Source organism: Schistocerca nitens, chromosome 7 (genome assembly GCF_023898315.1).
Source record: "Schistocerca nitens isolate TAMUIC-IGC-003100 chromosome 7, iqSchNite1.1, whole genome shotgun sequence".
NCBI lineage: Eukaryota > Metazoa > Arthropoda > Insecta > Orthoptera > Acrididae > Schistocerca > Schistocerca nitens.
The window spans coordinates 521,483,769-521,627,947 of NC_064620.1; the positions used below are offsets into that span (position 1 = coordinate 521,483,769).

The 144,179-nt window shown below is 43.2% G+C and overlaps 1 protein-coding gene across 1 annotated transcript; it reads left to right on the plus strand.

Annotated features, from left to right (window-relative positions):
* The first annotated feature begins 41,048 nt into the window (after positions 1-41,048).
* LOC126194953 (facilitated trehalose transporter Tret1-like) lies at positions 41,049-118,312 on the plus strand. The gene is made up of 4 exons (XM_049933341.1): positions 41,049-41,160; positions 74,023-74,302; positions 108,198-108,491; positions 117,740-118,312. Exons 1-4 carry the CDS (start codon positions 41,072-41,074, stop codon positions 118,241-118,243), a joined length of 1,167 nt encoding a protein of 388 aa, XP_049789298.1. The 5' UTR covers positions 41,049-41,071; the 3' UTR covers positions 118,244-118,312.
* Positions 118,313-144,179: the final 25,867 nt, after the last annotated feature.

Below are 144,179 nucleotides of genomic sequence, written 5' to 3' on the forward strand. Positions count from 1 at the left end.
CCCCTTTGGCAGGTCCACGGCTTTGTGTGTGAACAGTGAATATTCGTGCGCCACAGATTGTCGCCAGCATTTGTGTGTGTCTTTGTGTTAGTGCTTAAGTGTCTCTACGTTCATCCTCCACCATTCACATGTGTAATTTCTGTCTTCTCGGTTTGTGAACAAGTGCTGAACGTTTTTTATTCGGACATTGAGCCTGTGAACGACTACATGTATTTTAATATGTGTGACTACCGTTTTTTATCCACCATATTTGTTTTGTTTTTTCGTCTCTGATCATGCTATGTGTGTTATCTGTGGCCGAAGAGCAGCATAGATAGGCCGCTGCTGGCCTACCTTTCCTGTAAAGGTGTTTAAATGACAATAAAGAAAAAAATATTGTTAAAATTTTCTACATATAATCGCTTCTTAAACACGTTTGTGGCGGCGGATCAACAGCCCTTTCTGCTTATAAACAAGTCACTCAAGTTGAAGATGCCTTACTTTTTTTCAGACCATTGGTGGTAAACCACAAAATAATTGTAAGACCGACAGAAACCATAGTGGTTCAAATGCAAAGACCACTATATACACACTGAAAAATACTCTGTCTGCGAACACACTCCTACCCGCATGTGACACTCCTTGGAAACTTCCAAATCTTCAGCAACACTCAGCAGTTCATATTTAGAGACCGCCAAATTATTGCGAAGTATTACTAAAAGACTAGAGTACCCAACAAAATTTTTATGTCACAAAGAGATGGCATTCCAAAATTTTCAGACGCTTTCACAAAGCGCCTGCTAGTCTACGCAAAAGCAAAGTTCCGCTGACTGTACACACATTCTCCTCCCCTCAGACACACAAAATTTTTCGCTCTCTTCTTGTTATTGCTCACGTAACAACTAATATATTGATAAATGGATGAAATAACATATATTGCTACGAAGAGAGCCCTGAAATACTTTTTTAGGATGCTGTGCTGTGACTTTCTTTGGATCATTAATTTTCAACAATTATTCTGGATCTGGCTTTCTATAAAAGGAACATTGTTTCGTTACTGTAATTTGCTATAAAGTTCAACATATCTTCCTTAATTTACAGTTACTGAAAAGGTTACTGAAAATTATTTCGTTATCAATACTGATGTTACAGTACGCAATGTTCGTTCAACATCAAAAATTTGAAATGGATTTTTTTAAACAGTAAAACACCAGTTAGTACCACGACTAACACGAGAACGTGAGACTATTATCAGACAAAAAAATGTTTTTACCATAATGTTTGCCAGACCAGAACTACGCACAACAAGATTTCTTTTATGTCATGAAGGTAAATTATCTTTTTGCACTGTTAACCCGCTTCCACCTGTAAAACACATCATAAAATCTGCTGCTCTGCCTTGAAATCCCGAAAGCTGAAAGAAATAACTTTAGTTCACTATTATCTGTCCGCTTCTTTGCTGTATGATTGGTTTCATTTAATGCAGTTTGAATGCGCCGCGGCAGCGGCTCGTTCGTTCGTAGCGTAGCTCTCCACCACGGATAATATTTAAATAGCTCAAAATGTCTTCAAAGGATGGGATAAAATACCAGGCAAGCTTATTACAAATCATAATGCAAGTTTTCACTAAGCAGATTAAATTTTTACACACCTTTACAAAAAAAATTGTTCAAATGGCTCTGAGCACTATGGGACTTAACAGCTGTGGTCATCAGTCCCCTAGAACTTAGAGCTACTTAAACCTAACTAACCTAAGCACATGACACACATCCATGCCCGAGGCAGGATTCGAACCTGCGAACGTAGCGGTCGCGCGGTTTCAGACTGAAGCGCCTAGAACCGATCGGCCACTCCGGCCGGCTTACACCTTTACAGATCAATGCCTAATGGCGTCCTTCTCTCAATCTTGACAAAAGAATGCTACACAAACATGCAATATAGCGTCACAGGCTCTTCCTACCCACGTAACTCCAAGAAGACGACAGAGAAATTAATGCTCGGTCACTACTACACTCCTGGAAATTGAAATAAGAACACCGTGAATTCATTGTCCCAGGAAGGGGAAACTTTATTGACACATTCCTGGGGTCAGATACATCACATGATCACACTGACAGAACCACAGGCACATAGACACAGGCAACAGAGCATGCACAATGTCGGCACTAGTACAGTGTATATCCACCTTTCGCAGCAATGCAGGCTGCTATTCTCCCATGGAGACGATCGTAGAGATGCTGGATGTAGTCCTGTGGAACGGCTTGCCATGCCATTTCCACCTGGCGCCTCAGTTGGACCAGCGTTCGTGCTGGACGTGCAGACCGCGTGAGACGACGCTTCATCCAGTCCCAAACATGCTCAATGGGGGACAGATCCGGAGATCTTGCTGGCCAGGGTAGTTGACTTACACCTTCTAGAGCACGTTGGGTGGCACGGGATACATGCGGACATGCATTGTCCTGTTGGAACAGCAAGTTCCCTTGCCGGTCTAGGAATGGTAGAACGATGGGTTCGATGACGGTTGGGATGTACCGTGCACTATTCAGTGTCCCCTCGACGATCACCAGTGGTGTACTGCCAGTGTAGGAGATCGCTCCCCACACCATGATGCCGGGTGTTGGCCCTGTGTGCCTCGGTCGTATGCAATCCTGATTGTGGCGCTCACCTGCACGGCGCCAAACACGCATACGACCATCATTGGCACCAAGGCAGAAGCGACTCTCATCGCTGAAGACGACACGTCTCCATTCGTCCCTCCATTCACGCCTGTCGCGACACCACCGGAGGCGGGCTGCACGATGTTGGGGCGTGAGCGGAAGACGGCCTAACGGTGTGCGGGACCGTAGCCCAGCTTCATGGAGACGGTTGAGAATGGTCCTCGCCGATACCCCAGGAGCAACAGTGTCCTTAATTTGCTGGGAAGTGGCGGTGCGGTCCCCTACGGCACTGCGTAGTATCCTACGGTCTTGGCGTGCATCCGTGCGTCGCTGCGGTCCGGTCCCAGGTCGACGGGCACGTGCACCTTCCGCCGACCACTGGCGACAACATCGATGTACTGTGGAGACCTCACGCCCCACGTGTTGAGCAATTCCGCGGTACGTCCACCCGGCCTCCCGTATGCCCACTATACGCCCTCGCTCAAAGTCCGTCAACTGCACATACGGTTCACGTCCACGCTGTCGCGGCATGCTACCAGTGTTAAAGACTGCGATGGAGCTCCGTATGCCACGGCAAACTGGCTGACACTGACGGCGGCGGTGCACAAATGCTGCGCAGCTAGCGCCATTCGACGGTCAACACCGCGGTTCCTGGTGTGTCCGCTGTGCCGTGCGTGTGATCATTGCTTGTACAGCCCTCTCGCAGTGTCCGGAGCAAGTATGGTGGGTCTGACACACCGGTGTCAATGTGTTCTTTTTCCATTTCCAGGAATGTATTTATACCCGTAGTGACATATTCTCATCTTTTTTTGGTATTTAATAAGTATCGTCTGTGGTGGTTTCAGTACTCGCCGACACAGATATTATCTTTAAAAAAAATCGGTACATAATTCTATACAAGTATAAAACATGACACATAATGGTTACTCTTTATTACATAAAGTTCACGCAATCACTATCCACGCAGTTACAATCATCCAGTCCAATTACTCTTTTCTCTTTTTTTTTTTATCACATATGTGTTTTCCCAGGAGACGTTACACGTTGACGACTCTGACCGATATGGCCGGAACCATTTCCATTGTCTGCCAATAAAACTGATGCACCCAAAACGGGAGGAGGAGACTAAATGAAACTACACAGGCTGAGAGAATATGTATAGTTATTTCAATGATTGCAATGTTGAGTCAAGTATACTGAGAACATGGCAGTGTGAGCTCACGTGTCAACATGGCGACGCACTTCTCCTGGCTGCGATAGATGCACTGATTCGGCTGATAAGTATCCTTTCGAGAGAAGCTGGTCACAACTGTAGAAATTGGTCCTTGGTACACTAGATACTGCCATTGGAACCGAGTTTACATCCAAGCTGTTTCCACACATAGTCTATAGGAGACAGATTTGGGAATATTGTCAGTCACAGGAGCACCCCATCAACACGCTGAGAGTTCGCAGAGACAAATGCCATGTTGAAAAATGCCGCAACAATACTGAACCATGAGAGATAAAACATGATGAAGGAGGATGTCCTCTAGCTAGCGTTGCGCCATAAGAGTTCTCTCCATCACTAGTGGCTTGAAGACATACCCGATGCTTCCTCACACCATGAAGGCAGAAGTAACACTACTGTGCCTGTCCAAAAGCTTAGAAGAGTGGGACTTCTCCCCAGGTCGCCTTAACACTCCACGACGATATTCACCCAGAACCATGATTCTTCGTTGAACACAATGCGACGCCATTTATCAGCAGTCCATGCTTCGCAGTCATGCACCAGTCCAAATACTGTTTCTGTTGTCATGTTATTTGGATACCCACACATGGGACAGTAACTCCCCAGTCGGTCTGTTGCCAATGGTGGAAGATGTCAGGAACTCTATCAGGCAGTTCATTACTTGTTCTCGGATGGCAGGTGCAGATGCAAAGGTGTTACGATGTTTCTAAGGGACAATATGGCTATCCTCCCATATGGTGGTCAGACATGGTCGACTGAAATCTCCATGATGGGTATGCCTGCCCTCACGTTCCCACCCAGAGCGACATCAGACACTGTCTCATCCAAATGCCAAGACGATTCACTCAACAGTCCAAATGGAGACACACAATGAGGCCTGTTTCATGCTCTGTCAGTGCTGATAACGCTGTCTCAATCGAGTACTCTACGAGGTGCATTCAAGTTCTAAGGCCACCGATTTTTTTTCTCCGGACTGGAAAGAGATAGAAACATGCACATTGTTTTAAAATGAGGCTGCGTTCATTGTCAATACGTCCCAGAGATGGCAGCACCATACGGCAGATGTAATTTTACCGCCAGCGGCGAGAATGAGAACTGTTTTAAATACTTAAAATGGCGACGTTTTCCTTACTTGAACAGCGTGCAATCATTCGTTTTCTGAATTTGCGTGGTGTGAAACCAATTGAAATTCATCGACAGTTGAAGGAGACATGTGGTGATGGAGTTATGGATGTGTCGAAAGTGCGTTTGTGGGTGCGACAGTTTAATGAAGGCAGAACATTGTGTGACAACAAACCGAAGCAACCTCGGGCTCGCACAAGCCGGTCTGACGACATGATCGAGAAAGTGGAGACAATTGTTTTGGGGGATCGCCGAATGACTGTTGAACAGATCGCCTCCAGAGTTGGCATTTCTGTGGGTTCTGTGCACACAATCCTGCATGACGACCTGAAAATGCGAAAAGTGTCATCCAGGTGGGTGCCACGAATGCTGACGAACGACCACATGGCTGCCCGTGTGGCATGTTGCCAAGCAATGTTGACGCGCAACGACAGCATGAATGGGACTTTCTTTTCGTCGGTTGTGACAATGGATGACACGTGGATGCCATTTTTCAATCCAGAAACAAAGCGCCAGTCAGCTCAATGGAAGCACACAGATTCACCGCCACCAAAAAAATTTCGGGTAACCGCCAGTGCTGAAAAAATGATGGTGTCCATGTTCTGGGACAGCGAGGACGTAATCATTACCCATTGCGTTCCAAAGGGCACTACGGTAACAGGTGCATCCTACGAAAATGGCCGGCCGCGGTGGTCTCGCGGTTCTAGGCGCGCAGTCCGGAACCGTGCGACTGCTACGGTCGCAGGTTCGAATCCTGCCTCGGGCACGGATGTGCGTGATGTCCTTAGGTTAGTTAGGTTTAAGTAGTTCTAAGTTCTAGGGGACTGATGACCACAACAGTTGAGTCCCATAGTGCTCAGAGCCATTTGAACCATTTGAACCTACGATAATGTTTTGAAGAACAAATTCCTTCCTGCACTGCAACAAAAACGTCCGGGAAGGGCTGCACGTGTGCTGTTTCACCAAGACAACGCACCCGCACGTCGTGCTAATTACGCAACAGTTTCTTCGTGATAACAACTTTGAAGGATGGATGGATATGGTGTTATGGGCGCTCAACAGTGTAGTCTTTAGCGCCCGAACGGAAACAACAACGGACGAGTGCCACTAAAATGCAGCAAGTGCAAAAATAGGACTAAAATTAAAGGTGACAGTCTACACAGGCAGTTTGCACGTCAGCAGTAGCAAAGAGGAAAGCAGCACATAATGAGGAGAACTGCAAGAGAACGGAGGGGAAGGGGTAAAATGAAAGACATAGCACATGTTTGGAACTGGCCTATTACAAGAATAAAAAAGGAGTGGTAAGCCACTCGGCAACACACTAAAAATTCCAACCTAAAATTTTTGGCTGAAGCCCAGAAACATCACAGTACCTTAAAACTTTCTTGACACTCGCCTCGTCATCGGCTAAAATCGAGGGCAGATCCCCACTAATATTAACTTCCGCCCTGACAAAACGATATAAATCACACTCAACTAAAATGTGGCGTACAGTGATTCGTACGCCACAGGCATCACACAGAGGGGGTTCCTCTCGCCGTAGGAAGAAGGCATGCGTAAGAGGACAGTGCCCTATGCGAGGACGTGTAAGGGTCACTTCGTCACGCCTAGGTGACCGGCAGGAGGAACACCACGGCTAGATGGTGGGTTTCACCAACCGCAGCTTATTTTCCCTCACCGCCAGCCATTCCTCCTCCCACAATGGCATATACTTCCGCCGCAGCACAGAAACGACACCTTGCAAAGGAATAGAACATTGTGTCACATCCGGTAACCTGCAGGCGTCCTTGGCAGCTCTGTCAGCTTGTTCATTTCCCCGTATGCCCACATGCCCTGGCACCCAGCAAAAGGACACTTGCTTGCCCTGTCGTTGGAAACAACTTTGAAGTGATTCCTCATGCTCCCTACACACCTGACCTGGCTCCTAGTGACTTTTGGCTTTTTCCAACAATGAAAGACACTCTCTGTGGCCGCACATTCACCACCGTGTTGCTATTGCCTCAGCGATTTTCCAGTGGTCAAAATAGACTCCTAAAGAAGGCTTCGCCGCTGCCATGGAATCATGGCGTCAGTGTTGTACAAAATGTGTACGTCTGCAGGGCGATAACGTCGAGACGTAACGCCAGTTTCATCGATTTCGGGTGAGTAGTTAATTAGAAAAAAAAATCGGAGGCCTTAGAACTTGAATGCACCTCGTAAATCTCCATGTCCTTGACAGTGGTCACTCTACATCTGTCGCTGGTCACTACCGTACATATCCTACCTGGCCTGCTAGCAATACTAAATATGAACGACACTAATGCTCTCTCTCTGTTGATCCACCTTGGAAACGGAACGGTGACAGGTCAAATATTTACCAAAGAAAAATCGTCAAACAACAATATGTTTTCAGAAGTTATTTCATTTAGATGACCAGTTTCGGCATCACAGGAGCCTGAAGATAACATTAATGAGAGTCGGAACTAGTCGTCTAAATAAAAAAACTTCTGAAAACATAAGGCTGTTTGACCATTTTTCTTTGGTAAACTAATGTTCTCTGGTGGCCGTTCTGTCACATAGAATTGCAGCTCTACATGATGGACATCTAACCATGCCTTCTGGACGCTTCACTTTTTCGTCAGGCAGTGTATATCCCACATTCTGTTGGTGCCGCAACTACAAGAGTGCTTTTATTTTTCTTACTGCAACTCAGATCTACAATTAATAACATCAGCTTCAGCTTAAGCACGGATACCTCTGTCATCTTAAAATGTACCACTTTTTATTGAGATTCCTCTCGAATTATTCTTCTCTAACTCTTGCCAATATTGCGTGTTCTGTACTAAATCTTATTGCTACCAAATATATAACATTATTATTACATAAAATTCCGAATGAGAATTTCATATGCTTATCCAACTTGGGTGACTAATTACTGAACTGTAAGAGGAATCGGATATCTCAATGTTGCTAGTATGATATCCAACCACATGCTGTCAAGATAACTATTTTTTTAATGTAACTAATTAGCTCTTAGATATTCGAATCAGCCTTCTGGCTTTTCATTCACATTATTTTATATTTACAAACGTCTGATTCTGTCGTTTGATAGCGCTGTCCAAGCATTTTCTGACGATACTTGATTTATGATAATTGCGTAACATCCATGGAAGTTACTATTTTTACAAGGACAGCACCATTTCAGTTCATTTTTCATACTCGTATTTTATAACGAACCAAGATTATGGGATTCCCATGCCACTATAGCTTTCGACGCTAACTTCAGTTAAAGGAAAACTGCGATATTATTCTGTTTTCAGAATGTCCATTCTGACTGCATTTATATGGGATTCATGTCTACTGGACTAGCATACTATACTAAAGTACTTATGAAAATTATATACTTTTCCAAAGTATTTCTCAAAATATAGCAATTATTTGTGTACTTCAATGCAAAAATCTTTTCTAATAAAAATGAGTTTTCCTTTGGTTTCACTTTATATGAAGGGCTTATTTCAATAGTGGTACAAGTCCATTTTTGTTCATTCTGAGATATGGTGTCCTACAGTTAAATGAGCGCTGAAAAATGTGCAGTTGAGATACCAGAAATACTCAAGTATATACACTCAAGTATATATATTTGAATATTTCTGGTATCTCAACTGCAGATATTTCAGCGCTCATTTAACTTTAGGACTCTGTATCTCAGAATGAACAAAAATGGACTTCTACCACTATTGAAATAAGCCCTTCATATTAACTATAACAAATGCCACATACATCGAATATTTTTTCAAATGTAATTTACATAATATTTCATGTAAAATTATTGTTTACGAAACAGAAAGTTATTATTATGTCCCAAAAATACGCTAAACTGTTTCATAAATAATTCAGTATTTTGTAACAGCTGAATATAAACAAACTTTGTGATAAGGCATATTTTAAAATTATTGATTTTATTTTTGTAGCTGTGTAAATCCTATTTGTTTCCCTCTTATTTCCGAGAATTTTGCTGTCAAACAAAATATTATTTCGTTTAAATTTATTACTGTTCCAAAAATCGTAAACTTTATAACGTTCTTACGTGATGTACTGAGGCTTCTGGAAGCTTCCCGAACAATGCAGTTTTATGTATACATCGAGGCGCGCGCCAAAATGCTCTTCCGCTTCTGTGCTAGCAGAGGGTGCATTTTGTTATGTGAATTACATTACTTGTTAACAATGTTGTGAGTATAAAACATCAAAATAAAGAACGTTAAAGTTAAAAATCAACGATGCGCTTCAGTCTTGTACAACCTTAAAACATGGATGATATGTATTATAATCAAGATATGTACTTGTTTAACCTTTTCTCTCGCAACATTAAAAACACTAGAAATGCATGTCTAAAGTATTACTAGCATATCCAAGGGAATTGATATCACTTATAGAGCGACCTATTCGCAACAGTGATAATTAATTATAGATTTTTCTTTGAGTTATCATCATTCTGACTGGTTTGACGCGGCGCTCCACGAATTCTCTCCGGTGCCAGTCTCTTCATCTCAGAGTAGCGCCTGCAGCCTACGTGCTCAGTTTTTGCTGGGTGTATTCCAATCTCTGTCTTCCTCTACAGCTCTCCCCGATACCATGGAAGTCATATCCCGATGTCTTAACAGATGTCCTATCAACCTGTCCAATCGCCTTGTCGTGTTTTCCACGTATTCCTTTCCTCTCCGATTCTGCGCAGAACCTCCTCATTCCTTACCTAATCAGTCCACCTAATTCTCAGTTCTCTAATGTAGCACCACATCTCAAGTGCTTCGATTCTCTTTTAGACTACAGCAGCTGTTACTCATGACTACGCTTGAATATCCATAGTTTTATTATGATGAGTGATGGTAAGTAAGCTATTGTGTGTGCAGTAACATCACCTCCCCTCAGGTGTGAATCTGTTTGTGTAAGTATAAGTCGTGATGTGGATGCTCGCGGGAGCCCTACACAATATTAGACCAGTTTCTTTGGCTCTTCGGTGTATAATCATACGTAAAAGGTGTAACACAGTAAGACAAGTATTAAATTTAGAAACTATGTATATGTCTTGTGTCAACATAACTCTCGACGACCACATTGTCCATACGTCATTCATCCAGTATTTGAGAATGAAAGCACTTGTGACTCGTTCTGCATGTTTAAGCTTTCCTGTGATGTTCTGAATTTAGAATTTGAATCGCATAAATTATTTCTTCGATTGATATGTGGGCCAGTTGAAAACTGCGAACAGCCTCGCTGCAGCAGTGACACCGCTTCCAGTCAGGTCCTCGAAGTTAAGTACAGTCATGCTTGACTAAAGCTAGCATAGGTGATCGTCCGGTCTACTGAGTCCTGCTGGCGAGTGCTCTAAGCCCATGTTAAGCCAGTCGATGAGCTACTAGATTAAGAAGTAGCGACTCTGGCCACGAACACTGGCAACGGCCGGGAGAGAGTTGTGCTGAGTACATGCCCGACCACATCCGCACCCAGTGACGTCTATTGACTGAGGATGACACGGCGGTCGGTAGGTACCGCGTGGTGTTCCAAGGCCTCATTTCTCCGCAGGACCCATTTGGTGGTCATTCACGGAACCCTTACAGGACAAAGTTACGTTCTCGATATTCTATGCCCCGTTTTGTTGCCCTTCATGCGAAGCTAGCCAGCTTACATTTCAGCGAGATAAAGCCCACCTGCTCGTACTGCTTCGCTTCATGCTTGTCAAACCCTACCTAGGCCAGCAGTGTCGTCATATCTCTCCCAAATTGAGAGTTAACCCACAGCACAATTTCGCCACTCCAAGCGTCTTGCGGTAATTATTTCTTAAGTAGCCATTTCCTCATTTTTCTTTTGAGTCATCGGTCCTCTGACTATAGTTGAATTCTTTTATCTTGGCGGCTCGCGCATGACCGCCCAGACGCGGGAGATTGCTGCGTTGCCAGTTGCACACGAGGCACGCGCCAAGAGAAGCAGCGCCATAGTATAGTATAGTTCGCAAGCTTACGTTTAGGGGGGAGCGCGCAGTTTATGAAGCAAAGCCACCACGGCCGCATTAACCCTTTCGCTGCTACAGGGACGTGCTCCCCGCATTCCGCGCTGTGCGCGATTTTTTCACTGCACTGCTCGCCTGTGCTGACACATGGTGATTCCGACTCCTTTGACACACTTACCATTCGATTCCACAAAAACTATTTGGCCCAAAAATTAGATTTTTACACATCTTCTTGACTGATACCTGCCCCCCCCCCCCCCCACTTCCATTGACTGATTGAAGTGCTTTAAAATAAAGCCAAACACGCCCAGTGTAAATAAAACTTTTATTACATTCGCGAAAGACGGAATATTTCTCAATATTACATACGACACCTATGTGGTACTTAAATGAGATATTTTTATACAGTAAATTTTATATGAAATTTAGGTACCTTGTCCACATTTCATTCTCAACATTGTGGCAACTAAAATCGACCATACGGAAAGTATACGCTATGGACTTTTACCTCTGCAAACTCTTCAAAATTTTGTGCAATGTTTTACTATATTTAATGCTGCACAATAACTGAGTTGAACATCGAAACAAAATTAAGTCATTTATGGGGGGAAGGTATCAGTCAAGAAGATGTGTAAAAATCTAATTTTTGGGCCAAATAGTTTTTGTGAAATCGAATGATAAGTGTGTCAAAGCAGTGGGAACACCATGTGGTTGCACAGGCGAGCAGTGCAGTGATGACAAAATCGCGCACAGCGCGGAATGCGGGGAGCACGTGACTGCAGCAGCGAAAGGGTTAATGAACAGACAAAGCACAAGAAATTTCAAAAAATTGCAGTCAAACGAATAAAATTCGTGAAGTAAGAAACTTCGATATAAATAAAGAAAATATTTTGCATCGCACAAGGGTTGAATTCATTACCTTCCACTCACTAACCCAACGCCTTAACTGTTACGCTAGCGCACCTCTTCCTACAATATGTCTCCATAAGGACTCTAACAGCTCACGCAAAATTCTGACAAACACTGTTCGTATGCCTATGAATTACTCGCACTTCGTGGAAGTACAATAGGAAATAAACAATTACCGCTGTTCTTTATTGCGAAAAAGCGGTTCGTGAAATTGATACAAACACCTTTCCTTGCTATCGCCTGAATTAGAAGTCTTATTGCTTGTTTGGTTTAATTAATTAATAGAAAATGAAGCAATTGGTATAAAGAATGGTTTTTCCAAACATTCAAAAAACAAAGTCTGCTATCAAGACATTGCTTTTGTTCTATTATTTTATTTATGACTGAACGTTTCTAAAACTGAAGACACTCGTCCGTGCTCTGCTCTGCAGTCGAGATCTGGCAACGTCGTTCTCTGTTCATTGGCTGACTGTATTTTTTGATGTCAGATGCGCAGAACGAACCTAAACTCGGCCGTCAACATAAATGACGCACACTTTAGTTTGATGCGGCCTACCGTGAATTCTTCTCCTGTGCCAAACTCTTTATCTCAGGGTAGCACTTGCCACCTACGCCCTCAGCTAGTGCTGGATGTATGTCAATCTATGCATTTTAGTTTTTACCCTCTAAGCTCCCCCTTGGCGTCGTAACGGATGTCCGTTCAATATTCGCCTATAGTATCACATATCAAATGCTTCGCGTCTCCTCTGTTCCGGTTTTCCCACAGTCAGTGTTTCACTACCATATAACGCTGCGTCCCAAACGTACATTCTTAGAAATTTGTTCCTCAAATTAATGTCTATGTTTGGTACTAGTAGATTTATCTTGACCTTAAACGCTCTTTTTGCTAGTGCGAGTCTGCCTTTTATATTCTCCTTGCTCAGTCCGTCATTGGTATTTTGCTGCCTAGGTGACAGAATTCTTTGACTTTCTCTTCTCCCTCATCACCAATCTTATGTTAAGTTCCTTGCTGTTCTCATTTCTGCTACTTCGCATTACTTTCGTCTTTCATTGATTTACCATCACTCCACATTCTGTACTCATTAAACTTTTAATTCCATTCAGTACATCCTGTAATTCTTCTTCACTTTCACGGAAGATAGCAACGCCATTAGCGAATCTTATCGTTGGTATTCTTTCGCCTTGGATTTTAATTTCACTCTTGAACCTTGTGTTATTTCTGTCATTGCTTTTTCGATGCACAGATTGAACAGTAGGGGTGGAAGATTACATCACCGCCTTACACCCTTTTTAATCTGAACACTTCGTTCTTGCTCTTCCACTCTTATTATAGCCTCTCGGCTCCTGTACATATTGTACATTACCCGTCTCTCCCTACAGCTTACCCCTATTTTTCTCAGAATTTCGAACATCTTGCACAATTTTACACTATCGAACGCTTTTTCCAGGTCGACAAATCCTTGAACTTGTCTTGATGTTTCTTTAGTATTGCTTCCATCATCAACCACAATGTCAGAACTGGTTCTACGAGTATGGTGTCCTTACCTTTCCTCAAGCTAAACTGATCATCGTCTAACACTTCCTCCATTTTCTTTTCGATTCTTCCTTATTTTATTCTTGTCAGCAACTTCGATTCATGAGCTATTAAGCTGATAGTGCGATAATTCTCCCTCTTATAGGCTCTTGCAATCTTTGGAACGGAGTGGATGATGTTTTCCGAAAGTCGGATACATACCAACGTGAACAGACGTTTCCTTGCCAATTCCTCCCAACAATTTTAGAAATTCTGATGGAATGTTACCTATCCCTTCTGTCTTATTCGATCCTGAGTCTTCCGAAGCTCTTTTAAATCCTGATTCTAATACTGGACTCCTATCTCTTCTACAGTGAGGGTTGCTTTTTCTTCTGTCACGTCATCATACAAATCTTCCCCCTTATAGAAGCCTTCATTGTACTCTTTCCACCAATCTGCACTCTCGTCTGCATTTGACAGTAGAATTCCCATTGCACTCTTAATGCTACCACCGTTGCTTTTAATTTCACCGAAGGCTGTTTTGTGTTTTCTGTATGCTGAGTCCGTCCTTCCCAGAATAATTTCTTTTTCGGTTTTTTCCAAACATATCGCCTTAACTTCCCCGCACTTCCTATTTATTTCAATCGTAAGTTACTTTTTTTGTGTATTCCTGAGTTTCCCTAAACATTTTTGTACTTTCTTCAACTGGAGTCTTTCTTCTGTTACCCACGGTTTTTTCGCAGTTACCGTCTTTGTAACAACGTGTATTTTCCAACTTCTGTGACTGCCCTTTTTAGAGATGTCCTTTCCTCTTCAGCTGAACTGTCTACTGAGCTATTAATTATCTCAGTGTACATAGCCTCAGAGAAAATCAAGCGCATCTCTTCGTTCCTTATTATTACTGTATCCCATTTCTTTGCGCATTAATTTTTCCTGACTTACTCTTCATTACTAAATTGTGATCTGAATCTATATCTTCTCCAGGCTCCGCCTTATAATCCAGTATCTGATTTCGGAATCTCTACCTGACCATGATGTTATCCAAGTGAAATCTTCCCGTATCTGACGGCCTTTTCCAAGTGTTCGCCCCCCCCCCCCCCCTCTTGTGATTTTTTAGTAGAGTATTTGCTGTTACTAGCTGAAATTTATTGCAGAGCCCATTTAGTCTTTCTCCTCTCTCATTCCTATTACTTCACTTGTATTTTCCTGTAACCTTTACTTCTTACTCTAAAACCGCATTCCTGTCCTCCATGACTGTTTTACATCTCCCTTAACGTACTTTATTATATGTTCAATATCCTCATATACTTACTCTATGTCTTCATCTTCAGCTTGCAACATTGGCCTGTATACTTTAACTACCGTTGTTTGCGTTGGTTTCCTGTCGATTCTGTTAAGAAAAACGCTATCACTGAACTCTTCACAGTATCTCACTCTCTGCCCTCCATTCCTACTGATAAAGAAACCCACTTCCGCTGATATTACCCTATACTCATCTGAACACAAATTCTTGTCTTCTTTCCATTTCACTTTACTGATCAACGCCATACCTAGTTTGACTGTTAGCATTTCCCTTTTCAGATTTTCTACTTTCCCTGCTTCTGACATTCCACGCCCCGACTCATAGAATGTTATCCTAGGTTGGTTATTCAGTTTTTTCTCATCGTCACATCCCCCTTGGCAGTCCACGCCCGGAATTCGAATTGGGGACTATTCCGGAATCTTTTGGCAAAGAGATCTTCATGATACTTTTTCAATTACAGGCAACATATCCTGAGGACAGACACTGTGTGTCCTTAAGGCAGTGGTTTCCATTGCCTTCTGAATCCTCATGCCGTTGATGATTGATGATTCTTTCGTCTTTAGAGGCAGTTTTCCACTCCAAGAGTGTGTCCTGAACCTATGTACGGTCCTCCTTCCTCTTTGACATGTCCGTTGGCTGAATGAGGGTGATTTCTTATTATGGAAGTCTTAGGCAGCCATCGCTGGCGATTTTTATTCAAAATTTGAGCTGTAACGGTGTACGAACCCGGGAACAAGGACGCTGTGATTGCTAATCAAAGACACAACCCCTCCTCAGGACAGTATATTCTAACACGACTATGTTGTGGTGGTACTCAAGCTTTAGTCATCTGATCTGGCGGCGTGTTCCTATTGTCCCTTGATCATTGCTGTCACACCTGATAATAGCTTGTTTCAATAAAGACAAGCACATGGACCGGCTGCTACTGTAGCCCAGTTTATATGGTGATGCATCGAAACAACTGTGCGTTGACCATCGCTGTTCTCCAATGTCGGACTGCAACACAGATAGCACACTATTGTCTTTTACAGACAGAACAATCCTCCCGCGTGCATTTTCACTGTCGTATTACAATATGTCTTCGATAAAACATTGATGAGTTAAAACAGTCCTCCATTCAGATAACCAGGACGGACTACTAAGAAGAAATTGTAGGCAAAATCGTATATGGCGCACTGTGGGTCGAGGAATGGAATGTTAGAGCCTTTAATCCGGTAAAGGTGTGGCAGAAGTAGAAAAAAATAATGGATAAGTTGAAGAGAGATATTGAGAGAATTAATGAAGTATTGTGACAGGAAGAATACAGCATTTTGTTAGGTGAGTGCAGAGTGAGCAACGCTAAATAAAAATAGTGGTAATTCAGGAGTAGGTCTTACTATGAATGAGAATATAAGGAGGTGGATAAGCTTTAATGAAAACAGTGAACGGTTTATAGAAGCTAACACAATAACACAGATACAAAACAAACACACTTTACAGTAGCAGAACTTGGTGTGAATTCTAGTTCCGTAGATGATTAGAATGAGAGAAAGCATTATGTAAAAGAAACTACTTAGATAAGACAGACGAAAATTTGACTGTGGTGGGGAATTGAAAATTCGCTAAGTGGAAAGAAAGGGGAAGAAAAATTGTAGGAGGCTATGAATTGGGAGAACACAAGAAAGGGAACGCCACCTGGTAGAATTTTGCACCGGTAATTTAATCATTGCTAACACATAGTTTAAGACCTATGAAAAGAAGGTTGCATATGTGGAAAATACATGGAAATGTGTCACACAGCTTTTACAGTGAAAATACAGCTTTTGTACAGCATCCTTAAACTTGGGCCGGCCGAGGTGGCCGAGCGGTTCTAGGCGCTTCAGTCTGGAACCGCGCAACCGCTACGGTCGCAGGTTCGAATCCTGCCTCGGGCATGGATGTGTGTGATGTCCTTAGGTCAGTTAGGTTTAAGTAGTTCTAAGTTTTAGGGGACTGATGACCTCAGATGTTAAGTCCCATAGCGCTCAGAGCTATTTGAACCATTTTGAACCTTAAAATTGGACGTGAATTCGCTAGTAGCAGTGGAGATAAATGTTTCACTTGAAATGGCCTATTTAAAAATTTCGTTCCTTACAAGTGAATAAAATGCAGAGGAAATATTATTATGACGAGATCTGTCTACCCTAAGTAACGGTTCGAATTAGACACGCACACATATCGCACCAGCACCTGAACTGATCTACTACTGTTCACTGAGACCTGGTAATGTAACGTTGTCAAGGAACATAAAAACAAGACAATGAAACACCTGTTGTCCTGAAGCTCTTGAGACAAGCTTACATTACATCTGAAAGCAGCCTGCTAATGCAAAGACTGGCGTATCTCCGAACATTCATTACAATTAATTACAGACTGAAACTTTAATTTAATTAGCTACAAAGTTTTCGAGCAAGGCCTTATAGTCACTTAAAGCTATGACCGGCAAACGTTGCACTTCGTTTAATTATATGAATGGTCTGGATTTGAAATAAAGGTATAAAATTAGTGGTCACTTTGGATTATTGTTGTGCCTCAAACATACTGAAGTTTACATAACCCACTCCAATTAAAGTTGCATGAGACATATATTAAGATTAGTTTAACACCGAACTTTTGAAAATCATGTAAGAAGAAACGTATTTGCTGGATGAAGTACCATCTTACTAAAAGTAATTCCAAGATAACTACAGTTTACAAGGAATCCGAAATGCTCCAGTGAATCATATTTGCGTGAGTCGCCCCGTCAGAACATTCCATACATAGGCAAGATAAACTTCGGAAAGCCAACATGGCTGGCCCTGCATTTAGTAATGAATGATACCTTCTGTCCACAGTCATCATTTTAGTTTAGTAAAATCTCTCTCTCTCTCTCTCTCTCTCTCACACACACACACACACACACACACACACACACACACACACACACACACACAAACATAATAGCTCTGTCGCACTAGCATAACGTCTTTGGCACGTTGTCATGTAGCACGAGCTCAGGACTCACACTAGGGGGCAGTGACGTAGCGCTTCACGGGGATTCAGGCTCACGCATGAACTATGGCTGGGTGGTCAAATGGCTGTGAGCACTATGGGACTTAACATCTGAGGTCATCAGTCCCCTAGAACTTAGAACCACTTAAACCTAACTAACCTAAGGACATCACACACATCCATGCCCAAGGCAGGATTCGAACCTGCGACCGTAGCGGTCGCGCGGTTCCAGACTGAAGCTCCTACAACCGCTCGGCCACTCCGGCCTGCCTGGGTGGTCAGTTGAGTGTGAATTGCAGTACTGTGAGTTACAGGCGACACTTTGTTGATGGCTCCATGTAAGGGGCGACAGGCGCTTCGGCATCTGCGTCCACCTGTCGAGGTGGACGCGTTGACGGTGAAAGGGGTGGCTAACTTTTGGAGGAGGGTGTTTGCTTCCTATTTGGGCAGGGGCGAGTGGCGGGTTCGAGTCCGAGTCCTCGAATATGCAGCCTTTCCCGGTGGAGAGGAGGCCTGTGATGGTTTCAATTCCGTGAAGGAACAACGTGGAAACTGCGGCGAGTATCTGCTTTACAGCCATCAGATGCCAGCGAGGAGATTTTTGGAAAATCCCTGTGGTCTTCTGTAAGAGTCTATCATACTAATTATCGAGATACATTTTGTGGTGTCACCGCCAGACACCACACTTGCTAGGTGGTAGGCTTTAAATCGGCCGCGGTCCATTAGTATACGTCGGACCCGCGTGTCGCCACTGCCAGTAATTGAAGACCGAGCGCCACCACACGGCAGGTCTAGAGAGACTTCCTGGCACTCGCCCAGTTGTACAGCCGACTTTGCTAGCGAAGCTACACTGACCAATACGCTCTCATTTTCCGAGACGATAGCCTTCAGCTAAGTCATTGGCTACGACCTAGCAAGGCGCCATTACCAGTGTATATAAAAAGGGAGATTATATCTGCACAAGAGCGATGTACACCGATTATGGATTAAAGTTAAGTATTACAAGATTTTCGTACTTTATTGCAATTCTCAAGACATTGTCCTGTTCCAGACCTCACGCCAATCTGCGTAAGCTTAACGTGTGCCTTTCGGCTACCTCCGAGTGGCGTGGCTGTCTTGTTACGCCACAACACATTGCACTGCAATATTGTGTAGTCCCGACCTGTGTGGGCGCATTGGTTGTGCTTTGTTCTTGTAATAAAGAAGCGTGTTGTTTGCTCGTTAAACTTTATAAAGTTCGACTTCATATTTCGCGAAGGATTGGCTTCTGAACATTGTCTGCGTGTAATCTGTTTTATATGTATTTACATTGTATATGAAACTGCGTGAGACCGACGGCACTGACAGAAGAACTGCGCACATTTATTGTTACCTGCCTTCCGACTTCGTGTGTGCCACTTCAGCGTTAACTGGTATTTCGAATCTTGTGACCTCGCACACTGGTGTGGTGCATTCTTTACTTTTTTACCCTCTGACCACTACATGTTTGACCTTCTTTGTGTATTTTAAATTCAGGTTTTAAGCTGTGTGTTTGTAGTATTGAAAAGCTTAAAGACTTTTGGTGTGTCTGAGGTAGCCTCGTACTGTTTATGGGCCTTCACATTAAGTTAAAATCTTAGAAGATAGCCCAGTGTAGGGCCTTGTTTCATAAATATTACTATTGAAAAACAGCTTTGTACGGTTTGGTAATTCATCTAAAACGCATGACGCGTATAGTGATGTTCTTTATTTTGGTAATTTAATCGGCAGCTGCGTCCAGTTGGCTATTTGTGAAATGGTACATTTTTTTCTTTTTTATTTTGCTCTTCTTGTTGTCGACTAAGGCGAGCTACTAATTGTAACTGTTTTTAAAATTGTATTTAAACGCGTTGGTGGCCGTGAAGCTGCTTAGTTATTGTTCGTTCACTCTATTGCCTTTAAAGACGGATAATAGTTGCAGTTGTCATTCATAATTGGTTGTGCCCTCATCATTCTTACTGTTGTGGTCTTCAGTCCTGAGACTGGTTTGATGCAGCTCTCCATGCTACTCTATCCTGTGCAAGCTTCTTCATCTCCCAGTACTTACTGCAACCTACATCCTTCTGAACCTGCTTAATGTGTTCTTCTCTTGGTCTCCCTATACGATTTTTACCCTCCACACTGCCCTCCAATGCTAAATTTGTGACCCCTTGATGCCTCAGAATATGCCCTACCAACCTGTCCCTTCTTCTTGTCAAGTTGTGCCACAAACTCCTCCCCTATTCTATTCAGTACCTCCTCATTAGTTACGTGATCTACCCATCTAATCTTCAGCATTCTTCTGTAGCACGGCGAAAAGTTAATAGGGTGTAAACACTTTTCCTAAAACGTCCACTTGGAACTTTAAGAGAGCTAACTTATGGTTGTTTTTGACGTTTCAGCTTACAGTTAAATAAACTAGTTAGAACTCAGAGGATACATAACAGGAAATGTATCGGTTTATTTGATGCAGCAACCTACCAGCCTAGTTCCGGACCGTTTGAGCTCTCTCTATCTCTCTCTCTCTCTCTATTCCTCAGTATGTATAGATGCAGCCACTTTCAATAGCACATCGCTTCACACAATAAGAAATTAAGAAATTACATCTTATCTCTACCACAGCCACGAAAGGACCAGGAAGCCGCCGCTGTTATTGTTCTCCTTAAAAACTTGAAAACGATCGCCAATAACTGTGCGTCTAAGCATCTCATTGGCTGATCCACTCACGCCTCAAAGAACCTCAGCAGGTACCCCGCCGTAGCAGCCTCCGTAAATTAAGTCGATCAGTGCATTCAGAGATTAGAGCAAAGGTTGTTAAGGAATAAATGGCGTGACACAAATTGAATCATTGGAAATTGGGACATATACAAATATAATAAATTTCAATTTCGAGAAAGAATTTTCAAGATTAATAATTATACTGGTAATATTTGGACTGTGGCCGTCATTTGTTGGCTACCAAGTTCAGTTTAAAAACAGAAAAAATTGCAGAAAGATAGGAATTTAAAGAATTGGGATTTGGATGATTTGAAAGAACCAGAGGTTGTTGGAAATTTTAAACGGAACTTTGGGCAGCGAATGACTAAAAACAGTGGGAAGGAATACAATAGAATACGAAAAGGTAGCTTTCAGAGATGAAATACTGCGGAGGCAGAGTGTCAAATTGGCAGAAATACAAAACCCATTAGGAATCCTTGGACAATACACGAGTTACTGAATTTAAGTGACTAAAAGAGAAAACATAAAAATGCAGCAAATGAAAAAAGCAAAAGACAATACAAACGTCTAAAGAATCTGACAGATAGTGCAAAATGAGATAGCAGATCTAACTAGACGACAAACACGAAACTGTAGAAGCATGCTTGACTGTGGGAAAGATAAGTGGCACCTATAGGGAATAAAAAGGAATCCTTGGAAAAGAGAAACAGTTGTATGTATATTAAGAGGCCATGTGGCAAGCCATTAATAAACAAAAGAAGGAAGAAATGTACAAAAGTGTTATACAAAGGAAATAAAGACGACGCTATTCAAAGGAAAGAGGAAGGAGATACAGATGAGACTGAACATCTTACACTGTAAGAATAATTTGACAGAACTCTGTAAGAACTAATCCGAAACACAGCTGCTGGAGTAGATGATATTACTGCAGAATTATTGAGATCATTGGAAAAGCCTTCTTTGGCAAAATTATTCCATCGCGTGTGCAAATTGCAAAACAGCGGTATCCAAGCTACGAGACTGAGGTATGCATGTTACGAGAATGGCGAAATACCCTCATTCAGAAGAGTCTGATAATTGTAATTGCAAAGAAAGCAAATGCTGACAGTGTACATATTAGCAACTTACCAGTTTTGTATGTCGTGATTGGAAAATACTAACTCTATTATTAACAGAAGAATGGAAATTTTGGTGGGAGCCAACCTCGGGGAATATCAGTTTGATTTAGGGAGAAATGAAGGAACACGCCAGGCAATACACTGTGGCTTATCCTGGAAGACATTGAGCCTGGTGGAAAAATACGTGCCAGGAAACCGACAGCCCGTGGGATCAGATTCCGGTAGGACCACGGGATATTTCAGTCTGCCCTGGACCTAGCCTTCATCTCCCTACTACGATACGACAATATTAGTATTAGTATTAGTAATACTATGGGCCATTCTTGGAAGGAAACATGTCGAAATTTTGAAAGGGAATTAAAATTCAATGACAAACAGCGAAATCTCTCAGATTTGCTAATGATAGTACAATTTTACAGAACGAATATTCATTCTGCAGTCATATAAGCACTAATAAGGACCTCCTTGATAGATTAAAACTGTGTCCTTAACATGGACTCTAATCTGGGGCCTTTGCCGTTCGTGAGCAAATCCTCTGCCTATCTAACTATCCAATCATAACACCTGCCCTCACATCCCTATTTCTGCTACTACCTCTATTCATACATTCTATATTTCACAGAAGTACTCAACGTATCTTTGTGGGATTAGTACTGATGTGAAAAACGAAACTGCGTTGAAGAGCTGATTTGAAACTTGCCTGCTAATGAAAACTGTGTGTCGGACCAGGATTCGAATCCGGAACCTTTGCCTTTCGATAAAGCACTAACTTTCAAAAGATTTGGGTGCCAAGTTAGAGTCTCGGACCGGAACGCCTTTTTTTTTATCTGCCAGGAAGTTTCATGTTGTAATTCTGAGAGAGACGGCTAAACACTTGGAAGAACAGCTGAACGGTATGGAAATTTCCCACAGAGAGTTATAGCTGGTACTAATCCAAGATACCGGAATTGTGTGGTAAGTCTGAGTAAGCAAGTGCTCCGCATTTCTGTGGAATTTAAAAATGGTATTAAGGCCCCTCCACTGTTTGCGTCTTACTGCGACGTCGCTTTGTCTGGTATCTCGCTCCGAAAGCTGTGTTAAATACGTTGCCTGACAAAACAAGTGAAGCTCCTGAAAGACGTAGTCGAATGTCAGCATAACTTAGTACACATGCGCGTTTCTCTGTGACAGTTAGGACAGACATCTTAGTGCATGAGTATTTTTCATGTAGGGTATATAAAGGACGTGAACAGCGTCAGATGTAGAATGATCACTATGAAGGACACGCAGAAGATGCATACTCGCATGAGACAACATTATTCACACTTGACTGAGTTTGAAAGGAGCTTCATTGCGGGCCTCCATTCGTCTGGCTTGTAGAATCGCGCAACGTCTAAGTTTGTGGACTACATGGGAAAGTGAGGGCAGTTGTCAAGGCTCCACTGGGCCACGTCTGACCACCAGAAGAGAGGATTGCCGTATTGTGCACCAGATGAATTGTACTACCTTCATATCTGTGCATGGGAACGGGTAATGGATTTCCTGAGAGATTCTGTTTGGAGAACGAATATTCATTCTGCAGTCAGATATATGCTGATATGAACCTTCTTCATAGATTAAAACTGTGTCTTGAGTATGGACTTGGTCTTATGTCAAAGCTGTAGGTGAATCAAAACAAAATGTCCAGGCACTCTGTGACCAAAATGGTACTGAAACAGGGGATGCCAGACTAAAGGCCGAAATACTAAATGTCTTTTTCCAAAGCTGTTTCACAGAGGAAGACTGCATTGTAGTTCCTTCTCTAGATTGTCGCACAGATGACAAAATGGTAGTTATCGCAATAGACGACAGAGGAATAGAGAAACAATTAAAATCGCTCAAAAGAGGAAAGGCTGCTGGACCTGATGGGATACCAGTTCGATTTTACACAGAGTACGCGAAGGAACTTGCCCCCATTCTTGCAGCGGTGTACCGTAGGTCTCTAGAAGAGCGTAACGTTCCAAAAGATTGGAAAAGGGCACAGGCCATCACCGTTTTCAAGTAGGGACGTCGAACAGATGTGCAGAACTATAGACCTATATCTCTAACGTCGATCAGTTGTAGAATTTTGGAACACGTATTATGTTCGAGTATAATGACTTTTCTGGAGACTAGAAATCTACTCTATAGGAATCAGCATGGGTTTCGTCCGGCCCCGGCAGCTGAGTGGTCAGCGTGACGGAATGTCAATCCTAAGGTCCCGGGTTCGATTCCCAGCTGGGTCGGAGATTTTCTCCGCTAAGGGACTGGGTGTTGTGTTGTCCTAATCATCATCATTTCATCCCCATCGACGCGCAGGTCGCCGAATTGGCGTCAAATCGAAAGACTTGCATCAGGCGAACGGTCTACCCGACGGGAGGCCCTAGCCACACGACATTTCATTTCATATCAGCATGGGTTTCGATAAAGACGATCGTGTGAAACCCAGCTCGCGCTATTCGTCCACGAGACACAGAGGACCATAGACACTGGTTCCCAGGTAGATGCCGTGTTTCTTGACTTCCGCAAGGCGTTTGATACAGTTCCCCACAGTCCTTTAACGTACAAAGTAAGAGCATATGGACTATCAGACCAATTGTGTGAGTTGATTGAATAGTTCCTCGAGGACAGAACGCAGCATGTCATTCTCAACGTAGAGAAGTCTTCAGATGTAAGGTGTGCCGCAGGGGAGTGTCGTAGGACCGTTGCTATTCACAATATACATAAATGACCTTGTGGATAACATCGGAAGTTCTCTGAGGCTTTTTGCGGGTAATGCTGTGGTATATCGAGAGGTTGTAACAATAGAAAATTGTACCGAAATGCAGGAGGATCTGAAACGAATTGTCGCATGGTGCAGGGAATGGCAACTGAATCTCAATGTAGACAAGTGTAATGTGCTGCGAATACATAGAAAGATAGATCCTTTATCATTTAGCTACAATATAGCAGGTCAGCAACTGGAAGCAGTTAATTCAATAAATTATCTGGGAGTAGGCATTAGGAGTGATTTAAAATATAATGATCATATAAAGTTGATCGTCGGTAAAGCAGATGCCACACTGAGATTCATTGGAAGAATCCTAAGAAAATTCAATCCGGAAACAAAAGAAGTAGTTTACAGTACACTTGTTCGCCCACTGCTTGAATATTGCTCACCAGTGTGGGATCCGTACCAGATGGGGTTGATAGAAGAGATAGAGAAGATCCAACGGAGAGCAGCGCGCTTCGTTTCAGGATCATTTAGCAATCGCGAAAGCGTTATGGAGATGATAGGTGAACACCAGTGGAAGACTTTGCAGGAAAGACGCTCAGTGGCTCGGTACGGGCTTTTGTTGAAGTTTCGAGAACATGCCTTCACCGAGGAGTCAAGCAGTATATTGCTCCCTCCTACGTATATCTCGCGAACAGACCATGAGGATAAAATCAGAGAGATTAGAGCCCACACAGAGGCATACCGACAATCTTTCTTTCCACGAACAATACGAGACTGGAATAGAAGGGAGAACCGATAGAGGTACTCAAAGTACCCTCCGCCACACACCGTCATGTGGATTGCGAAGTATGGTTGTAGATGTAGAACTTGTGACGTCACATTAGTAGTCTTGTCCGCCACAATTCGCGAGCGCTCGGCTCCGTGCAAGGCCCACGAGATATCAATATTTAAACGAAATGGCACCTTCCAAATGTCCTAATACTTTCGTGTGCTATCGAGAACTTGCTTCCATTTAAACGCGCAGTTAGGAATTATTAAACTCCTTCTAAATTGTTTCTCGTTCCCAACTGCTGGCGCCGGCCTGTGTGGCCGAGTGTGTGATGTCCTTAGTTAGGTTTAAGTAATTCTAAGTTCTAGGGGACTGATGACCTCAGATGTTAAGTCCCATAGTGCTCAGAGCCATTTGAACCATTTTTTGAACACAACTGCTGGCACTCGTAAGACCTGAAGTATCACGTGCTGTGATGTACGCGCCATGGCCTGTCTTTCTCGTGGGCCTCGGCGACATCTCTGAAACAAGCAGCAGTAACTAGCTCATAAATACAATAATTTTTGAGAACATTTCTCTTGGAGAAAAGCGGGCTTTTTGCTACTTAAAAATGAGCATGAACAGTCACAACTCCAAGAAAGTTCTTTATTTTTAGGAGGTAACCGGTTTCGGCCTGTTTTGGACCATTTTCGGAGCAGACGTCTCGATAACACGAACGCCAACAGCTGCAGTTTACATAAATACAAAACCTGCGCTGCTCACTCCTTCGAATATGTAAATACTCATACGCTAATAATAGTTTGGAGAAAGGAAGTAAGGAAGATTAAGAGTTTAACGTCTCTTCGGCAGTATGAGCATTACGACGGAGTATATGCTGGAATTACAAATGGATTGGGAAAGAATTCGGTCGTGTCCTATTCCAAGAAATCATCTCAGCATTTGGCTAGAGTGATTTAGGGAAATCAAGGAAACAGTGCAAGTTGTAATTTTCTATCCACTTATTTGGAAAAGCATTAATGAATTTGTACCCAATTCGAAATTTTGGAAGTAATCACCAATCGTCATCTCTCGACAGTAAACATGAAGTTTGTTCCCCTTCCCTTTCCAATCACTTTTTCTCTTCTTATTTCTGATTTTAGCATACAAATTTACTCTTCCATCTTAATTTCTGCTTGTTGATTGCTGTGAAGTTCAGATATCGAAACTCGGAGTACTTGTCGCGGCATAGTAAATTACGTGCGTAGTTCTGTCGACCCTTGGACCAATATGCACCTGAGAATGCTGCTTCAAGGTCTGCAGAACCTCTAAAATTTTCCACGACGAACTTTCCCAAAATGTAGTGCTTTGCAGATCTGCCTCATTAGAAAATCTTGAGCATGAAACATAAACTTGTCAATCTTATGTTAGGTGTTAACGTTGTATCTACCTTGCATCAACAAATCAGTATCTTCTCGTATCAAACTCCGATCAATTTCAGCATTAGAGTTATGTTTGCCCTTGACATATTTATCCAGTTTATTAATTTTAAGATAAAAAGAATGTCGTCGTCCATTAGAAATCAGCTTGACGTCTGAATCGTTTTTCTCACATAGTTTTAACGTGTCAACAACGACATCATGAATCATTGCACTTGGTTCAATAGTATGAAGAATTTCTTGTTGCTGCGCGATTAACTGAGTTGACTTCAGCCGCCTTGTCTTCTTCGTCTTCTCGTGTACTTTATTGTCCTAAGTATCATCAGACTGTTCCGTATTCGTCGACCGCATAGGCTCGTTTTGCAAATCTGTTCTCAGCACTCGGTAATCTGTTATATTGCTCAGGTCGTGATAACGATATATAGTGTTTTGGACAAATATGCCCTACACACTCGTAAATACTGCATTAATTTACCATCTCTTTCTACGTGCCGGCCGCAGGTTCGAATGCTGCCTCGGGCATGGATGTGTGTGATGTCCTTAGGTTAGTTAGGTTTAAGTAGTTCTAAGTTCTAGGGGACTGATGACCACAGCTGTTAAGTCCCATAGTGCTCAGAGCCATTTTTCTTCCTACGTTATCGACATGGCTGTCTTGTATTCTTGCCTCTCCCGAGCAAATGACTACATTCAAATTTGAACCTTCATTTTCAGTTGACTCTGCAGTTTGAATCTGTAATTGATAACATCCATGTCAAAACTCTCCCGAACGACATTTTTCTTCTCACTGATTATGTCACATTTCTGTTTTTCACTAGACATTGTTATTCAAATATATATACTACACACACAGTTACTAACCGAAATTATAGTTAAATGTCTGTATCTTTCTTCCTGTCCAATATTGCTTGGAAAATCGAGGCGCAGCTGAATATTTCAAATTCACTGACCATATGTAGACGCTGGCGCTGGAGCTCCGCATTCAAAGATAGTTGCAGGATACCGGGTCCCGTCACTAGCCTCCATATACAGTGTAATACGACCAGCCGGTGTGTCATCTCAATAGAAGCTGCATTACTGCTCTTCACCTAAAGATCTCAAATTGTGTGCAATTTTTAGAAGGATAACACTGGAAGGCTCAATTTAGACCAGTTACTGGAGGATCACTGACTGTACGATTTATTAAGGAAGTTGTTATTCATTTCAGATATGCTTAACCACACTCAGTTTTAGCAACGTCCCGTACGCCATATTACAGTGTTGCTCGTTTCACAAAGAAGGTTAACGACTGCCAGAAAGCGGCGCGAATAATTAACCAGAATCTGTGACTTCCGAACAGCATGTCTTAACCCGAGCAAGACTGGCTAACGGATAACGACAGACACCAGCTATCTCCATTGCAACTGTGCTTAGTAGCATGAGAGCACAGTGCGAATAAGTAGCCGCGGTGGCCGAGCGGTTCTAGGCGCTTCAGTCCGGAACCACGCAGCTGCTCCGGTCGCAGGTTCGAATCCTACCTCGGACATGGATGTGTGTGATGTCCTCAGGTGAGTTAGGTTTCAGTAGTTTTAAGTCTAGGGGACTGATAACCTTAGATTTAAGTCCCATAGTGCTCAGAGCCATTTTAAGGGGCTCCGGAACGCCCTATACTTGCAATGTTAAAATAACGCTTATAAATTACATCTTTCCTCACAAAGTATTTGAGGTAGGAAGTTGAACTTTTTACAGATTATTTATTGGAATATGGGCTACAACTTAACACAGGGATTTTACAAAATTTTAGTTCAGTTATTAAAGATGATTTTTTTCAATTGTAATGAAAATTCACAACATTTTTTTGCAATTTTTTATTTATATATTCAAAAATATACAGTTTTTTTGGAAAAAGGCTGTGTTAAATTATGCAGAAGGTACTGTGTAACATTTACTGAAAGTTTGAAACAAATATGTTTGGAAGATCCTTAGAAGACATGTAATTAGTATGAGAAAATAAAAGTTTTGGGAATCGAGCGACAAAGATTGGATTAACTTTTTAGTGCATTCCAGGTCCATAGGATGGATTATCTTCATCCTCTGCAAACTCCTCTTCCAGCTTCCTCTTGTTCCTCCTCCTGTTTACTCTTGCTTGTATTTCTAGACTCTTTACAGCCCTGTATGCAGCCCGAAGGCGTTCCTTGTCTAAAGCAAGCATCGCTCGTACCATGTTAGAACCTATCTTCATTCCCATATTTCTAAATACCTTGCACCTTACAATGTTGCCATCATTGAAAGTCGCAACAGCATCATACACACCAAAGTGAAGTGTTTCTATTCCAACAAATACAGTCTTGGGGATTCTCGACCATATAACACTATTTACACTTTCATTGGGGTTTTGAGTTTTTCCGTGAATACACTTTTTCAACAGTTCAGGTGCTGCTAAGTCTCTGAAAATAGGTTTTATCATCTCCATTATTGCATGAGGCAGACTATGCTTATGAGTGTACACTTCACCAGTTAGCAATCCTTTGTTATATTTACACCAACTGTCTTCTTCCTTGGGACACAAGCTATGTTGGGGATTTTCATCGTCTTTATTGTTTACAGTAATAACACATACCTTTGGCTTTCCAACATTTCTCCTTTTCTTAAAAGCCTTCAGAGGATTTCTAATAACTTTACTTTTACTCATTATTATACTTCAACAAAACAGAGACTCAAGAAACAGAATTAATTACGAATATTTTCGAGATAACGACAGAGTAAATAAACATGAAACAATCGATAATCACACCAGCGATATATATTGAACCATCACAGGTTAGCCACATACTTTATCTCACATCACTAAAATGTACCTGATGAACACGGACGTTAATAATAACACCATTTGACAGCAGTTTAACAGCGCCACATTGGGTCACGCCCATGTAGAACACATTTCAAAAAAAATTTAAAAATAGTTGTAGTCTTCGGAATTGAATAAATTATATATTAAAAGGTAATAGTCTGCAGATTCAGAAAACGCAAAAAAGTAAAAATTGAACTTTTCATGATTTTGAGCCTTTCCGGAGCCACTTAACCATTTAGTCATAACATATTATTCAAACATACACGTTACAACCGTGTGCAATTAGCGAGAGTGAACAGCCAATACCGACGCACTATCGCAGCTGCCTACTCGCTACAGCAGTGCTACGCCACATGCACGCAGAAAGCAACATTCACAGTTTCAAAAAGCATTATCATACGTGTGTTAAAAATCCAAGGAGTACGAAGTGTGAAGAACAAAACACGCCAAACGAAAAACAGCAACAAGAGACAGAAACGCAACAGAAATGCTGGACACGGCTAAACCTGCAGTAGCTGCAGTAATACCCTGCGTAAGCCTTATCAGTCAACTTACAATAAATGTCACAAAATATAACAAATATTCCGTCGTGGGTGAACATAGGACGGTCTTCTTTTGTGGCACTGAAACTAGCCTTAGAAGGAACATTTAACTTACGTGGAACTTGATCAAATACAAGAAAACAACGCCCCAACTACGTCTGAAGAAGAGGTATCGAAACACTATAGTACTGTATGTACCAAATGTAAATAAATACTTAGATCGGGCCCGCATCTCGTGGTCGTGCGGTAGCGTTCTCGCTTCCCACGCCCGGGTTCCCGGGTTCGATTCCCGGCGGGGTCAGGGATTTTCTCTGCCTCGTGATGGCTGGGTGTTGTGTGCTGTCCTTAGGTTAGTTAGGTTTAAGTAGTTCTAAGTTCTAGGGGACTTATGACCACAGCAGTTGAGTCCCATAGTGCTCAGAGCCATTTGAACTTAGATCGGTTTATGTGTGTACCGGTACACTTGAAGACCATCAGTTGTTCTCCAATGTTATTGCGACGACATAACCTACTCCTGAATCTATTCAGCTTTACAAAATGTTAACGACAGTTACGAGTGTGAATGTGGGTTTCCTTTGTGACGACTGTCGCCAGTGTATAGCGGTGTCTGTTCCATCGAATATGTCCAGCAAAACAGACAACCCTCAAACGTATACATTTATACTGGAAAATCAATCGTAACGGATCTCCTCACCAATTCATACTGGGAATTACAGACCTTCCTAACAGAATAGATAACGACAGATTGGTCGTTCGGAAAACAAAACATGTACTGCACGCTTCTAGATTTTTATATTTGTGAAAATTAAAACAATAGATTACAAAGACATTCCGACAACTCTTGAATATATGAAACGCCGTATGACATAGAGCTGTGTGCCGGTAAGTCCAGATGAAGATGAATGTGCAGTACTGAACCCTTCACACGACATAACAATAAACACAAGAGCGGACAGAGCCGATCATTTGCTCACACTTCGTAAGTTAGGCCACACATCTATGGGCCCTCTTTTCCTGAAGGTAGCATAGTTGTTTGCGGCCCTGTCACCTTGTTAGTACTTGATCAAGTTGAACCTGTTTTATCACTAAATCCCGTTCCGAAGGTTCTTTCAAGTCCCACAGGGAAAAGGTGTACAGTTCCGTTAAATCTCCATGTCGATGTCATTTTCCGCCAACTATAAACGATAAAGATTACTTGTGTGTGTCAGAAATCTCGCAACATTGTCAAATGTAAATCTGCGAAAGCAGCACTTTGTTATATTTCAAATGGTTCAAATGGCTCTGAGCACTATGGGACTCAACTGCTGTGGTCATCAGTCCCCTAGAACTTAGAACTACTTAAACCTAACTAACCTAAGGACATCACACACATCCATGCCCGAGGCAGGATTCGAACCTGCGACCGTAGCAGTCGCACGGTTCCGGACTGCGCGCCTAGAACCGCGAGACCACCGCGGCCGGCTGTTATATTTCCTTCCTCTGTATACTTTTTGTGTGGCGTCCATGTATTTATACTACGTGATTGTCGTTACACTACTGACTCCACAATAAGAAACCGTGGTTAGCAACAAAACTGATTCTCGCATCGTCTGTGCCACATCACTCCTTTGGCTTTGGTGTAGGTGTTAATACGCTCGCAGTCTTTCGCTGTGCCCTCGTGTTTTATACAAACACTGGCGCCTGAGCAGACACGTGTGGATAATCGCACGGATTTTTCGCAGGTACTTAAGGAACGACGTCTTACTGCATGTAAGTGCAGGAATGAAGACCTTCACAAACAAACAGTGCAGTGTGGCTGACGGATGCGGAGTGGCAGGTGTCTTCAACAACACTGCAGCGTCATGGCCCAATACCAAACCTATAGCCAAAGGGAAGATGGTTGAAGAGGGGCAGTTGGCCGAAGCGAAGCCGGCTACGTGGCCTCAGTTACTTGCTGCTATTGTGGGTAAGGCGAGAAATAAATCGTTATTTGAATGTGTGTGTGTGTGTGTGTGTGTGTGTGTGTGTGTGTGTGTGTGTGTGTGTGTGATGGGGAAAGGGGTGCGGGGTTGCTCATGCAAAATAACCACAAATAGAACCGAGTCTCGAAGAGCAGATTATTTACACTCTAGTTGCTGCAGAGCTTTAGAACCAAACAGTCAGCACGTTTTATGGAAGTTGCCAGTCGCTTTTTCGCACAACAGCTATTGGCATGACTGAGAAAATTCTTGCCAACACATACTGCAGCATGAAAAACACAAAATTATTTAGTGTCAAGCTAATATCTGTTGCTACGTCCATACTCTGTTGAGCTCTGTACAATGTGGAAAGATGTTTTTCTTGTTATATTTATTTTAAACGTCTAGGGCCGTAGGATCAAATTGATGGGCAAATTTCCATGGTAACAGAACGTGTCGGTACTTGAAATTACTACAGAAAGGTAATAATAGATAAAATAGAATATTTATGAATCTTACAAAGACGACAAGCTATCTTCTTTGAAGACCGATGGCATCTTCCCGCTTACCGAGCAATAAATCGATGCATTCTCTTGTTTTACCTACCACTAAGGATATGTTACCGGTACATTTCATATCCCTAAAAATATTAGATTTACTCGTATGATTGTGGTTCCAACTGGGTAACAGTGATTTTATTTTGCAACAGTAAATTCAGGGCAAAGAGTAGTCTTTATAAATTTTATGGAGAAATGAATTCAATAGGGGATATATCGTCAACTGAGATCCTCGACATGGAACACTGGGAGAAGGGAGTAACGCACAGTTAATGGTTTTTCTGTAACATCGATCCTGGACGATCCAGACTGCCGTAGGGACATGTAAAATAGAATTTATTTTAGGAAGGACATAAGCAGAAGGATGCGCACGGGACATCCTTCGACCGCAGCCTTATTCCCAGAAAGTGGGTTCGCATTGAGTATAGTCGCTATATGAGTCGGGGGGTAGTGTGACAGATTTTCAAGACCAAGGACAGAGTCAGAGTACTTCGAGCGTCAGGGCAGGGGGATATTAATAAATGGGACAACGTTTGACATTTGGGTACTATTTTTTTGATTCCCAGGAACTGTAACAGGAGGTACAATCCTGAACATAACATATCCGCTACTGAAATTGCCCGACAAACCTTTGGGTGTATTACCAGCCGAGACCACGACCTTCCCTCACGATTCCTTGTATCCCACCTAACCCAGTTCGCTGGACGAGGCTATAGCAGTATAGAAGGAGCACATCGGTGCAGAGCAAGTGTTTCAACATGTTCAATAGTATCGCAGTAGAACCTCCACAAAATCATAGTGATGGGAATCTTATCAACCATCTTTATTATGGTTCTCAATTGTGCACACCATGTCTTTCCATAACGGAGAACCATACACCTTCCCGCACTTCCCAACCACCATACTCTGACTGAATGGGTCTGTTCAAATGGCTCTGAACACTATGGGTCTTAACTGCTGTGGTCGTCAGTCCCCTAAAACTTAGAACTACTTAAACCTAACTAACCTAAACATCCATGCCCGAAGCAGGATTCGAACCTGGGACCGTAGCGGTCGCGCGGTTCCAGACTGTAGCGCCTAGAACCACTCGGCCATTTCAGACTGAGTGGGAAACGTGTAGAGTTTACATAATCAAAAGTATCTCATCCATTATGCGCAGAGAGGTGTGCTGGACTAGTATCAAGATAGTTTGTGCAGTTACTGTAAACACACACATCAAAAAAATTTTGCAGCATCTCGTTTCCGAGAATTCCTGATCCTGCGCAGAAAATTTGAATAGAGATCAACATAAACATCATTTCCGCCGATTTTATTGCTCATGAAAACTACATATTGCATGTTGTACCACCATACAGAAAGACCTTCAGAGGTGGTGGTCCAGACTGCTGTACACACCGATACCTTTAATACCCAGTAGCACTTCCTCTTGCATTGATGCATGCCTGTACTCATCGTGGAATACTATCCAAAGTTCATCAAAGCACTCTTGGTCCAGATTTCCCCACTACTCAACGGGGATTCGGTGTAGATCCCTCACAGTGGTTGGTGGGTCACATAAACAGCCCTTTTCAAACTATCCCAGACATGTTCGATAGGGTTTATGTCTGGAGAACATGCTGGCCACTCTAGGCGAGCGATGTCGTTATCCTGAAGGAAATCATTCACAAGACGTTCACGATGCGGGTGCGAATTGTCATCCATGAAGACGAATGCCTCGCCAATATGATGCCGATATGGTTGCACTATCGGTCGGAGCTTGGCATTCAGTCGGAGGATGGCATTTACGTCTCGTACAGCAGGTACGGTGCCTTCCATGACCACCGCTGCGTACGTCGGCCCAACATGATGCCACCCCAAAACAGCAGGGAACCACCAACTTGCTGCACTTTCTGACCAATGTGTCTAAGGCGTTCAGCCTGACGGGGTTGCCTCCAAACACGTCTCCGACGATTGTCTGGTTGAAGGCATATGCGACACTCATCAGTGAAAATAACGTGATGTCAATGCTGAGCATTCGGCATGTTGTTCGGCCCATCTGTACCGCGCTGAGTGTTGTCGTGGTAGTCGCATGAATTTAGACGCAATTTCATGAAAGACTTCTTAAAGAATAACAAGGAACAGCATTAAGTGAGGAATCTAGGAACATACTACAGCACTCTACCTATGGCTCCCGGAGTGACCGCAGGGACGAGATTAGCCTAATTGCAGTGCGCACTGACACAGTTAAGCAATCGTTCCTTCTGCTCTCCATACGCTTGTTACACACATAAAAGACCTAATAACCGCTATAATGCCCTGTACTTCACAGTGATTTGATGAGTACAGATGAACAGCTGGACTTGTCTGTGTGATGTCCGCGTTTGATGAATTGCACAAAATCGTTCTTACATGGAAAGAGTACATCCAACTATAGTCTTCTACCGTCATACCACCAAGGAACGGAATAGTGAGTACGAGAAATGGATCTCAATTAATGTGTAACCTACTATACGTAACGAACGACGTGATACTCAGCATGAGTGTGTGATACAAATCACCAAGGAGACGAAGCCTGAATTTTTTTTGTATAATAAACAGCTTGGTTAGTATGCGTGGCAGCAGGAAAAGGTATCAGCCGCTCACGGTACCATGTGAAGCTTGTTTTTTGGTTCATTAGTCTTGTAAGACGTCGTCTCCTGACCTTCATTGCTTACATATTTCGCCTTCACCATCATATTCCACACATCAAGACGCTTCATTCGAACCCAAACTAGATAAGATAAAGTCAATGTTGTATGAATTCATGTAAACGTTATGCAAATAACTAATAAATCGCAAGTGAACACTGTGGTTGAAATACTCGAGGCTGGCGTACACACATACATTCCAGACACGACGGTCACAGGAACTTTTAGTTCGAGAGAGGCAACCGCACGCCAGGAGGCCAGTCCCAACCCATGTACGTCGGGTGTTGGCCGCCCGTGGAGTGGACAGCATTCACCTGAGGGAAAGGAGGAACGACCCCATGTTCAGCTTAAAAAGCAAATTCCGCTACATTGTGTGGGAGCGGCCAGCCTACGCATTCTTTACACATAGCACGCAGTTTCAGAGATTTTCACAGGGAGACAGCAAACGCCAAACGCCGATACTACAGATTTCGGGATTGGTTGCCTTAAACGAAACGTCATTCTCCCGTTTTAAAGAGCAATGCTGATTGGCAGACGATATTTCTGACGCCTTGAGCTGAAGGAGTAATGGAAGAGACCAAAAGATATACCCCTTCACGTCTGGCGTGGAGAGGCGCCGTTCCATTGTCGCTCTTGGAGCGAGGAACAAGTCTCTCCTCAGTACTTCACTGGGAGAGCACCTCTGTCGAGAGCGAATCGAAGTGCGACTCTCTATATTGAGTCCTTGCGATTAAGCGTTGTTCACTGTGTTGGCCGACACAGTTATTGTGCGGTGTGAACGGACAGAGTTATATTTAAACGCCTGCGAGAGAATTTTTGAGTGGCATCGCGATGGACTGGTTATCTGACCAGTGTACCACGCCAATAGTTAGGCTAGGGGCGAATAGGAATCCTTGATTTCATTAAGGCATTGGGAAAGTTTGATTGGCGAAGGTCAATCCAGATAGAACGAGAATTATCTTATTTGCCAGCAGTGAGTGGTGCAGACAGCAGTCACCGCAGCTTATGGTTTTGTGCGCTACAGCTATTGTGAGACCCATATTTCCTCCACAACAGTACACTTCACTGCATTTCACATGCGACAGCCTTGACCGTACCTAGCAACATTCTAAAGGATGATTATTAAAGTTGAGTAGGTGCGCCTCTCAGCCATTCTGCCAAGTCAACAACAATCTTAAACTTTATATAGAAATTTCATTAGCGAATCCGATCCTTGAGAGGTAACTTCACATTCCAAAAAGAACCAGGATATAACTTGTTCAATTCATAACTAAAAGTGCCATTGTGATCTTTCAGAATTTTTGCAAAATAAATAATAATTTTCATTAGTTTCATGTTTTTCTTACACTAACTAGCACTACTCCAGTACCCAAGTATCCCACTAGTTACGTAAGAAATTTTGTGAATTTTTGTATCATTTCCTTACAGCGGACGACTCCAGAAGATATTTATTGCTGAAAGTTTTTCAGGCATTTCTCTTTAGAACGTTAGAAGCGTCTGTCTGACTTCTGTAGTAGTGTGGGGGTGGAAATTGCATCTTGCAGGAGCCACAGGGTAAAGGGTACATCTCAGATTAATCCGTTGCACAGAAAAACAGAATAGCAGATCAACCCCACGTTCACAGTCTTCCCACTGGCCTGACGCGACCAGCCACACATTCTTCTCGTGACCCAAGCTCTTCGTCTTAGATTACCATTTATACCCAATGTCCTCAATTTTTTGTTTGTTTTCCAATTTCTGTCTTCCCCTCTACAGCTGCCCTCCCCCCCCCCCCTAGTACCATGGAACTTATTCCTTAATGGCTTACCACATATCCTGTCACCCTTCCCCTTCTTCTTGTCAACGTTATTCACATGTTCCCCTCCTTGGCTATTCTGCGAACTGTGTGCTCATTCCTCATCTTATCAGTCCATCAAGTTCTCACATCACATCTCAAACACCTTGAAGTGTTGCTGTACCTATAATGTGAGTAGACGTCATGGCAAAATTGTAGATGTGAGCACTGTCTTACTTTGATTTCATTATATTTGCAACAAAAACTGCCTAAGTCACTGTCCTTACGTACACCAAATTCACTTTTCACACATACCCTGGACAGATTTTAGCGCAGAAATCAAAGGATTGGCCCGACAAAATATATGGTACGACCACCAATGAATTATTTAATTACGGGACGGTTAACGCGAATGTTAATTTGCATGAATACTAAGTAAGTATGTACGGCTTAGTGAAAGTGGCGTCATAAACATGAAAGGTTCTCTGAATCTTCTACATACAGGTAATCAGCCCTTCCTTACATTCCTATTAGACTTTTGTCACGACATATAACGCTTTGAGGTTGCTTGCAGCGACGAATGAGGAAGAAATAAGTGATTCGGGATATAAGCTTCTAAACTGGTTTAATTTAATTTGAACTGTTTCATTTCAATTCGGAAAACCAAACTTGACATACTAGTGCTTATGTTCTCGCAATTAATTGTTCAATGCACACAAAATATTTGCGATAAAAGTGATCCCTTAAGGTGAATTGAAACACACAAACTAGATTTATTTAACCTTGCACAGTGTTGATAGGAGTGAGGAAGCGATAACTGTGCACGGTTAAAAAGAAAGGATATACTCGTTTTCTCAAACATCGACCGGTATATTCCCTTTAAGTTACTGATCTTTAGCATCCAGTAGATGCTGAGACACAAAATCTGATGGCAATATCTGACAATGTTTGTGCTAAAAAATGCTACATGTGCGTAAATAATCTCGATACAGAGCATAGAAAAGAAAATATACACAAAGCTGTTACTAAAAAAAGATGAAACTTCCACTGATGTACTACTGAAACAAAATCCTAGCAATTACGTTCTCAAACTTCAAAGCCAGCCGTTGTGGCCGAGCGATTCTAGGCGCTTCAGTCTGGAACCGCGCGACCGCTACGGTCGCAGGTTCGAATCCTGCCTCGGGCATTGATGTGTGTGCTATCTTTAGGTTAGTTAGGTTTAAGTAGTTCTAAGTTCTATGGGACCGATGACCTCAGATGTTAAGTCCTAGTGCTCAGAGCCATTTAAACAATTTTTTTTCAAACTTCAAAACAACAAACTATGAAGTAAATACCACGTGGTTGGATCATGGGACCAAGTTAAAGTATCGTTCGGAAATAAAATTAGTCAAAAATGTGAGACTTCACGTGCCACATGAATACACTTATTACAACACACGCAGTCATTTATGAAATGTTCTTAGAGACAGAATAACCGACGACATATCTGGTTGAGGGCCACAATAACGAAGATGTGAATCAGAAGCAAAACTAGTTAAAATTACAAAAATTTACACTTAAATTGTATATCATTGTGCTTATTATAACACGCGCGGTCATTTTCTAATCGTTCTGCAGTGGCAGGGGAGAGTTAAAGACTACTTGGTTGGCTGAAGACCACAACAGCAAAGATATGGATCATAAAGAAAACTAGTTATAATGATGAGGTTTCAGGCGCTTTCCATGCGAAATATATTGAATAGTCGAAAAACTAACATGACCCCTAGTAAAGCCTACAACGCCTAGAAACTGAAAAAAAACGCTACATAAGGACCTCTGTCGGTAGAATTAAGAGCGCACTTACCAGAGACTACCAAACCTTACCGGTCGTGTCGCCAGGAACCTAATAACTCACGCACGTCTATCTGTCCGAACGACAGGACTAGTCATTGGTTGGGAAAACAGGTACCAACTGGTAATAAGATGCATGCGGAGACGGTGGTTCGACAGTACGAGCACGTCAGTTTCTTCGGCCCCAGCATTACCTACCCTAAAGTTGGAGAATGCAAGGAAGTGGGGCTGTGTATGGGCAGAACATCAGTAAATAGGAGCATTCCTCCTCCAGAGTCTCTGTGTGGGATTGTGAGTGAACATGTGAAAGAAATTTCGGACATGTTCGAAATAACGGACATATACCACTTCAGGCAATGGCGGCCAATGATCCCTTCAGTGTAGAGACAAACGAAGCTCTGACTCTTACTGGAATTGGTGAGATGCAGCGACTAATGAGGCTAAAGAGCAGTGGCACTACTTCAGTAGTGTGTAGTATAAGTAGAGAATTTGAGCCTGACGGGATGTGTGCTAGGCTAGTCCATGTGGTTGTGATGACGACTGTGTCCGGATGACATAGTGGTCCGCTTACTTACCTAGTAAGCAGGAGACCCGGTTCGAATCCTGAAATGGCATAAATATTCAACTTAAATCAGTGCCCACTGGGAGCTAATATCTTCAATTTCTTTGACTCTTCCAATGACCTCATTATCGACAGGACTTTAAACTCACTTCTTCCTTCCTTCTTCCAAGGTGGGAGAAGTGCCTCATTTCACCTACGGTGCGGTCACCAATTTCGATGTTAAGTTCATCAGTAATCTTATTTCTGGTAATTCTCATGGTTTTCGTCTTTTTTGCGTTACTCTCAATCCATATTCTGTATGTATTAGACTGGTTCAAATGGTTCAGATGGCTCTGAGCACTATGGGACTTAACATCTTAGGTCATCAGTCCCCTAGAACTTAGAACTACTTAAACCTAACTAATCTAAGGACATCACACACATCCATGCCCGAGGCAGGATTCGAACCTGCGACCGTAGCAGTCCCGCGGTTCCGGACTGAGCGCCTAGAACCGCGAGACCACCGCGGCCAGCTATTAGACTGGTCTTTATATTTAGCAGGTTCTGCAGTTCTTCCTTACTTTAACAGAAGGTGGCATTGTCATCAGAGAATCTTAGATAAATACTATCCTTTCACTCTCAATTTTTATCCCACTATTGAAATTTTATTTTATTTCCGTCATTGCTTCTTCCACATGTAGACTGAACAGTAGGAGGGAAGGACTACATCTTTGTCTTATATCCTTTCTTAATTCGAGCATTTCGTTGTTTACCTTCCATTCGCATTTTCCCCACGTACCTGTTTTTCCCCACACCTTTGACCTCTATTTGTGCTAATCCTGAACAACTTGCACCATTTTACATTTTCTCAGGCTTTTTCTAGGTAGACAAATCCTGAGAACAAGTCTTGATTTTTCTTATGCCTTTCTCCCATTATCAAGCTCTAGGTCAGAAATACCACTCTGGTGCCTTTGCCTTTTCAACAGCCTAACTGGTCGTATTCTAACAGATCCGAAATTTTACTTTCCACTGTTCTGTGCATTATTATCGTCAGCAGCTTGGATGCACGAACTGTTAAGCTGCTTGTGCGATAGTTCTCGCACTTACCTGCGCTTTCTATCTTACGGTTTGTGTGGACGATATTTTCCCAGGAATCCGATGATATTTCTCATTTCTCGTTGATTCTACACACCCACTTCAGTAGTCGTACAGTTGGCATTTTTCCTAATGGTTTTAGAAATTCTTACGCAATATTATTTCTGCCCTTATCCACATCTGATCACAGTTCTTCCAAAGCTCTGTTAGACTCTAATACTAGATCTCCAGTGTCATCCGTAACGACTCCAATTCATCTGTCACACCAGGCTAGTCGTCGTCCTCGTAGAGGTCTTCAGCATACTTTTCCATCAATCCGCTTCCTCGTCTGCGTTTAACATCGGAACTCCCGTTCCACTCTTGCTTTCTTCAGCAAGGGATGCTTTGGCTTATTTATACGCTGAATCAGTCCTTTCGACGACCATTTATTTTCCGATTTCTTCATACCTTCCCTGCAGTCATTTCGCTTTGGCTTCCAGACACTTCCAATTTATTTACGGCACTAGACCTTTCCTCACCCTCTTAGAGGTTTTCAGTGTACTCTTACCAACTACCCTCTCTCTCATCGTATTTAACATCAGAGTTCCTCTTATACTCTTAATGTTGACGTCTTTGCTTTTAATTTCACTGAAGATTGTACCGAATTTTCTCTATGTGCTTGCGCAGTGAACCTGAACATATTCGCCATGGGCTCGGCCACGGTGTGGCCGGCGATGGCGCTGCCACAGCTGATGTCTGCAGACAGCGGACTCCGAACTCGGCCGATAACTGTGGATGAGGCCTCCTGGGTGGCCTCTCTGCTGCTACTCTGCACCATCGTGTTCATTCCCCTGGTTGCGGCTGCCAGCGCTCACGTGGGCCGCAAAATGCTCGGCTACGCCACAGCAACACCGCTGCTCGCCAGTCTGATCATCCAGATGTTCTCGACTTCCATCGAAGCTCTCTATATCGCAAGGTAAGAGTGATAGTCTTGAGAATTATGGAAACCTGCTTAATTTTTTTCCCCTTGATTTAACGCAGCCCACCGTGACTTCTTCTCCTGTGCCAGAGTCTTTCTTCACCTCCTCATTTGCACACAACGTCCTGTATTACGAGGTGCATTCAAGTTCTAAGGCCTCCGATTTTTTTTCTCCGGACTGGAAAGAGATAGAAACATGCGCATTGTTTTAAAATGAGGCCGCGTTCATTGTCAATACGTCCCAGAGATGGCAGCACCGTACGGCAGATGGAATTTTACCGCCAGCGGCGAGAATGAGAACTGTTTTAAATACTTAAAATGGCGACGGTTGCCTTACTTGAACAGCGTGCAATCATTCGTTTTCTGAATTTGCGTGATGTGAAACTAATTGAAATTCATCGACAGTTGAAGGAGACATGTGGTGATGGAGTTATGGATGTGTCGAAAGTGCGTTCGCGGGTGCGACAGTTTAATGAAGGCAGAACATTGTGTGACAACAAACCGAAACAACCTCGGGCTCGCACAAGCCGGTCTGACGACATGATCGAGAAAGTGGAGAGAATTGCTTTGGGGGATCGCCGAATTACTGTTGAAAAGATCGCCTCCAGAGTTGGCATTTCAGTGGGTTCTGTGCACACAATCCTGCATGACGACCTGAAAATGCGAAAAGTGTCATCCAGGTGGGTGCCACGAATGCTGACGTACGACCACATGGCTGCCCGTGTGGCATGTTGCCAAGCAATGTTGACGCGCAACGACCGCATGAATGGGACTTTCTTTTCGTCGGTTGTGACAATGGATGAGACGTGGATGCCATTTTTCAATCAAGAAACAAAGCGCCAGTCAGCTCAATGGAAGCACACAGATTCACCGCCACCAAAAAAATTTCGGGTAACCGCCAGTGCTGAAAAAATGATGGTGTCCATGTTCTGGGACAGCGAGGGCGTAATCCTTACCCACTGCGTTCCAAAGGGCACTACGGTAACAGGTGCATCCTACGAAAATGTTTTGAAGAACAAATTCCTTCCTGCACTGCAACAAAAACGTCCGGGAAGGGCTGCGCGTGTGCTGTTTCACCAAGACAACGCACCCGCACATCGAGCTAACGTTACGCAACAGTTTCTTCGTGATAACAACTTTGAAGTGATTCCTCATGCTCCCTACTCACCTGACCTGGCTCCTAGTGACTTTTGGCTTTTTCCAACAATGAAAGACACTCTCCGTGGCCGCACATTCACCAGCCGTGCTGCTATTGCCTCAGCGATTTTCCAGTGGTCGAAACAGACTCCTAAAGAAGCCTTCGCCGCTGCCATGGAATCAGGGCGTCAGCTTTGTGAAAAATGTGTACGTCTGCAGGGCAATTACGTCGAGAAGTAACGCCAGTTTCATCGATTTCGGGTGAGTAGTTAACTAGAAAAAAAATCGGAGGCCTTAGAACTTGAATGCACCTAGTATTTGTTGGGTATGTTCCAACCTCTGTCTTTCCGTACAACATTTCTCCTCTACGGCTACAATTAGTACGTCACTTCCTCTAGTCACTGTTTTCTGCTAATTCCTTTCCCGCCGGTTCTTTGGAGGTCCTCTTCATTTGCATAAGGAGGCCGCTTTAATCTGAGAAAGAGCAGACAGAGGCAGGTCACATGAGTCTCTGCCCAAGGCCAGTACATTTCCTAGCGAGAAGGCGATAGGCGTCCTCTCTTTTGGCCACGAGAGAGTTTTCCGTCGCAGAACTGTTGTAAGTAGGCTGTTTAGGTTTTTATGTTGGTAACGACACGTAGCGCTCTATATGAAAATCACTGACTGTGCTGTGTGCAATCTGTGGCTGGTTGGCATTGTTGGAATATTTGCTATTGTAGTGTTGGGCAGTTGGCTGTTAACAGCGCGTAGCGTTGTGCAGTTGGAGGTGAGCAACCAGCAGTGGTGGATGTGGGGAGAGAGAAACCAGAGTTTTGAGATGTTAATATGAGCGGACGATCTGAACGTGTGTCCGTCAGGACAAGGAATCTTGCCAAACTGGATGTCACAAATCATGTAATGAATAATGACCTTTTGAACACTGTTAAGGTAAATACATCTTTTGTTCTCTATCAAAATCTTCCATTTGCTAACTATGCCTATCAGTAGTTAGTGCCTTCAGTAGTTAGAATCTTTTATTTAGCTGGCAGTAGTGGCGCTCGCTGTATTGCAGTAGTTCGAGTAACGATGATTTTTGTGAGGTAAGTGATTCATGTAATGTGTAGGCTATTGTTAGTCAGGGCCATGTTTTTGTAGGGATTATTGAAAGTCAGATTGCCTTGCGCTAAAAATATTGTGTGTCAGTTTATTGATGATCAGAATAAGTAAAGATAGAAATGTCTGAGTACGTTCAGTTTTGCACAGCTGTTTGAAAATCAAATAACGTAAGAGGTTTATCAGTACAGTAATTTATAAGTTTTTCTAAGGGGATGTTTCACTGTAAGAGCCTGCACCGTGCCTTCCAAATACAGTGAAGGGCCAAATAAACTGGTACACCTGCCTGATATCGTGTAGGGGCCCCGCAAGCACGCAGAAGTGCCGCAACAAGACGTGGCATGGTCTCGACTAAAGTCTGAAGTAGTGCTGTAGGGAACTGACAACATGAATACAGCAGCGCTGTCCATAAATCCGTAAGAATACGAGAAGGTGGACGTCTCTGTTACAAGGCATCCGAGACATGCCCAATAATGTTCATGTCTGGGGAGTTTGGTGGCCAGCGGAATTGTACTCCTGGAACCACTCTGTTGCAATTCTGGACGTGTGCGGTGTCGCATTGTCGAGCTTGAATTACCAAAGTTCGTTAGAATGCACAATGGACATGAATGGATGCAGATGATGAGAGAGGGTGCTTACATATGGCTCTGAACACTATGTAACTTAACATCTTAGGTCATCAGTCCCCTCGAACTTAGAACTACTTAAACATAACTAACCTAAGGACAGCACACACATCCATGCCCGAGGCAGGATTCGAACCTGCGACCGTAGCAGTCCCGCGGTTCCGAACTGCAGCGCCTAGAACCGCACGGCCACCGCGGCCGGCGGTGCTTACGTACGTGTCACCTGTCAGAGACGATCTAGACGTATCAGGGATCCCATATCACTCCAACTGCACACGCCCCACACTATTACAGAGCCTCCACCAGCTTGAGCAGTCCCCTGACGCAGGGTCTGTGGATTCATGAGGTTGTCTCCATACCCGTACACGTCCATCCGCTCGATATAATTTGAAATGAGACCCGTCCGACCACGCAACATGTTTCCAGTCATCAACAGTCCAGTGTCGGTGTTGAAGGGGCCAGGCGTGGAGTAGTGCTTTGTGTCGTGCAGTCATCAAGGGTGCAAGAGTCGGCCTTCGGCTCCGAAAGCCCATATCGATGATGTATCGTTGAATGGTTCGCACGCTGACACTTGTTGATGGCCCAGCATTGAAATCTGAATCATATTGTGGAAGGGTTCAACGATTCACTTTAACTGTCGTTGGTCTCGTTCTTGCAGGATCTTTTTCCAGCAGCAGCGATGTCGAAGATTTCATGTTTCACCGGATTCCTGATGTTCACAGTACACTCGTGAAATGGTCGTACGGGAAAACCCCACTTCATCGCTACCTCGGAGATGCTGTGTCCCATTGCTCGTCCGCCGACCGTAACACAACTTTCAAACTCAATTATATCTTGATAACCCGCCATTGCAGCAGCAGTAACCGATCTACCAACTGCGCCAGACACTTGTTATCTTATATAGGCGTTGCCGACCACAGCGCAGTATTTAGCCTGTTCACGTATCTCTGTATTTGAATACGCATGCCTATACTAGTTTCTACGAAACTAAAAGCTACTGTTCGTTGGTTTAATTCATCATCACGTACACTCTTTAAGTTCAACACGGAAATAATCTTATTGTAGAAATAGTAAACAGCTATTCAGTTGCAAAATGGATGGTTTATTAAAACTCTTTCACCATTGTTCCGACGTTTATAAAAATGTCTTCTTCAGAAAGAAATATTAACAACTGTGGTTGCCGAGCTACGTTGCAATACAGCTGAAAGGCATCAGTCAATTATAAAATTTCATCTCCTTAATAATTAAGACATGCTTAACATGACGCGTCTTTCGACTATATTTTAAGGTGTGTCTGCCACTAGATGTAATGTAGCTGTCAATATTTCCGTCTGTATAAGACATTCTTTTATACGTTTAAACTATGGTAAAGGGGTATTAATAAACCTTCCGTTTTACAACTAATTGGCTGTTCACTGTTTCTACAAGAAGATTTCATTCTACGGTTAGCTGCTCCAGCCATATACAAAATTTTGAAACTGAAATATTCATCGCGGTTTTTTGTCCGCATTTTGTTACCATCCCAGAACTTAACTGACGCCTGTCTATTTCCAGCATCCTTCTGTAAAAGTACATCTCAAACCCACTTCTCCTCTTCCTCGACTTTAACTATAAAAATCACAGTTCATCCAGTTATGTGGGTGTTGCAAACATGCCGCCTCTTACTAGCCTCTCATAATAAGACGCAATAGACAGGGTAGAAAGTTCTAATTTCTTTTGTGTTCGTATTCATGAAAACTTAAACTTAAAAAAGTGTGCTTAGCAGAGCTGCTACGCCTAGACTCTTTTGCTTCTGCCACAGGAATAGAATTGCAGCTTTGGGGATATTTTGAATATTTTCATTGTTAGACGCCACACAAGATAAAATTCTGGGATACCGCAAAAAAAATCATTGTATAAAAAAAAATTAGAATTATGTGAAGGGGTCCGACGTGTACATCTTTCAGAGATCTCTAACCAGCTGGGAACATTAACTATGGCCTCACAAGACATTTATGCATTTACGAAGTTTTCTATGAACATTCCATCTTTTTGGGAATAACAGGGATATGCACAACAATATTACAACGAGGGTGTGTCAATGAAAAATTTAGTATTTTTTTTAATACTATTTATTGTGCAGTAGTGGTACGAAGCTGGATCACTTTTCGACATAATCTCCCCCACGCTCAATGCAAGTGCTCCAGCGCTGACAAAGTGCATAAATTCCTTTACAAAAAAAGTCTTTTGGTAGTCCGCGCAACTACTCATGCACCGCGTGGCGTACCTCTTCATCACAATGGAACTTCTTTCCTCCCATTGCGTCTTTGAGTGGTCCAGACATATGGGAATCACTTGGGACAAGGTCTGGTGATTATGGTGGATGAGGAAGACACTCAAAATGCAGGTCTGTGATTGTTGGAACTGTTGTACGGGCAGTGAGGGGCCTTGCATTGTCATGTTGCAAAAGGACACTTGCTGACAGCAATCCCCATCGTTTTGATTTGATTGCAGGCCACAGATGATATTTTAGGAGATCTGTGTACGATGCACTCTGGTGACAGTGGTCCATCTAGTGGTCCCAAAAGAGAGTCAGCATAACCTTCCCTGCGGATGGTTCTGTTAGAAATTTCTTTGGTTTTGGTGATGAGGAATGGCGCCATTCCTTGCTCGCTCTCTTCGTTTCCGGTTGGTGGAAGTGAGCCCAGGTTTCGTCCCCAGTAAAGATTCTTGCAAGGAAGCCATCACCTCCTCGTTCAAAGCGCCGAGGAAGTTCTTCACAAGCATCAACACGTCGTTCTTTCATTTCAGGAGTCAGCTGCCGTGGCACCCATCTTGCAGACACTTTGTGAAACTGGAGCACATCATGCACATTGTGGTGTGATGGCCCATGACCAATCTGTAAACATGCTGCAATGTCATTCAGTGTCACTCGGCGGTTTTCCTTCACTATGGCTTCAACTGCTGCAATGTTCTGTCGAGCCACAATTCGTTGTGCCTGACCTGGGCGAGGAGCATCTTCCACTGAAATCACACCATTTGCCAACTTCCTACTCCATTCGTAGGCTTGCTGCTGTGACAAACATGCATCACTGTACTGAACCTTCATTCGTCGATTAATTTCTTTAGTTTTCACACCTTCACTACGCAAAAACCGAATAACAGAGCGCTGTTCTTCCTTGGTGCAAGTCGCAAGTGGGACGGACATCTTTATAAAGATATTGCGACGTTATGTGTGCATCTGCACTGTGTTGCCACCTACAGGTGATTTTGCTCGCTGTTTGTAGCACGCTTACCCACTTACAGGATAACGGCGCGAAATTTCGATTTGTTATTACAAATTTAAGGTTTTCATTTGACTCACCCTCGTACAAAGATCATTATCTTCATTACTCTTTAACGATTCCCGCTTTGGAGCAGAAAGGGTTGAAATACGTAGCTGCAAAACTCTTTGGCAATCTACCCAGGAAAATAAAACGTCTGACAGATAGCAGAAGTATTTTTCGTAGGTATATTTCATAGGTTCACGCCGCACGGAGTAGCCGTGTGGTCTAGGGCGCATTGCGGCGGTTCGCGCGCTTCCCCCTGTCAGAGATTCGAGTCCTCCCTTGGCTATGGGTGTGTGTGTTATCCTTAGCGTAACTTAGATTAAGTAGTAGGTAAGCCTAGGGACCGATGACCTCAGCAGTTCGTTCCCATAGAACTTACCATAAATTTCCAAAATTTCCGTAGGTTCACGATACCAACGCCTATAAAAAGAATAGTTCTTCAATGAAAAATAATCAGTACTTTTTAGAGGATAAACATGTAAACGGCCAGCGTGTAGGCTTCTAAATATTTCTGAAGCTTTTTGCATGTACATATTTTCTGTTCTACGCCGCCTCTGTAGCCGAATGGTTAGCGCAGTCGCCTTCTGTGCAGAAGGACCTGCGTTTTATTATCGATATCTCCTCGGATTTTTGTGAAAAGGAGGTCTGGAACGGGGTCCGCTCAGGCTGTTGCGACCAAAAGAAGGACTGCTTCGATAAAGAAGCTGCTGGATCTACTGGCAATAATGGCAGGGGCGTTAGCGACATACTGATCACATACATGAAATGTATTCCCAGCTGCAAATATGGACGACCATCAGCTGTATAGTGGAACGACGACAATCAAAATTTCTTCCGGATCGTGACGCGATCCCGGATTTCCCGCATATCGCGAGCGGTCGTCTTACCAATAGAATAGCTCCAGCTATACTTCTTTCAACTTTTCCCACAGTTTGTTGGTGGGTGCATTGTCATATGCTTTCTTCTACGTCACTGGTCTCCAGACCAACTTCTGTGCGTTTTTCACACATTAATTTCATTCATTCACTTATTAATTTCATTCATTCAGGGAGTGCAAAATGGCTAAGCAGGGATGGCTAGAGGACAAATGTAAGGATGTAGAGGCGTATATCACTAGGGGTAAGATAGATGCTGCCTACAGTAAATTTAAAGAGACCTTTGGAGAAGAGAGAACCACTTGCATCAAGAGCTCAGAAGGAAACCCATTTCTAAGCAAAGAAGGGAAAGCAGAAAAGTGGAATAAGTACACAGAGGGTCTATACAAGGGCGATGTACTTGAGGACAATATTATGGAAATGGAAGAGGATGTAGATGAAGATGAAATGGGAGATATGATACTGGGTGAAAAGTTTGACAGAGCACTGAAAGACCTAAGTCGAAACAAAGCCCCGGGAGTAGACAACATTCCATTAGAACTACTGATAGCCTTGACAAAACTCTACCATCTGGTGGGCAAGATCTATGAGACAGGCGAAATACCCTCAGACTCCAAGAGGAATATAGTAATTCCAATCCCAAAGAAAGCAATTGTTGACAGGTGTGAAAATTACCGAACTATCAGTTTAATAAGTCACGGCTGCAAAATACTAACACGAATTCTTCACAGACGAATGGAAAAACTGGTAGAAGACGACCACGGGGAAGGTCAGTTTGGATTCCGTAGAAACACTGGAACACGTGAGGCAATACTGACCCTACGACTTATCTTAGAAAATAGATTAAAGAAAGACAAACCTACGTTTCTAACATTTGTAGACTTAGAGAAAGTTTTTGACAACGTTGACTGGAATACTCTCTTTCAAATTCTAAAGGGGGCAGGGATAAAATACAGGGAGTGAAAGACTATTTACAATTTGTACAGAAACCAGATGGCAGTTATAAGAGTCGAGGGGCATGAAAGGGAAGCAGTGATTGGGAAGGGAGTGAGACAGGGTTGTAGCCTCTCCCCGATGTTATTCAATCTGTATATTGAGCAAGCAGTAAAGGAAACAAAAGAAAAATTCGGAGTAGGTATTAAAATCCATGGAGAAGAAATAAAAAATTTGAGGTTCGCCGATGATATTGTAATTCTGTCAGAGACAGCAAAGGACATGCAAGAGCAGTTGAACGGAATGGACAGTGTCTTGAAAGGAGGATATAAGATGAACATCAACAAAAGCAAAACGATGATAATGGAATGTAGTCGAATTAAATCGGATGATGATGAGGGAATTAGATTAGGAAATCAGACGCTTAAAGTAGTAAATGAGTTTTCCTATTTGGGGAGCAAAGTGACTGATGATGGTCGAAGTAGAGAGGATATAAAATGTAGACTGGCAATAGCAAGGCAAGCGTTTCTGAAGAAGAGAAATTTGTTGGCATCGAGTATAGATTTAAGTGTCACGAAGTCCTTTCTGAAAGTATTTGTATGGAGTGTAGCCATGTATGGAAGTGAAACATGGACGATAAATAGTTTAGACAAGAAGAGAATAGAAGCTTTCGAAATGGGGTGCTGCAAAAGAATGCTGAAAATTAGATGGCTAGATCACATAACTAATGAGGAAGTTTTGAATAGAATTGGGGAGAAGAGGAGTTTGTGGCGCAACTTGACCAGAAGAAGGGATCGCTTGGTAGGACATATTCGGGGGCATCAAGGGATCACCAATTTAGTATTGGAGGGCAGCGTGCAGCGTAAATATCGTAGAGGGAGACCAAGAGATGAATAGACTAAACAGATTGAGAAAAATGTAGGTTGCAGTAGGTACTGGAAGATGAAGAAGCTTGCACAGGATAGACTAGCATGGAGAACTGCATCAAACCAGTCTCTGACCTGAAGACCACAACAACAACAATTTCATTCTAAAGTTGTTGTTCATTACCGACCAATCTCGCTTCTGCTTCTAGCCGCTTTTGCCTTGTTTCTTCCCCATCATATATTTAAGTAACTGCGAATACAGTCTTTCAACAAAACGGATAACTGTCAATCCTCTATAAATACTTGGGTCAATCCGTGGCTTTTTCCTATGCACCGGTGTTATGTAATATGTTATCCATTCCAATAGAATATCTTATCCATTTAGTATACTTTCAAACAACTTCCTTAGTATCTCCATCATCTCATCTTAATCATGTCACAGAGCCTCACAGGTTGATGAACTTTTATATGTAACACGTCCTTTTTAACACGTCTATTTATAGTTCTGTATACAGGGTCCTATACTTTGACTGCCATTCACATTCAGCATTCTTTTTTTTTTTTTTTCAATCATCTCAGCTAATCCTAGATCCCACTAAACTTATTTTTCCTCTTCTTATATTCTCCAAACGCTTCTTTTGCCGCTTCATCTATATCCTTTTTTATATGCCCATATTCCTCTTCTATTGTTCTCTCTGCACTCTCCAGTTTTTTTGACAGGCGCTGTTGGTATAAGTACTTAGTACTGTCCTACTTCGGGCTGGTCAGAAAGTTGCGTCGCATTCTGTTCGCCACAGCTTCTGGAAGTACAGGAGAAATATATTTTATATTCCACCAGATGATGGTCACTTCCACAATATGGTCCTCTTTTAACTCTGACATCCTCTATTTTTATATTGGCCTTTTGCCTAAAGATTAGATAATTCGTAACTGATTTCAGCCCTCTCGTATGGTTACACTATTAGAATTTATGTATATCCTTACTAACATTCGTAAATCATATCGCTCTAATAAATCCACCAAACTTTTCACATTCTCATTCCTAAAATCATCCTCAGCTTCTTAAGATACAGAATCCAGTATTTTGTCCTCGGCAGCGAGTGTTCATCAGAGACAAGCGTATAGTCAGGACTGCTCCAGGTAAGTGAGATAGGACGTCTGTTGTTCTCTATACAGGGTGTTACAAAAAGGTACGGCCAAACTTTCAGGAAACATTCCTCATACACAAATAAAAAAAAGATGTTATGTGGACATGTGTCCGGAAACGCTTAATTTCCATGTTAGAGCTCGTTATAGTTTTGTCAGTATGTACTGTACTTCCTCGATTCACCGCCATGATTTCATACGGGATACTCTACCTGTGCTGCTATAACATGTGCCTTTACAAGTACGACACAACATGTGGTTCATGCACGATGGAGCTCCTGTAAATTTCAGTCGAAGTGTTCGTACGCTTCTCAACAACAGATTCGGTGACCGATGGATTGGTAGAGGCGGACGAATTCCATGGCCTCCACGCTCTCCTGACCTCAACCCTCTTGACTTTCATTTATGGGGGCATTTGAAAGCTCTTGTCTACGTAACCCCGGTACCAAATGTAGAGACTCATCGTGCTCGTACTGTCGACGGCTGTGATACAATACGCCATTCTCCAGGGCTGCATCAGCGCATCAGGGATTCAATGCGACGCAGGGTTGATGCATGTATCCTCGCTAACGGAGGACATTTTGAACATTTCCTGTAACAAAGTGTTTGAAGTCACGCTGGTACGTTCTATTGCTGTGTGTTTCCATTCCATGATTAAGCCGGCCGAGCGGTTCTAAGCGCTTCAGTCTGGAACAGCGCGACCGCTATGGTCGCAGGTTCGAATCCTGCCTCGGGCATGGATGTGTGTGATGTCCTTAGGTCAGTTAGGTTTAAGTAGTTCTAAGTCTAGGGGACTGATGACCTAAGATGTTGAGTCCCGTAGTGCTCAGAGCCATTTTTTCCATGATTAATGTGATTTGAAGATGGCTGGCTCTGAGCACTATGGGACTTAACATCTATGGTCATCAGTCCCGGATTTGAAGAGAAGTAATAAAATGAGCTCTAACATGGAAAGTAAGCGTTTCCGGACACATGTCGTCATAACATATTTTCTTTCTTTGTGTGTGAGGAATGTTTAGCCGTACCTTTTTGTAACACCCTGTATACACAAATGATTTGGAGGATAGAGTGGGCAGAAAACTGCGGTTGTTTTCTGATCGTCCTGTGGTGTACGGTAAGATTTCGAAGTTGTGTGACTGTCGGAGGACACCAGTTGGTGTGATGAATGGCAGCTAGTTCCAAATGTGGAAAAATGGAAGTTAGCATGGATAAGTAGGAGAAACAAGCCTGTAAGATTCGGATGCAGCATTAGTAGTGTCCCGCTTGACACAGTCACGTTGTTTAAAATTCTGGGCGTAACACTGCAAAGGGATATGAAATGCAGCGAGGATGTGAGGACTGTGTTAGGGAAGGCGAATGGTCGGCTTCGGTTTACAGGTTTTACTTGTAGGTTGGAGCAAGACGTGTTTCGGAGATGCTTCGGGGAACACAAATGGGAGTCACTGGCGTGAAGCAGATGTTCGAGAAACAGTGTCCAGAAAATTCAGACAACCGGCAGATGTGCAAAACTATAGACGTCGATCAGTTGTAGAATTTTGGGATACGTATTATGTTCGAATGTAATGACTTTTCTGGAGACTACAAATCAAATTTTTAGGAATCAGCATGGGTCTCGATAAAGTCGATGGTGTGAAACCCAGCTCGCGCTATTCGTCCACGAGACTCACAGGGCCATACACACGGGTTCCCAGGTAGATGCCGTGCTTCTTGACTTCAAGGCGTTTGATACAGTTCCCCACAGTCGTTTAATGATCAAAGTAAGAGTATATGGACTATCAGACCTCTTGTGTGATTGGATTGAACAGTTCCTAGATAACAGAACGCAGCATGTCATTCTCAATGGAGAGAAGTTTTACGAAGTAAGAGTGATTTCAGGTGTGCCGCAGGGGAGTGTCGTAGGACCGTTGCTATTCACAATATACATAAATGACCTTGTGGATGACATCGGAAGTTCACTGAGGCTTTTTGCAGGTGGTGCTGTGGTATGTCTAGAGGTTGTAACAATGGAAAATTGTACTGAAATGCAGGAGAATCTGCAACGAATTGACCCATGGTGCAGGGAATGGCAATTGAATCTCAATGTAGACAAGTGTAATGTGCTGCGAATACATAGAAAGAAAGATCGTTTATGATTTAGCTACAATATAGCAGGTCAGCAACTGGAAGCAGTTAATTCCATCAATTATCTGGGAGTAGGCACTAGGAGTGATTTAAAATGGAATGATCATATAAAGTTGATCGTCGGTTAAGCAGATGCCAGACAGATTCGTTCGAAGATCCTAAGGAAATGCAATCCGAAAACAAAGGAAGTAGGTTACAGTACACTTGTTCGCCCACTGCTTGAATATTGCTCACCAGTGTGGGATCCGTACCTCGTAGGGTTGATAGAAGAGATAGAGAAGATCCAGCGGAGAGCAGCGCGCTGCGTTACAGGATCATTTAGTAATCGCGAAAGAGTTACGAGGATGATAGATAAACTCCAGTGGAAGACTCTGCAGGAGAGACGCCCAGTAGCTCGGTACGGGCTTTTGTTGAAGTTTCGGGAACATACCTTCACCGAGGAGTCAAGCAGTATATTGCTCCCTCCTACGTATATCTCGCGAAGAGACCATGAGGATAAAATCAGAGAGATTAGAGCCCACACAGAGGCATACCGACAATCTTTCTTTCCACGAACAATACGAGATGGAACAGAAGGGAGAACCGATAGAGGTACTCAAGGTACCCTCCGCCTCACATCTTCAGGTGGTTTGCGGAGTATGGATGTAGATGTAGATTTGAAGCTGACTGCAGAACGATGCTCCTTCCACTTACATAGATTGGGTGTAACGACCACGAAGATAAAACACGAGAAATTAGGGCTCATACGGAGCATACAGACAGCTGTTTTTCCCTCCTCCACTTGCGACTGAGCAGGAAAGAAAATGACTGGGAGTGGTACAGGATATCCTCTGCCACGCGCCGTACGTCGATTTCGGAACATCTATGCAGATGTAGATGTAGATGTAGATGTCAATAGCTTTACTGTTGCGCTCTTTCCCTACTCTTCTGTTAAAATCTCCTGCCAGTAGCAATTCATGGTCACTTTGAACGGCTTTTATAGGCTCTATCAGCTAATGTTCAAAATCATTTTTACTTTCACGGGTGCACCGTCGGTAGGAGCGAAGACTCCCGTATTCATATTCATAGATCTATCAATTACACTGAGCATTATTAATCTTTCCTTAACTGCTGAGCATTATTAATCTTTCCTTAACTGCTTTTCTCAAGATAAAATATTTAAACCATCGTTAACCTAGAATGATGGTCAGTCCTCAACTCGTCCTTCTGTTTTTGACTACTCCACTAAAACAATGGGCGAAGTCCTGCAAATATTCACAACAATACCTCTCCTCTTTGTTTCGGTAAGCACAGCTTACTGTACTGTCTTATGGTGTTTATTCCAGATGCTGTGTACAAACTAGAAATCAAAATTCCACGAAAACCAGCCGGAAACCCAGTCATATTACCAGATATACTAGCTGGCTATTGGCGAGGAGCTGGCAAGTAATACAATCCCCAAACAGGATTTGCCATCAGGGTTCTCTTTCTCTAAAAAGATTAGTTTCACCAAGTCTCAGAGTTCTTTCTACCCTACAATCAAGAAGATGGGAAATGAATAACTGTGGGTTCCAAAAGAAGCTGAGCTACTTACTTCACCCACCGACTCTTGCGGGACAGGAAACGGAATGGGAGGTCGTTGCAGGACACAGTTCGTAATTCATTAATCGTAATTCACTGAGATTATGTTTAACAAAATCTTTGAGTATTTGCCATATCTCGTTTCAGGAGCGAGGAACTGATTACGGGAGCAACTGAAAAGGGAAACCATTACTAACATAACTGTCTTCAGTTTCTAAGAACCAAAGTGTAATGTCAGCCTTTTTACAAATTTTGTTCGTCGGTAATTAACGTCCTGCTTTCAAGTGCTAAGGACTGTTGGAGCTGCAGTTCAGTGGTAAGTGCGCTACCTCCATGCGTTTGGCGCATGGTACTGGTTGTGGTGGTGGTGAGTTCCTATGGGACCAAACTGCTGCGGTCATCAGTCACTAGGCTTACACACCACTTAATCTAGCTTAAACTAACTTACGCTACGGACAACACACACACCCATGCCCGAGTGAGGACTCGAATCTCCGAAGGGGTGAGCCCCTCGAACCGTGGCAAAGTGCCTGAGAGCGCACGGCTACCCCGTTCGCGCATGAGTAAAAATTGAGATATCTACTGTTTATTTTTCCTATGCCATTCTTCTTGTTGTCGGTGCAAAATTTTCCTACCCCAATAACGCGGCTGACGACTGTTAGTTCTAGAAATGAAATAGTGCACCGTTAGTAGGTTCGGCATGCTAAACTCGTTGTCTCGCTTTTCTGTCGTTCCCTCCAGTGTAATCACTTGTTCACAGATACGAGCGAATGGTAGTCAGCATTGGCGAATTATCTGAGAATGTTCGTTCGCTTTTGACCGCTTCCATTCGTTACAGTGTAAACGATGCTTTACGCTTCGATATGTTCACTTTCGTTTCACTTGAACATCGGTATCTCTCATCATCCCATATACGGTGATCATTTGGAACATCAGCTGTATAGCCCACCACAATTTATGCTTCAAACAGTAAGCAGACCTTTCCCTGTGACACTGAAATATTCACGACCAATCATCTGACCATCGCTATCGCTGTTATTTACTGCCACTTGTGAAATGCGTACAAAAACAATGATCTATTTCGTCTACACTTGGTATCTAAGTGTTACAGTACTACGTGATTTTGGAAGAGCATTTGCGACATGTTCATCAGATGTATAGTATTCCTATCACACGTACAAAATGACACCATTCTCACCTCATCACTGCCTGCCAAAATTACATAGTATGTGCCTAACACAACAGTCGCCCCAAATGTAAACATAAATTAAGCTATTAATGAGACCAGGGTACATACGAGGTCCACTTGTAGGTAATCCAGGTTTATGACGTGTTTGTCGTCACCTTCACTTCCTTCAGCGCAAAGATTTCCGTGTCGCTGAAGTCGGCAGTGCTCTCCTTAAGACGTTCTTGGAATATTTTGATCCACTGTCGTGTTCCTATTCCGTCCATATTCTTTAAAGACAACTCCTTCTGTGGTTACGGTCTCTTGCCACTCTGTATTTCGTTACATTAAGAACAAAGTAAAAACTTTGAATGTATATACATGTAATAAAGCTCCCGGAAACAAAAATTGTCGCCTGGGAGATGAAAGTTAATTGCTATTTCAGACGACAGTACATGGCTTTGGACGAAAGAGAAATGTGGTGCTATTCACACATTCTAGGAAGACGCTCTACCAGATGGATGAATCAATGGAAATCAAATGACATCTATTTTCTTTCTAGATGCTGCCAAGGTTACCTAGTGGGCAACCTGATGTATATGGTAATTCCATTTACAAACCAGAAGTGACTAAGAGGTTCCGACCACGTAAATGTTGTATGTAATCCAGCTTGAAATAATTCTATTTGATAACATGTTACTCCTATGGTTCATTGTTGACGATGGGAAAATGATTTGTAGAGTAGCCTTGAAATTGGTGCAGGCTAATGCCCATTTCGCCTGACAAGTGTGACGTGAACCCAAGGCTGATGCGGCGGGGTGGCAAAAGAATTTGACCATACCAAGGATAGTCCAAAGAAAGTTGATGCAGGTTTTGGTTGATCGATCGCACCTTCATTTGTTCCCACATAGGAGCAGAGACATTCATGTCAAAATTGTAACAGAAATACTATCATGTCATATTAGGATAGGCAGCATGTTCAGACCCTCGTGAGTATTTATAGATATTGAAAATCTGCAGTGACTTTGTAACGAAACAGTGTGGTTCCTGGCTTAGGAGCCCCTCCCACATTCTATATCACGATATCTCTAGGCCAACTGGATGAGTCAGAAACTGTGGGAGACTACAAGGGGCCCTGTTGTATTGGTCAGGAAAGCTGGATGAGCCTACATGATTGCCAGATTTATCCACACCTAGTCAATTACCTACCAATGAGATTAGATTGTGGCCAAGTTCGAGGTTGAGATTTATTTGATAGGATGATTTACATACACAATTACACTGTCAGTTACACTTCTCCCACACAACTTCATGTCGCACTGAATACAGTTAACCACAGAGCAGCTGTTGTATAAGTTATTCATTAGTTGACCCCACATAGGTGACTGGCACATAGTTAAGCAGAGCACATTGTAAATACTCTTTGTTGGTATTTAATACAGTTGAATGGTCTTTAGAGCATTCCTATGAACGTAAGAAAATCTCACTTTATACAGTATAGCCACAGGTTCTTTTATACTTCCTCGAAACTATTTCCAGTGCTTCCTTTCGAATATGCCTCTTGCTGCCTCAGTATTGTTCCCATGCAAGGGAAATAGTAGTTTCGTCTTGACACTCTGACTCTAGAATGCTTCGTCTCTCTTCTATTAAAGTACAGATATGTAATGTCATCCCCCACTTATTTATTGAGTGCTAACATTAAATACTCATACGTTCCATCAAAATTCCCATTACTTCCCCTGTATAGTACTTTTTTCTAACAGTATGTATGTATAAAATCAGTTTAATATTACGAAAGTGGGAGAGTTTGTAAAGCATTCTAACATAAGAGTGTAGGCAACAAATTATAATTGTAGTGTTACAGAGGAATTGTGTGGTAACAGAATCAGGTATTTTCCATGCTGCCAGGCATAATGCAGCCTAGAGTCGTTACTAAAAGTTGTCGTTGGCCTGATTTTCCTAGATAGCTAAGCGCTTCTTAAAAGATGAAATGGAACAGCGCAGTGCAGGTCTAAATATCTTAACAACAGGTTTTTGCAGAGAATAAAATGATATTTTAGACCTGTGGAAAGCGTCTACGTCGAAAAATGGTGGTACTCGCTGACAGTTCTACGTTTTGACAAAAATTCATGATTCTTTTCTACAGGTCAGTTTTTCGAAGCAAGTTTTAACATCATGGTGTAATCATATTAAGATCTGACCTACCTAGGTGTTATTTGTTTCTATTATGTGTTTCTACAGAATGTTTTGCGCTGTGTCTCATTGTAACAAATTTAGATGTCTTGTATCCTCCTTTTGTATCCAGATTTATCCCATACCATCTGTTTTAAGTAATATGTAAGCCTTGCTTACACATCGACAGTGGTTTGTTCTTGTTGAGGTAGCAAGCAGTTTATAGTTTTCCTTGATAGCAAAGTTTTTCGCATTAACTGTATTTGAAGCAGTTATTTCTCTAATAAAGAGTGACCTTAGTCTATTTGAGACATTGTTTGGTTTTTTTTAAGGCCTCAAGACCTGGAGAATATCATCATTTGTGGAAGATGTAACTGTTTATGAAGCTTTTTTTCTTAAGACAGCATGTGCAATGTCCAGTCCACAATACAATATAACCACCCTTTCTTAAGAAGATCCAAGTGAGGTTTATAATCAGGTTTTTTGTATGTTCTCTAATATAATAAACGCCTCAGATCCACCATTTTTCTGCAAGTATGCCAACATGTTAATACTTTCCATTACCATATATAGTGAATGCAGATATCCTTTCTTGTCTTTTGTATCCAGATTTTTTTCATATTTCATGTCAAATTGTATATGCAAATAATTAAAGATTTTGAACAAGAATATTTTATTCTTATTGGTTATCCTGCCAGTTGTAGGCAGCTTTCTTTACCATCAAACAGTGATACAAATACCACACCCAACCAGAGCATCTACTAAGTGATTGCAGGAGCACTTCTGCTTCTTCCTCCTCCAAATGATTACCCAGGTAAACTTTTATAAACGCACACAATGCAAACTGCCAAAGCCACCCCTTATGTGGTCTGTGATGGAGTGGGTTAAAGTGTTAGTTATCTGAAATACTGCTTTATGGTTAGCGATTCTTGCAAAAGTCACTCCATGATCCCCTGACGAATGTGACACCCAGTCTCATTTTCTCATATGTTAATAACTCAGAGTACTGATCAACTCCAGCTGTCAAAGATTTGTATATGCTCTGAAAATCCAAAATTTATGCAAGAACTGGAAATAATTGTAATCACCTAGCCCCTAGTCCTATTTTGTGTATATGCTGGTTTGTCGCCAATGCCCCAAGACCCTACCCTGGACCTAACACTGTTCCAGATGTACCATGGGTAGATACACCTCTGAACCCTACCCAGACCTAATGCTGGTAGATTCACCTTCAGACACTATCCCAGACCTACAGCTGGTGCACCCATCTCCAAACACTATTCTGGCCCAGTGAGGGTGGTTTCACCTCCAAACCAGACCTGAAGTTAGTAGTGATGAATTCACCTCAGCACTCTGCTCCAGACCTATACTGTGGTCTGGGGTCACTGCCACAAACCACCACATACACAAAGTAGTGACCGTGGGGGCACATTTTTCTCATATGCAGACTGCAGTGGGTGGAAGGGGAAATGGCAAGACCCTGCTGTGGCTCATTCAGACACCACAGCCGAGTTGCAACCACACTCCAGATTCGATGTGTGCATGCTGGTTTGCACTCACTGGCTGTCGAATTTCGAGTATGCATGTGACAGCATTGGTGCATAATAAAAACTTCATACCATTCCTTCTCCACAGTGTACTTGCAAGTGTGCATCATGTAACATAGACTTCGAAATGGTTCCTAAACAGCGTGCTAATCTCCAAAGTGTGACTGCCGAAGTGAGCTATAGTGTAAATGTGCTTATGAGTCATTTTGTTCAATAAATCTTGATCTTGAAGATTGTAACCAGGTTTTTTGCATACTAAAGACTTATATAATTGCATCCACCCTTCCCAACGGCATCCCCATCGTTTAATTGAAAAAGTGAGCTACATTATACATGTAAAAATAAATAGAATCATTGTAACTGCCAGTATAATTGTGCTCGTAAATCATCCTATCCAATAAATCTCAACTTGAGCACAATCCATCCTCACTAATAGATGAATTGACTAGGTCTCGATAAATCTGGGAACCATTATGTAAACTTAAATCTCTATCCACTGTTCAATAGGTCGATAAGTAAGTATTCACTTTTCTGTTGAGAAGCGATTTATTGGCGTGTTTCGAGTTCTGACAATCATCAGAAATATCTACCAAAGAAGAATACAACGCCATAACCATAAATGTAATTAGCAACAGCACATATACTAAGTTTTACGAAAGATGTTACGTATAGCACATGAGCAGACACACTAAAAATGAGAATCAAGTCTTCATACAGAGTATGGAGGCATTATAACGCCTATCAGTATCAGAAATTAACTGACAGCAGAATGGCATGACAAAGCTTAACCGATATCAGTTGCTGCCAGGTACCATGAATGCATAGCAGTGTCGATGTACTGTGTTCATAGAATTATTTGAACCACCTCTATTAAAAATGTAAATAATAAAAGGAAAAAATTCAAGAGTAAAGCATGAAATATTGTAAAACAAAGAGTATATACAACAGTGCATACAGAGTACAGGATTCAATAAACAAAATGTAGCTGACAGGAACAACTACCACGTGGCGAGACTGAGTTAAAAATGACGTTATGTGCGTCACATTAGTAGTAAATGGTAAAATACAAATAACTCCCAATTCATTATTCATACAAAAACCAAAATATAAAGTAAAATAGTGAGTGACAATATATAACCACAAAGCATTGCAGTAAATAGGCACATTTAGGATGAGGAGAGGTATGTTTGTTGCATAGGTGGTGCCACTTTGACAAAGCATTAAGAGTGTGAGCTATTTTATAATAATCATTGGCTCAAACGTCTGTGTGTGTGTTTTCATAATTATTTCCTTATATCGTTACTATACAAAGCACAAATATGGTACAATGTATAAAATATTCGAAAAATGTTGACAATGTCAACTGTATGCAATATTGTATATACTCCTCTTTTTCTAAGTTCATACACAGATTCTTTTCCTTTCATTATTTATGTTTTTAATATAAGGTTTTTCGGCTATTTCTGTTGGTACATTACAGTGATACAGTCCTTATGCACCCACAGCACCTGGTGGCAAATGAAATCAGTGAAGCTATGTAAGGCTGTCCTCCTATCAGTTAAGTTCTGGTTACGATTTGTGATATACATGACTACATTCTCTATATGAAGATTTTGTTCTTATTTTTGGTGTGTCTCCTCCTGTACTTCATGCAACAACTCTTGATAAATTTTATACAAGTGATGTGTTGGTCATTACATTACTGGTTATGGCTTTGCATTGTTATTTGACAAGAGTTCTGACGATGGGCAGAGCCCAAAATGTGTCAATAAATCACTTCTGAAAAGCAAAGGGAATATTTCTGTTAGCAACAGTGTTTAAATGTGTTCTGCACTGCCCGCATCTCGTGGTCGTGCGGTAGCGTTCTCGCTTCCCACGCCCGGGTTCCCGGGTTCGATTCCCGGCGGGGTCAGGGATTTTCTCTGCCTCGTGATGGCTGGGTGTTGTGTGCTGTCCTTAGGTTAGTTAGGTTTAAGTAGTTCTAAGTTCTAGGGGACTTATGACCACAGCAGTTGAGTCCCATAGTGCTCAGAGCCATTTGAACCATTTGTTCTGCACTTTGTTACTGGGGGACGATAAGAACAACCACAAGGTAAATGGTCTGTAAGTAAACTTTCCAGGCACTCAAGACCTACAAAACATTATAAACTGTGTTCTGTTTTCCTATGTGGAAATTGTTAATGCAGATTCCAACAGAGAAGACGTAAGTATTATACATAAATGTTGTATTAAAGCTGTAGAAACATAATTTTCTGAAACCAGGAAGACGATCTCCACAATGCCATCAGATATAGATATTATCGAATTAGGATTGATTCCTACAATGTTATTCCACAGGCCTTAAAGGAAAAAATGCTGTCTCATACACAGTTAAACTAATCTGTATTAAAGTTATTGGGTATAAAATGCCTGTGGATGACTGCTGTGACATATTGCAATACACAATAGTTTACATTATATTTCAGACGTAGGGGACGTGGACGATAAGTTGACCTTTTGGATACCCTACACTGAAGAGCTAAAGAAACTGGTAAACCTGCCAAATATTGTGTACAGCCCTCCGTAAGCACGCAGAAGTGCCGCAACACGACGTGGCATGGACTCCACTGTAGTAGTGCTGGAGGGAATTGACAACATAAATCCGTAAGAGTACGAGGGGGAGGAGATCTCTTTTGAACAGCACGTTGCAAGGCATCCCGGGTATGCTCAATAATGTTCACGTCTGGGGAGTTTGGTGTTTAAAACCAGAAGAGCTTTCCTGGAGGCATTCTGTAGCAATTTTGGATGAGTATTGTGTTTCAATGTCCTGCTGGAATTGGCCAAGTACGTCGTTCGTCGGAATGCACACTGCACATGAATGAATGCAGGTGATCAAACAGGATGCTTACGTGCGCGTCACCTATCAGAGTCGTATCTATACGTATCAGGGGACACACATACTCTAACTGCACACACCCCACACTCTTACAGAGCCTCCACCAGCTTGAACAGTCCCCTGCTAACATGCAGGGTCCATGGATTCATGAGGTTGTCTCCATACCCGTACACGTCCATGCGCGCTCGATACAATTCGAGACTAAACTGTCCGACCAGGCAACATGTTTTCAGTCATCAACAGTCGAATGTCGATGATGACGGGCCCAGGCGAGACGTAAAACTTTGTGTAGTGCTATCATCAAGGGTACACGAGTGGGCCTTCGTTTCCGAAAGCTCATATCGATGATGTTTCGTTGAATGGTTCGCACGCCGACACTTGTTGATGGCCCAGCATTGAAATCTGCTGCAATTTGCGGAAGGGTTGCACTTCTTTCACGTTGAACGATTCTCTTCAGTCGTCGTTGGACCCGTTCTTGTAGGATCTTTTTCCGGCCGCAGCGATGTCTGAGTTTTGGGGTTTTAAAGGATTCCTGATTTCACGGTACATTCGTGAAATGGTCTTAAGGGAAAATCCCCACTTCATCGCTACCTCGGAGATGCTGTGTTCCTTCGCTCGTGTGCCGACTGTAACACTCACTTAAATCTTGATAACCTGCCATTGTAGCAGCAGTAACCTATCTAACAACTGAGCCAGATACTTGTTGTCTTATATAGGCGTTGCCGGCTGCAGCGCCGTATTCTGCCTGTTTACATATCTCTGTAAGTCAATATGCAAGCCTATATTAGTTTCTTTGGCGTTTCATTGTATATAGCTTACCTTGCGTTTTAGATACACGGTCACAAATCCTACCGTAAAAATAGCAAAATGATGTATCATTATATACAGCCACACGCAGTGAATTGATTGTGCGTGTTACTGTGGACATCTTAGCAGTCTATATATGTTCACGCAGTTGGAATAAGACATTCAGGTAAGTGAAACAACCTCACTGCCCCAATACTAAAATAGAATTCTGACCCACCTCCCTATCCTACAATACAAAGTTGTGGTAGCACTGTAAATGTTTAAATAAAATGTGACACATATCATCTTATAAAATACCCTGATATGTGTCTCCATGACTAAAGAACATAATATTAAGCTGTTAGTTACGTCATGGTGGTACTATGTCGTTTGCATACTACCAGTCGGTTTTTACTTTATATCCCCTGTTCTATTTTTTCTGTTGTGGCATAAATTGGCAAACAACCATTTGTTTGTTAAATCTGCAGAAACTCTAGTTCTATACACAAGTATATAGGGAAAGCTGTTGCTAATGTGCACCCATCTGCTGAAACCTATCTCAATGTTATCCACACATTATAGTGACCACTATATGAGGGTAATTTCCGACATTAACAGTTGATTGACATTTCCTTATTTTTCTTCTTCGGTTGTTCACCTGGGCATCACATCTTAAAAAGATACCAGGCCGATACTTTAATAAATACACGCCACTACATTTCTTCCCTAAGTAAATGTTTTTAAGTGCAGAGTGCGACTAAGTGTACAAAAGACAATTGTATGTTCCATGTCTCGTCGACCCTATTAAATATCCTGATATGTCTGTTTCCGACTGAAGAATGTGGTATTAAGCTGCTATTTGCAACTCCATGGTGGTGCTATATGTTTTATGTATAGGCATTAATAAATATCTACACTTAAGTAAATGTAGTATTGCTAAAGAAATATCCTCCACATTCTATAAAATTATAGCAACAATCTTGATAGAAGCAATCTATTAAGATGTCGAAATTATGAGTTCAAAATCTTTCTCATCTGGACGGCTGGAAATCAATCACTTTGTACGAATTTTCTCTCAAAATAGGTAACAGATTCTTTTAGGATTCCCAATAGTATTCTTGGTTACACGTAAGCTAACAGAACTGCGACAATTTCCTCCTTACATCTCCATTTTACAACAAAATAGTGGCAATCTACTCTGATGAGAGTAAAATCTTCAGGCATTTAGTTGAATACGACACCCATTGCAAATTACAATTGCATAGCTCTATGGGAGTTTTATAAATTTTCCAGGAAATTTAATTTTCAAACAAATTTTGGGCTTGCAGCAGCTCGTAATTGAACGATTCTGACTGTGCACCTGCCAGTCATCAGCAAGCCAGCCATCGAAGACTGACGATTAGTTGCTCCGTTCCGCCCTGTTCAAGTTGACGAACGTACCACACTTCAAGGCGGCAGCGCGCTCGCTGGTGGAACTGCGGAACTCGGATGTCTTGTGCGTGACTGCTCGCCGCGGCCGTTGGCGCACTCTTCGAATAGAACCAGCCGTGTGGATGAGGGTCTTCCACGCATTATTGAACTGGTAGCTGCTATCACAGTTCATTAGGTTTTCCGCCAGGCCTGTTTCCACGGATCCTTCAATAATGGAGTCCGAAAAATATGTAGCTGTGGTTAGAATCACTGTTCCATGATAAACTAAAAACTAAAATTCCTCCCGAACAGGTCATGGAGGCCCAAAGATATCGACCGGCCGCCGTATCATCCTCAGACTACAGGCGTCGCTGGATGCGGATTTAGAGGGGCATGCGGTCAGCACACCGCTCTCCCGGCCGTATGTCAGTTTACGAGACCGGAGCCGCTACTTCTCAATCAAGTAGCTCCTCAGTTTGCCTCACAAGGTCTGAGTGCAGCCCCCTTGCCAACAGCGCTCGGCAGACCGGATGGTCACCCATCCATGTGATAGCCCAGCCCGACAGCGCTTAACTTCGGTGATCTGACGGGAACCGGTGTATTTTCATGGACATTCAATGGGGACGGCAAGGCCGTCTCCATTGAATGTCCATGAAAATACAGTGATCAGCAACAGCGGGCTTCCTTGTTTGCAAAAGGCGAGTGCAACCATTATTTCATAGTGCGTGTGGTGTGCCCTATGTAAGCCATATCACACTCTGGACTCGCATTCGGAAGGACGACGGTTCAATCCCGCGTCCGGCCATCCTGATTTAGGTTTTCCGTGATTTCCCTAAATCGCTCCAGGCAAATGCTGGGATGGTTCCTTTCAAAGGGCACGGCCGACTTCCTTCCGTAATCCGATGAGACCGATGACCTCGCTGTCTGGTCTCTTCCTCCAAAACACCCCAACCCATATCACACTGATACGGTATTTTGTAAATTACGGCCTTCCGTAATAACAGGTCGTCGTTCACCGGTCCCAAAACGTCTGCAGTCTTACACGGTGGACGAAAAATAGCTTCCACTTCAAATTTACAGAAGAATCTTGCTATTTTAAACGAAATGTGCCCACAAAAGTAAGAGAGGCTAAAGATTTTGCCGCGTGTTCTCCTTTTTATCAACTTCCCGATTCTTGATTTTAAGTGACAGTGTCCATTTAATCTGCTGGGTGGAATACCCACTCTTTCTGAGCACTGACTTCAGATTGGCGAGTTCTTTAGGTAAATTATCCAGTTCTGAGACGGTGTGAGCTCTGTGTACGAGTGTTTCAAGCACGCTCATAGACCCATCATTCTTTCGTCTAACCCAGACATCCAAGAAAGGGATAACCGTCTTTTTCTATTTTCACGGTGAACCGAATGTTATTATGAATGGAGTTGAGGTGGAGAAGAAATTCCGTCAGTTTACTTCTCCACGAGGCCACACAATGGAAGTATCGTCCACGTACCTCCAAAACATAGCTGGTTTAAGGACGACTGGTTCAAGCTCTCTCTCCTCGTAATCTTGCATAAAAAGGTTGGCCACCAAGGGAGACAGAGGGCCGCCCATGGCGACGCAGTTAGTCTGTTTAAAATATTCTTGATTGAACATAAAAGAGGATAGAGCATGCTGAAACAAAGCAGCGATGACGGCCTCAAACTTTTTACCAATTAGTGCGGGCCGGCCGAAGTGGCCGTGCGGTTAAAGGCGCTGCAGTCTGGAACCGCAAAACCGCTACGGTCGCAGGTTCGAATCCTGCCTCGGGCATGGATGTTTGTGATGTCCTTAGGTTAGTTAGGTTTAACTAGTTCTAAGTTCTAGGGGACTAATGACCTCAGCAGTTGAGTCCCATAGTGCTCAGAGCCATTTGAACCATTTGAATTAGTACCAATGAATCTGCGAGGGGGACTGTTGTGAACTGGCAGGAGCCAACTCACGGGGTTTGGAGGAAGCCGAAAGGCACGCGTTAAGCTCACGCAGACTGGCGTGAGGTCTGGAACAGTTAAGGGAATTTTTAGTAGCAAATAAAGTACGTAGTTGATGTAATACTTAACTTTAATCCATAATTGTAGAACATCGGTCTGACGGTACAGGCATCACAAGTTAAATATCTATTGATAATGGCGCCTTGCTAGGTCGTAGCAAATGACGTAGCTGAAGGCTATGCTAACTATCGTCTCGGCAAATGAGAGCGTAATTTGTCAGTGAACCATGGCTAGCAACGTCGGCTGTACAACTGGGGCGAGTGCTAGTAAGTCTCTCTAGACCTGCCGTGTGGTGGCGCTCGGTCTGCAATCACTGACAGTGGCGACACGCGGGTCCGACGTATACTAGCGGACCGCGGCCGATTTAAAGGCTACCACCTAGCAAGTGTGGTGTCTGGCGGTGACACCACAGGGACCTTTGTAAAAAGTGATACTACATCAAAGCTAATCAAACGGTCAGAACTGCTTAGACGGTGAGCCCCTGTCCACTGATAAAGTGGACCGAGTTACGGATGTGATGGCATTTTCCCACCAACGATCTCAGCAACGAAGCAAAATGTTTGGCTAAATCATATTTAGGCGGCTTCACTGTTGGCCACTATTGGACGTAGTAGAACACTTTCGTTGTGAATTTTGGAAACGCCATACAGTCTTGGTGGTACACAACCATATAGTCTCAACCTCTTAATGATCTTCTGAGGTATTGAAGGAGGAATTTAACAGTGCAGACGTTTTCCGTAGCACATGTCCTGTAAGTAGAGTCACTTAGCCGACCATGCATCTTATCGTTAGACACAGGTAAAAAAGCGGTGCATTATCTTTGTCAGCCTTCAGTACCACTATATCAGGGGCCTCTCGGAGATTTCGTAATCTTTGCAGAAAGGGCTGCACTACCCCTTTTCCTACAAAAAGGTCCGGTTCATTGTTTCTGTAGGAATAACAGTTTGCGCATATCAAGTGAGAGAATATGGAACTCATGTATGCAGTATTTGCAGGGGTTTCAGAATTCTAGGACGAGCTGAATCACACTGTACGACTCCCTTTGTGATTTCTTCCCAGTTACTAAAACTTTCTACCCTTTCAACATTGTTTCATTTATTCAGAGCAACATTTTGCAGGTTAAGTACATTCAGACCATCTGTATGTAAAATGATGAATTCCATAAAACTTTAGTTTTTCTACGAGAGTAACACGCTAGCCTCACAAAGATCACAAAAAATATCAACTGGTAATGTTTTTTATTTAAATCTTGTACTATTTGATGAACTAATGTGTCAATAGCATTCTCAGTCGAGCAATGAATCAAAACTGTGGTATGCAAAGCAAATTGTTCCTATGTAAGCGTGATACTATTCTTGAGCAATTACTTGCTCATATATTTTGGGAAAAGGTCTAAGTAAAGAAATGGGATGATAATTGTTTAAGTCTGGCCTGTCACCTTTCACATGAAGAGGTTTAACAATTACTTATTTTAACCTCTCTGAGAAAATTCCCCGCGTCAGTTATTCATTACGTACAGGAATGAGGACATTACTCGTTAAGTGGGAACAATTGTTCAGAATTCTATTTGAAAATGATTCAAATGGCTCTGAGCACTATGGGACTTAACTTCTGAGGTCATCAGTCCCCTATAACTTAGAACTACTTAAACCTAACTAACCTAAGGACATCACACACATCCATGCCCGAGGCAGGATTCGAACCTGCGACCGTAGCGGTCGCGCGTCTCCAGACTGCAGCACCTAGAATCGCTCGGCCACTCCGGCCGGCAATTCTGTTTGAAATTCAATCAGCATCACATGAGCTATTATTCTCCAGAATTTTCAGAATTCTGTTAATTTCAGTGAAGGATGTTGGTGCCCCTTCTGACTGATTAAAGTTTTGTGGAATGACATTTCGAATATATTCTCTTGATCCTTCAACTGGGCCACGTAATCCTGTTTTTGCTGCTACATTTAGAAAGTGATTGTTACAAGTACTTACAAGTTGTGAATCATCAATCACAACATCATCATTTACTTTGTTATGGTATCTTGTACACTGATTGGCTGTCTGTCCAGCTGTTTGATACCATCCCACATAATTTTAATCTTATTATCTGCATTATTTATTTCCGTCAGGACGTGCATACATTTCAATAACTTTCCTTAAAATACTACAGAAATTTTTGTAATATACAAGTAATGTCAGATGTTACTTAATCTGGCATTTATACAAAATTGCCTCTTTCTGTTATATGACATTTTAATTCCCTTCCATAGCCACGACTTACTTTTCTAAAAAGACCCATAAAAAAAGTAACTTTCAAATATTGACACAAATTTACTACGGAATGAATTTAATTTGACGTTAGTATGCCTTCCTACGTACACCTCGTTCCATTCCATCTCTTTTAACTTCCTCTCAAAACATTTTAGCCTGTTATAATTAATAGGCCTCGCTGCTATATATGAACCTCTATCAGGGCTGTAAGGTGAAATATTGTTTATTTCCATTAGTGGTGCATTGTGATCAGATACTCCATTAACGATTGAGTACACATTAATTGCTGCAGCCTGAGCACTGTCTATAAAGATGATGACTACTGAAATTAGAGTGAAACAACCATGTAGTGATTCTGGTTCATGTTTCCTGCCCGTATCTTTTAAGAAATCTACACTGAAATCTCCGCAAACTACTGCTTCTTCTTGTCTTCCAGTTACCTAAATAATGCATCCAGATTTTTCACAAACTGGTGAAAATTCTCTAGAGTTAATCTGTAGACTGTTACAATTAGCCGGCCGCTTTGGCTGAACGGTTCTAGGCGCTTCTGTCTGGAGCCGCCCAACTGCTACGGTCGCAGGTTCGAATCCTGCCTCGGGCATGGATGTATCCGATGTCCTTAGGTTAGTTAGGTTTAATTAGTTCTAAGTTATAGGGGACTGACGACCTCAGATGTTAAGTCCCATAGTACTCAGAGACATTTGAACCATTTGAACTGTTAAAATTACGCTGTAGAAACAACTCACAAGCATATACTTCTAAGTTATGATCAACAGGAGAAAAACTTTTAAAATTGTGGCAACTCTTTCTTTTCCGATGTAAACTCTCCATGGAAATGACGCTAGTCTATAATCCCTCATATTTAACTTCTCTAGCAGCCATGTGGTGTTCAGATGCTTACAGATCCGTGATCACTGAACTTAGTCATCAAAAACAGCCCCAACATATTGGAACGGATTGGTGGTTTGTAGTCTGTATAATTTTAGAAGATTATTCTCCACAACACAATCAAATACACTCCTGGAAATGGAAAAAAGAACACATTGACACTGGTGTGTCAGACCCACCATACTTGCTCCGGACACCGCGAGAGGGCTGTACAAGCAATGATCACACGCACGGCACAGCGGACACACCAGGAACCGCGGTGTTGGCCGTCGAATGGCGCTAGCTGCGCAGCATTTGTGCACCGCCGCCGTCAGTGTCAGCCAGTTTGCCGTGGCATACTGAGCTCCATCGCAGTCTTTAACACTGGTAGCATGCCGCGACAGCGTGGACGTGAACCGTATGTGCAGTTGACGGACTTTGAGCGAGGGCGTATAGTGGGCATGCGGGAGGCCGGGTGGACGTACCGCCGAATTGCTCAACACGTGGGGCGTTAGGTCTCCACAGTACATCGATGTTGTCGCCAGTGGTCGGCGGAAGGTGCACGTGCCCGTCGACCTGGGACCGGACCGCAGCGACGTACGGATGCACGCCAAGACCGTAGGATCCTACGCAGTGCCGTAGGGGACCGCACCGCCACTTCCCAGCAAATTAGGGACACTGTTGCTCCTGGGGTATCGGCGAGGACCATTCGCAACCGTCTCCATGAAGCTGGGCTACGGTCCCGCACACCGTTAGGCCGTCTTCCGCTCACGCCCCAACATCGTGCAGCCCGCCTCCAGTGGTGTCGCGACAGGCGTGAATGGAGGGACGAATGGAGACGTGTCGTCTTCAGCGATGAGAGTCGCTTCTGCCTTGGTGCCAATGATGGTCGTATGCGTGTTTGGCGCCGTGCAGGTGAGCGCCACAATCAGGACTGCATACGACCGAGGCACACAGGGCCAACACCCGGCATCATGGTGTGGGGAGCGATCTCCTACACTGGCCGTACACCACTGGTGATCGTCGAGGGGACACTGAATAGTGCACGGTACATCCAAACCGTCATCGAACCCATCGTTCTACCATTCCTAGACCGGCAAGGGAACTTGCTGTTCCAACAGGACAATGCACGTCCGCATGTATCCCGTGCCACCCAACGTGCTCTAGAAGGTGTAAGTCAACTACCCTGGCCAGCAAGATCTCCGGATCTGTCCCCCATTGAGCATGTTTGGGACTGGATGAAGCGTCGTCTCACGCGGTCTGCACGTCCAGCACGAACGCTGGTCCAACTGAGGCGCCAGGTGGAAATGGCATGGCAAGCCGTTCCACAGGACTACATCCAGCATCTCTACGATCGTCTCCATGGGAGAATAGCAGCCTGCATTGCTGCGGAAGGTGGATATACACTGTACTAGTGCCGACATTGTGCATGCTCTGTTGCCTGTGTCTATGTGCCTGTGGTTCTGTCGGTGTGATCATGTGATGTATCTGACCCCAGGAATGTGTCAATAAAGTTTCCCCTTCCTGGGACAATGAATTCACGGTGTTCTTATTTCAATTTCCAGGAGTGTATACAGTGGAACACCAAAGAAAATGGTATAGACATGCGTATTCAGATATGGACGTTTGTAAACAGGCAGGATGGCAACACCTATATAAGAAAGTAAGTATCTGGCGCAGCTGTTAGATCGGTTACTGCTGCTACAATGGGTGGTTATCCAGATTTAAGTGAGTTAAAAAGTTGTGTTATAGACGACGCACGAGCGATGGGACACAGCATCTCCGAGGTATGGACGAAGTGGGGATTTTCCCGTACGACCATTTCACGAGCATACGGTAAACATCAGGATTCCGGTAAAACATCTTCGGCATCGCTGCGGCCGGAAAAAAAGATCCTGCAAAACGCGACCAACGATGACTGAAGAGAATCGTTCAACGTGGCAGAAGTACTACCGTTCCTCAAATTGCTGCAGATTTCGGTGCTGGGCCATCCACAAGCGTCAGTGTGCGAACCATTCAACGAAGCATCGTCGATATAGGCTTTCGGAGCCGAAGGCCCACTCGTATACCCTTGATTACTGCACGAAAAACGCTTTATTCCTCGCCTAGGCCTGTATATCAGCAAGAGAGTGTTCAAGCTGGCGGAGGCTCTGCAACGTTGTGGGGCGTGTGCTATTCGAGTGATATGGGACCATGATACATCTCGATACGACTCTGACAGGTGACACGTACGTAAGCACCCTGTCTGATCACCGGCATCCATTCATGTCTATTGTGCATTCCGACAGACTTGGACGATTCCAGCAGGACAAAGCGCAATCACACGTCCAGAATTGCTACAGAGTGGCTCCAGGAACACTCTTCTGAGTTTAAACACTTCCGCTAGCCGCCAAACTTCCCAGAGATGAACATTATTGAGCATATCTGGGATGCTCAGACGAGATCTCCACCCTCTCTTACGGATTTATGGACAGCCCTGAAGGATTCATGTTGTCAGTTTCCTCCAGCACTACTTCAGACATTTGTGGAGTCCATGCCATGTCCTATTGTGGCAGTTCTGCGTGCTCGCGGGGGCCCTGCACGACGTTAGGCACGTCTACCAGTTTCTTTGGCTTTTCAGTGTTCATACTACTGAATTATGACTGGTTTCCACAAACAAAATTAGTTCAATGGTCTTGGGAAAAATAACCAGTCTGCCAAATGGAATTATTAAAGAAATTACTGCTTTTAACCCACTCACTGTTAGAGACTTGCTCTTTGCATTCCGTCCTGATGCGGCTTTTGCTATGGCTGTACTCCTCGCTAAGTATTGGTGCTCGTGCGGCGAGGCGGCTTTCTGGTCGATATGAAATATTTTTCATCTGATGATTCGAAAACAATTAGGTGATAATATCGACTCTCTCATATCTTACATTCTGATGTATTCACCTAATATAGAAGTGAATGTATTTCCGTTACACGTCATACTTACTGCGCTGCACCAAGTTAAGTGAAACATTACACTAAATTTTAAAGTTTGCATCACAGAAATCAATGGATCCATGGATACTTACTACAGCAAAGAATACAGCAATTTTCTTTAGAAAGATCCATTCACATTTGGATTCGTTTACAAAGTATGGTTATATTGTACGTAAATCTGGTACACTGGGCATCATGCATATTGCTTTACCATAGGTTTTATGGAAAAAAGTGTATTGTCAGTACATGGAAGCAGGATTGAAAAGAAAATCGATAATACAGTTACGATACATCCCCTGTGGTTGCAGAGTATGAGTAGACCCAGTGCAAAACAGTGCACAATTGTTATGGAGACGCTAGACAACAAACTCTTTTGGCCTTTGGTACAAGACACATGTCGCTTATCACTGGATGAACACTGTTTCACTTCAGATAGCTACTCCCTGGGTAACATAACTTCCATGTATGTCTTGTGAAATGACCACAATGAGCAATTATTGTTAATAAAAAGATTTACCAACAATAATTCTTCCCAAGTGAATATAGCAGAACACTGTCTTCATTTCGAGCAGTAAACTCACCCCATATTAATGTACACCAGTAGATGTTCAGATGCTTATAATAAGTGTGTACGTACAATGTCGATAACACAGGACACTATGAGCAGCTGAAGAAGTATATGTGAATTTACAAGAAGTTTAATAAGAATGTGGATCGTGAACACCAAGTCAAAAATTATTTCCACCATACCATTGTTCTGATCTGGGATTGTTTGATCATTAAGAATTTCCTGAAAAACGCATTTGTTAGGTCTTCAAATGTTGCTAAAGTACAGATCTCGACCTTCTAGCAGTCAAAGTGGAATCACCCTAGAATCAACAAGATGAGCCATAACAACTTCGACGAAATCTACGTGGGCATCCATTCAAAATAAGTGCGAAAATTAATGGCTTTTTTTTCAGTGACTTCATTATTTCCATTCTGCCGATACCATCCACAGTCTGTAACTTTGTTGTTGCCCGATAAAGCGAACATATGCTGCGTGAGCAACATTATTAATCTGATTTCTGACCTACTTTGCAAGTGGTGGTATTGTTAGAGTATAGCCAGTGTGTCGCATGTCCCGGCCCTCCTCGGCTTGCAGGGTGCTGGCTGGTGTGCAGTGTGCCGGCTGTCTGATGCTGACGACGCTGTACGTCAGCGAGACGGCCAGCGACGAGGTGCGGGGCAGCGTGGGCTGCATGCTGCCCCTGATGTGCAACAGCGGCATCCTGTTCGCTTACATCATCGGCGCTTTCCTGCCCTATTACGTCGTCCTGTATGTGAACGTCGCTCCTGTGGCCACCTTCTGGTTCTGTTTCGCCTTCATGCCTGAGACCCCGTACAGGCTGGCGTCTACTCATCGATATCAAGAGGCAAGAAAGGTAATGATGTAGCGTGGCCTTCCTTTTGTGGCTTTATCAAAACAACGCGTGAAAAAGATTTATTGCTACAAATCGCGTTACTGTTTTAAAAAAAATATTGCCATTTACTTACACTTTTTGAAGCTTCCACACTAAGTCTGGAAGCTTTTTTCCAGTAATGATAATCTGGGCAATCTTAGGACTTAATCCTGGGTTTCCTGCTTTTCGCAAACTGTCACTTTAACGAGATGGCTGTCTGATAATGAGTAAAGACCTGACACTAACCTTTATTGGTTCAAATGGCTCTGAGCACTATGGGACTTAAGTTCTGAGGTCATCAGCCCCCTAGAACGTAGAACTACTTAAACCTAACTAACCTAAGGACATCACACACATCCATCCCGTGGCAGAATTCGAACCTGCGACCGTAGTGGTCGCGCGGTTCCAGACTGTAGCACCTAGAACCGCTCGGCCACCCCGGCCGGCTAACCTTTATTGTCACTGGTGGTACCACATGTGAAAAAAGAGCCAGAATTTATTTATGGGGTGTAAGCATGCACCACGTATGAAAGGAGACAGCGGCTAACGGTGTCTTCGGGATCTATACCAATTGAATTTAAATGAGATGAATGGAGCTATTTATTTCTTTATTTACGTATTTATTTCAGCTGTTACCTACTATTTACGCATTTATTTCACCTAATCAGACATCCTTTGTGAGCCAACACATCCGGTCTCAAGACATTCTCCGGCAGAGAAAATTGTGTACACAGTTTCTGCTATACACCTCGAGTCCAAAACAAAAACGACGCGTGTACACCTCCGCAATTTGACTGAAATGCATAATGCGCACTACCATTTTGTGGAAAAAATCATCACAGGTGACGAGACTTCGCGTAATCAATATGAATCTACCGCGAAACAATAAAGTCCAGAAATTCACGTGAACGGTCAACGCTTCGACGACATTACGACAGTCAAGCCTGTGTGACATGCGAGTTGAAGAAAAAGCGTCACAGAAGGTCTCTTCTGACAGTTTCACATGGCTGTATGAACGTTTTGTGCGCTGCACTGAAGCGCAGGAGAGAGACTATGTAAAACACCTGAAGAATCTCCAAATCAATTATCAGATTCACAAAAAGTGTGTTACGACCCATGTCGGGCTATGGCATATAAATTGGTGCCAGGTGTTCACGTTTCGACACCTGGCCGAATATGTTAACTAGGAAGTAAGGTGCCTTAGAGTCCGGAAGATAGGATTTTCTCTCTGAAAATCTAACAACCCTAGTCTTTGGACAAGTCGCCCTGAGCTTTCGATGTAGATCAGGTGCAGTGAACAGGTGGAGCTTTCTTTTCTAGTACAATGAACAGATGGAGCAGTTATTTATAGTGTACAGAAGGAACAAAGCAAGAGATCCTTCGTCACAGTTATTAGACCATGGTTAGCAGTCCGCTGCAGTATACAGCGAAGGACACTTTCATAGCAATAAGCCAACAGAAATCGTCGTGCCCGACACCTGAATCAGCAGATCATGCATGCTGACAACACCTAGTGCCAATGTAACTTCATTGAGGCCTCAAAGCAATGCCGGTCTCCTGACTGACAAGAATGATGAGCGATTCACACCGTAGAATAGCAACCTCTTCTGGAGTTTTGAAAACATACGAAAAATCCCCTACTATGGGTCGTCGGGGAAGTGAAGCTCCCACCTAGCAAATTTATCTTACGCATTTGAGTTAATTCCTGGAACTTTTGAGGGGAAATTAACAGAGTTCGAAGACGATTGTGACAGCATTTGAACAAACCATAGTCTTGGTGTCCTATTAAAATTTGTTAAAACTAGGAACATGATAGCAGTACGACTTGCGCAGATGTGAAGACAATCCTCTTGCAGAACTATGAGTCGAACTAATTTTGGATTACAATGCTTGTCTGTTATTTTCAGATAGACGTTGTAGGGCAAAAAGTACACTGCGCAACACAATTAAAGAGTCACTTTTTTGGAAACCCCGTAATTGCCTCCCGTTGGGGCGCGTAAGTTTGAAATTTGGCTCAATTGTGCCTACAGCCTTCTTCTGTTATGATGCAAAAGAATATCGCCCTGCGACATAACCCTCGGGCTTGGCGAAGCTTCCAGCAGCATACTGTCGACAAATGTGAGCACAGGTGTTCATGTAGGGTGTAAGGTGGGTTAATGATGTGACATCGACACCGAATTTCACCACCCTTCTGCCTAACGCCACCGTGGACATGTCACACGATGGAAGGCCGTCACAGCCCTCTTACCCACATTTTACTCCTTCTCTTGACCCCTCTGCGTCTGAGGTCAGAAACGGAATGCCTAGGTTTGAAATCACGCTGTTTCCTTTAGTGTCGCCGAGGAAAGCATTTCAGACACACTGCCGTTCAGAAGCGATACTAAAATGTCTCACACTTCGGTATAGTGGGGCACCAACGAAACGACCCCTTCCTTGGAGAGTTGATTCCCACACATTTCGCGGTCGAAAACCACATTTCGCAGTGCGTCGAGCAACGGGTCGACGTTCTTGACAACCTTTGCTGACGTTCTCCTGGACTGTCCACATCTTGGGTGTGCTACTTCACTGAATGTGGTCTTACCACTTTTGAGTGCAGCGCGATCGAAAATTTTGCTTCGTGCCCGCCTTTGACGTAATGATGGAGGGGTGCGACATTGACACGTGTATGAATAAAACGGCAGAACGTGCCTCTAACACTCCCCAGTTCGGCGACACCATTGATGCCACCCACGCACGTTTCTTGGGCACTTTAATATATTATCCCTGTAGATAGACAGCCATTCACCGATTCGTAGATGCCAGTGTGACAGGCACCTATTTCGACAGAGCTGAGTGGCGGTACGTCGCTGAACTAGCGCCTGTTCGGCGCATACGAAAATATAAGAGATCTAGAAATGTATGTGACATATGTGGGAGTCAAAGCCTTAAGGGGAGGTTTACTATCGTTTGGTTCAAAAAATCGATTTTTTTTAAACTGCATTTTTGGATCCATAAAAATGTTAAGAATCCACCACTGAAACTGTTTTTCCGAATACGGCACGTAAATGTTTGTTATTCGCGGTTGAACAAAAATATGCACCTGCCTGAAACCGGCCTTTTGACGCACCAGTTATTTTAATGGTGCTTGGGAGGAAACACACAAAATTCAAATGGAAGTTTGAACGCGTGTGTTTGGAAGCTAGCCCCCAAGCATTTGCATTCTGGCGCGAAGACTGTGGAGATTGCGACTTTCATGGCAGTGAGCAGCTTCAACGAAAGGTATTCAGCAATTCTGAATACCATGACAACGACGGCCGTCACCCTGGGACTCTATTCGACGCAGTTCGCCAAGCATTCGGACGACACCGGATTCAAGCGTCCGAAAACCGCTTGTTACCGGCCGTACGAGCGGCTCTGGAGCAGCGCAGGATGGCGCAGATCGAACAGAACGCCCTCTATGAGGAAGAGGAAGGACTAATTTATGGACTCGGAGTAGCAGATTAAACGTAAGTTGCATAATGTTGCATTTATATGTAGTCAGAACTTGAAAGGCGTTTTTCTCGATATGACTTTCTTTTTGTCGCACTGTGTGGTAACTTCAAATCTACAGAACCGATTGGCGTGATTCTTTGTTTCCGACGAAACTAAATAAAATGTCTAGGCGTTCTACGACTTTTAGTCCGGTCCATCAACTACAAATATTTTTACTTGGCGGACGAAGTCGAAAAATCGATGAAAGAAACCCTATTTTTTTCAAATGGCCGCCATTTTGTTTCCTATGGTCCAAATAACTTACGCGAGGTATAACTCTTAAGAATCTTATATAATTCGCTAACGTCAACTCAATTTTTATTTCAGACGAGTCGGCTGACCTGCGACATACCGCGCGTGGAGGTCTACATCGAAATTTTGTTTTGTTCTGACGGCACTTCAACCTTTGCTCTTCGACGTTTCTGGTCAAAAAAATTTCATTTTGTAGAGGAAGTATCAATAAATATTTTGACTAAATTTGACATTGATATATTTAACATATCCCGAGAAAAAAATTCTAAGAGAACGTGCTTTTTTCTGGCCAAAGATAGTAACCCTCCCCTCAAGCCCAGAGGTGGTTTCATTGTCGATCCTTATGACCCTTATGCCACCACCTGGTGCTTTTTGTGTCGCTTCTGAGTGTCAGTGGGTCTGAAATGTCTGGCCCAGTCACCCATAAGAAAAAATGATCGTGTGGCCTTGATGGCCGAGAGGTCCCGCTCGAGGAATGGCAAATGGTTCAAATGACTCTGAGCACTATGGGACTTAACTTCTGAGGTCATCAGTCAGTAGCGGTCGCGCGGTTCCAGACTGTAGCGCCTACAACCGATCGGCCACTCCGGCCGGCCGCTCGAGGAAGTTCGGCCTCCAGGTTGCAAGACTTATTTCAGGCGACGCCGCATTGGGCGACTTCCGCGTCGGCGATGATGATGAAACGATGATGAGGACAACACAACACCCAGTCCACGAGCGACCCATAAGACAGAGATATTGATAGACGTGGTGACGTGTGTGTAAGAAGGGGTGTGACGACCTCCTTTGTGTGACACGTCCGCGGTGGCGTTGGACAGTATTGCGGTGATGTTTGGTGCCAATGTGACATCACGACTCACCCTACATCTACATCACATTCGACACTTTGCCGCATGAAGCCACGCTTTTGCATCATAACAGAGAAAGGCTGTAGACAGCTTTTACCCAAATTGAAACTTCTACATCGCAGTAAAAGACGTTTTTTTGGGAAAATCTCAAACGTGGCTGCAAAACAGCAATTGCGTGTCTCTGAAGAGGTTGAAAAATCAACCAAATAGTTGCAAAGCAATAGTTTATTAGCCCTTGACCTAGGTTTCGATATTTCTAAAAATGTTAGCTTCAGAGGGTGTGGGCCCTAAAAATGTATATAGCCAGTTATTTTTACACACCTAACAAAATATTAATAGAAAAATATTTGTGAGGTAAGTGTACTCACTCGTTATATCACGTGATGGTACATTAGATTAACCGAAGCCGGGTGGCTCTTGTCATATATAAAAATGACAAGATAAGAATTACCCAAGCCTTAGCTGTAGATAGCAACCAGATTACATTTAGTGTACTTCAGAATGACTACTCACAGGTAGACGCTTTTGTCAACATAAAATTGTAACAGGAGGCACAGGATAAACTATTTGCATAAGTTACGTGTACATCATGCCAGAGACTAAGGCCAAGTTTTTACAAATACAAGGACTCAAGCGACTGCTACTACAGTTGATATTCCAAAAATCGTATCGATACAGTTAAGCAGAAGGTGCTCTTTTTTATGTTGTGCTGTAACTTTATCAATGTATTACGTCCTCCACCCCTTGTAGTAACAGAATTAATTTTTTGTAACTTACCTTCTGCACACTAAAGCTACGTGCAGTATCACTTTGCTACATAAATGTTTTACAGTTAATTTTCTATTTAGTGTATACCTCTAAAATTATTGCATTTCTTTGTGGCCTTCTATAAGAAATTGTCATATTGCTTTAATGTAAGATTATGCTAATTAACCCCAGCAAGATGCAGTGTTTGTGCGCATGTATACAGCGCCAGCTGCTTTCCCACTTTGCTTATCGCTTAAGCTCCCGTAGTGTCAAGTAGAATTTTTTTTTTTTTAGTGACATTGTTTAGCTTATATTTGCTCTTCTTTCCCCACGCATGGTGATCTTTTGTAAACATAACTTTACCTTCTGCATGCTGAATTTATGTACACTATTACTCTGTCAGCAAATGTATCAGTAATTTCATAAGTAATGTAGACCAGTAATCTATTACATTTTAGTAGCCTTATAAAGGTAAATTCATGCTTACTTTAATGTAAAATGTTATTCAACATAAGCAAGAAAGCAAGACGCTGTTCTTATGCGCATGTGTTTAGCGCCCTCAGCAGCCCGGTTTTGCCTGGTCGCTTGAGCCTGTACAATCATAACAGTTGGCCGCAGCCTCTGGCATGTTGTACACGAACCTTATGCAAAAGTTTTATCCTCTGACTTCTTTTACAATTTTATATTGACAAAAGCCTCTACCGTGGGCATTGACGAGTGAGCATTCATTCTGAAGTACGCTAAATGTAATCTGGCTGCTATCTAAAGCCATGTCTACGGATAATTCTTGTTTTGTCAATTTTATATATTACAAGAGCCGCTTGGCTTCAGCTAATGTAATGTATCATCATGTGATGTAACGAGTGAGTACGCTTACCTCACAAATATTTTTCTGTTAACATTTTGTTTGTGAAAATTATTTAGTAACTGGTTGCCTACATTTTTAGGGCCCACACCTTCTGAAGCAAGTATTTTTAGAAATATCGAAAGCTAGGTAAAGGGCTAATAGGCCCTTGTTTTACAGCTGGTTGGCTCATTTTTTTTAACCTCTTCACTTTTTTCGTATTTCCGAAAAAAATAACACTTTAATTGCGTTTCACAGTGTATGTCCAAGCGGATAAGTCGGGTTGACGCATTGTGGCTCTGAGAACTATGCGACTTAACTTCTGAGGTCATCAGTCGCCTAGAACTTAGAACTAATTAAGCCTAACTAACCTAAGGACATCACACACATCCATGCCCGAGGCAGGATTCGAACCTGCGACCGTAGCGGTCGCTCGGCTCCAGATTGTAGCACCTAGAACCGCACGGCCACTCCGGCCGGCGACGCATTGTAGCACCAGTTACGGTAAGCCGTCCAAGGGGTAGTGAGGGAATAAGACATTCCGTAGAGCGAGGTTGTCATTGGAAAGCTGACACCAGCTGTATTCCTAAAAGGAATCGATGATGAAAGGAATAAAACAGTTGTGAGAGTAAGAGGGGTTAACATTAGGCCTTGTGTCGGATCTAGCACTAACAGAACAGGCCTCAGACGCCTCTTGCAAGGAAGTGCTGTCCATGATATAACTGTTTTAAATGTGAAGGCCATTACGCGAAGACCTGCATTAAGGAGAGACACATCAGTTATGCACATGAGCTGCAGAGGAGCAGAGAAATAAATACCCAGTCTACTGTCATCCCTTAGAAGGAGAGATGGAAGTTATGCAGAGGGCATAACAGGAAAACTGGAAGGACACGACAGACTGTGTGTAGTCGATGTGGTCCTCAAGAACATTCAGAGCTGCGTTCAAATCAAATGGTTCAACTGGCTCTGAGCACTATGGGACTTAACATCTGTGGTCATCAGTCCCCTAGAACTTGGAACTACTTAAACCTAACTAACCTAAGGACATCACACACATCCATGACCGAGGCAGGATTCGAACCTGCGACCGTAGCAGTCGCGCGGTTCCGGACTGCGCGCCTAGAACCCCTAGACCACCGCGGCCGGCTCAGAGCTGTGTAATAAAGGGAAAGCCGTGAGATGTTACGTTTGTAATGAACCAAGACACCCCAACTGTGTAATTCCAATCCTAGGCTATCAAGTACAAACAATGAAAATATGGAACTACATGAGGATACAGTCGACCCATGCAGTAAAGTTATACCCATTAAACTGCAAAGACAAAAGCGATTTCACAAATATAGGATGTACTCAGGCAAGCGCAAGGACCCCGCATTTCAGAGTACACACTATCACCCAGGATAGTCTAATAAAGGAGTCAGCATTGAAGAGTATGGTGAGCAGAAGCACCAACGAAAGAATAAAATTTTATGTACATACACCGAAGTGGAGAGTGAAAATTTGTACCAACGCTGGGAGTCAAAGTCGGGTATTCTGCTCACTAGCCATGTGCCTTAGCCAGTAAGTCACCTTTCCACAGCAGTTCACACAACTGCACGGATTACCCTGGCAAGCCTCCATCTTCGATCCAAATTCTCACAGACAGCCGAGAGTGCTTTAAATTCCCCCTTATACACACGAACAGAATAGCCGAGGCTCTCCATGTTCTGTAATAGCACCTCAGCATCGAACATAAATGGGAGAGCCAGCCTGAAACCCACGTGCAGGTACTTATACAAATGAAATGACGTAGTTTAAGAGGATTTACTCATCTCATACACATATGATTTTATGCACATAGACTTAAGTTGCAAGTGTATAGAGGAGAGTGGCGTCCCAGTATAATCAGTGCAGTTGTGTGTGCCAAGGTGGCTTAATGGCTACCGCACCTGCCTCGTGAGCAGGAGCCCTGGGTTAGGGTCCCGGTTTTGGTAAAAATTTTCATCGCCCCCTCATCGTATGTGCGAAAAATCATATCTGTATTGACACCAACAAAGTCTCTAAACTGCGTCATTTCATTAGGCATCACGAATGCAGTAACAGAGATACGCGGAGTAATGATTTAACATTGGTAGTGGAGAATGTTGTTTGTGTGAAACGCAACTTTCATGCAGCAGGAGACGACTTACATATCTCATGTGAAGGAATCTTAGGCAGAGACTTCTGCAAGAGCTTAAAGTAATCATAGGTTGTATAACAAATACGCTGCGGGTCAAGAACGGACCAGTGTGATTAAAGGGAGAACAAGGACCGAACTGTCGATTATTGTGCCAACGATATGGCCACGAAATTTTGGCTGTGGCTTTCAAAAGTGACTGTGGGACTGCAGAGAATGTGGATTTTAGAATCCTATAGGTGACAGTCTTGTAAAATCTGTGACTTAACTTTAGCGAAAATTTAGGCACCCTCTGGAAAAAAATTAAGAGCATCCAGGCCAAAGTTCTTTAAAAGCGACAACCCAAAAATTTTTATGATTGTGGCTGAGTGGAATAGTGTATTAAACACCAAATATCGAAGCCCTAACTTTAACTTTTCTCAATAATTATAAGGCTTTGTAAGTACTTATGTCTGAAAGATGTTTGGGAATTCAAACGTACACGTACCTGACGAAAAATATGCAGCACCCACAACAGGACGAAACCGAATCAAATTTTCCGTCTTGAGAGGGATACCATGCGATTAGAAAATCAAGACAAACGTAAAAAGAACTTGGTAGTATGAACCCACTTATCAGTATGACGTTGCACCCCTCTGTCCTGGACCCATGCAATGTTTCGGTTGGAAAGGGTGTCATAAAGGCGTTGTGTCCCCTCCTAATCAAGACGGCCCACACCTCTGGTAACTTGTCACTGATATCGTGGATACTGACACTGGGACGGAGTTGACAGCTGAGATGGTACCACTGATGCTGCAACAGGGTCAGGTTTGGGGATTTCACTCGCCAGGGTATACGTCAACATCACTCAGGCAGTTCATAGATCCGCCTGCCACGAGTGGACGAGCACTGTCCTGGTGAAAAATGGCAACACCCTACAGTCGCATGAGAGATAACACATGACGATGCAGGATGTCTGTGACGTACTGTTATGCCATCAGGGTTTCGTCACCCTCTACCATCCGTCACATCATGACACCAGGAATAACACCACTGTCCCTCTGCATAACTTTGTAAGAATGGGATCTCTCCCCAGGTGGCAGCCATTATCGCTGACGATTATCATCCAGCGTAGTGTAGAACCGCCATTCATCGATAAACACAATGCATCCCGAATCAACGGACCATACTTCCTGGTGATAATACCTTTCTAAACGCAGCAGTTTATATTGTGGTGCTAACAGCTGAGTGCTAGTATTCTCACAGTGATGCGGGATGACACAGAACGTTGTAGAGTGTCCATTACTCGATCTCAGGTGGCAGGCGCAGATGTGAACAAGTTGCTAAGTGAAACTTCCTGGCAGATTAAAACTGTGTGCCGGACCGAGACTCGAACTAGGGACCTTTGCCTTTCGCAGGCAAGTGCTCTACCAACAGCTACCCAAGCACGACTCACGCCCCGTCCTCACAGCTTTACTTCTGCCAGTACCTCGTCTCCTACCTTCCAAACTTAACAGAAGCTCTCCTGCCAAACTTGCAGAAGTAGCACTCCTGAAAGAAAGGATATTGCGGAGACACGGCTTAGCCACAGCCTGGGGGATGTTTCCAGAATTAGAATTTCACTCTGCAGCGGAGTGTGCTCCCTGCCGCCGTTGGATAAGCAGCTGCAGCAGCAAGTCGTATACTCCTAGCTCACTCATTTGTTACATAGTTTAATTCTTAATTTCTTTGCGTGTTTTTGGTACTTGCATTGTTTAATTCATAAATTTCGGGCGTATTATAGTATTTGAGAGTTGTAGCATCGCGTTTTAGTACCTGAATAGTGTAAAATCGCGTAGTCTCCTTCCGCCGCCGAGCAGTGTGTCAGCAGTGCGCAAGTAGCAGCATAACTGCATTTACTAGGCAATCTTGTATTTTAATAACCGTTTAAATATTGTGTCGATTTGTTTGCGCTCTCTGTAGAGTAGTTCAGACGTTCTTTGCACAACAGTTTTTAGCATGGATAGGAACTGCAACTGCTGTGTTCGGATGCAGGCTGAGTTGGCATCCCTTCGCTCCCAGCTTCAGGCAGTGTTGGCTTCGGTCAAACAGCTTGAGGCTGTTGCCAATGAGCATCACTGTGGGGGTCCGGATGGGGGTTTGCCGGGGACGGCCAGCTCGTCCCACGCATCCCCCGATCGGACTACGACTGTGGTTGCCCGGGATACTGCCCGCATTGAGGCTGATCCCTCACCTGTGGTAGAGTGGGAGGTCGTCTCAAGGTGTGGCAGGGGGCGAAAGACATTCCGGAGGGCTGAACAGAAGGCCTCTCCAGTTTGTCTGACGAACTGGTTTCGGGCTCTGTCTCAGGCTGATACTGATCTTCGGCCTGACATGGCTGCTTGTCCTGTTCCAGAGATTGCCCCTCAGTCTGCAAGATCCGGGCGGTCGCAGAGGGTGGGCTTACTGGTAGTTGGGAGCTCCAACGTCAGGCGCGTAATGGGGCCCCTTAGGGAAATGGCAGCAAGAAGGGGAAGAAAACCAATGTGCACTCCGTGTGCATACCGGGGGGAGTCATTCCAGATGTGGAAAGGGTCCTTCCGGATGCCATGAAGGGTACAGGGTGCACCCATCTGCAGATGGTCGCTCATGTCGGCACCAATGATGTGTGTTGCTATGGATCGGAGGAAATCCTCTCTGGCTTCCGGCGGCTATCTGATTTGGTGAAGACTGCCAGTTTCGCTAGCGGGATGAAAGCAGAGCTCACCATCTGCAGCATCGTCGACAGGACTGACTGCGGACCTTTGGTACAGAGCCGAGTGGAGGGTCTGAATCAGAGGCTGAGACGGTTCTGCGACCGTGTGGGCTGCAGATTCCTCGACTTGCGCCATAGGGTGGTGGGGTTTCGTGTTCCGCTGGATAGGTCAGGAGTCCACTACACGCAACAAGCGGCTACACGGGTAGCAGGGGTTGTGTGGCGTGGGCTGGGCGGTTTTTTAGGTTAGATGGCCTTGGGCAAGTACAGAAAGGGCAACAGCCTCAAAGGGTGCGGGACAAAGTCAGGACGTGCGGGGACCAAGCAGCAATCGGTATTGTAATTGTCAACTGTCGAAGCTACGTTGGTAAAGTACCGGAACTTCAAGCGCTGATAGAAAGCACCGAAGCTGAAATCGTTATAAGTACAGAAAGCTGGCTGAAGCCAGAGACAAATTCTGCCGAAATTTTTACAAAGGTACAGACGGTGTTTAGAAAGGATAGATTGCATGCAACCGGTGGTGGAGTGTTCGTCGCTGTTAGTAGTAGTTTATCTTTAGTGAAGTAGAAGTGGATAGTTCCTGTGAATTATTATTGGTGGAGGTTACACTCAACAACAGAGCTAGGTTAATAATTGGCTCCTTTTACCGACCTCCCGACTCAGCAGCATTAGTGGCAGAACAACTGAGAGAAACTTTGGAATACATTTCACATAAATTTTCTCAGCATATTATAGTCTTAGGTGGAGATTTCAATTTAGCAGGTATAGACTGGGACACTCAGATGTTTAGGACGGGTGGTAGGGACAGAGCATCGAGTGACATTATACTGAGTGCACTATCCGAAAATTACCTCGAGCAATTAAACAGGGAACCGATTCGTGGAGATAACATCTTGGACCTACTGATAACAAACAGACCCGAACTTTTCGACTCTGTAAGCGCAGAACAGGGAATCAGTGATCATAAGGTCGTTGCAGCATCCCTGAATATGGAAGATAATAGGAATATAAAAAAAGGGAGGAAGGTTTATCTGTTTAGTAAGAGTAATAGAAGGCAGATTTCAGACTACCCAACAGATCAAAACGAAAATTTCTGTTCCGACACTGACAATGTTGAGTGTTTATGGAAAAAGTTCAAGGCAATCGTAAAATGCGTTTTAGACAGGTACGTGCCTAGTAAAACTGTGAGGGACGGAAAAAACCCACCGTGGTACAACAACAAAGTTAGGAAACTACTGCGAAAGCAAAGAGAGCTTCACTCCAAGTATAAACGCAGCCAAAACCTCTCAGACAAACAGAAGCTAAACGATGTCAAAGTTAGCGTAAGGAGGGCTATGCGTGAAGCGTTCAGTGAACTCGAAAGTAAAATTCTATGCACCGACTTGACAGAAAATCCTAGGAAGTTCTGGTCTTACGTTAAATCAGTAAGTGGCTCGAAACAGCATATGCAGACACTCCGGGATGATGATGGCATTGAAACAGAGGATGACACGCGTAAAGCTGAAATACTAAACACCTTTTTCCAAAGCTGTTTCACAGAGGAAGACCGCACTGCAGTTCCTTCTCTAAATCCTCGCACAAACGAAAAAATGGGTGACATCGAAATAAGTGTCCAAGGAATAGAAAAGCAACTGGAATCACTCAACAGAGGAAAGTCCACTGGACCTGACGGGATACCAATTCGATCCTACACAGAGTACGCGAAAGAACTTGCCCCCCTTCTAACAGCCGTGTACCGCAAGTCTCTAGAGGAACGGAAGGTTCCAAATGATTGGAAAAGAGCACAGGTAGTCCCAGTCTTCAAGAAGGGTCGTCGAGCAGATGCGCAAAACTATAGACCTATATCTCTGACGTCGATCTGTTGTAGAATGTTAGAACATGTTTTTTGCTCGAGTATCATGTCGTTTTTGGAAACCCAGAATCTACTCTGTAGGAATCAACATGAATTCCGGAAACAGCGATCGTGTGAGACCCAACTCGCTTTATTTGTTCATGAGACCCAGAAAATATTGGATACAGGCTCCCAGGTAGATTTTATTTTTCTTGACTTCCGGAAGGCGTTCGATACAGTTCCGCACTGTCGCCTGATAAACAAAGTAAGAGCCTACGGAATATCAGACCAGCTGTGTGGCTGGATTGAAGAGTTTTTAGCAAACAGAACACAGCATGTTGTTATCAATGGAGAGACGTCTACAGACGTTAAAGTAACCTCTGGCGTGCCACAGGGGAGTGTTATGGGACCATTGCTTTTCACAATATATATAAATGACCTAGTAGATAGTGTCGGAAGTTCCATGCGGCTTTTCGCGGATGATGTTGTAGTATACAGAGAAGTTGCAGCATTAGAAAACTGTAGCGAAATGCAGGAAGATCTGCAGCGGATGGGCACTTGGTGCATGGAGTGTCAACTGTCCCCTAACATAGACAAATGTAATGTATTGCGAATACATAGAAAGAAGGATCCTTTATTGTATGATTATATGATAGCGGAAAAAACACTGGTAGCAGTTACTTCTGTAAAATATCTGGGAGTATGCGTGCGGAACGATTTGAAGTGGAAAGATCATATAAAATTAATTGTTGGTAATGCGGGTTCAAATGGTTCAAATGGCTCTGAGCACTATGGGACTCAACTGCTGTGGTCATCAGTCCCCTAGAGCTTAGAACTACTTAAACCTAACTAACCTAAGGACAACACACACATCCATGCCCAAGGCAGGATTCGAACCTGCGACCGTAGCAGTCGCACGGTTCCGGACTGCGCGCCTAGAACCGCGAGACCACCGCGGCCGGCGGTAAGGCGGGTACCAGGTTGAGATTCATTGGGAGAGTCCTTAGAAAATGTAGTCCATCAACAAAGGAGGTGGCTTACAAAACACTCGTTCGACCTATACTTGAGTATTGCTCATCATTGTGGGATCCGTACCAGATCGGGTTGACGGAGGCGATAGAGAAGATCCAAAGAAGAGCGGTGCGTTTCGTCACAGGGTTATTTGGTAACCGTGGTAGCGTTACGGAGATGTTTAAAAAACTCAAGTGGCAGGCTCTGCAAGAGAGGCGCTCTGCATCGCGGTGTAGCTTGCTCGCCGGGTTTCGAGAGGGTGCGTTTCTGGATGAGGTATCGAATATATTGCTTCCCCCTACTTACGCCTCCCGAGGAGATCACGAATGTAAAATTAGAGAGATTAGAGCGCGCACGGAGGCTTTCAGACAGTCGTTCTTCCCGCGAACCATACGCGACTGGAGCAGGAAAGGGATGTAATGACAGTGGCACGTAAAGTGCCCTCCGGCACACACCGTTGGGTGGCTTGCGGAGTATAAATGTAGATGTAGATGTAGATATGGAACTTCCTGGCAGATTAAAACTGTGTGCCGGACCGAGACTCGAACTCGGGACCTTTGCCTTTCGTGGGCAAGTGCTCTGCAAGGTTCGCAGGAGAGCTTCCGTTAACTTTGGAAGGTAGGAGACGAGGTACTGGCAGAAGTAAAGCTGTGAGGACGGGGCGTGAGTCGTGCTTGGGTAGCTCAGTTGGTAGAGCACTTGCCCGCGAAAGGCAAAGGTCCCTATTTCGAATCTCGGTCCGGCACACAGTTTTAATCTGCCTGGAAATTTCATATCAGCGTACACTCCGCTGCAGAGTGAAAATCTCATTCAAGTTACTAGATGCTTGGTACAGAACTCGGCGATTTCCCCTTCAAGTTGTTAGAGGTGGTCAACATGAACCTTGGCGACGGGTATCCATACTCCCACGTTGACATTTGACCATGTCTTCTGGGTGATTCCTTTTCTTTGTCAGCAAGCAGTAATGATGAATTTCATAGACTGAAACGGCAAAGAAACTGGTATAGGCATGCGTATTCAAGTACAGAGATACGTTAACAGGCAGAATACCGCGCTGTGGTGAGCAACGTCCACATAAGATAACAAGGGTTTGGTGCAGTTGTTAGATCGGTGCCGGCCGGTATGGTCAAGCGGTTCTAGGCGCTTCAGTCTGGAACCGGGCGACCGCTACGGTCGCAGGTTAGAATCCCGCCTCGGGCATGAATGTGTGTGATGTCCTTAGGTTAGTTAGGTTTAAGTAGTTCTAAGTTCTAGGGGACTGATGACCTCAGATGTTAAGTCGAATAGAGCTCAGAGCCATTTGAACCATTTTGTTAGATCGGTTACTACTGCTACAATGGCAGGTTATCGAGATGTAAGTGAGTTTGAACGTGGTGTTATAGTCGGCGCACGAGTGATGGGAAACAACGCCTACGAGGTACAGATCAAGTGGGGATTTTCCAACACGACGATTTCACAAGTGTACCGTGACTATCAGGAATCTGGTAAAACATCACATCTCCGACATCGCTGCGGCGGGAAAAAGATCCCGCAACAACGGGACTAATGGCGACTGAAGAGAATGGTTCACAAAAGTGCAACCATTCCGCAAATTGCTGCAGATCTCAATGCTGGGCCGTCAACAACTGTCAGCGTGCGAACCATTCAATGAAACATCATCGATATCGGCTTCAGAGCCGAAGGCCCCCGCTGGTACCCTTGATGACTGCACGACACAAAGCTTTACGCCACGTCTGGCCCCTTCAACACCCTTCACATTGGACTGTTGACGACTGGAAACATGTTGCCTGGTCGGACGGGTCTCATTTCAAATTGTATAGAGCGGATGACGTGTACGGGTATGGAGACAACCTCATGGATCCACAGACCCTGCGTGTCAGCAGGGGACTGTTCAAGCTCGTGGAGGCTCTGTAATGGTGTGGAGCGTGTGCAGTTGGAGTGATATGGGATCCCAGATACTTCTAGATCGACACTTATAGGTGACACGTACGTAAGCACCCTCTCTGATCACCTGCATCCATTCATGTCCATTGTGCAGTCCAACGGATTTAGGCAATTCCAGCAGGAGAATGCCACACCCCACACGTCCATAATTGATACAGAGTGGCTCTAGGAACACTCTTCTGAGTTTAAACACTTCCGCTGGCCACTAAACTCCCCAGAGATGAACATTATTGAGCATACCTGTGATACATTGCAGGTGCTGTTCAGAAGAGGTCTCCACCCCCTCGTATTCTTAATGTTGTCATTCACTGCAGCACTACTTCAGATGTTATTCGAGTCCATGCCACGTAATGCCGCGGCCCTACATGATACTAGGCAGGTGTACCAGTTTCTTCGGCTCTTCAAAAATGGTTCAAATGGCTCTGAGCACTATGGGACTTAACATCTGAGGTCATCAGTCCCCTAGATCTTAGAACTACTTAAACCTAACCAACCTAAGGACATCACACACATCCATGCCCGAGGCAGGATTCGAACCTGTGACCGTAGAGGTAGCGCGGTTCCAGACTATGGCGCCTAGAACCGCTCGGCCACTCCGGCCGGCTTCGGCTCTTCAGTGTATAACAGAGAACCTATTGTTGGGTGTGTCTTCAGAGACACAATTCCAACCAGCCTTTCTGACCAATGTGGAGTATGCTGTAGAATCTCCCGAATCAGGCAAAAACCTTTCTGGGCCTGAGGATTTTGGAAATTCAGTGTGAGTATCCTTCTGGACGGACAATTTGATAAATCATGAAGAAAGTGTCTCAGATCAAGAACAAGATACAGCTCTAGTATCGAATGGTGAAATTAACTCGCAAAAAATAAACTGCGGATGACAGTGATGGAGTATGGAAAAGATAAGGGCAAACTTACAGAGAACACTATGGAATTTTATAATTCTTGTTTGAGAGAACTCTATGATCGCTACATTTTTTTCTGATCAGCACTTTTCGGGAACACACAAAATAAAAGCAATTCTAAGAGAGGTAAAGAGAAAACAGCTGGACGGTTTGAGGGAAAATCGTGATTGGAAACAAATTTAGAAGATGAAAAAGCCTCCTTGTATCATCACATACGGAAAACGAAGAATGAGAAGAAAATATGTATGAATGAACAACGTGTTGCGAAAAAGGAAATTCTGCTACAACACAAAAATAATAATTAATCAATTTCGTGGGTTATTAAGGACTTTCACAGTTGGATAAGTGAAAGTAGCCTGGAGAATGGAGTTCCAGGGTCAGGGAAAAACAGCAGAGCAAAGGCAGTACAGTACTAACCTGACTATAGCAAATGGTGAAAGTGACCAACATTCACCTCTTGGCACTTGTGGGCCCTGGTGAGCAAGTTGCTGAAGGTGGATCGAAGCTGGACTACTGGAATTTCTGAAATCTCATCCGAAATATTCTATTGTAGTTCTTGTAGACTAGGTATACATTAGACATACCTTAGACTCGAAGGCTCCCGACACAAATTAATCACACACTGAGAGATCAGGTGACCTGGGTGACAAGCTAGGCCAGCGACTAGATTGACCTCTGCCAAAGGTTCTGTCGCGAGAATTGTGTAAATGTGCTCCAGGGTTCAGCTGGCTGTATGGACAGCTTCTCCATTCTGTTGGAAATAACAGTAGGTCTTTTCCTCCGCCATTAATGCTGCCACAAATGGTATCTGCTCGTATAGGCCACATCTATTTGCCCCACCTTGTGTAGTGCAATTCAATACAATGAGCCGTCTACAGTGTAGTCACAGAGTGTGATAACAGTGTGTCGTTGACAACGTTTTCTAGTGACTAACATCTGTATGTCAAAAAAACCTCTGAACCAGTGTCTGGGTCAGACACGAGTATGGAAGAAATGGACAGAAACTGCGGACATGTGGTGCTTGTTGAGAATGTGGATCGGCCATGAGGCGTTCCGAGATAGTCCACGCAGTTGCAGTATCACTGTGTTCCGGATGGCGCAGTGGGTAACACACCTGGCTACTAGGGAGGAGATTACACATTTTTACTCGTCGCTACTGATTCTGCGTAATGTCCCGATCCCGATGCAGCCAACATCGGTAATCTCTTTTCTTTCCTTTCCTTTCCCTACCCATCCACTTTTAAATTACGTATGAAGAAGATAGAGATTAGAATATCTTCAGTAAATAATTGTGGACATATATTGCAAGTGATACTCTGAAATGAAGAATTTGGCTCAGGAGAGGAATTTGTGGCTGGTCGCTGATGACTAAAAAGAAAAGAAAAGTGGAATTTTTTTCCGATTCCTCCTCCCCCATTTGGGTGCTTTACCTTTTCTGTCTGGTCGTGTCAAGTCATTCTGGAATGAAATACATTAGAGGTGGAGGGAACAAAACCCGAAACGGCTGCATAAAAAATGCGAAGAAATCTAAAAAGAAATCAAAAACGTCTTCGGTCCCGGGTTCGATCCCCGCCACTGCCTAAATTTTGATAAATAATCAGCATTGGCGGCCGAAGACTTCCGGCATAAGAAGTCAGCCTCATTCTGCCAACGGCCTTGTCAAAGAGGGCGGAGGAGCAAATAGAGGTTCAGGGCACTCTCTTGTCCTAGGGGTGGGAAATAGCCCCTAAAGGCGGAAGAATCCAATGATCAACGACATGAGGATGCAGAAGGCAATGGAAACCACTGCATTAAAGACACGTAACGTGTATCCACAGGACATGTGACCTGTAATTGAAGAAGTATCATCATGATCTCTCCATTGGCAAAAGATTCCGGAATAGTCCCCCATTCGGATCTCCAGGAGTGGACTGCCAAGGGGGAGGTTACCATGAGAAAAAAATTGAATGATCAACGAAAGGATAACGTTCTACGAGTCGGGGCGTGGAATGTCAGAAGCTTGAACGTGGTAGGGAAACTAGAAAATCTGAAAAGGGAAATGCAAAGGATCAATCTAGACATAGTAGGGGTCAGTGAAGTGAAGTGGAAGGAGGACAAGGATTTCTGATCAGATGAGTATCGGGTAATATCAACAGCAGCAGAAAATGGTATAACAGGTGTAGGATTCGTTATGAATAGGAAGGTAGGGCAGAGGGTGTGTTACTGTGAACAGTTCAGTGACCGGGTTGTTCTAATCAGAATCGACAGCAGACCAACACCGACAACGATAGTTCAGGTATTGATGCCGACGTCGCAATCTGAAGATGAACAGATAGAGAAAGTGTATGAGGATATTGAAAGGGTAATGCAGTATGTAAAGGGGGACGAAAATCTAGTAGTCATGGGCGACTGGAATGCAGTTGTAGGGGAAGGAGTAGAAGAAAAGGTTACAGGAGAATATGGGCTTGGGACAAGGAATGAAAGAGGAGAAAGACTAATTGAGTTCTGTAACAAGTTTCAACTAGTAATAGCGAATACCCTGTTCAAGAATCACAAGAGGAGGAGGTATACTTGGAAAAGGCCGGGAGATACGGGAAGATTTCAATTAGATTACATCATGGTCAGACAGAGATTCCGAAATCACAATATAGTAGTGATGAAGAGTAGGCTGAAGTTCAAGACATTAGTCAGGAAGAATCAATACGCAAAGAAGTGGGATACGGAAGTACTAAGGAATGACGAGATACGTTTGAAGTTCTCTAACGCTATAGATACAGCAATAAGGAATAGCGTAGTAGGCAGTAAAGTTGAAGAGGAATGGACATCACTAAAAAGGTCCATCACAGAAGTTGGGAAGGAAAACATAGGTACAAAGAAGGTAGCTGCGAAGAAACCATGGGTAACAGAAGAAATACTTCAGTTGATTGATGAAAGGAGGAAGTACAAACATGTTCCGGGAAAATCAGGAGTACAGAAATACAAGTCGCTGAGGAATGAAATAAATAGGAAGTGCAGGGAAGCTAAAACGAAATGGCTGCAGGAAAAATGTGAAGACATCGAAAAAGATATGATTGTCGGAAGGACAGACTCAGCGTACAGGAAAGTCAAAACAACCTTTGGTGACATTAAAAGCAACGGTGGTAACATTAAGAGCGCAACGTGAATTCCACTGTTAAACGCAGAGGAGAGAGCAGATAGGTGGAAAGAATACATTGAAAGCCTCTATGAGGGTGAAGATTTGTCTGATGTGATAGAAGAAGAAACAGGAGTCGATTTAGAAGAGATAGGGGATCCAGTATTAGAATCGGAATTTAAAAGAGCTTTGGAGGACTTACGGTCAAATAAGGCAGAAGGGATAGATAACATTCCATCAGAATTTCTAAAATCATTGGGGGAAGTGGCAACAAAACGACTATTCACGTTGGTGTGTAGAATATATGAGTCTGGCGATATACCATCTGACTTTCCGAAAAGCATCATCCACACAATTCCGAAGACGGCAAGAGCTGACAAGTGCGAGAATTATCGCACAATCAGCTTAACAACTCATGCATCGAAGCTGCTTACAAGAATAACATACAGAAGAATGGAAAAGAAAATTGAGAATGCGCTAGGTGACGATCGGTTTGGCTTTAGGAAAAGTAAAGGGACGAGAGAGGCAATTCTGACGTTACGGCTAATAATGGAAGCAAGGCTAAAGAAAAATCAAGACACTTTCATAGGATTTGTCGACCTGGAAAAAGCGTTCGACAATATAAAATGGTGCAAGCTGTTCGAGATTCTGAAAAAAGTAGGGGTAAGCTATAGGGAGAGACGGGTCATACACAATATGTACAACAACCAAGAGGGAATAATAAGAGTGGACGATCAAGAACGAAATGCTCGTATTAAGACAAGGCTGTAGCCTTTCGCCCCTACTCTTCAATCTGTACATCGAGGAAGCAATGATGGAAATAAAAGAAAGGTTCAGGAGTGGAATTAAAATACAAGGTCAAAGGATATCAATGATACGATTCGCTGATGACATTGCTATCCTGAGTGAAAGTGAAGAAGAATTAAATGATCTGCTGAACGGAATGAACAGTCTAATGAGTACACAGTATGGTTTGAGAGTAAATCGGAGAAAGACGAAGGTAATGAGAAGTAGTAGAAATGAGAACAGCGAGAAACTTAACATCAGGATTGATGGTCACGAAGTCAATGAAGTTAAGGAATTCTGCTACCTAGTCAGTAAAATAACCAATGACGGACGGAGCAAGGAGGACATCAAAAGCAGACTCGCTATGGCAAAAAAGGCATTTCTGGCCAAGAGAAGTCTATTAATATCAAATACCGGCCTTAATTTGAGGAAGAAATTTCTGAGGATGTACGTCTGGAGTACAGCATTGTACGGTAGTGAAACATGGACTGTGGGAAAACCTGAACAGAAGAGAATCGAAGCATTTGAGATGTGGTGCTATAGCCGAATGTTGAAAATTAGGTGGACTGATAAGGTAAGGAATGAGGAGGTTCTATGCAGAATCGGAGAGGAAAGGAATATGTGGAAAACACTGATAAGGAGAAGGGACAGGATGATAGGACATCTGCTAAGACATGAGGGAATGACTTCCATGGTACTAGAGGGAGCTGTAGAGGGCAAAAACTGTAGAGGAAGACAGAGATTGGAATACGTCAAGCAAATAATTGAGGACGTAGGTTGCAAGTGCTACTCTGAGATGAAGAGGTTAGCACAGGAAAGGAATTCGTGGCGGGCCGCATCAAACCAGTCAGTAGACTGATGACCATAAAAGAAAACTATGAGTAGAGACAGGTAGAAGGTGTGCACTGAAGCCATGGGCGAGGAATTGTCTGATGACGTGATAGACGAAGAAATGGTAGTCGATATGGAGGACATAAGGGCTCCAATGTTAAATGAGAGTTTAAAAGGACTTTGGAAAACTTGCAGTCAAATAAAGTGGAAGTCATCTATAACGTTCCTTAGGAATTTTTAATATCATTTGGGGCAGTGGCAACAAATGAATAATCAAGTCATTGTGTACAATCTATGAGATTGGCGACAAATTATCCGACTCTGTGCGAGAACTATCGAGCAGTCAGCTTGACAAGTAACGCATCAAACTTGCCTAGAAGAGTAACACACAGACGCCTATTAGTATCAGACATCCGCCTTAGTTTAAGAAAGAAAATTCTGAGAATTTACGTCTGGAGCACAACATTGTATGGCAATGAGACGTCGACAGTCGGAAGACCGGAACGGAATAGAATAGGTGAATTTGAGATGTGGTGCTACAGGAGGACGTTGAAAACCTGGGTATTTCATAAGAAATTAGTTCCTTTGCCGAATCGGCAAGGTGTGAAACATGTGGAAAATACTGACAAGAAGAAGGGAGAGAATGGTATGACATCCGTTGAGGCCTCAGGAAATAACTACCTTGTTCGTAGAAAGAGCTGTAAGTGGTATAAACTATAGGGAAAGAAAAGGACGGGAATACATCCAACCAGCATCTGAGGACATTGGGTGCAAATATATAAGAGGTTGATACATTAGAGGAATTCCCGATGGGCCCCATCAAACCAGCCAGAAGACTGAGACTCAAGAGCTTTGTGCCATGAGATATAGACCAGTGTGTGTCGGCTTCCAGTAAATAGAATGCTCTAACAGCCCATCTGAGTTTCGTTCGAGCAAAATAGCTTAAAATTTTCTTTATCTCTACATCCCAGCTGTGAAACAGATAGTATGGTGTAGTCTCTTCATACGATCAATGAACAGGTGAAGAGATTCGTTATTAATACAAGGATGTCGCCACGAAAAACTACGTTCTCAAATAACTCACCCATATTTTGTTTGATAACCCATATGACCGCAATTTTTGAACTAACTGTTGCCTTCGTGCACAGACCAGTAGTTCTCGACAGTCAAGAAATACTGCATCCTCCCGATTGCCTTGAGCATGGATTTCAGGGAATCACATGAGAAACGCTCAGCGTTAAACACCAGGAATTTGGAACAAATCTTTTTTTCTGCCACCAGCTTTACTATTTTATTTAGTCTCTACCGGTTTCGTTATTGGCTTCTGTTTTCACATTAGATACTGCAAGGTGCAAAGCAGGATAACACAAGTATATGCTTTCCTACAATCTTACAACATGAAAGCATGATGTATTATTTACGTGATCTACACTAATTATTCAAAAATACGTCTCTGCCAAATACGGTAACATCTATGTGAGGAGTTATCATAAAAATTGTTTTAATGAATTTTCACTTTAGGAGATTTACACAATCAAAATGAGTTAACATGTACACTCTTATTAATATTAATTTAATTAATATTAATTTAGTTATATTATATTAATTTTTAACATTTTAATTTTATCTTTGGACTGATGATGATGATGACAGTGTTTGGTTTGTGGGGCGCTCAATTGCGCAGTTATCAGTGCCTGTACAAAGTCCCAATCTTAACACAGTCTAGTCTCGCCACTTTCCCGATGATAATGAAATCAGGAGGACAATGCAATCGCCCAGTCGGCGGTTGGAGAAAATCCCCGACACACCGGGAATCGCGAATCAGGAGCCCGTGACCCACAGGCAGCAACACTAGGCACTTTTTTGGGGGGGGGGGGTGCCTTCCTGGCGCCCAAAGGGAGGCGTGGGAGGCAAAGTGGGCAGGGGTTGCAACCCGAGGCCTGCCCACCACGTCCCGTTCCACCCTCCAGGAAGCAAGGGATGTGTAGCGAACGTGGAGTAGAGATACAATGAACATTAATGGTTTATTTAGTTATTTCCATTTCTTATCAACATTAATGCCACGAAGTATAGCAGGAAATCTGCGAAACTGCGTCACGAGGAGGAGGGCGCAGCAAGACATCAGACTCATTGAGACTATCGACTTGTAGTTTTTCCGAGGATACTCCGATGACGAGAGGATATATCGGTTCTAAGTTTGGAAGAGGAGGGGATCAGTTCTTCATGACAGGAACACCAAGCTCTGGGATGGGTTAAGGAAGATACTGCAAAGGAAACTGAAGAAAAATCGTCTGTATTTTGCACTATAGCGTTCGTTATGGAACTGTCAAAAATCAAGGATAATTTTCTCGCCATCAGCAAACAAGTAATGAGCTGCGTGTCCATAAATCCACTTCACAGAATTCGTCTTGGCTTGTGTGGAGTATCCTGCGTCCGGAAATAGGAGCACTTCCATACATATCTGATGAAGAATCGTACGGGCAATTACGGACAACATCTGTCGCACCAATAAACAGACACCCATTGCCGATCTGCACACCAGGCGATGCTCATCTGTGTCCAAAACATCCCAATGACACACAACGGGGTATCTGCGAGATGAATCCGGTGAATGCGTGTGTGGCGTACTTGTTTCCCATTGACGGTAAGGTACCGTGCTGACTGGTCGTCAGTGTCGAGATAAGGAGCGCACACCGATCGCCAAACAGCAAGCAAGTCGACATGGGGATGCTTCCCATCAACCACATTCGGTGACCTGTGCTGCTGAAGAAAACCACAGATCGTCTCCGTGGATGTCAAGTGCGCTGACATTATAGCAGTTCAACGAAAAAGTGGCGGAAGTAAAAGAACGGTGACGGGACAACCGAAGGCGGGATAGACGCTGAGAGTGGGTGTGGCGCGAGGGCCACCAATAAGTTAATAAGACGCGTAGGGCGACGGAGCCACAACGCCATTTGAGAGCCACTGAAAAGGGCTATCGCTCTGTCAGGCACAAAAATGGTTCAAATGGCTCTGAGCACTATGGGACTCACCTGCTGAGGTCATTAGTCCCCTAGAACTTAGAACTAGTTAAACCTAACTAACCTAAGGACATCACAAACATCCATGCCCGAGGCAGGATTCGAACCTGCGACCGTAGCGGTCTTGCGGTTCCAGACTGCAGCGCCTTTAACCGCACGGCCACTTTGGCCGGCTGTCAGGCACATGATACAGACCTAAACCGCCCCTACACAGCGAGAGGGTGAGAGTCTCGTACCTTATCAAGGTACATCCGGGAGAAAACGTGCAAAACACAGGAATTTTTAAGAATCGCGGAAATTTTTCATTGTTTCAAATGGTTCAAATGGCTCTGAGCACTATGGGACTCAACTGCTGTGGTCATAAGTCCCCTAGAACTTAGAACTACTTAAACCTAACTAACCTAAGGACATCACACACATCCATGCCCGAGGCAGGATTCGAACCTGCGACCGTAGCAGTCGCACGGTTCCGGACTGCGCGCCTAGAACCGCGAGACCACCGCGGCCGGCTCATTGTTTCAGTTTTTCAGTTAAAACTGACATTCTAGGAAAGAATATTACTGTATCCCGCTACTGCACTATAATACTGCAGAGATAGAACATAAACGACAGGAAAAAGCTTAGTAAAACTGAAGTTGCAAAGGAACAATGCACACACAAGCGTCTGACAACAGCAAAACGTATCGAGGGCTTTAGGACGAAGACTATGCAGTACCTTGCAACAGCAAACTGCTTCCGATGAGTGTGACGTCACAACTGTTTACATTAGGTTCGATGTAGTCGTTGACAGTGGATTCATACGCAGTTTGGTCGCCTATGAACAGTACTTTCTTCCGCTTCTGGCAACTTAAAATGTGGCTGTTAGCTATGTAGGCGTGGCAGAAAAAATTTTCTGTCGCGCCCAAGCTGCCAAATTCGCGCATGCGCAGAGCAGTCTGAGTTGTAGAGGGGAGGGGGTAGTCTCCACGTGACCCGTGTTTACGTTTGGTGATTTTGCTGTTTCCTTTTCGTTTACAGCTCTCATGTCAAATGAACACAAGCGGATTTCTGTGGTCTGGAGCTATCAAGTGAATTAAAGTACATTCACATAATTACAGAAGGCTAAAATATGTTATTAGTTTCAGTTTTCTTATCAAAAGATATGTGGTCTTTATTAATCTTTTCCGCTGAGGCAGTCAATTTATTTGAAACAAAGCGTTTCATTCCATTCTATTGGCTAGTTTCAACTGTTCAATAAATTTCAAGTGCATGTTTTCATCTTCCGGTACATGTGGCATTATGCCATAATAAAGAAGATAGTACAGTGGTGCCATTCCAAATAAGTTTACATCCCAAAACCCACACTGGAAAGCTTAATATCAGACTGGGGCCTAATTCATTGTGAATCTGGACATACGACTGTGCACTGTAAGTCGAGTTATGGGTTTTAGTATAGTTTACGAAATTCCGATGCTCTTGGAGTTTCCTGTGATGTCCTGCTTCTTTTATGACATGATTTAAGATCACTGAATGCTTTATACTTACAAGCATACGGGCTTCCTATTTCATCATAGCTGTGCACGCGCAGTAACGCTTGTTTCCGGCGCTCTCTGGCAACTGCTGAAGCGAAACCATTTCTAACACGTAGCAGGAAAATTGCGAATCGGATCTTGAAAAGAGTTACTTTGAAAGTAAACTTCCTTTTACGCAAGATAAATTATGTTAAGTGCGAGACCGTGCGATGAATATCTTAAATCACAGAGCGTTTGACCCTCATTTAAACTTAATACGTTGACAACCAGCGTCTCTGAAGAAATTAGAGCACGGAAAACCAGAAATGTATGTCATTATTAAAATTTTACTGGGACATTTGTCTGATGTAGGTCCTATCTTTAAGTGTAACACACGCAAGAAAGACCAATATAAGTGAAAGCTTCTATTTTCTCATTAATCTTAGAGACCAACATTACATGAGAAAGCTTGGCTTTTCTTGTAGCTACACCATGTATCTAATTTAAACCATTAGCTTCTTGTAATTGTGTGTTATTCCTGCTACTTAACATTGCTGTTGCTATTGGCTGACTACATCACGTGCCCTACGCTCTAAATATCTGCTGCCATCGGCTGGCGTGATCAGTTACATGAGCTTACAAAATCGGATCGTTATCTCGATTTCAATTCTTCGGAATCTAAAGTGCTGTTTTTGGTGGAGTTCGAAATTATACTTTCGTGATACGAAAATATGCAGCATATAGTAATACGAAAATATGCAGCATACATGTTGCTGCACATCAAAGATCTTTCAAAAACGTGTTTTTTTTTCTTTTCTAAAGTGGCAGAAAGTTCTAGGACGGTGTGTGAAACCTTAACCATTCAAAGGGTTGCTAATTTTTACAGTTCTGAGGGAAAGTGTACTGCCACCCAGGAATAAACTGTGTTTTTAACCGAGAAATCTGAGAAAAATCCGGGAATTTTTTTTCTTGTCCGAGTATACACCCTGCTTATCTTGAACAACAAACTGTGGCAAGAAAATGATCCCAATGCCGCTAGCATAAGGCGGGCCATGGATGGCGGAGTGGAAAGAATCTGTGCCACGTCGGGATACGTGACGCGAAATATACATTAACACTAGAAATACACAGCGAACTTCGTTCTGCCTCTGAAAATCTTGATATGTTATAGCTGGCCCGGCAGACGTTGTTTTGCCATATAAATCATCTTTAGTCTATAAGAATAATGTGTACGTGTAACACAATGTATACGTGTAACACAATAGCCATTGTTGGTGGAAGCTCGTGACACAAACAATAATAATTGCCGAAAACTGTGTAGGGAGTGAGAAAAGGTTTAGGGGGAAGTCCGGCAGTGTCGGCCACTATTAGTTCTATCGTTTCTACGGTAGATCGCGCGGATTTAACAATTGCAACCAATAGACGGCTCATCCATGAGCATACAAACATAGCGGCAATTTCGTGTCGAAACGTGTTCGCCAGCATTATGAATAAGGCCAAGCGCACACGCATCGATTTTTATCGTAAGCAAAAATATTGTACGATTAAATTCTTTTAGAGGAACAAGGGACAGCGTAGGAACTTCTTTGTTCCACTAAAAGAATTTGATCCTACAATATTTTTGCTTACGATAAAAATCGATGCGTGTGCGCTAGGCCTAAATGTCGGTTTGGCGAATGACATGTGCTTCCAAGTTAAACTTCTCGGTCTAGTTACCTCGATTCAAAGAGGGATATTTGAGTGGTTGCTTTTGATACGTCTTCTTCAGTTACCTATCTATCGAATAGTGAAAGGCTATCACCGGTAGACACCTGGCGGGGATAACTGATCAAGTGATAATTGATCAGTTATCGACCAGGGTTGAAAATTATTAAATTACTAAAACCGCTATTGAAAAATAGGGGTTGGTGGTAGAAGGTTGAAAATTTAGGGTTGCGTGTATTTTGTAATGCCACATCATAAAAAAATAAAAATAAAAAGTTCTGTCCAAAAAGTAAGAAAAAATTTTTGGGGTGGACCACCCTTATCACTTAGGGGTATGAAAAATAGATGATGACCGATTCTCAGACCTACCGAATATTCATGTGAAATTTCATCACAATCGATCGAGCCGTTTCGGAGGAGTATGGCAACTAACACTGTGACACGAGAATTTTATATATAAGGACATTGTGTCCGTTGCAGATGATCGACTTCTCGCAAACGGTGATCTAAGAGCCCACCACGTAGTTGAGAAAGAAGGCGCCGGCTGTTGAGGGTAATCCTGCACCGCAGATCACCTGCGAAATCGAGTCTCCTGCGTCATCCGAACAAGACACAGACAGGGAAAAAGCTCCACAGGCGCAAAGATGCGATCTGGTGCCCGTATCATAGAGACTCGCCACTTGCACGAGTTTCACCAGCGCCACAGGCGGCGCTGAGGATGTCGATATTGACTTTGCCTCGGCCAATTGCCGGCCGAATACAATCCGCTAATGAACGGACGACAACGGACGGAAGCCTACTCGGAAGACAGAAGAACAGCTCTCGCCCACTTGGTTGTAGATCATCGTCCAGGGCTGACTTAGACAGGGAACGTCGATTAGTGAACTTCTAGAAGTGAAGAGGCAGTTTCTGTAGATTGCATTTGCATTTTACCGTGAATTTTACTTAAGATTATTTTCACTTAGCCGTCGACGACTTTTTTATGTTGTGTTACATGCAGTGCTGCAAACTTCATTATTCAAATTCACAAATAAAAGTAAACCTTTTCAACTCATTTGTGTGACTTTATTACTAATTTTTTGACGTGTTGTAGAATCTTCGTTCTCCTATCCTATTACCTGACCCTTGGGCATAGCTGTGCAATAGTGAAAGGGATATGTTGTCCCGGTGTACTGCACCAGAAGCCGTTTCACGAACTCACAAACTCGGCCTACCGTAACAACAGTGGCAACTCGGCCTCCACAGCCGTAGCGACGAAGCCTTTACAAAACTGGTGACGAGGGTTTACGGAAGAGTCCTAAGCATCGTGTAGTATCAGCTACGAGCAAAAGAGCAGCGCTGTCCGAAAGAAGCTGAGCACCTGTAGCCATGGTGCTCGATTTGTGGACGTCAAGGCAGCTACCGGAAGCTTCGTTGTAGGTGGTAACCATACCAGTCACTCCCTGACCTCAGCACCGCTACGCAGAACAATGACGAGATTGTCCGCATAAACAATACATGGTCACCGAGAGACATCCCAGGGAGGCGTTGACAGAGGCCGCAAAGCAACGGTTGCTTGGCGAAAGCATACAACCGTGCACAGAGCGGGCAGCCTTGACGCACTGATCGACGTATCGAGATGGGTAGAGCGAGAAGGCCATTGTAGAGTACAAGGGACGTAGCTCCACGAAGGATCCGCGTTCCGACGTCGACGGTAGTATCAGGGTATTCCGCATTGTGGAATACCCCTTCTAGATATTAGGGATTGGCCCGATCGATTGTCTGGCTGAAGTCAAGAGCTGCCAAAAGTCCAGTCATACGACAAGCGTGAGCAAGAGCGATTACGTCCTGATAGCGACAGAGGGCAGTACGGATGTTGTTAGCACCTCCTTCAAGAAGTTTGATCGGGAGAAACCACGTACCGAGCTGTCCGTTTACGCCGCGCAGCTAACAGTCGGGTAAAAATCCCTGTGTCGCTATTGAGTAACGTCAAGGGGAGGTAACTGCACATCCGTGAGGTACCCCGAGGCTTGTGGATGGGGATGAGCAAAACCATCGAGGAAACCGTCTGGAATTAGCATGAAATGTGACATAAGGTCCTGACAAATTTCCGTTCACACTGGCGCCTGAAGGGGACGAAATGTCTGATAAAACTCCAGTGGGAGGTCTTCAGGGTCAGGCGACCTTTTCGTAGACCCCATCTGGAGCAACTAGACCACGAGCTGCTTGCTGCCTTTGGACTGAATTATGACCTGTGTACTATATATCGATTGTGTAGATCATACTCCCCTATGGGACTGAGCCTGTGGTGGTTCTTTGCTGTTAAGATCAAGAACGTACATGTTATCATACTTCGAGTGCGTAAATTCTGTGCAACAATTACTGTCATAATTCTCCACATTACATGGTTGATGTTGCCGTATTTGGCGAAAATTTATGTTTGAATAATTGACGTACATTAAGTAAGTAGCCGACGCTTCAAACATTTTTGCACAATATAAGATTGTAGGAAGTCACGTATTTGTATTATTCTGATTTGCATCTTTCAGTCCAGAATGAGATTTTCACTCTGCAGTGGAGTGTGCGCGCTGATATGAAACTTCCTGGCAGATTAAAACTGTGTGCCCGACCGAGACTCGAACTCGGGACCTTTGCCTTTCGCGGGCAAGTGCTCTACCATCTGAGCTACCGAAGCACGACTCACGCCCGGTACTCATAGCTTTACTTCTGCCAGTACCTCGTGTCCTACCTTCCAAAGTTAACAGAAGCTCTCCTGCCATCCCTTAGGCTAAGCCATGTCTCCGCAGTATCCTTTCTTTCAGGAGTGCTAGTTCTGCAAGATTCGCAGGAGAGCTTCAGAAAAGTTTGGAAGGTAGGAGGCGAGATACTGGCAGAAGTAAAGCTGTGAGGACCGGGCGTGAGTCGTGCTTCGGTAGCTCAGATGATAGAGCACTTGCCCGCGAAAGGCAAAGGTCCCGAGTTCGAGTCTCGGTCGGGACAACAGTTTTAATCTGCCAGGAAGTTTTGCATCTTTCAGTGTTTCCTGTGAAAATAGTAGCCAATAGCCAGCAGAAAATGGTAAATTTATGGTAAGGTCCTATGGGACCAAACTGCTGAGGTCATCGGTCCCTAGGCTAACTTTAACTTACGTTAAGGAGAAAACACACATCCATACCCGAGGGAGCTGCGCGAACCGTGGCAACGCGCCTCACACCGCGCGGCTAGCCAGCAGAGACTAAATAAGTTGTAGTACTGTTGGGACAAACAACGATTGTTTCCAAATACACAGCCGGAAACTGCACCAGGAAAGACGATGTCGACCTTATTCCAATGACGACATGTACTACCTGGGGGACAGCAGATGTACTAGTAACGGTTTCAACGTCGTCTGCTAACATACAGCGTAGTGGTATAGCTACCAGAGCGCCATCTGTGTCTACCCTTTGATGCGGAATGCTCACAGCCAGAGAGATCAGTGTGCTGCAAACGTGTGAAGCAAGCAGGCAACCAAGCCGTGGCCACTCGTGGTTCCTCCAGCCAAATGAGCGAGTTTTGAAGGTGTGAAATTGTGGCCTTCCGAGTGGCGGAATTGTCCTTTCGGAGAATTGCTACGCAAGTTCGACGTGCTGCGTCAGTTGCGCAGCAGTAGTGACATCGCTGGTCACGTGAACATACGCACACCCGTAGACGAATTTTGGACGACCGCACATCACAGACGTCCGCCAGGATGGTGATACTGTAATGGGAGCAGTGGCAGATAATAGAGATAGCTAGTGAGCCCAGACATGTTTACACGACCTGTTGCGAACTTACTGGCAGTGGGGCTTCAGGTATGCACCCCTCTAGCTCGTCTTCCACTCACGTCACACCGTCAGTGGGCACGGCTCGACTGGTGCCGTCAGAGGATGACTTGGAGGATGGAATGAGCGCTGTGGTCTTCAGCAAAGAGAGCGGATTCTGCCTGCCTGCGAATACAACATAGACCTGGCGAGCGCTGCCTCCTAGAATGCATTCGTCCAAGACACACTGGTCGCACCCGAGGTTTCATGGACAGGGGTGCGACAAGCTACAACCTTTGGTGTTTGTGGAGGAGACGTTAAACACTGCTCCGTAAGTGCAGAGTGTTATTAGACCCGTTCCTTTGCCAGAAGGTGATGTGTTTTTTTCAACAGGATAATTCTCGCCCACACACTGCAAGTGAAACTCAATGTGCTTGACGAGACGTGCAGCACCTTACCCGGCCACCAAGATCTCTGTACTCTCCAATAGAGCAGGTGAGGATACGATGGGAAGAGAAGTGACGCGTACAACTCGGCGACCAACAGATCGAGCACGGGTGGCATAACGTATCCCAGGACAGTATTCGACAACTGTATGATCGACTGGATGCCAGACAGCGACTGCAGTGCCGCGCTTGAAGATTACACCACTTTCTAAATTTGGTATTTCAGCAAGGGCCTATACCAGGTACCTCAGAGCTGTTTGTGCTGTAAGGTATCAGGCAAATGCAACACCTTCCATGAAAACCCGGACATGATAGCAAATCCGGCAATATGTCACATAGCTCCGAATAAATCCTGACATTAAATTAACCAAAGTAATACGATCAACGAGTGAGCCAATGGAATACCACAGACTAACACAAGAACGCCTAAATGCATGTCATACCTTCCCACCGCGAAACAGACGCAGTTCCAAGGGGAGAAACGAGAACAGAAGCCGAGAGCAGAGCCGTGTAGGCTAGAAGGCCCTACGATAAGAGCGGGACAATGGGACACCCTCATCGCCAGCCGACCACCAAGAGGTCCATCCCCCAGCCCATGTTAAAAGATAGAGCCGTCTAGAAGAACAGTATAGATCTTACGATAACACTAAAAGGGCCACACCAGCTGCAAATTTTAGCATGAGACTTTACGCATCTCTGTTACGTAGTGAACATTAAAAACATTGCCCCACCACGAAAAGTATAATGTTTCTGATTGGATAGACAGAATTTTTGAAGGAAGAGCTTAAGGTTAACATTGAGAGACTGATTGGTCACTTGAAAACACAGCCAGATACCTTTTTCTTAAACCAACTTCGGTAAACAGTAGTAAGGATAAGTTCGAGAGAGTTGCTACCGAGACGGCGAGGTGTGTGGAGATGCGCCGCCAGCCGCCCCTGACGCTGCTAACCACCGACAAGGTAATGAATGCACTCGATGCAGCATAAGAATGCATAAGGTTTCACTCAGAACTGCAGAAGTCTCCACTCAGAACTGCAGAAGTCTCATCCGTTACATCCCCTTTTTACGTAATACTGGTGTCGATCGTCAATTAAACTTCGTGGTATTCACATTTGCTGCTTGAAGTTAAAATCTGAAACGCGATGATTTTTCTGTTATATAATTATTGAGAAACCACATCAGCCACTGTAATTTACGACAAGTTAAATAAGTAATTAAAGATAATTGAGGGTCAATGTAGACCATTTTTGATAGTTTTCTCTTTCATGAAACTTAATTTAAACCTAGATTATAGATGTGATATGGCATAGGTCATCCTTTGAACCATTATAGAACTTGGAAACCCATTCAGGGAATATTCGTTCACATTTTTGTTGAGCGCAGTTGATTTTTATCATCCTGTATTAAAATATTTCCTTTTATCAATAGTACAATTTATATACAATGCTTTGTGAGTAGAATAAAAATTCCAATGGTAAACTTAACTGCTTTTTCGATATTATTTTACCAGCTAACTAAAAATAGGAAAGCCTTGAACCCCTTCCACTAAATTTAGTTAGTATTAAGATTCTTCTACAGGGAGTGCAGTGGAGATGACTCTGAAATCATTAAGTATTTGATTATATCATCGCTACTCTCACTGAACTCTTCTGAATTCTGCATGTCATGTGTGGTCTGGCGTCTCCTTACCAGCAACAGGTCTCAGGTTCAAACTAGTCAATTCCCTAAAAAAACACGCTCAGAGCGTCGTTGTGCGAAAGTGGTAGGGAGACACGACTTAGAACATCATTTCGTGTACTCTATAGGAGCTGTTGCGACAATAAATCTTGAGTGAATTGGAAACATTTAAAAAGGTGTAGTAATTTTTTTCCTGCAGTGTATTTGCAGGCTGTGTATAATAATTTGAAGAAACGTTTATTAACGTCACACAGTTTATTATGATTTTCTGAGAAGGCGTATGTTCTGTGTCAAAGGCGCTGAGGTGGCTTCGCCGTGGAATCTCAGATGAGCAGGTGGAGCGTGAGATGGAACGCATTCGGGCGTCCCTAGCTGTAGACGGCACCCAGGATGGCGGCGCCGGACGCCTCACGCTCAAGGAGATCTGTTCCAGAGCCCCGCTCAAGGGCTTCGCCATCGTCGCCACCCTCGGCGCCAATATGCAGCTATGCGGCTCCTTTGCTGTGCTCAACTATGCCGTCATGATGTTCGATGAGGCCGGCGGATCTGTGCCTTCCGAGGTGGCAACAATCATTCTAGGTGCGCTGCAGGTACGTTACGTAGCTCAGTATGTGAGGCAGTCTCCGTCTGCAGCGTTTCCCTTTTAAGTTAACGATGTTTGTCAAACTTCATTGTAGCTGACCATCTTATGTTTATTTTTATATTATTTTTGTACTTCGCGCTACCGGTCTCGATCAACGGACAGACAAAATCCTTAAAGTGCACAGCTCACAATACACCGACAAAATAAAAATTTGGGCGTTAAATAACGCAGCAATTGCTTACTAAGCGTACCCAGCTTGTCACTATAACATTTGAAGTAAACAACTTCGACGTAGATAGAAAAACGTAGCTTCTGTTGTAACCAATAATCTGCAAAAGACATAGTAGATATGTAGGAGACGCACACAGGACGATCGTACATTTCAGACTGAAGAAGCCTATAACGCACTTGTAGTATATATATATATATATATATATATATATATATATATATATATATATATATATAGGGTGAGTCACCTAACACTACCGCTGGATATATTTCGTAAACCACATCAAATATTGACGAATCGATTCCACAGACCGAACGTGAGGAGAGGGGCTAGTGTAATTGGTTAATACAAACCATAAAAAAATGCACGGAAGTATGTTTTTAACACAAACTTACGTATTTTAACATGGAACCACGTTAGTTTTGTTAGCACATCTGAACATATAAACAAATACGTAATCAGTGCCGTTTGTTGCATTGTAAAATGTTAATTACATCCGGAGATATTGTAACCTAAAGTTGACGCTTGAGTATCACTCCTCCGCTGTTCGATCGTGTGTATCGGAGAGCACCGAATTACGTAGGGATCCAAAGGGAACGGTGATGGACCTTAGGTACAGAAGAGACTGGAACAGCACATTACGTCCACATGATAACACCTTTTTATTGGTCTTTTTCACTGACGCACATGTACATTACCATGAGGGGTGAGGTACACGTACACACGTGGTTTCCGTTTTCAATTACGGAGTGGAATAGAGTGTGTCTCGACATGTCAGGCCAATAGATGTTCAATGTGGTGGCCATCATTTGCTGCACACAATTGCAATCTCTGGCGTAATGAATGTCGTACACGCCGCAGTACATCTGGTGTAATGTCGCCGCAGGTTGCCACAATACGTTGTTTCATATCCTTTGTGGTTGTAGGCACATCACGGTACACATTCTCCTTTAACGCACCCCACAGAAAGAAGTTCAGAGGTGTAAGATCAGGAGAACGGGCTGGCCAATTTATACGTCCTCCACGTCCTCGTATGTGCCGTTTTACTTGTTTGAGATACCGCTGGCGGCCGGAGTGGCCGAGCGGTTCTAGGCGCTACAGTCTGGAACCGCACGACCGCTACGGCCGCAGGTTCGAATCCTGCCTCGGGCATGGATGTGTGTGATATCGTTTAGCTAGGTTTAAGTAGTTCTAAGTTCTAGGGGACTGATGACCTCAGATGTTAAGTCCCATAGTGCTCAGAGCCATTTGAACCATTTTTTTGAGATCCCACTGTTCACATATTCCTTTCACTGATATGATTAAAAAACGCTAATTTTCTCAAATTCACTAAAATACGACACATAACCTTAAAGCATATTAACTCCATGTTTTCGAATTTACTTTTTATTAGTTTGCCATTGCACGTTTTCTAAAGCTTTCTATCACTACACATGCCACTTTACTGTAAGCGTTTTCATGATTATGCTTTGTTGACACCGTTTGTTAAGTACGTTTCTCGTTAAATTTACATCGTTGTTACATCTATGTACTACAAAACACTCCAAAGCTCTCACATGTACCTGCGATATGTACACATGATCGATGTTACAGCTACAGACGCTCTCTTACCGTCTTTGTCCAAGATTCGCAGCGATTTTAATTAGATCTTTGATGTAACATCTGCTACATCGAAGTTCTTTAACCACAGCCCACATGTTTGTATGTAAACATAGTGTAGTGCACATCATAATAGTGTAATATGGAGATATACCTGATATATGGACGTGAAAATGTCCATTAGTGTGTAACTAAGTGGCAAAACTATCATCACAGCATAACTGTAATATTGGTGCTTCATCTTTTTGTAAGTACAAATATATTTTCGTCAAATGCTGCCTTACCACTTACAATTGTCCCACTTGTATTTGTGTAGTCGCCAGCAAATAATTTTTTTGTATTTATACAGTGATCTCCAACAGTACAAACATGTAAAGGAATTTATAAACACATGAAGATGGGCGCAAGCCCGAAACCGGTCGTGGGACGAATAAACAACCTTTTATTGTGACTGGTAGCGGATATTTTTCTACAACCCCATAAAGGAACAGTCACGGAGTTCGACAGCATCCACTATGGATAAAATTCATGAAATGTCTCTGATAGATGTGTTACTCAGGTGACATCCAGTGGCTAGTCGACGTACGAAGCCACTCACCTCTCTTGAGTGACTCTTTCTGCTGTTACTGCTTTTCTACTGACAACACAGTTCTCCACACCTCCTTTCATACTGGCGAGTCTGCCTCGTGTGACGTCTAGTGAACAATTCCGCATCACATAGGTGTACAGATGCTTCTGGCCCGATGCTGTATTTCGTTTTTGTAGCCTATTACAGCTTAGCAATGATGGGGAATGAAACAGTGCAGAAGAAATCGAGTTACTGGACTGTTGGAATGAGCGATGTTTCGCGTTTTGACTTGTATCTTTTTTTCTTGGTCATCATTCTTCTGATTGGCTTGATGCGTCCCGCCACGAATTCCTCTCCTACGCCAACCTCTTCATCTTAGAGTAGCACTTACAACCTACGACCTCAATTATTTGCTGGATATATTCCAATCTCTGTCTTCTTCTATAGTTTTTGCCCTCTACACTTTCATCTAGTACCATGAAATTCGATCCCTGAGGTCTTAACAGGTGTCCTATCAACCTGTACCTTCCCCTTGTCAGTGTTTTCCACATATTATTTTCCTCTCCAATCCCGGCAGAATCTCCTCATTCCTTACCTTATCAGTCCATCTAATTTCTAACATTCGCCTGTGGCACCAAATCTCAAATGCTTCGATTCTCTCCTGTTCCGCCGGCCGGGGTGGCCGAGTGGTTCTAGGCTCTACAGTCTGGAACCGCGCATGGATGTGTGTGATTCCCTTAGGTTAGTTAGGTTTAAGTAGTTGTGAGTTCTAGGGCACTGATGACCTCAGAAGTTAAGCCCATAGTCCTCCGAGCCATTTTTGTTCTCTCCTGTTCCGGTTTTCCCACAGTCCATGTTTCATTGCCATACATACGAATAAGAATTACTGATATGTAACTCGCGTTCATCTCAATAAAGGATTAAATACACTAAATAGGAGAGATTTCCTGTGGTGGGATAGACTTTTTGAAACCATCTCTACGGTTGTGTAGGTTAATATCACAGGTATCACTCACTGTAGCCACGCACCCTGGTGAGCCCTCGTTTGTAAGTATTGTCGACAAAATTTCAGAATTATGCGTGATGCTCAGTATCGTTAAAAAAGTTGAATCAAGTTTTCTAGTTGCGTAGCGTAATGGATAGGATTATAGCTTCACATGCTTGAAGCTGTGGGTGCGAATCATGTCACATATAGCAAATTTTTCATTCATAAATCTTTATCGAAATTACGTTGATCATTATTTTTATTCAGTTAATTACTTTAACTGCAATTTCTATTCTGCTGTCACATCATTTTAATCTTTGTATGAACTTTTTTCATTTGTTTCAAATTTTCCTTATATCATTCTTTTCCATCTGAATGTTTGTGAATATGAATTTCACTAAATTTTTCAATTAACCACAACGGAGGGGTATCTGTTGAGAGACCAGACAAACGTGTGGTTCCTGAAGAGGGGCAGCAGCCTTTCCAGTAGTTGCAGGGGCAACAGTCTGGATGATTGACTGATCTGGCCTTGTAACACTAACCAAAACGGCCTTGATGTGCTGGTACTGCGAACGGCTGAAAGCAAGGGGAAACTACAGCCGTAATTTTTCCCGAGGGCATGCTGCTTTACTGTATGGTTAAATGATGATGGCGTCCTCTTGGGTAAAATATTCCGGAGGTAAAATAGTCCCCTATTCGGATCTCCGGGCGGGGACTACTCAGGAGGACGTCGTTATCAGGAGAAAGAAAACTGGCGTTCTACGGATCGGAGCGTGGAATGTCAGATCCCTTAATCGGGCAGGTAGCTTAGAAAATTTAAAAAGGGAAATGGATAGGTTAAAGTTAGATATAGTGGGAATTAGTGAAGTTCGCTGGCAGGAGGAACAAGACTTTTGGTCAGGCGAATACAGGGTCATAAACACAAAATCAAAACGGGGGAATGCAGGAGTAGGATTAATAATGAATAAAAAAATAGGAGTGCGGGTAAGCTACTACAAACAGCATAGTGAACGCATTATTGTGGCCAAGATAGACACGAAGCCCACGCCACCACAGTAGTACAAGTTTATATGCCAACTAGCTCTGCAGATGATGAAGAAATTGAAGAAATGTATGATGAAATAAAAGAAATTATTCAGATAGTGAAGGGAGACGAAAATTTAATAGTCATAGGTGACTTGAATTCGGTAGTAGGAAAAGGAAGAGAAGGAAACGTAGTAGGTGAATACGGATTGGGGGGAAGAAATGAAAGAGGTAGCCGTCTGGTAGAATTTTGCACAGAGCACAACTTAATGATAGCTAACGCTTGGTTCAAGAATCATAAAAGAAGGTTGTATACATGGAAGAAGCCTGGAGATACTGACAGGTTTCAGATAGATTATGTAATGGTAAGACAGAGACTTAGGAACCAGGTTTTAAATTGTAAGACGTTTCCAGGGGCAGATATGGACTCTGACCACAATCTATTGGTTATGAACTGTAGATTAAAACTGAAGAAACTGCAAAAAGGTGGGAATTTAAGGAGATGGGACCTGGATAAACTGAAAGAACCAGAAGTTCGACAACCACATCCGAAGGTCTCGCTCTATCGTGGTACAACATGCAAAGTGTGGCTTTCATGAGCAATAAAAAGGGCGGAAATGATGTTTATGTTGATCTCTATTGCAATTTTCTGTAGATGTTCCGGAACTCTCGGAACCGAGGAGATGTAAAACTATTTTTGATGTGTGTACATTTGTCACAACACTGCAGTCAATATAAACATATTTAGTCTTTTGTTTTTTAACTGATAAATCGGAATTTTTAAATATTTGTTGTTGTTGTTGTTGTTGTTGTTGTTGTTGTTGTGGTCTTCAGTCCTGAGACTGGTTTGATGCAGCTCTCCATGCTACTCTATCCTGTGCAAGCTTCTTCATCTCCCAGTACCTACTGCAACCTACATCCTTCTGAATCTGCTTAGTGTATTCATCTCTTGGTCTCCCTCGACGATTTTTACCCTCCACGCTGCCCTCCAATACTAAATTGGTGATCCCTCGATGTCTCAGAACATATCCTACCAACCGATCCCTTCTTCTTGTGCCACAAGCTCCTCTTCTCCCAAATTCCATTCAATACCTCCTCATCAGTTATGTGATCTACCCATCTAATCTTCAGCGATCTTCTGTAGCACCACATTTCGAAATCTTCTATTCTCTTCTTGTCTAAGCTATTTATCCTCCACGTTTCACTTCGATACTTGGCTACACTCCATACAAATACTTTCAGAAACAACTTCCTGACATTTAAATCTATACACGATGTTAACAAATTTTTCTTCTTCACAAACGCTTTCCTTGCCGTTGCCAGTCTACATTTTATATCCTCTCTACTTCGACCATCATCAGTTATTTTGCTCCCCAAATAGCAAAACTCCTTTACTACTTTAAGTGTCTCATTTCCCAATCTAATTCCCTCAGCATCACCCGACTTCATTCAACTACATTCCATTATCCTCGTTTTGCTTTTGTTCATGTTCATCTTATACCCTCCTTTCAAGACACTGTCCATTCCGTTCAACTGCTCTTCCAAGCCATTTCCTGTCTCTGACAGAATTACAATGTCATCGTCAAACCTCAAAGTTTTTATTTCTTCTCCATGGATTTTAATTCCTACTCCGAATTTTTCTTTTGTTTCCTTTACTGCTTGCTCTATATACAGATTGAATAACATTGGGGAGAGGCTACAACCCTGTCTCACTCCCTTCCCAACCATTGCTTCCCTTTCATACCCCTCGACTCTTACAACTGCCATCTCCTTTCTGTACAAATTGTAAATAGCCTTTCGCTCCCTTTATTTTACCACTGCCACCTTCAGTATTTGAAAGAGAGTATTCCAATCAACATTCTCAAAAGCTTTCTCTAAGTCTACAGATGCTAGAAACGTAGGTTTGCCTTTCCTTAATCTTTCTTCTAAGATAAGTCGTAGGGTCAGTATTGCCTCGCGTGTTCCTATATTTCTACGGAATCCAAACTGATCGCCCCCGAGGTCGGCTTCTACTAGTTTTTCCATTCGTCTGTAAAGAATTCGCGTTAGTATTTTGCAGCTGTGACTTATTAAACTGATAGTTCGGTAATTTTCACATCTGTCTGCACCTGCTTTCTTTGGGATTGGGATTATTATATTCTTCTTGAAGTCTGAGGGTATTTCGCCTGTCTCATACATCTTGCTCACCAGATGGTAGAGTTATGTCAGGACTGGCTCTCCCAAGGCTATTAGTAGTTCTAATGAAATGTTGTGTACTCCCGGCGCCTTGTTTCGACTCTGGTCTTTCAGTGCTCTGTCAAACTCTTCACGCAATATCATATCTCCCATTTCATCTTTATCTACATCCTCTTCCATTTCCATGATATTGTCCTCAAGTACATCGCCCTTGTGTAGACCCTCTATATACTCCTTCCAACTTTCTACTTTCCCTTCTTTGCTTAGAACTGTGTTTCCATCGAAGCTCTTGATATTCATGCAAGTGGTTCTCTTTTCTCCAAAGCTCTCTTTAATTTTCCTGTAGGCAGTGTCTATCTTACCCCTAGTGAGATAATCCTCTACATCCTTGCATTTGTCCTCTAGCCATCCGTGCTTAGCCAGTTTGCACTTCCTGTCGATTTCATTTTTGAGACGTTTGTATTCCTTTTTGCCTGCTTCATTTACTGCATTTTTATATTTTCTCCTTTCATCAATTAAGTTCAGTTTTTCTTCTGTTACCCAAGGATTTCTAGCCGGCCGAAGTGGCCGTGCGGTTAAAGGCGCTGCAGTCTGGAACCGCACGACCGCTACGGTCGCAGGTTCGAATCCTGCCTCGGGCATGGATGTTTGTGATGTCCTTAGGTTAGTTAGGTTTAACTAGTTCTAAGTTCTAGGGGACTAATGACCTCAGCAGTTGAGTCCCATAGTGCTCAGAGCCATTTGAACCAAGGATTTCTACTAGCCCTCGTCTTTTTACCTCCTTGATCCTCTGCTGCCTTCACTATTTCATCCCTCAAATCTACCCATTCGTCTTCTACTGTATTTCTGTCCCCCATTCCTGTCAATTGTTCCCTTATGCTATTGCTGATACTCTGTACAACCTCTGGTTCTTTCAGTTTATCCAGGTCCCATCTCCTTAAATTCCCACCTTTTTGCAGTTTCTTCAGTTTCAATCTACAGTTCATAACCAATAGATTGTGGTCAAGAGTCCACATGTGCCCCTGGAAATGTCTTACAATTTAAAACCTGGTTCCTAAATCTCTGTCCTACCATTATGTAATCTATTTGATACCTTTTAGTACCTCCAAGGTTCTTCCATGTATACAATCTTCTTTCATGATTCTTAAACCAAGCGTTAGCTATGATTAAGTTATGCTCTGCGCAAAATTCTACCAGGCGACTTCCTCTTTCATTTCTTAGCCCAAAACCATATTTACCTACTATGTTTCCTCCTCTCCCTCTTCCTCCTCTTGAATTCCAGTCACCCATGATTATTAAATTTTCGTCTCCCTTCACTACCTGAATAATTTCTTTTATCTCATCATACATTTCATCAATTTCTTCATCATCTGCAGAGCTAGTTGGCATATAAACTTGTACTACTGTAGTAGGCGTGGGCTTTGTGTCTATCTTGGCCACAATAATGCGTTCACTATGCCGTTTGTAGGTGCTATTTTACCTCCGGAATATTTTACCCAAGAGGACGCCATCATCATTTAATCATACAGTAAAGCAGCATGCCCTCGGGAAAAATTACGGCTGTAGTTTCCCCTTGCTTTCAGCCGTTCGCAGTACCAGCTCAGCAAGGCCGTTTTGGTTAGTGTTACAAGGCCAGATCAGTCAATCATCTAGACTGTTGCCCCTGCAACTACTGAAAAGGCTGCTACCCCTTTTCAGGAACCACACGTTTGTCTGGCATCTCAACAAATGCCCTTCTGCTGTGGTTGCACCTACGGTACGGCCATCTGTATCGCTGATCACGCAAGCCTCCGCACCAAAGGCAAGCTCCATGGTTCATGGGGTGTGGGGGGGAGAATATTTTTGTCCCATAAATATAATCATAATGGGTTAAGCTATGTGATTCAGCCTTGTTATTCGTGTAATATTACACCAGTATCATTTGTGTTTCATCCATAAAAATGTGTCTGTTTAACTATAGGCACCACCTGCATCTTTTATTTTTTGGTGGTATTTCTGTAACTACATACTATCCCACACTGTAATTAGACAGCGAGTGAATTTTCCTAATTAGCTGTTTGACATATTGTTGTGTCTGTAACATAAGATCTTTGGGCAACAGCAGCAGTAAACTACATACTATTGGCTGTTCCATGCACTTTAATGTTTATATTCTATGATATAGGAGATGTTGTGTATAACACATCTTATACTGAATTAGTACGTTTCAGAATGAGTAACCATTGCAGCTGGGAAATAGGCAGCTGAATAAGTTTGAATATATGTTGTTATATCTATGTCACACTGTGTGCATAATACTCATAAATATAAAATTTATGTATGTATGTATGTATGTATGAACAATCTTTTGTAAGGTATGGTCATTGTATATACTTTATGTATAGTTTGTTCCCTTTGTGCAGATGACCCGTGGAATGTCTGAAATTGACCAAAGTCGATGTTAAAAAATAGAATAACTAGTACAGCTGTGTATGGTTTAACGCAGTTCTTAACATGTGTGTATGATGTCTGGCACTGCCTATAACATTATTTCCAATTAAACTGTATGTATATTCATAAATAATATTTACAATAACTTAAACAGTCACATCCACATTACCAAAATATTTTGAAAACAAGCAATGTACAAATATTTCTGAATGTTGACTTTCCATTTGTTGCCTTTTTCGACAGGTTGTTGGCACCTTGGTGTCTGCACTGGTGACAGACCGCCTAGGTCGACGACCCCTGCTGTTTCTCTCTAATGGGGTTGTCGGGACTTCGGTAGCAGTCCTGGGTGTCTACATGTACCTCAAGCAAGAGATGGAGGTGGACCTGTCTTCCTTTGGCTGGCTTCCTGCCACATGTCTCTCTATATATTGTTTGACACTGGCAGCTGGACTGAACTCACTGCCATATGTGGTGCTATCCGAAATAGTGGCTCCAAGGATCAGACCCTTGGCCGCCATTATCATGTACACAATGGTCACTGCCACTTCAGCCATCATTACCAAACTTTATCCAGCCATGTCGGAGACAATGGGAGCTTACGGCACCTTCTGGTTCTTTGCAGCTGTCTGTCTGGTCTGTGCTGTCATCGAATGTTGGTTGCTACCAGAAACCAAGGGACGACCTCTGGAGGACATTATCAAGGAACTCAATGGTGCAAAGGATGTCATTATCAACAGCTCCCAATGATGTGCTATTTTGCATTACAAGTATTTCTGAAATTTGTCACTTCTGTTTGCATAACATTTTGTCTCCTAGTTGCTGTTTCACCCTGTAGTAAAGCATTGCCTCCAGAATACTGCTAAACTGCGTCGTAATCTGAAAAGTGCCTTTTCTTGATAACTGATGCGTTATGTTCCAAAATTATTTTATTTAGCCACTGATTTGAAGAATCTATTAAAATAGACGTGAAATTGTGTGTATGATATTGTCCCAAATCTCGCTCCTCAGAAATCTTTTCAGCATGTGCATCTAATTATTCACCACTGAAAACGTCAAATAAGAAGACTTATGGTGAAAAGAGAGCTGGAGTATGCATACACAGAGTGTTTTGTACATGAAGAAGGAAGATTCCATTGTAATAGAATTGCTGTATGCTTAGTTACTATAGTGAGATCGGAGCACCATTACTGGATGAATGTCATACACAGTTAATTGTCAGTCATAGTGTAGTTAATTAACTGCACAGTTTTTTAATGTTGACTGCAAAAGGAAATGTTGGTGTAAGAGTCTACAACAAGCAATATTTATAGTTGATCAGTGATTCCCACAGTCTTTATGTTACAAAGTATGTCGTGATCCGTCTTCAACGCTTCAGATGTTTTCCAGAGAATATCAATGTGTTCTGCTCTACCTTTGGGACTGCAGCGAACTGCTGTCAAGTGCGTCACTCGTTATGGGGTGGCGTTTTGTGGGAAAACGAATAAATTAAAAAAGAAACAGATATAATTCTTTTGTAATGTAATATTCACTTTGTTTGCCAGCACCAAATATTCCAATATAATGCTAGTTCACATTGCATCAGTTTGCTTAATCATGTCAGACAGTTGCCAAATATACATGTTTCATTATTTTACATGTAACACTTGCATCTCTCATGCACCGTCAATACTCTGTCCCCAATGTTAATATTATCACTACTTCTACTCACACTTTCACGTTCTCTATCGTCGATTTCTTCACTGCTACCATCCGACCGACAATGACTGAACGTCGGCTCCGCTGGATGCGTTCACCAGCATTGCACGCCACAATTACACTGATAGCCCACAGTGGTTGGCAGCAACAAAGCGGCGGAACATGCACCTTTTCACGTGAACGAAAGAGAAGCGGAGAGGTCCTTCCCTTTATGGTACTTTTGTAATCAAAAAGTCATATAAAAAAGGGCACTGAGTTGGAGCTGAAATTTAGATATACATTTACATACACCGAACTATAATGTACAGTAATAAAAATTTTAAGTGAAATCTGAGGACTCGGAGGATACGGTCACCTCACATCATATATAAATTGTTCCCAATATACTATTCGTATGTATCTGCATTTAAATTCATCTTATATGCTCCATGAACTGGGTGACCAACTTCACTGGTGTCAACGCCTCCTTATGAAGGGTCTGCAGGCAAGAGGTATACAGAAAGAAAAAAAACGTGTAACGAAAGAACTCTCCAAGATGTGATCCTCACCATTCTATGAACAGCGTTGATTTGCATGAGGCATGCGCGCCAGTGACAGAGCACACATATCTCGACATATTAGCGAATTATGCAGTTCCATAGATACCACCCGACGTCATTTCCAGCAGTACGATTCCTGCCCCTCCCCCCGTTATGAGTTCTGTATCTGAAGGAGTGAAGAAGGAGGAGGGGGGGGGGAGTGGCCCCTCGGTCTACGAATCTGACTCCGCTGGATTTCAATGCAAGGGGTTTGTCAAGGACATTGCTTACAGAACAAGGTTTCGAGACCTGGTAGATCAGAGACAACGAGGCTATGCGCGACAGTGGAGGCCATAACACGTCTTGATTATGGACATGTGACGAGAAGTGGAATATCGATTCGGCATCTGTCGAGCTATAGACGATGCCCACAATGAACTGCACCAGCATATATAAAAATACGTATTTGAGCTGCTGTGTACAAGGCTGGACAAACAAAGTTGTAAACTTTAATAGATAGAAATACAAATAAATGTTTTTGTTTATCTCTAGCCCAGACACCTTGTAAAAGCATTAGCTCTACTCTCATACGTCAACTGCACCAGCATCTTCTAAGAAAAGGGGTCAAAAGCTTAGAGCACAGATAAACAGACATGTCTCTGTCTTCAACCTCCATACTGTTTATTTTTGAAAGTAATTTCAAAGTTACGTGACAGATGGAACAAGGCTAAAAGCGTCACTATTCACTAAAGCAGTTGGATATGAATGTCACTGTTATTTCAGATATCTAAGCTTTCTGCCTCAGTAGTAAACTTCCGACTACGGCTCTAAAGCTCTGGGGTTTGATCCCAGGTCACTCACAGAATTTTTTTTCTTCCACTAGTTACTTCGTTCACATCTATCAATGTTTCTTAATGTGGAAATGCAGAGTTGCACCGTGGTTCGCAGTCCAAGTTAGACTGTAGGTCTCTGTATAACTGGTTGGGTAAGTCAGCTCAAAAGCACGAGGATCGCAAGGGCATGATACCTCCAGTAGAATCATTCCTATTGGTGTTCATCACAATCTTCGTATTGATGACAACTTTATCTCAGCTTAAAGGAAAAACAGATTAAATAATAAGACGAACTGCTGTGTTAGTACCACGTATATAGAATTAAAAATAACGAAGTTTCTGCCAAATGTCCGATATTCGTGCAATATTTGTCACCTCAGGTAAAATACTGTCCAAATCCATTGCATGTATGGTATTTTCTGTCCATATCTTTTACAAGCGCCATAAATGTTTTCTGTTTGCTAAATTCTCAATTTTTGTCCCGCTATGCATCATCTAGTTTACGTCTAACACAGGGCGTGGACACAATAGATTAGTTTGTTAGGAAGTACTACGTCTTTAGACAATTTCAGAAAACCACGTGTTTTTATGCTGTCAGACGTAACACTCGCTTTATCCATGTCCGGTTTTTATCCTATATGAGGATTCTCATTTCGTGATCTCTACTAAATCTAGTAAAAAAAAAAAAAAAGGAAACTGGAAGTACGATATATTGAACAACTATGTTCTATGTTTGTTGAAAACGCGAGTGTGATCAGGCATGCATTATTAACAGGTTTGTCGTCTGAAACCTGCACTGTTTAGCGATTTAAGGATTTCAAGCTAATTTTAATCACAGCTTTAAACTTGTGTGATACATGGAAACTTCCAAGTTCGGAAACTGACATGAATCGTTCTCGTTATAAAGCATTTTGTGAATTCGTCTAATATGTTGGGTGCCAACAAAAGTATCTTGTCCAAAGCAAAATCAAATGTGTGTCTCAGACAAAATTATCACACATCAATACTTGGTTTCCCACCATAATGTTCTACAGATAGAACCCATTTTTGTATGTCCTGAGTACCACTCTGGCAACATTCCTATAATCTTGATATCACTGTAGTGACAGTACTTTTTTTTACTTGAGTTTTGCAACTAAAATCTCCTAATTATTGTATATTTAGAATTTTATCCGTCTTCAGCAACTGTACTTCTATTTGTTGAAATAATCAGCAACCAGTTACACAAAAGAAATTTTATTTCTTTATCGCTTTGTCACCTAATGCCCTTCTTCAGAAGATGGAATGGTGTTTGTAGTTGATGTTTGGTTTGCATACTCCCTATCTCTACAGACTCTATGATTCACATGACTACAGTAATGTGCTGCAAGCGCCTGCCTATTTCTGACACTTTCTAAGAACGCGATAATTATAATCTTCTGAAGAATAGCACTAGTTTCCTGAAACCGCGAGAGGAATATAATCTCTTTTGCGTAAATGTCTGCTGATTATTTCAACATATCGTGTATTTTTGTTGTAGATGAGCTTAACGGGCCACAATAATTCTCCATAGAGTGCAGTACCTAGATAGAATCTTCCAACACCTATGGAATGTATATTAGAGAATAACGTTCGGTGTCTTACATGGCGAAATGCAACTGAGAAATACATTTTTGTCATAAGCAAAATTTTACTTCTGGGCTAGAATCAAAAAATTTGAGAATGCTTCTTAGATTATTACAATGAATGTAACACAACAATGAGAAAATAGCTGTGATAATAAGAACATAGCTTTGTTAATGCCATTTTTTTATGGGAACAGCAGTTATCTTAAAGTTGAAAAGTTAATTCCTATGGGATTTTTTTTTATTATTTTCTATCTTCATCTCTTAGCCAGGAGCTGAATAAAGGGAAGTTGTGTGTTACAAAACGCAATGTGTAAGGAGAGGAATATAAAATAAAATTTGAGCACTTCATTCGTAACATCATCTGGCATCATTTAAATTATTGGTAATGAATTTGCTAATTCATTACCAATAATTTAAATGATGCCAGATGATGTTACGAATGAAGTGCTAAAGTAATACAAAGCGTTTGTTACTCACCAGATATTACAAATGAAAAACATAGAGAAATTTCAAAGAAGGGTATTCCTAGTCGTTTCTTTCTTAACTCTCTCTTTTACATACATTAAATAACAGATATTTACCTAATAAAAAACAAAATCTGTAGGCACACTAACTTTCAAACGATATACGGATTAAAATTACATATGTTCTTCCTTTTGTACGGAAGGGGCGAAACATTCCTACGACAGCTTTCCATGGGAAAATGTTAGCAAAAGTGATGATTACATAAAAGAAAGTTCGTGAAATAAACTAAAGAAATAAAGACAATATCACTCAAATTTAATAAATTTAAGCAGCTACATTCATGAGGCAGATACAGGATGATCTTTGTCAATAAACCATAACACTTATACAGAAATATCGTCCCTAAAAAAGACGATTCGAAACTGGTCGTAAAGGATATCATTCCTTAATTTCAGCCTTCAAGCGTATAATTCAGTGAGATGATATAGAAAAAATGTATCAAAATTTAAGGACTAAAATATTTATATCTTTCACGCGTTTTCCGTGAACTTCACAAGACTTCACCACTACAGTAAAAAGCTTGACTGTAAACACTGTAACAAAGAAAAAGTTTAGTCTATAAGGCACGATCAAGACGTCGGTAACACAGTAACATGAGAACATATGCTGCCTATTGTATCTGTGGCCTATGGCAAGACGCTTCAGTAAAGGATCTCACTGACCCTAGCCTCTCCTCGTCAAAGAGGGTGAAACAGCGTTGTCGTGTATAAAAGGCAATGACGCTTCCGTTAAAATGATACCACTTTTTTTTTCTTACGTCGGAATGTTAAACATATAGTGGCGTAAATAAGTGTCTATAGGTTTTACTGAAAAAATAACAATTCATGCACTTTCACCTTCAAAATCTTCAATAACTTGAATTATTGACTAACATAGCTTGCACAGTATGTATACAGGATGTTACAAAAAGTTACGGCCAAACTTTCAGGAAACATTCCTCACGCACAAATAAAGAAAAGATGTTATGTGGACATGTGTCCGGAAACACTTAAGTTCCATGTTAGAGCTCATTTTAGTTTCGTCAGTATGTACTGTACTTCCTCGATTCACCGCCAGTTGGCCCAATTTGTACAAATGGTTCAAATGGCTCTGAGTACTGTGGGACTCAACATCTTAGGTCATAAGTCCCCTACAACTTAGAACTACTTAAACCTAACTAACCTAAGGACATCACACACACCCATGCCCAAGGCAGGATTCGAACCTGCGACCGTAGCAGTCCCGCGGTTCCGGGACTGCAGCGCCGGAACCGCACGGCCACCGCGGCCGGCATGGCCCAATTGAAGGAAGGTAATGTTAACTTCGGTGCTTGTGTTGACATCCGACTCATTGCTCTACAGTACTAGCATCAAGCACATCAGTACGAAGCATCAACAGGTTAGTGTTCATCACGAACGTGGTTTTACAGTCAGGGCAATGTTGACAAATGCGGAGTTGGCAGATGCCCATTTGATGTATGGATTAGCACGGGGCAATAGCCGTGGCGCGGTACGTTTGCATCGAGACAGATTTCCAGAACGAAGGTGTCCCGACAGGAAGACGTTCGAAGCAATTGATCGGCGTCTTAGGGAGCACGGAACATTCCAGCCTATGACTCGCGACTGGGGAAGACCTAGAACGACGAGAACACCTGCAATGGACGAGGCAATTCTTCGTGCAGTTAACGTTAACCCTAATGTCACCATCAGAGAAGTTGCTGCTGTACAAGGTAACGTTGACCACGTCACTGTATGGAGAGTGCTACGGGAGAACCGGTTGTTTCCGTACCATGTACAGCGTGTGCAGGCACTATCAGCAGCTGATTGGCCTCCACGAGTACACTTCTGCGAATGGTTCATCCAACGATGTGTCAATCCTCATTTCGGTGCAAATGTTCTCTTTACAGACGAGGCTTCATTCCAACGTGATCAAATTGTAAATTTTCACAATCTACATGTGTGGGCTGACGAGAATCCGCACGCAATTGTGCAATCACGTCATCAACACAGATTTTCTGTGAACGTTTGGGCAGACATTGTTGGTGATGTCTTGATTGTGCCCCATGTTTTTTCACCTACGCTCAATGGAGCACGTTATCATGATTTCATACGGGATACTCTACCTGTGCTGCTAGAACATGTGCCTTTACAAGTACGACACAACATGTGGTTCATGCACGATGGAGCTCCTGCACATTTCAGTCGAAGTGTTCGTACGCTTCTCAACAGCAGATTCGGTGACCGATGGATTGGTAGAGGCGGACCAATTCCATGGCCTCCACGCTCTCCTGACCTCAACCCTCCTGACTTTCATTTTTGGGGGCATTTGAAAGCTCTTGTTTACGCAACCCCGGTACCAAATGTAGAGACTCTTCGTGCTCGTATTGTGGACGGCTATGATACAATACGCCATTCTCCAGGGTTGCATCAGCGCATCAGGGATTCCATGAGACGGAGGGTGGATGCATGTATCCTCGCTAACGGAGAACATTTGGAACATTTCCTGTAACAAAATGTCACGCTGGTACGTTCTGTTGCTGTGTATTTCCATTCCATGATTAATGTGATTTAAAGGGAAGTAATAAAATGAGCTCTAACATGGATAGTGGGCGTTTCCGGACACATGTCCACATAACATATTTTCTTTCTTTGTGTGTGAGGAATGTTTCCTGGAAGTTTGGAAGTACCTTTTTGTAACACCCTGTATAGATGTAGGTAACCCCATTACATGGTCGAAAGTTCTTGTACCCTTTAACATACTCATGTCTCGTATTGTCTATACACACACATACAAGTTATTCATATAGTGTCATAAGCCATTCCATGATTAATGTGATTTAAAGGGAAGTAATAAAATGAGCTCTAACATGGAAAGTGGGCGTTTCCGGACACATGTCCCCATAACATATTTTCTTTCTTTGTGTGTGAGGAATGTTTCCTGGAAGTTTGGAAGTACCTTTTTGTAACACCCTGTATAGATGTAGGTAACCCCATTACATGGTCGAAAGTTCTTGTACCCTTTAACATACTCATGTCTCGTATTGTCTATACACACACATACAAGTTATTCATATAGTGTCATAAGCCTATATGAAATCATACTGAGCTATTACCGACAAAAGTCGATGCGTGAAAACCAAATAAATTGAAAACCCTCTTCAACCCACAGACAGGTGTCCCATTAATTATTTCATAATCTCCACCAGCATACAACTAAGGAAGGTATATAACAACTGAAAACTACAGAAATAACAGTAATCATCACGCTCGGTGGATATGATTGCCAAAGACACTAAGACTAAATACGGAAACATTTCCTGTTCAAATGGCTCTGAGCACTATGGGACTCAACATCTTAGGTCATAAGTCCCCTAGAACTTAGAACTACTTAAACCTAACTAACCTAAGGACATCACACACACCCATGATCGAGGCAGGATTCGAACCTGCGACCGTAGCAGTCCCGCGGTTCCGGACTGCAGCGCCAGAACCGCAAGGCCACCGCGGCCAGCACATTTCCTGTGCATCATACATTGAGCACATAGTAATATAACGTCTTGGAAAAAGGATGTCATAAGTTAATGGATGCAGTGCTACTGTGAACATCAGGAGTAATACAGGAAGAGTGTGTGTTTAGTATTAGCCCTGCAAATGAGGGCTGTCTTCAAAACACTCTGTTTAAATTAGGAAATAAAAAGCGGTGACACATTACATCTATTATGCATAATCGCTACCGCTGAACACTTATTGATCAAACACATAGTTCAGTCACTAACACTAAATATATTACATTTCTTTACAAATTGAATTGGAATCTTGTTCTCTGACAGGATGGTCTTAATGTCAGAAACTATATTACAATAGATTTCTAGAAACATAAGCAGTATTACTTAGAGGCGGTGGAAGAAGAGTAAGTTAACACCAAATGCGATGATGTTCGTCTTATAATTGCAAATTGAAGCTTCTGTGGTTTCTAGACGTTTCCAACTTGCGAATGGCGTACAAGCCATTAATTCAGTCTTTAGCAATCGGCAGACGGCAACACTATTTCAGCGTCTAGTTACTATCAGGCAAATCGCACTGAAGATGTGACGAGGAGAACTGACCCGTCGTGTTTATGCCCAAATGACAGGGAAGGGAGATACTAACACCGTATAAGATCGTGGTCTTAACAAGTGGAGCATTGTGACATACCACACCGGCTATACCAGCATCTCAGTTAATGGCCCAAATAGAACACTAACAGACCCAAGGCGTACAGTGTTATGGCGTGAAGTCAAGCGCCGGCACGCCAGTCGGAAATGAGAGAGCAGAGGGTGCTGCGAAAAAATGCACGCTGCCCGGACACTCTCCAGGACGACAACGCGCAGGCAGTGCCCTCTATGCGAAGAAGACACAAGCGGCAGTGCGACTGGTCGCGGCCCACTTCTACAGCGGCATCAAGATTAGACACTTCAAGACCAGCAACTCAGGAATTGTATATGCTGAAAGACATTGTTTATTTTGCATCTCGGCCTTTGCCTGCGACACATCTGTTTAACACAAAGTTAAGTACTGTCATCACTTCCTTTTGCAAGGAAATTCATTAATACGATTTGCCTGTATTGTTGTCTAGCGATCCGAGAAAGCAGGTTTCCTAGGCACCCGATATTTGACGAATAGGCAGGATTCAACATACAGTACTCGTATATTTATTTTTGCATGTTTCTTGTGATGCCTGTTTTCACAGCAAAATGGTTCAAATGGCTCTGAGCACTATGCGACTTAATTTCTGAGTTCATCAGTCGCCTAGAACTTAGATCTAATTAAACCTAACTAACCTAAGGACATCACACACATCCATGCCCGAGGCAGGATTCGAACCTGCGACTGTAGCAGTCGCGCGGTTTCAGACTGTAGCGCCTAGAACCCTCGGCCACTTCGGCCGACTGTTTTCACAGCAGCTGTACATAAATTGTAGTAGCTAGTGAGGAAGTTTCTTGCATACTACACATTAATTTTTGTTCATAAACCCAGACGCATTTCCTCTTTTTAACAGGATATCCTCAGTGGGTGACCTGCAGTATTACACGATTTTTCGTTTTCACATATTCACTTGTAGATTTAAAAACGATCACGTAAATATTTTACAATAAAATGGAAAAGTACTTACAGTAAAATGTCTCACCGAGCGAGGTGGCGCAGTGGTTAGCACACTGGACTCGCATTCGGAAGGACGACGGTTCAATCCCGCGTCCGACCATCCTGATTTAGGTTTTCCGTGATTTCCCTAAATCGCTCCAGGCAAATGCCGGGATGGTTCCTTTGAAAGGGCACGGCCGACTTCCTTCCCCATCCTTCCCTAACCCTATGAGACTGATAACCTCGCTGTTTGGTCTCTTCCCCCAAACAACCAACCAACCAACCAGTAAAATGTCTAATTCATTACATAAAGAATCTGTATTTTTCCACATTGTGCAAAACGTATTGAAAATCATCATTTTTCGTAACATCATATTCATTCAACTGTCATTTTTGGCGTCTACTGTGTCATCTGTTCCTGAAAGTGATACTATACAATACATTATTATTTTTAGTTTTTATTTCTGTGTGGAAATTCTTGAAAGACAGAGGAAACAGTGAAACGTCCCCTTAGAAAAATTATGAATTACTGTGCTGGTAAACCCCTTACGTTATTTGATTTTCAAACAGCTGAGCAAAATTGAACGTGCTCAGACATTTCTCTCTTTACGTATTCTGATCATCAATAAACTGACACACAATATTTTCAGCGCAAAGCAATCTGACTTTCAATAATCCCTACAAAAGAATGGCCCTGGCTAACAATAACCAATTCCTTTCATGAATCACTTACCTCACAAAAATCATCGTTACTCGAACTACTGCAATACAGCGAGCGCCACTACTGCCAGCTAAATAAAAGATTCTAACTACTGAAGACACTAACTACTGATAGGCATAGTTAGCTAATGAAAGATTTTAGGCATAGTTAGCTAATGAAAAATTTTGATAGAGAACAAACAATGTATTTACCTTAATAGTGTTCAAAAGTCATTATATATAAAGTTCATGACACAGTCTTACAAATTTACTCTCTCTAATGGACACACATCCAGATCATCCTCTCTCAAAACTCCGCCATCTCACTCCCCACATCCACCACTGCTGGCGGCTCACCTCCAACTGCGCAACGCTACGCGCTGTTCACATCCAACTGTCCAACACTACAATAGCGAATATTCAAATAATGCCAACCGGCCAGTGATTTTCATACGAAGCGCTACGTGACGTTACCAACATAAAAACCTTAGCATCCTACTTACAATAGTTTTAGCGAAACCTTGTTCATTAAATTTAGTGAGTTGTACTCGAGCTTTGTTGCGGGTCTGACTTGGAGTGCATCAAAACGGGATCAGCGCTATGCGTCATCTGCTACAAAGAATCTAAATCTGCGGCATTATCGACACCAGTATGAGAGGATTCAAATGGTTCTAAGCACTATGGGACTTAACGTCTGATCCATCAAGCGAATCGCAGGGAGATATACTGTACATAAAGTGTTACATAAGTGGTTACGCCCGTTTTCTTCGCAGCCGACGATCGTCCTGCGCAGTACGTTTTCGCCAGTTCCGTTATGGACTCCATATATGCTGATACCGACAAACTGAAAATGATGAAGCAACGTTCCACATTTCTGGACATGGGAGTAACCAAAACATTATCATTTCGAGCTCCGAAAACCTACACAACGCATGTCATCACACCAGTCTTAGCCTGAAGATTAATGTTTGATATGACCTAATGTACGATAGGGTGACAGGCCGATTTTTCGTTGCAGAGAAGACCACGGCGGGAAAATTCAACCTGGACATGCTAAGACACATCGAGTAACTGCAGTCGGTCATCATCTTCCAGCATGATGGTGCACCCATAGTAGGATTTTGAGCGTTCTGGATATGCTGGACGGAACATTTTCTGAGACATTGGTGGGTCGTGATGGTCGCATCCTTAGTCTCCGTATTGTTCCGATGACACACCGCTACCCTTCGTGCAGAAATCAATGAAGCAACCCGAACTGTTGATCCACCAGTGCTGACCTGTATAAGGGCACAACTCACATATCGCCTTGATGTTCTACGTGCGACATAAGACACACACATTGAAATTTTGACTTAACAGAAAAAAAACTTTAAGAGTTTGTAAACGTCTTACAACAAACCGCAGTACTCTCCTAGCACTTCACCCATCCTTGATAGGAGGGACGATAGGATTACAGGCGATATACTAAGATACATAAGCCGGCCGCGGTGGTCTAGCGGTTCTAGGCGCTCAGTCAGGAACCGCGCAACTGCTACGGTCGCAGGTTCGAATCCTGCCTCGGGCATGGATGTGTGTGATGTCCTTAGGTTAGTTAGGTTTAAGTAGTTCTAAGTTCTAGGGGACTTATGACCACAGATGTTGAGTCCCATAGTGCTCAGAGCCATTTGAACCAATTAAGATTGCAACTAGCAGTAAATAAACGAAAAGTTGCGTTTTCATCTCTGATTTACTCCAGAGGCAACCGGTTTCGGCATTCCTTTATGCCATTATCAGGTGCTATGAACAACATTGTAATAGCAGCGCAGCATCTGAGGTCGCATGATCTTGTAGCAGACTTCATATGAATTATATTATTATATATTTTCATTATACAAAATTACCATAGGGAAAGTGTAACTAAATGCAACAATCTGGCATAGTACAATTTAATAGTGAAATTACACCACAATAGCAATATGCATAGGTAGCAAACACTTACGTTACTCACTGAAAGAAATAAGGTATCGACAAAATAAAACTATCACCTTAAAACATGGATCAATAAAAGCAGTGCATTACAAATAGTAAACCTGTATATGTAACCACTAGGGCACCATGGTTCAAATGGCTCTGGGCACTATGGGACTTAACATCTGTGGTCATCAGTCCCCTAGAACTTAGAACTACTTAAACCTAACTAACCTAAGGACATCACACACATCCATGCCCGAGGCAGGATTCGAACCTGCGACCGGAGCGGTCGCGCGGTTCCAGACTGAAGCGCCTAGACCGCACGGCCACACCGGCCGGCTACTAGTGCACCATAATAACATAATTACATGTAAGTCGTGGCTAAATGAAAACAGACCGAATATACAGCAAATAGTAGACAAAGCTCCATGTCAAATGTAGTGTATGATGTCAAACCAAAGATAATTCTGATCGATTTCAAACTAGTGTGTTGACGCCCGGTCAAGAAAGACAAAGACACAAAGACAAACAATGGAGTTCTCAGTTCCGTAAATTTTTGCTTTTGTACACGACGCATCATCAAAATCGAACTGTCTGCACTATTGTTCAATATCACAAAGTTGCAGACAGAAGTGGCACAGGGCAAAAATTCCCCTATCAGAAAGCCCCAAAAAGTAGTAGAAACGCCATAAATAGCTTATGGAGTAAACTGACCGAGAATCAATCTCTCGATGACACCTATATCAGCTAACAAACCATGACATACACGTAGCCAAAATAATGTACGTAAAGCACGCGACTTACATGGATTTATTTAAATATGGTCTACTAATGGTTACTCTTGCAGGTTTAGTATGTGATTAGTTGCTCTTATTTGAGTAGATTTTAGCATATTAGTGTCAGGGGACTTCATCTAGAAGTACGCGGGTAGCATCCATGGGGCCCCGAGCTGAGTCTGACATTGATTCCACTTACTTGTGTCAGACACCTTTCTGTCTTCTTTCCTGTCGACCTGCCTTGGCCAGCTCATGTTTTCTTCGACCCCGATGGTATTAGGTGTCGAGGCCTGAGGGTGTCTTTCAGTTTCCAGCCTAAGCACTGAAGGCAACGGGAAACCACAGTGTTCTTTCCTTTCCCAGGACACTCACTGGTAAACGTGTTCTCCCGCATCTTTGACACATGATGGAGAAACAAAAATGGAATACTACCCGAGAAGGTAACCCGCAAGGGAAATCCTCCACCATCAAAGCAGAAAAACATCATGTGTGAAGGTTTCATACTGAAAAACTGAAGAACCTAAAATTGAGAGAGGAAGTGGTGAAAGAAATGGCAAACAACATGCCACCCATTGACGAGATCCAAGAAAGAAGTACTAATGAATCTTGGGAAAAGTACGCAATGCAGCTATCCAAGTTGCTATAGTCAAAACTAGTGCGTGTAAAAAACAGCCGGCCGATGTGGCCGAGAGGTTCTAGTCGCTTCATTCTGGAACCGCGCTGCTGCTACGGTCGCAGGTGCGAATCCTGCCTGGGGCATGGGTGTGTGTGATGTCCTTAGCTGAGTTAGGGTTAGGTAGTTCAAAGTCTAGGGGACTGATGACCTCAGATGTTAAGTTCCATAGTGCTTGGAACCATTTGAATTTTTTGTAAAAAACAGACGTCTAAGCCCTGGGTGATAGAAGATCACTGAAAATAGAAGAACGTAAAATATGGAAGGTGCATCATAAAAATGTGGAATAGCAACAGACACACAAAGAGATAAATATTATGGTTCGAGAAGCAAAAGGAAACTGGATTGAGGAACAATGCACCGAAGCGCGCGGAATGCTGAAGTTGTTACATGACTCATATAGTTTCCATAAGCAGGTCAAGGTTATAGCTGGATACTTTAAGAAGCAGAATCTAACCGCTTTAAGAGATGAGGATGTCCGCCCCTGGTAGCTGAGGGGTCAGCGTGACGGAATGTCATACCTAACGACCCGGGTTCGATTCCCGGCTGGGTCGGAGATTTTCTCCACTCAGGGACTGGGTGTTGTGTTGTCCTTATCATCATCATTTCATCTCCATTTACACGTAAGTCGCCGAAGTGGCATCAACTCGAAAGACTTGCACCAGGTGAACGGTCTACCCGACAGGAGACCCTAGCCACACGGCATTTACATTTACAAGAGATGAGGATAACTGGATTATTATCGAGTGGGAAAAAATGACAAAACACTGGGAGAATTACATATCATCTCTGTTTCGCAACAAAAGAGACACGACAGTAAATCAAAATGAAGAAGAATCTGGTCCACGTATCTTACAATCAGAGTTAGAATATGCGCTTAAAGTAATAAAGAACAGAAAAGCGCCTAGTGGAGACAACTTACCCACTGAAATTTTAAAATGCATAGACCCAAAAGCGTTGGCAGCCCTATTTAAAGAAATTTATAGCTCAGGCCAGATCCCGGACGAATGCCAGAAATCAACCTTTGTCCCATTACCGATGAAAGCAAATGCAAACACGTGCTCAGAATTTCGATTAATCTCGTTGATGAATCATACTCTGAAAACTTTTCTAAGAATTATACATAATCGAATTTATCATAAATCTGATGAGCATTGTGGAGAAACCCAGTTTGGTTTTATGAGGGGAATGTGAAATCGAGAAGTGTTATTTTGCATGAAGATACTTATGCAGATATGCTATGACTATCAGCAGGATATCCATACATGCTTTATCGACTATGAGAAAGCATTTGACACCGTTAAGCATGACCCCCTTATCACAATCTTACGAGAAATAGGATTGGATGGTAAGTACATAAGAATCATTCAGCAATTATACTGGAATCAGAGAGCAGAGGTCAGAATTAACAAAAATTTAAAAACAGAATCTGTGCAAATACTGAAAGGAGTCCGCCAGGGCTGTATGCTATCCAAATTACTGTTCAATTTGTATCTGGACAAGATTTTTCGATACAGTCAAGACAGAATTATTTGGTATAAAAGAAAATGAAGTGAAGATCTGGTACTTATGGTATGCCAACGACACAGCTTTGTTTGCGCCATCCGTAGCCGAGCTACAGAAAATACTTACAGAAATAGATAAAGCTGGTCAGCATTTTGCTATCAGAATAAATGCCAAGAAAACTAAATGGATGTCAATTGAAAGAACCCCTGGTAAAAACGAGTCCCTAGTCGTTAATGGTTGTAAAATCGAGAAAGTAACCAAATTTAAATGTCTAGGATCTGTGATAAACTCTAAACTTGATTGTGACGAGGAAATTAAGATTCGCTGCGGGATTGCCAAAGAAACGTTCCTAAAGCTACTAAATGAGCTGATGTACACAGACATGCCGCTCCATCTGAGAATAAGGGTCGTACAATGCTATGTTATCCCCGTCCTGCTCTGTGGAGCTGAAACTTGATCAATTAAAGCAGCTTCTGTAAAGAGATTAGAAGCAACAGAAATGTCGTTCTTGCGCCGATTACTAAAAATACCATGGATTGAGAAAGTGAACAATGCTGATGTGCTGCGTAGAGCCAGGGTGGAGAGAGAACTAATGGGGACAACTGAAAGAAGAAAGACATCGTACCTGGGTCACATTATGAGAGGAAAGAAATATGAACTTCTGCAATTAATTCGAGAAGGCAGAGTAGAAGAAAAGCACCCACCAGGTAGAAGGAAGCAATCATGGTCACAGAATATCAGGACATGGACTGGCATCAACAACTTTGAAGACCTGGTTCAAGAAGCAAGGAAACTCCGCCTGTGAGCAGCCGATGCACTACAAGTGTATAGCATCAAGAAAAAGAAGAAGAAGAAGTTTTATTTTATTCTTATCCTATTTTATTTCTGCCAGTAAGTAAGGTACGAGGCGTATTGGAACGCAAGGTCCGATTAGGCGCGAAGTGGAAACCTCTGTGAAAATCCGATGGACCTTTGCACAGATGTGTTGGGCAGTGTCTTCAGTCTGCCTGTCGATTGCTTCTCGACGCTGTTTTCAATTCAGGGTGCAAAGTGATCACACAGAAATGCCTAAAACAACAGTGTCTCCCGCCAAGTATATGGATCTGATCAGAGATTTCGCCTGAAGCTATGCAGCCCACATACCATAAATGTCTTGCTTTTCTTTCTTCAAGGCTATTTTCAACCGCATTCTGCAGGGGCAATGAAGATGCTACTGCAGCGTTTTTGATGGGAAGTGTTTGATCACCCACAGTACAGACCTTAATTGGCTCCCTCCGTTGTTCATCTCTGCTCACACGAACCGCTGGCTACGAAGTCATTTCGTCATAAACAACGAAAGGCAGACCAGCGTAGAAAATTGACGGAAGGCACAGTCTGCTTCTTTCTGTGACGAGGGTACTGGAAAGTTTGTACAACGCCACAACAAATGTCTCAGTCGGAGTGGCGACTACTAAGAGTGGTAGCTGGGAGGTCGCAAATAAAAAGATTTTTGATTTTCACTTCGGTTTTCATTTAGCGACCGATCGGACCTTACTTTCCGAACAGCGCTCGTATTTGGAATCTACGCATACGCAGTTTGCCGGCTGGTCTATAATACGAAGTTGTGTAGCTGCTAGCCCCTACGTTAGCGAGGTCTGCTACGGGCCACTTGTTGCGCTGTGCGCTCTATTCCCGCTACTCTGCAATGGCGGCTTGCTGTTCGGTCACTTGCCTAGCTTCCTACCTGCTCTATCACGCCGTCGTCTAGGCCGACGCATCACTTTTCAGCTTCCCCTTCGTGCTCGAAGTGCCGCACCCGTTGACTGCCGTTGACCGTCGACCTTACTGCATGGGCAGCATCGACATGCTAGTTCTATCACTAGGCGCTTCACTAGGCTTACCTGAAAAAAAGAGGAAAAATTATCTTAAAACGAATAAAAGTTACTAGAGGCTGAGATGCTATCACAGAAATTTCGTACGACTAAACGGAAAAAAGGTCATAATTTGTCTGTCAATAGCAAACAACCAATGCATCTTTTCTCCCTGAACAAGAATGTTTCAAACATGTTCCGGAAGCTTGTTACAGATCTGTTCCTGACAGTATACTGATGGCCTGGTCTAAATAAAACCTGGGACTGAATTTTTAATTTTCGACCGAGCAGTCTTAGGCGCTGCAGTCATCGACTGTGCGGCTGGTCCCGGCGGAGGTTCGAGTCCTCCATCGCGCGTGTGTGTGTGTGTGTGTGTGTGTGTCCTTAGGATAATTTAGGTTAAGTAGTGTGTAAGCTTAGGGACTGATGACGTTGGCAGTTAAGTCCCATAAGATTTCACAAACATTTGAACTTTTTTTTTTTAATTTTCGACGGCCTCGCTTCTGCCTACCGAGCGGCCGCACTCCTTCCGCAATTCCCATAATACTGTTCTGGTACTGCAGAATATAACAAAGCTGTAGACGGGACAGGGATGGAAGAAAAAAGTACCTGCCCTCGACATGGCGTTGTTACGACTTATTACATAAAACCAGGGCCATTTCTACAATTAGGGAAGATAAGGCGGCTGCCTAGGGCGAGAAAATTTTAGAAGCGGCAGCGGGCGGAAAAAAATAATTTCAAATCAAAGAGTGAAAAAATTTAGCGAAAGAGGAAGCAAATGAAACCCGAAGAAGAACTGGAGCACTGAATTATTTTCAAAATTATACGGAATAGTTACTTAATAAGTACTGGGTGATCAAAAAGTCAGTATAAATTTGAAAACTTAATAAACCACGGAATAATGTAGATAGAGGTACAAATTGACACACATGTTTGGAATGACATGGGGTTTTATTAGAACCAAAAAAACTAAGTATTGTTAGACGCGTGAAAGATCTCTTGCACGCGTCGTTTGGTGATGATCGTGTGCTCAGCCGCCACTTTCGTCATGCTTGGCTTCCCAGGTGCCCAGACCTCAGTCCGTGCGATTATTGGCTTTGGGGTTACCTGAAGTCGCAAGTGTATCGTGAACGACCGACATCTCTAGGGATGCTGAAAGACAACATCCGACGCCAATGCCTCACCATAACACCGGACATGCTTTACAGTGCTGTTCACAAGATTATTCCTCTACTACAGCTATTGTTGAGGAATGATGGTGGACATATTGAGCATTTCCTGTAAAGAACATCATCTTTGCTTTGTCTTATTTTGTTATGCTAATTATTGCTATTCTGAGCAGATGAAGCGCCATCTGTCGCACATTTTTTGAACTTTTGTTGGTTCTAATAAAACCCCATGTCATTCCAAGCATGTGTGTCAATTTGTACCTCTCTGTCTACATTATTCCGTGATTTATTCAGTTTTCAAATTTATACTGACTTTTTGATCACCCGGTATTTACCTTTACGGAAGTAAACACATTTCATCTACACTCCTGGAAATTGAAATGAGAACACCGTGAATTCATTGTCCCAGGAAGGGGAAACTTTATTGACACATTCCTGGGGTCAGATACATCACATGATCACACTGACAGAACCACAGGCACATAGACACAGGCAACAGAGCATGCACAATGTCGGCACTAGTACAGTGTATATCCACCTTTCGCAGCAATGCAGGCTGCTATTCTCCCATGGAGACGATCGTAGAGATGCTGGATGTAGTCCTGTGGAACGGCTTGCCATTCCATTTCCACCTGGCGCCTCAGTTGGACCAGCGTTCGTGCTGGACATGCAGACCGCGTGAGACGACGCTTCATCCAGTCCCAAACATGCTCAATGGGGGACAGATCCGGAGATCTTGCTGGCCAGGGTAGTTGACTTACACCTTCTAGAGCACGTTGGGTGGCACGGGATACATGCGGACGTGCATTGTCCTGTTGGAACAGCAAGTTCCCTTGCCGGTCTAGGAATGGTAGAACGATGGCTTCGATGACGGTTTGGATGTACCGTGCACTATTCAGTGTCCCCTCGACGATCACCAGTGGTGTACGGCCAGTGTAGGAGATCGCTCCCCACACCATGATGCTGGGTGTTGGCCCTGTGTGCCTCGGTCGTATGCAGTCCTGATTGTGGCGCTCACCTGCACGGCGCCAAACACGCATACGACCGTCATTGGCACCAAGGCAGAAGCGACTCTCATCGCTGAAGACGACACGTCTCCATTCGTCCCTCCACTCACGGCTGTCGCAACACCACTGGAGGCGGGCTGCACGATGTTGGGGCGTGAGCGGAAGACGGCCTAACGGTGTGCGGGACCGTAGCCCAGCTTCATGGAGACGGTTGCGAATGGTCCTCGCCGATACCCCAGGAGCAACAGTGTCCCTAATTTGCTGGGAAGTGGCGGTGCGGTCCCCTACGGCACTGCGTAGGATCCTACGGTCTTGGCGTGCATCCGTGCGTCGCTGCGGTCCGGTCCCAGGTCGACGGGCACGTGCACCTTCCGCCGACCACTGGCGACAACATCGATGTACTGTGGAGACCTCACGCCCCACGTGTTGAGCAATTCGGCGGTACGTCCACCCGGCCTCCCGCATGCCCACTATACACCCTCGCTCAAAGTCCGTCAACTGCACATACGGTTCACGTCCACGCTGTCGCGGCATGCTACCAGTGTTAAAGACTGCGATGGAGCTCCGTATGCCACGGCAAACTGGCTGACACTGACGGCGGCGGTGCACAAATGCTGCGCAGCTAGCGCCATTCGACGGCCAACACCGCGGTTCCTGGTGTGTCCGCTGTGCCGTGCGTGTGATCATTGCTTGTACAGCCCTCTCGCAGTGTCCGGAGCAAGTATGGTGGGTCTGACACACCGGTGTCAATGTGTTCTTTTTTCCATTTCCAGGAGTGTACCTACCTCAAAATTAAAGCAACCATTAATGAGTACGAAGTGGAAACAAACATAATCTTGATTCGTGTCTCTCGAGCGCTGGTGCTGGTCACTTTCACTGGCATGTGATCATGTTGCCACGTGATACCTTACCTGCCTTAGTCCCCCTTCCTGTTTCTGTTTTTGTCTTTACAGATCAATTATCAAGTGTCAGTTGTATTGACTGGTTCTGTTGATGTTTTTAGATTTACTATTAATTCCTGTGGATGATCGATCACGTATTAAAAACCTAGGTTTCGTACGTTTCTGTCAATAACTGAAGACAAAAAATAAGAAACTGGGGAAATTTGTTGCCCTCAATGAGTTTTAACGGAACTGAGAACAAAGCATGAAAATTGAGGACGCCCCCAGAAAATGAGGACGTATCTTCACCTTAGTTTAATGATTAAAGGCATAATCAGATATTTGCGTTGATGCGTCGCTGGATGTTGGTGGTGGTGGCAGGGAGGGAGGGGGGGATGTAGGGGAGGTCGACGGTAGTAAGAAAGAGGAGGCGTCATTTACCAGTTCTCGCCTACGGCGGCAAAACATCTAGCAACTGGCCTGCAGTAAACCGTTTATTCCACGCACTTGTGCGGTCTTGTATCATGACGACAGACTGACCATGCGTAGTAGATAGCTAAATTAAAGTAACTCTGTTCCAGTCTTCCGTTGTTCAAATCCATAGTACGCTGAATCCACTCCGAAAAATATTCTGAGTCTGCAAACACAGTTCTGAGGGCAAGTAACACTCTGCGGAAATTTCCGCGTCGAACGCCACTTTCAGCAGTTCAGATTTACAGTCCGCCAAATTTACTATCGAAAGCACCTGCAATAATTTTTATATCCCAAATTTAGCGTCGCCCGAAAGTTTTCGAAACTTTCGGCAAGTAGCTGCTAGGCCACGCAAAAGCAATGTTCCACTGGCTGCACACAGTCCTCCACTCTTGCAGCGCAGAATACTGACAACGCCGACAAATACGGCCGCGTTCCTTTTATGGGTTTCCGTCAGTCGTCGGGAAAATTACGTGCTTTTACTGTCCTTATTTCTACGTAAAAACCATGTCTATCAGAGTCAACCAGCTTAAGCGCTGATTCGTCATCTTAAGACGTACCGCATTCATCGAAATTCCCAGTGATGTACGGACTTTTCAGTAAATAAAAGCTACACAAAATCTAATTGCTGCTACGTATATTACGTACAAATCTGAATGGACATTTCGTCAGCCTTTATGAGATATTATTCGTTTTGATGTATCTCATAAGGTAAGTAAGTGACCTCTAACGCTCAGAAACGGACGGAAATACACTCAGAATATACATGGTTCATCATCAAAACATTGGTACGAGCTATAAGTATGCAAAACTCCGAGTCTCATCACAAGGGACATTTGAATGATCACATATGCGTGGTCTAAGAGTGGAACTTTGCTAATGCAAAGAAACAAAACATCAATATAAAAGCACCAAAAACACACATATTTCAATTTCCTGATTTACAAGGTGAGGCGCTTAAATCCGGTGAAATAAAACTCATTTAAAAGAAAAGTTATTAAAACAAAATACAAATGAAAATTAAAATCCTTTCACATGTAAGTAGTGCTATCTATCAAGAGTAACATTACCCTATGTAACCCTCCTCAACTGCAATAATCGCTTCCAATCTTGTCCTGAAGCGACCGCACGCACTCTTTAAAACAGTGCTGTCCATATTCGCGCTTGCAGCTTCGATAGCGGTGCGTAGAGACGGGACTTTGGGGTGCCTCGTCTCACTGGTAACTTTTTCACTCCAGACATAGCAGTCGAGGGCGCTCAAATTCGAGCTATTCGGGGGCCGGAACGTCATCCAAGAGCCAGGTTTGGGCTAAATGGTTCGTATGACGTCTTCCTCTGCCATCCGACTCAGAGCAATTGTGTGACTGGATTGAAGAGTTCCTAGATAACAGAACGCAGCATGTCATTCTCGATGGAGAGAAGTCTTCCGAAGTAAGAGTGATTTCAGGTGTGCCGCAGGGGAGTGTCGTAGGACCTTTGCTATTCACAATATATATAAATGACCCTGTGGATAACATCGTAAGTTCATTGAGGCTTTTTGCGGATGACGCTGTAGTATATCGAGAAGTTGTAACAATGGAAAATTGTACTGAAATGCAGGAGCCTCTGCAACGTATTGATGCATGGTGCACTGAATGGCAATTGAATCTCAACCTAGAGAAGTGTAATATGCTGCGAATACATAGAAAGAAAGATCCTTTATCATTTAGCTACAATATAGCAGATCAGCAGCTGGAAGCAATTAATTCCATAAATTATCTGGGAGTAGGCATTAGGAGTGATTTAAAATGGAATGACCATATAAAATTAATCGTCGGAAAGTCAGATGCCAGACAGAGTTTCATTGCAAGAATCCCAAGGAAATGCCACCCGAAAACAAAGGAAGTAGGTTGCAGTACACTTGTTCGCCCACTGCTTGAATACTGCTCATCGGTGTGGGATCCGTACCAGATAGGGTTGATAGAAGAGATAGAGAAGAACCAACGGTGAGCAGCGTGCTTCGTTACAGGATCATTTAGTAATCGCTAAAGCGTTACGGAGATGATAGATCAACTCCAGTGGAAGACTCTGCAAGAGAGACGGTCAGTAGCTCGGTACGGGCTTGAAGTTTCGAGAACATACCTTCACGGAGGAGTCAAGCAGTATATTGCTCACTCCTACGTATATCTCGCGAAGAGACCATGAGGATAAAATCAGAGAGATTAGAACCCACACAGAGGCATACCAACAATCTTTCTTTCCACGAACAATACGAGACTGGAATAGAAGGGAGAACCGATAGAGGTACTCAAAGTACTCTCCGCCACACACCGTCAGGTGGCATGCGGAGTATGGATGTAGATGTAGATTGTTAGCTCGCTGACTTTCAATACTGACGTCAGTTTCCTCAACGAATTTCCCTGGTCCTCAGAAATCGCCGGCCGAAGTGGCCGTGCGGTTAAAGGCGCTGCAGTCTGGAACCGCAAGACCGCTACGGTCGCAGGTTCGAATCCTGCCTCGGGCATGGATGTTTGTGATGTCCTTAGGTTGGTTAGGTTTAACTATTTCTAAGTTCTAGGGGACTAATGACCTCAGAAGTTGAGTCCCATAGTGCTCAGAGCCATTTGAACCATTTGAACCTCAGAAATCAACACCTAAGCCTTTTCGATGACCGTCGCAGGTCGCAGCTCGTGACACGCTCCTCCTCGAATGAGTTTTCCTCGCCGGTTTAGCGGAACCTTCCCCAGACTTCTCCGAAGCATTATACTTATGCACAATATCGTAAACAATTGATCTCTTGCACCCTAAGAATCGAAATATTCCAGTGGGCAAACGCCCAGCGCGAAGACTGTCAATAATCAAAGCTCTTCGGTTGTACTCCGTACTATTCGTTATCTCGGCCATTTTGAGTTTCTGACTGTTTAGTAGATGCCTGCTGCTTTCAAGAACGCTAGCCGCGTCCTCCGGCGGAACTACGATACTATGGGATATTCAAATCGAAATTTATCGGGATTTAAGCGCCGCACCCTGTCTTGCTGTATTTCTCTCTGGTCAAAATAGTTATGCTATCTGATCAACAAACTTTCTGATAGCGCTGCACAACTTTGGAGTGCAGGTGCTGGATCTCAATGATATGGTCGAGAGAAAGTAGAAGAGCACAACATACACGTAAGCCACTTTTCCAAATTCAGCGTCACTTCCGCATTCAATCAGTGCAGTAACAACTACCAATATTATTTCTTGGAAATAATGATATTGGACTGTTTGAATGCAGTACTGATGATGAATGCCAAAAAGTGGCGTTAGTGAGATGTGTACGTTCTGTTCCACTTTGCTTTGGCCACTTCATTGAAAATAGACACCTGCGTTTTAAAGGCTGAACACATGTGTAACGCTATGAGGCCAGCAGAAAAAGTTTGTTATCCAGGTAGCGTAATTGTTTTAAGGGGAGGTAAATGTAGCAATAATTCAAGACACATATATTTGTGATATATTTGTGTTTTTTGTCATCTTATATCGATATTTTTTTTCTTCATGTTACCAAAGTCACTCATGGAATCACTTAATAAAAGCAGTCTTTTGGTCGAGACTGTATATCAATTAGGTTCCTTTCGGAGTATGCTGATGCATTAGTTACATACTTAACAACCATATACAACCGTTCGCTCGACGAAAGATCCGTACCCAAAGACTGGAAAGTTGCGCAGGTCACAGCAATGTTCAAGACAGGTAGCAGGAGTAATCCACGAAATTGCAGGCCCATATCGTTAACTTCGATGTGCAGCAGAAATTTAGAACATATATTGTGTTCGAACATTATGAATTACCTCGAAGGAGTCCGAGGCTCGTGGTCTTGCAGTAGCATTCTCGCTTCCCGCACACGGGGTGCCGGGTTCGATTCCCGGTGGGGTCAGGGATTTTCTCTGCCTAGAGATGACTGGGTGTTGTATGTATTTCATCCTCATTTCATCCTCATTTCATCCTCATCCCCTTGCAAGTCGCTGTAGTGAAGTTAAAGAACTTGTGGAGCAGCGGTCGAAGCGCCCCGCGAGGGGTCTCACGGCCACCAATGCCATACTCTCATTATTATTATTATTATTACCTCGAAGGAAACAGTCTATTGACACACAGTCAACATGGGTTTAGAAAACATCGTTCCTGTGAAACACAGCTAGCTCTTTATTCACATGCAGTGCTGAGTGCTACTGACAAGGGATTTCAGATCGATTCCGTGTTCCTGGATTTCCGGAAGGCTTTTGGCACTGTATCACACAAGCGGCTCTTAGTAAAATTGCGTCCTTACGGAATATCGTCTCAGTTATGAGACTGGATTTGCGATTTCCTGTCAGCGAGGTCACAGTTCGTAGTAATTGACGGAAAGTCATCGAGTAAAACAGAAGTGATTTCAGGCGTTCCCCAAGGTAGTGTTATAGGCCCTTTGCTGCTCCTTATCTATATAAACGATTTTGGAGACAATTGTGGTGTGCGTACTGTAAGACCTTCGGTACACACACCATCAGATTATTTGACTTGTCGCTCTAACGAAGTAGGCGAGTGTCGGCAATATGTCTCGAGGTCTTATCGTGGCGTGTTTATCTTCTGCCGTTAGGTCAGACGGTAGAAATGCCACTTGCACGCTTAGAGTAGCAGATTGACGGTGACCAACTTAAAACAGAACTTGATTAATTTTTACACACATTTATTAAAATAAGAAGAATCATAGAAATTACTTAACTTGATTCTGGATGCTGTTTACAACTGACAATCTGAAGTTCCTTTGGTCTTGGTACGTTAATCTTATTCTCACATATCTCTGATACTTGACAAAGTGTCTATTCATTTATCTTTATGGCTATGTACAGGAATATGATAATCTTATTAGGTGCAGACTGAAACTTGACTATAGACTGCAGACTGGTACATACTAATGCAGACTGGTACAGACTGGTGCAGACGAATGCAGACTGACTAATCGTAGGTCTGTACACACGTTACAATACCTCGCGCGTTCAGGTATCACTGCGCGAGTGTGATCCGCGAGGAGAAAAGGTTCTACGTTAGCAGCAATCTCATTGGCTGCTTTACATATTAATACGCGGATCGGCGGAAGCAGAATTTGGTCCGTCTGTAAGACAGCACCATCTCGTAGTCCGGGGACGGACGAGCGCTGCGCCTGTGCTGTTGTGCTTAGCGGGGCGCGCTCTAGTGGGAAAGTTGTGTACGCGCTGACTACGCGGAACTATGTACACAACAACAATCTAAGCAGCCATCTTCGGTTGTTTGCAGATGACGCTGTCGTTTATCGACTAATAAAGTCATCAGAAGATCAAAACAAACTGCAAAACGATTTAGAAAAAACATCTGAATGGTGCGAAAAGTGGCAGTTGACCCTAAATAACGAAAAGTTTGAGGTCACCCACATTAGTGCTAAAAGGAACTCGTTAA

What these genes read in the sequence shown, in the direction of transcription:
- LOC126194953 (XM_049933341.1), top strand. Translation starts at nt 41,072, where the DNA reads ATGCTCGGCTACGCCACAGCAACACCGCTGCTCGCCAGTCTGATCATC. An exon ending in GATATCAAGAGGCAAGAAAG is followed by an intron (nt 74,303 to 108,197) that starts GTAATGATGTAG and finishes TCTGTGTCAAAG; the next exon opens with GCGCTGAGGTGGCTTCGCCG. An exon ending in TCATTCTAGGTGCGCTGCAG is followed by an intron (nt 108,492 to 117,739) that starts GTACGTTACGTA and finishes CTTTTTCGACAG; the next exon opens with GTTGTTGGCACCTTGGTGTC.